Source organism: Ahaetulla prasina, chromosome 2 (assembly GCF_028640845.1).
Source record: "Ahaetulla prasina isolate Xishuangbanna chromosome 2, ASM2864084v1, whole genome shotgun sequence".
NCBI lineage: Eukaryota > Metazoa > Chordata > Lepidosauria > Squamata > Colubridae > Ahaetulla > Ahaetulla prasina.
Genome location: NC_080540.1, coordinates 75,483,950 through 75,628,128, shown reverse-complemented (window position 1 = coordinate 75,628,128; position 144,179 = coordinate 75,483,950). Strand labels below are relative to the sequence as shown.

The window sequence follows — 144,179 nt, the reverse complement described above, 5'->3', positions numbered from 1 at the left end:
AATAATGCATCAGAATAAATGGTTTGATAAAAATACATAAAGGTTTTAATATAAAACAGCAAATCCATTTTATTTAATTGCAAAAATCAAGATTTGTTATTAATTCTATTATAGTAACATGAAATATCAATTCATGATTATAATTTTCTGAAATAACCGATAAATTTGATCCATTGATAACTTTTTGCATCTCTTAATTTGAATGCCTTTTTTTTCCCGGAAGGATGTTTGGATTTCTGTTTTTTTTTTCCTTTACTTTCTGTTTTGAGTTGCCATTTTACAATTGGAGATGTCCCTATGTTTTGACAAAATGAATATAGGAGTAGGGAAGAAGTCTTGCCTGTTGTTCCCCAATAATTATCCCTTTGGTGTCTCAAGGAGTCCATATTGAGTATCTTCATGTAATCTTTATCGTCAACAGGATATCTCTAAATGTGAACTTTCAGTCTATGTTTAAGGACAATTTACTAAATTATTTGTGAAATACATGACCGTCATTAAGATTGCACAGATATAGTTTGGAGTTTGAATGAAAGTACAAAATGAGGTTAGACAAAAAGCTCTGTATTACATAAGAACATTGTTGTTATTAATTTTTAAAATAAGCATACCATGAATTCTGAAAAGAAACTGGCATTGTTCCAAAATTAAGACATGAATTAGAATAAAATAAAATAGAATAGAATAGAATAGAATAGAATAGAATAGAATAGAATAGAATAGAATAGAATAGAATAGAATAGAATAGAATAGAATAGAATAGAATAGAATTTTATTGGCCAAGTGTGATTGGACACACAAGGAATTTGTCTTGGTGCATATGCACTCAGTGTACATAAAAGAAAAGATATGTTCATCAAGGTACAACACAATTGATGGTCAATATATCAATATAAATCATAAGGATTGCCAGCAACAAGTTATAGTCATGCAGTCATAAATGGAAAGAGATTGGTGATGGGAACTATGAGAAGATTAATAGTAGTGCAGATTCAGTAAATAGTTTGACAGTGTTGATGGAATTATTTGTTTAGCAGAGTGATGGTCTTCGGGGGGAAAACTGTTCTTGTGTTTAGTTGTTCTGTTGTGCAGTGCTCTATAGCGTCGTTTTGAGGGTAGGAGTTGAAACAGTTTATGTCCAAGATGCGAGGGGTCTGTAAATATTTTCACGGCCCTCTTCTTGATTCGTGCAGTATACAGGTCCTCAATGGAAGGCAGGTTGGTAGCAATTATTTTTTCTGCAGTTCTAATTATCCTCTGAAGTCTGTGTTTTTCTTGTTGGGTTGCAGAACCGAACCAGACAGTTATAGAGGTGCAAATGACAGACTCAATAATTCCTCTGTAGAACTGAATCAGCAGCTTCTTGGGCAGTTTGAGCTTACTGAGTTGGCGCAGAAAGAACATTCTTTGTTGTCCTTTTTTAATGATGTTTTTGATGTTAGTTGTCCATTTTAGATCTTGCGATATGATAGAACCTAGAAATTTGAAGGTTTCTACTGTTGATACTGTGTTGTCAAGTATTGTCAGAGGTGGAAGTATGGAAGGGTTTCTCCTAAAGTCTACCACCATTTCTACGGTTTTGAGTGTGTTCAGTTCCAGATTGTTTTGGTTGCACCACAAGGCTAGTCGTTCGACCTCTCGTCTATATGCGGATTCGTCATTGTCTCGAATGAGACCAATCACTGTTGTGTCATCTGCGAACTTCAGTAGCTTAACAGATGGATCATTGGAGATGCAGTCATTGGTATACAGAGAGAAGAGAAGTGGGGAGAGCACACAGCCTTGGGGGCCCCCTGTGCTAATTGTACAGGTATTTGATGTGATCTTGCTTAGCTTCACCTGCTGCTTCCTGTTTGTTAGGAAGCTTGTGATCCACTTACAAGTCTGTTCCGGTACCTGTAGCTGGTTTAGCTTAGTTAGAAGAATGTCTGGAATGATGGTATTTAATGCTGAACTAAAGTCTACAAAAAGGACCCTTGCATAGGTCTTTGGAGACTCAAGATGCTGTAGGATGTAGTGCAGAGCCATATTAACAGCATCATCTGTTGATCTGTTTGCTCGGTATGCAAATTGGAAGGGGTCTAACAGCGGATCCGTGATGGTTTTCAAGTAGGAAAGCACTAGCCTTTCAAAGGATTTCATGACTACAGTTGTTAGAGCAACTGGTCTGTAGTCATTCAGTTCCTTGATGGTGGGCTTCTTCGGCACTGGGATGATGGTAGAGCGTTTGAAGCAAGAAGGAGCTAAAGGAATTAAAGCACTAACTGTTAAAATATTCGTTATATTGCTTTGACAACCTAAATTCTTTCCTGGTTATTAGAGCTTGTCAAAAGACCATACAAGGGAGTTTGTTTTTCACATGGTTTACAATTTAACTGAGATGTTTTTGCATGATTAAATACTAAAAATTTAAAATTAATATAAAAATATTAGTGTCATCGATAGCACAAACCTAATGATTAATATATAAAATGTTAATAATTATCTGAACTAAATTAAATCTGAAGCATTCATTTCTGAAAGCTCAGATTTTTTTTAAAAAAATTTTTTTTAACCAAAGCCGTCCTTACCTGCAGAAAATGTCGTGTCAGGCCACTACATAGCCACTATTTCACAATATATAGATATACAACTTACATTACTGAAAAATGAAATATTATACTAGAAGCAATGAATCTATATATATAAAAGCGAAATTTCTCTCACGCATCATCACAAAATCTCTAGATCCGTAAAGCCTACAAACTTGAAATTTGCCACGTATGTTTCTCTTGGCTTCTAGGTGCTCACTAAGAAAGGACTTTTTGAAATGACCATCATAGCATTAGTATTTCCTTTATTATTATTAACATACTCTGATGCTAAAGAGTTCTACTCCCCCTCCCCACCTGAAAAGAAATCTGTTCCAAATGCAAAACACAAGCAGAGGAGAGAGTTTCAGTTTTACTTTCACAGCAGCAAGTATGGGATAGGATAGGGGAGGCTTCTGTGGGGCAAGCCTGAGGGAGAGAAGTGGGATAGGATAGGATAGGATAGGCTTCTGTGGGGCAAGGCTGAGGGAGAGAAGGTGAGAGGAGAGGCCGATTGTGACTACTCATTAATTTTTAAGCTGTAAGTTTTTTTTTTATTTACATTTATATCCCGCCCTTCTCCGAAGACTCAGGGCGGCTTACAGTGTATAAGGCAATAGTCTCATTCTATTTGTATATTTACAAAGTCAACTTATTGCCCCCCCAACAATCTGGGTCCTCATTTTACCTACCTTATAAAGGATGGAAGGCTGAGTCAACCTTGGGCCGGGCTTGAACCTGCAGTAATTGCAGGCTGCTGTGTTTTAATAACAGGCTTCTTACAGCCTGAGCTACCAGTGTCAATTTATCAAGCCCGATCACATAGTTTCATAGCGGAGCATGGGTATTCAGCTAGTTGAACTATATTACCATGCACTGTTTTCAATTGCTGCATTCTTTAAAATATTGAATATTATGAAAAGGAAGTTTGTATCTTTTTAGGGAGAAAAGACATATTGCTTGTAATTAAAACCTCAAAGAAATAGTGCAAGATCAGAAGATTTGGAGAGACCAGGCCCATAGATATACCAAGAGTTGGACTTGACTGAATGGATAACATCATCACAATACTAATGCTCACTTTCTAACTTGAGCACCAACAGTATCACTGAGCATGGGGTGGGGAGGGGAAGGGAAATCAGCCTGATGGATACAATATCACAGTGTGACCTCTGCTTTTTTCTCAGCAATACGTTATTTCTACAGTAAAGGAAATATGTGTATGTATTCTGCAAATGTATATAAACTACCTACATTCCAATATCTAGCTATTATAATTCTACCTATTATAATCATAATTCTAATCAATTCTTTTTCATATTTTGTTACCGTATATACTCGAATATAAGCCGATCCGAGTATAAGCCGAGGTCCCCAATTTTACCCCAAAAACTGGGGTAAACTGGGGACTCGAGTATAAGCCGAGGGTGGGAAATGAGGCACCTACCGGTTGGGGAAACCCTCCCTCCCTCAGCTGAGAAGGCTGGCGGCTCCCCCGCCCCGCCCTCTCACTGCACCGGCAGGGCTTCCCCGCGCCGTCCGGTAAAATGTGAAAAAAAGAAAAAAAAAAAACTCGAGTATAAGCCGTATATACTCGAGTATAAGCCGAGGGGCTTAAAAAAAAACAAAACTCGAGTATAAGCCGTATAGACCCGAGTATAAGCCGAGAGGACGTTTTTCAGCACAAAAAACGTGCTGAAAAACTCGGCTTATACTCGAGTATATACGGTAATTCTATTTCCTTAATTACCAACAATAATATAGTTTCCACTCTCAATGTTATTACTTTCCCCATCATTTCAAATATCATTTTCTCCAATTGTTGCCAAAACTTTTTAACCTTATCACAATTATACCATGATCTAGAAACTAGATGTGATTTTTAGAATAGAAGAGTGGAATTCTGAAATGTGGAAACTAGCTTTAAATGATAAAATGACATGTGATATTAAAATTAAAAGTGGTGTGTATAAAGAAGATATTTTCTGGAAGACTTGGAAACCATTTGTGGACTATGCGCTTGGAACATTGGACGCTTCAGTACCTGTACCTCGAGAACGTGGATTTTGGCAATCATGAGGATATATCCGAAGACCCAAATCTTCCTTTTATGTATAGCACAAGGGTGTAATAATGTATTTTCTTTTTGTTTGTTTGTTGTAAAAAAAGTAATAAAAAAAGTTAAAAAAAATAAAATAAAATAAACTACCTACATTCATGAGTAGCAGTAGTGTAAATGCAATCTCTAGACCAGGCACAATATTTTCTTGGTATGAAATAATAATAGTGTATCATCTTAGTTCAATAATTTCCTTGTCTTTGCTTCATGCAACGTGGATCAGAACCCAGCTGTTTGGGCCTTATCCCAGGTAAGATGATTGTTCAGATTTTATATGTAAGTGTTTAGGTATTTTAAGTGTTCTCAAAACTGTTCACAATCAATAATATTTCTGAGTAAGTTACTGATTGTTTACTTTCATACAGCCTGCTAGAAAAGATAGAACAAGAAACTTGGAGGGAGACAGGGGTTTCGTTTGTTACATCAGTTACTCGTTTGATGGAGCGCCTCCTTGACTACAGGTAATGCAGTTATTCACAGTTCATGGACCTCTGATACTGAGCAAGTAATGTTAGTAGTAACTAATGACATAACATTTTTCCCAGTGATTTTTTTCATGCTTATAACAGTGTATGTACATTCTGAGTATCATGAGTTGTACCTGTTTTTAAGGATTTACTATGTAGTCACTTTTTTGTATTTTCACAATAAATGCCTCTCTAGTATATTACATAAATGCTATAAAAGAAAAAGAAAAAAACCCATAGAGAATTAAGACTCTTAAGGACTTTCTTGATGATTTACAGAATCAGGAAGTAAATAAAACTGCTAATCTTGCTCAAACTACATAGTCAAAGTTGTCAAAATACCTTTATGGATTAATTCTTCAGAACTGCCTATATTGTTTTTCATTCTGTAATGGAAGAAAGTTTTGAAATTTCAGCATATCAACTCTTTCTGTTTTTCAGAGATTGTATGAAAGGAGATGAAACAGAGAACAAGAAAATTGGTTGCACTGTTAACTTGATGGTGAGAATCATCTTTGTGACACTATAAACATCATTTTGCCAGGATCAGAAACTGTTTCTTTCAATTCTTGTAATCTCATACTTGTGTCAATGAAAGCATTTATCCTCCTTATATTCTAATATTGCCTTTGATTGTCCCAAACATTGGGGCTTTGTCCAGTGACTCTTGCCTTTGTACTACTGTTCAAAATATCTAAGTTTTAGCTTCATTAGTATTGTCCTGGATGAAACCCAGAGCATCTAGTAATATATCAGTAAGATGGCAACTGAAAATGAACCACTAAGGGAATGTATGAGGCAGCAATAGACCTGGAAGGAAGATCAAAGAGAGTAAGTGCCATGGCAAGACAATACCCTGCATTGAGATGCACCATTGACCAGTTGAGGTGGCTGACTTTGAGAAATTCTACCAGTGTCTGGAAAGGGTTGGATTAAAAGACAAAACCAATGGACTGATTATAGCAGCATAAGAACAGACACTAAACACCAAATCCATAAAAGCAGGGATTTTCCACACTAGACAGGAACCAAGGGCAGGCTGAAGAGAAGCCTCAGAGAAAGTCCAACATTTTCTCAGGCAGAAACATACACTAAACCAAGTAGCTGGCATTGTGTACAGGAACTTCAGCAGAATGTATGGTCTAGACCTCCAAAGTCCAGATGGGAGGTTCCGCATTAGGTTGTAGAGACTAAGATCTTGTGGGACTTTCAAATCCAGATGGACAGGCAGGTATTGGCCAGTCAAGTGGGTAACATGGTAAAAGACAAAGATCAGAAGATAGTGGTAGTGATAGATGTAGTAAAGCCAAATGACAGCAGAATCAGGAAGAAGGAATATGAGAAGCTGGAGAAGGGCTTGAACTAGAGAGAATGTGGAAAATAAAGGCTAAAGTGGTGCCAGTGGTGGGAGGAACAGTTAGGGCTGTGATTCCTAAGCTGTGAGAGTGGCTCCAACAGTTCCCAGGAATAATATCAGAGCTCTCTGTCCAGAAGATTCAGTGCTAGGAACAGCTAAGATACTGCACTGAATACTCAAACTCCTGGGCTTCTGGTAGGAGACAGGAGATTGAGGAAGACATGTACCATATTTTTCAGAGTGTAAGATGCACTGGAGTATAAGACGCAGCTTAGTTTTTGGGGAGGAAAATAGGGGGAAAAACATCTGCCTACATCTCGCTAGCATCCTTAGTTCGCTAGTCTAGTGTGGAAAATCCCTGCTTTTATGGATTTGGTGTTTAGTGTCTGTTCTTATGCTGCTATAATCAGTCCATTGGTTTTGTCTTTTAATCCAACCCTTTCCAGACACTGGTAGAATTTCTCAAAGTCAGCCACCTCAACTGGTCAATGGTGCATCTCAATGCAGGGTATTGTCTTGCCATGGCACTTACTCTCTTTTGAGTGTGTGCGTGCATGCTTTTTATCCCCTAATTGGGGATAAAAAATAGCTTCTAAGGCACAGCTGATAGGGAGTAGCAATGAGAAAAGCAGGCAAAGCACAGAGATCGCTTCACTCACTAGCGCCTCCTTAGGGCTGAAAAAAAGCTTCTAAAGCATAGCTGAGAGTCGGAGAGAGCAGGCAAAGCTCAAAAGCTTCGAAAAAGCTACATTCGGAGTATAAGACGCATCCAAATTTTTAGCCTTGAAAATATTTTGATTGAGAAATTTTCAGAGATTATTTTTTGAAATATTTTATTTTTCAGAATTTTTATAAATCTGAAATCAATAAGGAAGAAATGTATATCCGCTATATACACAAGTTATGTGACATGCATCTGCAGGCTGAAAATTACACAGGTAAATATGGGAGAAAGTTTTATTTATATATTTACAGTGGTCTTTTTAAAATACGTCTCTTTAAATTTTCATAAATATTTAACTATAGATGTATAATTTACACATTAATTGGTTGTATGAGCATACAGTAAGTAACATATGCATGTTGTTTTCAAGTGGTGACACAATATATTTGGAAGACATTCTGTATTTTTGTAAGAAGGTTGGAACTAATTCTCCACTATTGGTTTACATTACCAATGTCTCTGCATAAATACTTAGATTAGCAATTAGCAATTTGAGGTGCACTTAAGCATAGCTGGAGAGTTTCAGCTAATTTATTTTAATTGCATTAGGTGATTGTAGAGCACAACTCATACATACAGTATATTAGTTGTTTGTAGAACACAATTCAAAACGCACTGACGATGTCTCATTCATTTTTCTTTACTTCAGCATAACATGATTAAATATTCACTTTCCTTTTTCTAGCAAAATGCATTTTTATCTGATTCATTTAGGATTTTCATAAATTTTTAGTTCATCTATTTGCATATTTATACAAGTTGAAATGTTTTGATATTGTTATGCAAGGTTCATTGCTTGTTTTGACAGAAGCTGCTTTTACATTACTTTTATATTGCGAGCTACTACAATGGGAGGATAGGCCTCTTCGGGAATTCCTCCACTATCCATCTCAGACAGAGTGGCAACGTAAAGAAAATCTTTGTCGGAAGATTATTCATTATTTTAATAAAGGCAAGGTCAGCAAATGTTATTAGTAATTATTTTCAAATTTTATTAGATAGTCTTTTCTAAAGCCAGAACTAAATGTTTTATGCAAAATTACTGGAGGATACTCAGATATATTTACTTGTCAGGAGAATCATAAAGCCATTGAATCATAGTGTATGGCCATTTAGGCTTTCAAATCTAGTCTCCTGATTGTTACAGGTTTGCAATTTAAGCATTTTTGACAATTAATTGCTCAGTTTCTATATAAATATAGACTATATCAATATCCACTGAAGGGAAACCAATCCACTTACTTAGAATTAGTTCTAATTGTCAAAGTGCTCTCATTGTTTAGGAAGTTTTTTGTAATATTTAATTAGAATCTGTAACTATTTCCCAGGTCACACATATATTTTTAAATTTATTTTTATTGCTTTGTAAACTAATGACAGAACACAATACATCGACAACAAAAAAGAACTTAAAAAGTCCTTTATAAAAGTGAGAAACACAATGGATAAAAATACAATGTATCATTTTGGCAGTAAATAGTTGCAATTCTATATGTAGTAATCTATGTAATCTAATTAGATACATTAGATATGTAATCTAATGCAATTATTGAGGGGCCTTTAGAGCTCTTGAGTGTGGTTGTTTTCTTGCAGACGTTTCATTACCCAAACTAGGTAACATCATTACTGGAGTGCCATTGTTGATGTTACCTAGTTTGGATAATAAAATGTCTGCAAGAAATCAACCAAGCTCAAAGATCCTCAAGGACCCATCATTTCAGCTCTGAGCTACAAATATTCTCCTTTATTAATACAATTATTCAAGTACATACATATTTCTAATATATTTATATAACTACCATGTTTTAATATACTGTCTAAATAGTCTAAATTAGTTCCATATTTAATTATATATTTCTATACACAAACCCACACATAAATGTACATGCACAACTACAATTATTTTTCACAAGCAAAGAACTCATTAATAGACTATTAAGGATAGTTTGTGAAGCAGTCATGCCATCTTGAAAAAAAGTGTAACTGTTTTAACAATGCAACTGTTTTAATGATGAAGAATGCTATTTAAACATTCCCAACTTTCAAAGAAAGCTCTTTTCAATTATTTGTTTTGAACTATTAAATAAATATAGATTTTGCATTTCTGCTAACAGACCCTATTTCTGTTTAAAACTGTGCTAGGAAAATAGTGCTCAATTTAAGAAAGCATCATGTTACAGTAATTCAGTCAAAGAAACATCTGCTTTTCCCTCCTGAAATAAGAAGCATGTGCCATTACAATCTAAGTTTGAGTCATTGTGTACATAAACACAAACATACACACAATATTATTTCTTCCCGAGAAGGTGAATAAGGTAATGTTTGAGTAAATATTTGTATACAACAAGAAATGGAAACATAGAATTTAGATTCATCTGCGCATTCTTTCCTATACTTTCTTGCAGAATTGTTGTATTGAGCCTACCCTATATTTTAGTATCTGCTGTTATTCAGAGTTAGGTATTGTTTTGATAAACATTTTTTAATTTAGGATGGTATCTTTTGTCCAACTCAACTAATCTTTCTGTTGGCCAGAGCAGAGAAACCCCAGAGTCTATAACTCTGACTGGCTAACAAATAATAAAGGAGCTCATTAAGAATTGTTAAATGTTCACTTATTTTTCTTGTCTCCATTCTTTATCATAGGAATACATTTTTCTTACTTAACTTTAATTAGATATTTTTTGTGTATAAAATCCTATTTCATCTCAGTTTTTAATCTTTCCTTTAGAGCTGGGAATTTGGAATCCCATTATGCAGAGACCTGGCTACTCAGTATGAAACATTATATGATTATCAAAGTCTCAGCTGGATTCGAGTGAGTGATGCTCAACTTTCCTGCAGGACATGATATTTTGCCAGTTGAAAATATACAGGCAGTCCTTGGTTAATACCACTTGTTCAGTGATCATTCAATGGTGCTGAACAAGAGGTGGCTATGACTGGTCCTCAGAGTATCAGCCATCCCAGCACCTTGCACTCAAATGATCATGATCTGAGTGCTTGGCAACCAGCTTGCACTTACAATGGTTGCTGAATCCTACAATCATGTCATTGTGATTTGCAACCTTCCCTGTGGGCTTCCCATAAGCAAAGTCAATTACCTCAGTACCTTTGTTCTTGCCTCAGCAACTACTGCCCCAAGCCCTGTCATACTATTCTGTATTACTCTGGCTACCCACACATCTTCTTTCTCCCTCTCCCACCTGGCAGCAGTCACTTACTTGCCTGCTGGCTTTCTTGTAAGCCACTTGGGACTTGCAACTTGCAAGACCAATGCCAACTTCTGCACTGACTTTGGTTGTTGGAAACCATAGGAAGTTGGAAGAAGTCACTTTCTTAATCACAATCCTCACTTCACAAAAGCAGGGATTGCTGTTGCTAAATGTGATGTTGCACTTTATATAACTGCGTCACTGAACAGTAAAAATTCTGGTTGTCACCATAACTCAAGGATTACCTGTACCATTCTTAGCAACTAAATAAAACACTTGTAATATATTTTTACTGTGTATATTAGAATGGCTCCATTTACTAAGTTTTAATTTAAAAGAAAAGCAGCCACTAAAATAAAATATTCAAGTATTGTTCACTTCTGGACTTTAAACATGGTCTAATCGAGATGTTAGCCCAACTTTTGTACCTTCTTTCCCTTATTTAGTTTATTGAATGTATTGTATAATCCATTTGGATTATGGCATCCAAAATAGATTTCCCACATTTTTCTAAATTTGAGATCTCTTTATCATTCAGATTCTTTGACAAAAATCTATATTTTATTAAAACAAATATAGAAATCCATGCATTCAGTCTATACAAGGTATAGTTATTCAAATGGAAATCACAGTGATTTGAATTTAATATTATACAAATGAAAATAATTATATTTTTAAATCCTCAAATCAACACTGTTTAGCCTGCAGGCTGCTCTTTTTAAAATCCATTGAAGATAAAGGAATAAAAAAGAATATTTTCAAATTTGTACATATGTTTATATATTTCTACATATATTGCAAGTCTATGTGAGGAATCAGTTTTGATTTTTATTTGAATCTTAGAGAACTTTTCATAACACTTTGTTTAATCAATAGTTAGTATATATGCTTTATACTAAAAGTTGCTCAGACATTCAATCACTTCATGACCCGATGAACTCAGTTTTGCCAAAATTGTCTATTGTTAACTGTTCATTGAGTTCTTTTAACTTTTTTTTTTATTTGCATTTATACCCTGCCCTTCTCCGAAGACTCAGGGCAGCTTACACTATGTTAGCAATAGTCTTCATCCTATTTGTATATTTATATACAAAGTCAACTTATTGCCCCAACAATCTGGGTCCTCTTTAAGTTTGCATAGAAAGTACAATGCAAAAAGAATTATTGTATTCTATACAAATATTAGAAATAATTATGCATAAAATCCTTCTTATGAAATTGAGTTCTCTGTAAAGTTATCTTGAATACATTTCATAATGGTATGATACCATGAATTTTCAAAAACCATGTGTTAATGGTTTCAGATATCATAGTGTTACTACATAGGGTCTAGGACAACTCGCCACAGTCAACTCACTGCAGCCATCTTACTATGGCTAATTCGCCACAGGATAACTTGTTGCCGCCAAGTCGCTGCGGGACAATTTCACTCAAGATAACTCAATGTGATAAATGTTATCCACCACTTTTTTCTTCAACATTATTTGTGTTTTTGTCAAAATAGCCACGGCGAATTAGCTATGGCAAAATGGCTGCAGCAAGTTGGCAGCGGTCAGATGGCTGTGATGAGATGACCACAGTGAGTTAGCTATGGCAAGTTGTCCCATTCAAGAATGCTGTCAGAATTTTTCTCCTAAAAGTACAGCATTTCAGTTCAGTATAAGTTTTTTTCTATCTTTAGAAAATGGAAGCTAACTATTATGACAATATAATGGAACAACAACGGTTGGAACCTGAATTTTTCAGAGTTGGCTTTTATGGAAGAAAATTTCCTTTCTTCCTTCGTGTAAGTACATTTAACATATCCATTACTGTATGAATGCAGTGCAATGTATAATGAAGATGATTTGTGTATTTGAAAGGAATTAAAATTGTTCTACTTTAAAATATGGATTTATCTAGAAAATTATACAATTGATTGATTCATCCCAAATATTGATGTTGTTTCTGCCAGTCTGGTTATTGTCCCTGTTTTGCCAATTTTAACACTTAATGTAATTTTGTAGCTGGAATGTATATACTTTCCTACTGGCTTTTTCATTATTTATAAACATGATTGAGTTTTTTTCATGTAAAATATTGTATGTACAATAAATCTGTGTTTGAAATTTCAAAAAAATCATTCTACAATTTAATAGAGTTTATTTTAATAGAGTAAACCAAGTAGTATTAATTCAAATTAGACTTAGATTCACAGAAGAATAGAATAAGTTTGAAAGAACTTTTAGGATATGAATTCTAATTTCCCACCCCCCACTCAGTATAGGAATCCAAGATGAAGAATCCCAGACAAATGAATGTCTAGCTTCTAGTTGAACAGATCCAGTGAAAGCCCACTACCTCTCTGGTTAATTGGTACCTGATCAAATTGTTCTTACAGGTATGAAGCTTTTCCTAATATTAATTGGGAATTAATTCCTAAAATTAATTGCCTCCTTTTAACTTAGATTCTTTACTCTGTGTCCTGCATTCTGGAAGAAGAAGAAACAGATTTTGAAGTTGCTTGTGACTCTGTGATTGTCACCCAGAGTGATATTCAAACATGAAGGCTAGCAAGCAGAGTTTCAAGGATGCAGCTGTTAGATAAATAAGCTTTATTATACTTATTAGAAAAGTTGTAATTAAATTAAATTAAATTACATGTCAAGCTGCGGAATGTGCTGAGAATTTGAGAACATCTCATTTTCCTTATGACAAACTTATATAAAGGCCAGGAAGCCACAGTATAAGAGAACATGATGAAACACTGGAGTCAGGTTGGTAAAGGAGTACAGCAAGGCTGCACAGGCTAAACTCTCTTCTTTATTCAGTCTATATATTAAGAAAAGCTAGATTGGAAGCATGGTTTTAAAATTAGAGGAAGAAACATAATAATCTGTGCTATGCTGACGATATTAACCTGAGAACTTAAAATGCAAATGATCTCCAAGCCCTAGAACTAAAAGTAAAAAAAAAAAGCACAGTGAAAAAGGGACTAAAATTAAATATAAGAAAGACCAAATTAATGACAACAGGTGAAACTACCAGTTAGAATTTTTCTAACAGTTGTGCAGATAAAAACTAATACAAATTATAAAAAAAGAAAAAAATACAAAGTGCGGGGAAAAAAGCATATGAAAGAAAGAATATAGAAGAAAGAAAAATACAACTATATCCAAAAAAGAAATATAAAGAAGCAACTTCTCTCTTTGCCTCCACAAGTATAAACTATTTTAACAAGTCATCACGTCTCTTAAAATACAATTTCTTCATGCCATATCACATCATTTAGCTATAAACAAATTCTTAAAACCTTGTAATTCAATCCTACTCAGTAAAATTTTATTGAGCATTATCAGAAATAACAAATTCTTTTAAGCCTTGATCAATAATTCAACTTTATATTCATTCCCTTTACTTATAACAATCTTGATCTTTTATCCCTTATATAAATAATATCCTAAAACTTAATTTCTTTTCTTTGTCTCTTCTCACCAAGTCTTTCAAAACTTTTAACAGATGTCCCTTGTAAATCCAATATAAGAAAATTATCCAAATCACTCCATGTTAGATGTTTGTATGTCCTTTTTAATTATTAAAATGTCAGCCAGTTTCATTTGTAAATTCAGTATTTTATCTTTTTCCAGACCATTGTAGTCCTTCATTTTTAAAATCCACATTCAGTTCTACTTCAGTCTTATCTGATATAACTTATTAGAATTGGTCTATAATGGCAGACATTTTTAAAATTATGACTCAATTGTTCATATATCCTTCAGTACATTCAGTGTTATAAGGTATTTGGCTCCATTCTGTATTAACAAATAGATTTTCCTTCTCCTTTAATTGTAACCTTTACTTCATTTTAGCTCCCTCTAGTGTCCAGCCCTCAAAATCCCATACTATCATGTTTGTTTTTTAAGAATTCAAAACATAGGTGATTTTCCCATAGGGATGATTTATTCAATTAATTTCAAAAAACCTATTTAAAGTCCATCTAAGATGTGCAACTAATTTTCACCCATGGTGACTCAATCACCTTTTTTTCTCTTTGTTTGCCCAAATTGTGAAATCTTTCAACTCCAATTAAAATTTCTTAAAGATTGAAGGCATCCCAGTGAATGCCATCAAACTTGCTGCTCTGAAAGAAGAGTAAAAAGAGTAAAAAGGTTATTCCAAAGATGATTAGGAAATCAGCCAACCTTTATGTCCACATAGGCTACATTATAGTTGTGGGCAGAGATGGGATCTCTCCACTCATCACCCAATTGCAAAAATTCTTGCAGTTTACTCATGAAGAGTGGCTGTCCGGAGTAAATGTGATCAATTCCCCAATCTTTCCTTTCTCCAAAGAGATTTCACTGGCCAGGATCTATTCTATGGCTACTAATTTCAACCGTAATGCCATCCCTATAGCTTCAGGGATATCTAGATTCCCATATCCTCACTGAATGTTCAATCAGCTTTAGAATTGACAATGAAGATGGTGAAATGCTCAATAGCTTCTATCTTTTAGCATCAGCTATCAACCGTAATAAAACAAGAAATAGGCTGCATACTAGCACTTGGTAGAACAGCCATGAAAACCTAGGAAACTATATTCAAATGCCTTGATGTGTCTATACCTACAAAGATCACAATTATGCAAGCCATTGTATTCCCTGATACATTCCATGGAAATGAAAGTTGAACTTTGAAAAAGCAAGATAGGGAGACTATTGATGTTTTTGAATTTTGATGTTGGAAAAGATTGCTGAGAAGATTGTGGATAGCCTAGAAAACAAACTGATGGATCATTAAACAAATCAAACCAAATTTTCATTCAAGATACAAATAACTAGACTCAAATTACTCTACTTCAAACACATTATGTGAAGATTCAACTCTCTGCCATAGGATCTAATTCTTGGAAGAAAAGAGAAGAAGATGATCAGCAGCAAGGTGGATGGAGTCAGTTATAGAGGTGATACATGCACCTTTGGGAGACATGAAAGAACAGATTAAGCATCATCCTGGAAAAAAATCTGTATGGTTGCTGGGAGTCAGAAACAGCTTGATGGCACATAATAAATTAAATTAATATATATTGTCACAAGAAGTAAATTTTGAGTTGTTTTCTATTGGCCCAGAATGCAGGATACAGAATAATGAATTTAAATTCCAAGAGGTTTTTGAATATTAGAAAAAATGCTAACTGTAACAGTAGGTAAACTATGGGACTATTTATCTAAGAGATTGTGAGTTTACTTTTACTGGAACTCTTCAAGCAGAGTGGACAGGCATTTGTCAAAGATGTTTTTGATTCCTGTGTTAAACTGTAGTTCGCATTGGATGGTCTAAGCGTTCCCTCCAACTGCATTATTTTATTATTCTATAAAATCTTCAGCTGGATTTTACTGAATCAGGGTTCCAGTTCATTTATGACCTGATAGCCCCAATGACAACCATGGTGGTGTCACAAGTAATAGTGTTCATAACATATGTGGGAAGACACATGCTAGTGGTAATCTTTAATTTAGAGAAGACGAAATGTGATCTGAAAATAAGTAACACTGATATCTTTCCTTTGCCATAATCAAACCAGCTCCTTGTTAAAGTGTCATGGACACTGAATTCTGCATGAGCAACAGGCCTTTGGTAGTTTCCTTACAATTTGGTGGGCAGTTCTATTTTATACCCTCTGAATCTCTGGAATTCAGACATTGAAAAGGTGCTGGATATGATTGTGCACATTTGCCCACTTCATAATCATAGCCCCATAGTAATGGAAAACCAGATATGAATATGACCAAGCTCTTGTTAAAGCTCATGTTCAAGTAAGAAGCATCTGGGATTATTTATTTTTTTTGAAATTGTAGAACTAAAGAAAGCTGTCCAAAAGATTCTCTGTTATAATAAGATGTTGGCCAAACTCATGCTCCTCCTAGTTCCTTTTGGTGGTTAATGAGTGTGAGTGGTTGGCTCCAGGATATCAGCCATTCTTGCTTTGAGGGAAGACATGAAGACACAGCTTTGAATGAGGAGGTGGTCACCTTCTGAAGAAGCTTTTCCTGAACAAATTTTACTTTGTCTCCAACCTTCTCTTTTTATGGAAGATTGTTGGGAACAATGTGGGAAATCAGCTATAGAAGACCCTAAAGGAAATGGTTTATTTGGATCTGTACGAGTTAGAATTTAGGCCCAGTCAAAAATGGGACAAAAATGTTGGTGGTGGAGGATGACTTTCACTAAGATCTAAATGGTGAGAGTGTCAGGAACCCTGACAGAGAGTATGTCTGTTTCAGTCTTATCAAATTCTCTGCAGTGTTTGATACTATCAGCTGTTTGGATTATCTGCAAAGGTTGGATATTGCACTATATAATAGTGATTCTCTCCTATCTGAGCAGGAGGCTCCATAGGATTCAATGCTCTCCCCAGTAATTATTATGAAAGGCACTATCAGTGATCGCTACCATTGGTCTACAGTAAGGTGTTTATCAGAACTATTAAGCAATGGAACAGTCCATTTGACTTCAGTTCTGGATTCAAAGTTTGAGTAGCCATTTGTCTGGGGTGCTGTGAAGATTCCTATCCAGGACAAGGACATGAAGACTTGCAAAGTCCTTTCCAACCCTATGATACTATGATTCTATGAGTACGCTAATGACATACATTTATATATTACTATCCTAGGTTGTAGAAATCTTGAACTAGGGTTTGGAAGCTGTTAAAGATGGAGTGAAATCAACCCAGACAAAATACTACCTGGCTTGAGTATTTATTGTATTAATAAATATTCAGGAAATTTGGAAACATTAGTCCTTGCATTTATCTTGGATGGAATTTTTCTCCCTCTAAAAGAGTTGATTGATGATCTGGTGTCCTTTGCTTAGCCTTTGCCCAGTTGTAACATATTTGTCAGTTATGTCATCACCTATATTAAGATGCTCTGATAGTGGTAGCTCATGTCTTAACTACAATGAAACTGGATTATTATGAACTATTTTACATGGGGCTGCCTCCCAAGATGACTCGAAAGATGCAACTGGTACAAAATCTATCAGTTTGTCACCTCAGAATACATCAAATTTAAAGTTAGTTATGATTGTTAGTGAGTTTCAAAGTGCTAATTGTCACTTATATTACATAGCACTGGAATACATCAGGTACTAGGTTACTAAATTTGAATCTACCTATTTGGTCTGAACATCTAAAGAGATTCTACTAAGAATTCTGTGCCTGCACTATATAAAGTGTCCACTATGGACAACATTGCACAACTTCTCACTACAAGTAATCCTCAAGTTATGACAATTCACTTAGTGACAGTTCAAAGTTATGACACACATACACACACAAAAGTACTTATGATCTAGTCCTGCAGTTACCTATATTGTAGCACTACAGGAGTCATTTACCCTTACAACCAACCAGAGATGCTGCAATAGGTCCTCTGCGTATTTCCCCTCCAATCTTGCCGTGCTCAGTTCCACAGGCACTGGGTCTGCTTTGCTAGCTCACCGGGTTCCATCTGCTTCTACCCACCCTGTCACTGATAACTCACTTACCTTTTGAAGATCTCTAGACGTCAAGATGTTGGTGTAGGAAAGGAGAAGAGGCTGGGCCATATGGCAGAAAAGTGGCCGTCTTTTTTTCAGACACTGGCAAAACTGTTTTCCTTAGATCTCATGTTGTTACACATGCTTCCATCCTCTTTAGAAAAGCCTTTTTGCTCAGGATGGAGGCCTGCAGGGATGTAAGCTCTTATCTATTTTTCTCTTTAGAAATGCTTCTGTCCCTGTAGACCTCAAGATAAATCTCACGTTCTTACATATGATTCCGTCCTCCGTGCAAAAAGAGGTCGGAAGCCTGCAGGAGCACGATAGTTTTGTGTCCCTGCAGGGCTCCATCCTCCATGCAAAAAGACTTTTCCAAAGAGCATGGAAGCATGTGTAGGCACGATTTAAGGGCAGGGATGGTGTGGGGCTCATTCATTTAACGTGATTCACTTAATATTATGACCATAATGGGAAGGCTCCATTGCAGTCGTAACATAAGGGCTACCTGTACTAAGACCATATTCTGAAATATGCCTCCTCTGGAGGCATGGTTTGCGCCTTCCTTCTTTCCACTTCATAAAATTGTTTAAACTGTCTTATTCTTATTTAGTCTGGTTGATAAGTAAAAGTAAGGAGACTAAGGGAATGATTCAGTGATATTTCAATTTTATGTTGCTTTCTTCTCCTTACAGAATAAAGAGTATGTTTGTCGAGGCCATGACTACGAGAGATTAGAGACCTTCCAACAAAGAATGCTTAGTGAATTTCCACAAGCCATTGCAATGCAACATCCAAATCACCCAGATGATAGCATATTGCAGTGTGATGCCCAGTGTATCCTTGATTAATGTTTTAGAATCAAGTTACCAAAGTTGCTGCAAAATTAAAAATATTTCAGAATTAGAACACATTTATAGTAATTTTAATATTTTTCATTGTCTGCTTACAGACAGTTAACTGCAATAGGGTAAGGGGCGATGCTTAAAAACAATACAGCATGCACTGTCAGATTTATCAAATGGAGCTTTGATATTCATTGGATGATTATCATAGATGTTAATTTTTCCTAACTTCATAAAATTATATTCTGTAATTTCCTGGCAAGATTTTTGTTTTTACTTTTAATGTATTTTTATTCTAATATCCCCATCTCAAAACATTTTAGAAGAAGTATGTTGCATATTCCCCCTTTCCCTGTGAAGCAAAATCAAGAAATGTTAGTTGAGATGCCTGTTAAAAAAAATGAGAATGCACAACTAAACATGTTCCCAGAATGCCATGTGATATGTGTGTGTATGTGTGTGTGTGTGTGTATATATATATGCATGTGTGTGTGTATATATATATATATATGTTTGTGTGTGTGTGTGTGTGTACAGAGGTGGGCAGCACATGAATTAACAACTGGTTCAGCCAGCACTGAAAACGTGAGTGCGCACACTGGCTCTGCGCACGGGGGCCACTTCCACGCATGTATATGGCTTAAAAAACACGGCTAAATAGGACGGCATAGCGCCTGGGTGGGTGGTGGGCCCACTTGCAGGTCACAACTACAGTTCAGCCGAACTGGCAGCAGCCCACCACTGTGTGTGTGTGTGTCCGCCCACCCGCCCAGATGTTATCATGGACGCTCTGCGCAAGCGCAGAAAGTTCTGCGCATCCGCAGAAGCGCCACAAGCAATTCCGAACCCATAGGGAAGGTAAGTGGAACCCACTACTGATATGTATATGTATATATCTGTATGTATATGTATATATGTGTGTGTGTATATGTGTGCGTCTGTCTGTTTGTCTGTCTGTCTGTCTGTCTGTCTGTCTGTCTATCTATCTATTTATCTATGGTTAAATTTATATTTATTGACAAAGAGATAAAGAAAGACTGGTTCTCCACAGGAGGAGAACCTGTGGCTTAGAGGTTAATACATCTGCCTAATATGCAAGCAAGCCCAGGTTCGAATCCCAGAAGGGTATGGCTAGCTGATGAGAGCTAAATAGCTTGAAATAGATCTATACTAATGTCCCTTTATTTCTTTGTCAGTAAATATAAATTTAACACAAAATAGTTTGTTGTGTAAGCAACTGCCTGTGAGGGCTCCTGGATTCGGGCTGAAAGGCGAAAGGGAAGCAGTATGCTCCCTCCCGTATTTGGTTAGACCAGGTGTGTGTGTGTATGTGTGTGTGTATCTCTGAGAGGCCTTGATTGTAAAAACAGAAGATTTACACAGCACAGCGAAATAAACACCAAAGTTTTAATGCAAATTCTAATATAAAGTTCTATTACAAATTCCTTTGCAAACTTGAAATGAACGTATATGTTCAGATGTCCAGGTAAAAATGGATTAAATGCTGTGATAATGTTTATTTAAACTGTTATTTCCTTATGAATATTGAAAAAAATGAAAATGAGTATTTGTTTTACTAGTGCAAAATTTAAAACAAATTAGAGCTCAGAAGAGCTTTTAAGAACATGACAGAAATGGAAAATTATTGAACAAGGTTTCCTTTTTTAAAAAAGCATTTTTAAAAATGCTCATCCAATAGTATTTTATAACAGATCAAGATGCAAGTAGAAATGGGAAGGAAATAAAACTGAAAGTACATGTCATCTCACTTTCAATGTTTTCATTTGGAGGAACAGGTTCAGAATTATATGATGTTAGCAAGTTTATGTCATAGGATGCCAGAGCTGCTAAAATTGCAGATTCACATTGTAGTTTCTATGCTGCATGAGATTCAGATGTGTGTGTGTGTGTTAAAAAGAATATTAAAAATAATAAATATCTGTAATGTTATTATGCAGTGTATAAGGCTAATCTGTATTCTTTCATATTGTGTGTAGTTTTTTTTTCTTTGACTGGACTCTGATTACAGATTTGCAAATCTATGCAGTGACTCCAATTCCAGACAATATTGATGTACTACATATGGATCGTGTCCCTGATCGCATAAAGAGCTTTTATCGTGTTAACAACATCAAGAAATTCCGCTATGACAGGCCTTTTCACAAGGGCCCCAAAGACAAGGAAAATGAATTTAAGGTTCTACTTCTTCCTAACACATTAACATTTTTTAATGCAAAATATATTGAGGAACTTTGAAATATATGTAAGAGTTCATAGAATTATTGCTATCCTCAAAGCAAGTGTTAAGCGATTTGAATGTTGACAAAAACAATAGCAACTGAAATTTTTGAATATTTGATTGCAGCTTTATGATATAAAAGTAGACCTTGTAAAGCAGTTCAACAGATGCAAGACTAAGTCTTGTTGAGCTCTGTAAGACATAACTCTGTTTAGGCATCCATAGCACTGTGCTATACAGACTAAAAATACAGGTTTTTGCAAATTCAGTCAGTCTGACTGAGGGAGCTAATGGAACAATACAGTTTTTAGAGGGTGCTTCAGAAGCCAAGGCCTGAACTTCCTGCTGAAATAGGGAAGTGGCAGTATCCTTGAACAAAATTGCATTTGCAGACTTGGAGGGCAGGAGGAGGTTCTTGCTTTTCTGAGGAGTTCCATGAAATGAAACAAACAAACAAAATAAAACCCTAGTGTACTACTGAAGCAAAACAAAAAAGAGAATATGAGCAAGCATGAGTAAGAGCCCATATCCAGGTCTACACCATAGTGATGAGAATGGCAAAATGTTGACATTGTTTCACTCTTATCACATCCACAAACTGCTAATCAGCAGCTCTTTCCAAAGTGACAAAAATCCAACTGGGTAAGAACAAGAAGGAAGATCATACAAGGGGCCACTGTGAACATTATTTTAGGCATCTGAAGGACATAGTTGTTCAGATTCACTTGGAGGTTGATGCCAGCTGAGCAGCTTCAGAGGAGATTAGTGAATCTTTGGGTGTTATCTGAGTTATCTGAGATGAATCTGATTCTGCATGTGATCTGGTCCTTTGCAATCCAACCACCTTTGGTCGAGACGTGTGTCCCTTCTAGTTGGTGAAAACTACCAAGGAGATTATAGAAAGTTCAGTGAGGGAAATGGTAAAATCATCCTGAGAGAGAGGGTATGTTATCGTGTACTTCAAAAGAGGCGATGATGCACCTTCGCCTTAAGAAATCATTGCTTGGCCCCATTTTACTGGATGTTTGCCTACATAATAAGGTCACTCATTCACTCAGTTAAAGACTTTTCATCTTCAGGAGTCTTATAAATATACTTTTCCGGTCACTTTCTCTTCTCTGGAATAGTCCCTCCCCATCATGTGCAACTGCCTCCTCCTTGCCCCATCTTTAGTGAAAACCTGATACTGGAACTATGTTATTGTATAGTATAGTACAACATCTCTCTGAGGGAGATGAGTGGTTTAGAAATAGGATAAATAAGTATGTATATAAGTAACAGACTCTTATAAGCCTATCAAAGTTTCCCTCTGTCCACACTGATACCAAACAGAATCAAGATATGATTTTCATGAATTTCCTTATCATCCCCTCTTCCTTTTCAGAGCTAAATTGATGATTCTTATGTAGGTTCTTCAAGGTTATCTCCATAGTCCTCTACAGCCAGGAAGGCTATTCTGTTACAGTGGTTTCACAATCATGGGATATAATGTTTATAAACAACCCCTGGTTTCAGAAGAATTCATTTTAATTGCTATTTTCATTGATTATTTGTATGTTACATTGGAGCAGTCTGTAAGACTTGCAAATAGGCAAATAAAATAAGGCACATTTTGTTTTTATTTCCTATATTATGTTTTCCTTTGTAGAGCTTGTGGATTGAACGTACCACTCTAACCCTAACTCACAGTTTACCTGGAATCTCTCGGTGGTTTGAAGTGGAAAGACGAGAACTGGTAATGTTTTATTTTTGTAAGTTAAGGTATTACATAAAGAGAAAGAGTGGGTAATTTTTTATCTAATGGATAAAATAACATGTTAAATGTGTTTGTTATAACAAATGAGTGTTTCACTTAATTAACACTAATTTAATAGAAGGGCTCCCAGGAGAGGAGTGGTCCATTGACGATGTCTCCCTGAAAGGAGTACTGACAACCATAACAAAGACCTATGGAACTTCTCAGGTTAAGGAGAGGACACAAACTTGTCCACATGTGATTGGGATGGCTGCTACCTGCAAGGAAACTGAATGTTGGGAAACAGGAATAGCCCTCTTGCTTACAATTGCAATTGGTGCCTTTTAAAGGACACTAAGTTTGCTAAACTCACTTTGTAAATTGCTTATTATCTATTTTTAAGCTATTAGAGACACTCAGAATGACAAATTTGAAAATATCACGTGGGTTTAAAATTTTTTGAAGTAAACAGCAAAAAGCTAAATCAAATCTTGATCTTTGAAAGTTACAAACAGATTAAAAATTCAGATAAATTTGGAATATAGAAACTTTTACAGTAAGATTTTGGAATTAATAAAGAGCTTTTCACTGGAAATAGATCTGTTTTGGTTTTTACAAGACATAAAGATAACTTATTTTATTATTTTAAAAATGACACTAGATGAGACTAAAGATTCTAGGCAGAAGGAAAAAACCCAAGTCTATCTTGATGTTAATTAACTATGACCTATAAAATGATGAAAAACGTTATACTAACATTCAAACTATTAAAAAAGACTTTTGAAGAATGGACTCCACAATTAGCAGCCATAATATCAACTATCAGTTATGATGTCTATGGATGGATTATGTCCAAAAGATGTTAATAAAGAAGAGACTGATACAGAACAAATTTTATCTGATAGACAAGAAATGGTACTGAAAGTGGATTTACAAAGAAGGATTGAGAAAATGATGTCTCATCGGATATACAAAAGAAACTGATCATTTTTTAAAATAATAAGGAAAAAGAAATGATAAACCACGAAAGTGACCTGAATAATTTTTTCTTAGTGGATTTGCAAAAATGACCTGTTAAAACTTGAAGAATTGTAATGTGATGGAATAAGAAATCCAGTCCTACAACAATATTTGTCTGAACGGAAGACTATTAGAAGAAAAAGGAAGGAATATAAAGTTAGCTTATTTGAACAAGGTTAAAACAAGATATGCTATTACTTCTGGACTTTCTCTTGACACCCAGACTGATGATGTTTATGAATTTGCCTATAGTTAAGGGATAGGATATAACTGATAATTGTTTATAATCTTAGAAGTAGCGAAGAGGAACTACATTTATTTATACTTATGATGATGAAGGTTGGAAGTTACTTCTTTACATATATTCTTATTTTCTCATCTCTTTTTTTCCTTTCCCTTTGCATTTTTACCCTTGATTTTATTATTTCTTTTCCCTTTCTTTAAGTTTAGCTTGTATTAGATTTTGCTATTGTAATAAGTTTTTAATAAAAATTTTATATATATATTTATAGATTGAAGTAAGCCCATTAGAAAATGCTATTCAAGTAGTGGAGAACAAAAATCAGGAGCTAAGGACACTAATAAGCCAGTACCAACACAAACAGATGCATGGGAACATCAATCTACTCAGTATGTGCCTGAATGGAGTTATTGATGCTGCTGTGAATGGTGGCATAGCACGATATCAGGAGGTAAATTCAGACTTTTATGATTATTGTTACTTTCAGCAGCTTTTCACAATACAGTTATATTTCATTGTTATGTTTAACAGTATATAAGAGTGTTTATATAAGAAATAGTGTCAATTTTTCATAATTAATTATAACACTATGCTTAGCTTTATATCTGTATTCTAGTCCAGGGGTGTCCAACCTTAGCAACTTTAAGCCTGCCGGACTTCAACTCACAGAATTCCCCAGCCAGGCTTAAAGTTGCCAAGGTTGGAGACCCCTGTTCTAGTCTAAACAATTGTAACTTTTATTTTGGGGGATTCTACATTCTGTATATAAGTAAATTGTCATAGCATCATATTTTATTGTTTGTATAAATATGAAATTCATTGAAAAGACAAAAGTGTGTAATTATAATGAAAAATAATAAATACTGCCTTAGAAATTGTTAATAAAGCAATGAAAGTCATTATCTTGATAATGTTGTCTAAAAAGAATAGTGACAATTGCTAAAGAAGTCATTACTAAGCTGTTAAGTAATGATCTTACTTAAAATGTAAATTAGTAAAATTATTTCTAGATTATCTGAGTACAAAAAATCCACAAAATCCACTTTTATATTGATGATTTCTGAAGTTATATTCAGAAAGTTATACTCTACTTAATTCAGTGGAAATAAACAATATATATGAAAGTTTCAGGATTTTGTCAAGAAGCATATTACTCTTGAAATTTAAAATAAATATATAGTCTATTAAAAAAAATTTAACATTGTCCTACAGCAAATTTCTTTTGCTAGTGATTTATATGGGTTGGCTTTTGAATTTACAAAATCCAAGATTGTGGAAAATGTAGGTGGCATAAAATGGGCAGAAAAGGTGACAAAACGTTTTAAATGGATTCCATAGTCACGGAATGTGGGTCAAGTAAGGCTATCCATGTTTCATTGTATAGAAAATAAAGGATTATTTTTGTTCTTCCTTATGTTTCTTAAGAAACAGACTATTTCTAAAGTACAACTGATTATTTTTCTTCTCCAGGCCTTTTTTGATAGGGATTATATCTCCTCTCATCCTGGAGATGCAGAAAAAATCACACAGTTGAAAGAACTGATGCATGAACAGGTATTCTTGCTTTTTAAAATAAAAATAAAATAATACTGTAATAAAATGTATTTCCTTTGATATTATGCAAAAAAGTAACATAGGCTTGTTAACTATATAAAATATTGAAAACCAGAACATTATACTACATATATATCTGATTTATGTTTATATTCTAAAACATGGGTGTCAAACTAGATTGCGTCACGTTATGTATCACATTTTTTGCCTTTGTGGAGCCGGGATGGACATAGCCTGTATGTGATGCATCTGGCCTGTGGGCCGCCAGTTTGACATCCATGTTCTAAAACAATCATTGAATTTAATGACCAAAAAAACGTAGAAATATAGAATTTGATGTCCACCTGTATAACATAATGTATTAGATATATAAAACAAATACAGATATTTGGAAATAACTGAAAACTAAGAAAGTGGGGACAATACAGATCTAAAAAATTCTGCTTGCTAACCTTTGTTAGCCACTTGCATCTTCAATAGTAGAAATAGAAATATACACACTTTCAGAACAAATCTTTTTAAAGAGATTATGCTCTAAAATTCACATTTCCTTTTCAGATAAAAGAAACGCCAGTATGCTAGATCGTTTTATAGTTCCTTTAAACTAGCAATTTATCAAATACCTTTCATATGTATCTACATGTTTGCTATCTATCCAATTAAAACTGCTACTATTTCACAGTCTTAACATTGCTAGTAGATTTGTTTCAGAATAGTTACTAGGAAACCAATCAATTATTGTTTAGCTATCATTTACAATTGAAATCTGGAAATTATATCTAGTAATCATGAATTATAATTTAAATAGCCCCTATGTTTAAATATTTTAGTAAACTTACAATATTGAAAGCATTATATTGTAGTCTCATTGAAACTGAATATTAAGTTGTGATTTTAATTTTAATAGGTACATATCCTAGGAATAGGTCTGGCAGTACATGAGAAGTTTGTACATCCTGAAATGCGTCCACTCCATAAGAAATTAATTGACCAATTTCAAATGATGCGATCTAGTTTGTACCATGTAAGTTCATAATTACTCTTTATTTTTTTAAATATGCATCATTTTGTCTTTGGTTTCACTGAAATTCAGCATTGAGAAATGATTCTGTTGTAAGATGGGCAGCAAATAAAATTTATAAATAAATAAATAGATGTTGCAACAGAGCCTTTCCCATTAACCACACATTGTTAATTTAGTGAACATGTAATATTTTTATCTTCATGTTGTTGTTCCATGCCAAGAAATAATCCAGTTTAAAAAGAACATTATCAATGATATTCTAAGGTACAGAATTTCCATACTTTTTGTCTCTACCGATGGTTTTTCTGTTATATTCAGGAAATGATTTTGTCACCATAACTCAGTTTTTCAACTTCTTCATCTTACTTCATTTCTGTTATCTTCTAAACATATAGAGCTGGTGACAATCCATATTGGTTGTATCCTGTTTTAGAAACAATATTTTTATTCTGCCTTATCCATTCACAACTAGCATTTAATGTCCTCTACAGGAATTACCCACTCTGGAAAAATTGAGTCCAGCCTGCTCAGGAACAAGCACACCTCGCAGCAATATGCTTGTATCACACAGTCCAATGAGTCCAGAGAACATCAAAGTAATGCATCGCCACAGGTATTATTTTATACACTTTCTATATTAGAAGAATCTTTCTGTATCTGCCTTTTCAAATAACATTTGAAATTGAATAATTAATATACCTGCTACATTACCTGTCTCATTAACAAGACTTTTGGAGTATGCAAAGCTATAATAAATTAAAGGCCAGACTTTTAAATCCATTATTGGGGGATTAAATTTCCTATAAGATTGTTTTTGCTATCTGAAAGTTCATTATTTCTTATTATTTATGTAGTAACCTGACATTAACAGGTTATAACAAAATGATAAGATCATAAATATTAGGAACCAGATTTAATAAAAACAATCATTTTCCAGTTATTAATATCTGAATATTGATATTATTGAAGACCAAGATATTTATGTAGGCTGAATGATTACAAGGTATACATTAATGATGAAAATATAAAGAAGAAAATCATTTAGTGCACCTTAGAATATTTATTAAAAATGAGGAAATGGATGGAGAAATTTTAAAATGTGCAAATGTAAGTAGAAAAACAGTGTTCAGATGCCAAGATTGAATGACTGTTTGTCAAAAACAACAACACCCCAAAATGGCTGTGTATAAAACCATAATTCTGTCAGAAGTGAAAATCTGAGTGTGTCAAAAAAAAACATGTTTAAATGGAAGTGAGTTACTTAAGTGTGTGTGATAAAATCAGAACAGAGTCATAAATTAATGGGTGCCATCAGATGAATTTGAATTACAAAAGCAACCAGTATGAAATACTCCGCTTTTCTGATCATATAGATAAAGTGAATGAAGACTGAATTACAAAAAAATAATACACAAACAAGGAATTAATATTTTTGAGAGGAAGTTGAAAGATAGTTAGATGTAGTTGATGAGAACTTGGAAGAGAGAGATTATTAGTTTAAAAAAAGAAAAGGCGGTATCTGGATAGAATTATATTTATATTTCCATTCTTTTTTTTAATATATTAGATCAGGGGTCAGCAATCTTAAACACTCAAAGAGCCACTTGGACCTGTTTCCTACAGGAAAAAAACACACTGGGAGCCACAAAACCTGGCTGGGTGTGGCCAACTCAATGTCACTCACTCCCACCCAGTCACATGACCACCTAGCCACACCTACCCAGCCACAAAACTATTCTCTATGTCTCTCTTCCCCCTCTCTCCCCACTCTGTGTCTCTCTCCCTCTGTATCTCTCCCTGTCCCCCCCTCTATGTATCACTCTGTATGTTTCTATGTCTCTCTCACCTCCTCTCTGTATATCACTCTGTATGTGTCTCTCTGTCTCTCTCTCTGTGTGTGTGTGTGTGTGTGTCTCCTTCCTCCCTTCCGGTGACCGTCCTCCTCCCCCCTCCTCCTCTCGTTACTCCCTGGCTGGCTGTGGCTGAGCCGGGAGTGTGCGCACACAGAGAGACTCCAGCCTGAAATGGCAGGAAGCAAAGGCTGCCTTATGTGCAAATGCGGTGCAAAGACAGGTACAGGGCAGCTTTGCTCCTGCACTTTCCGGTGACCCTCTTCTCCGTCTTCCTCTCAGGACACCTGGGACAGCTGTGGCTGAGCCAGGAGTGTGTGAACCTACTGGGGGACCCTCCTCAAGCGAGCGTCAAAGCTCAGGAAAGGTGCTTGCAAGGCAGGCAGTGGCTCACTTACGGAGGGTCTCTCCTTGTGTGTGCATGCTCCCAGCTCAGCCGCAGCCGGCCCGGGGGTTTTGAGAGAAGGGGTGGGGGGAGGAAAGTGCAGGAGCGAACCTGCCCTGTACCTGCCTTCATGCCACATTTACGCGTAAGGCAGCCTTCGCTTGCTGCCGCTTCGGGCTGGAGTCCAAAAAAGAAATAAGAGGGGCAGGGCAAACCACTGATGTGACAGGGAGCCGCAGCAGAGGGCCCAAAGAACTGCTTGTGGCTCCGGAGCCGCAGGTTGCCGACCCCTGTATTAGACCTTCCTTCACCTTCTGCTGTTTTTCCAAAAGAGAGTAGTACGATGAATTTATTTATATTGCTAAGTTTTAACTATTTTCAATTGGGAACAGTGTAGATTTTTTTTAAAAAAATTGCTAATGTTTCCTGTGCAGAAATAAAAAACACTTGTCTCTACATGTTACTTACAGATGTTTGAAGAGTTTGAAATGCAGCATGTGTCAATATGAAATTTTCTTCATTAAACAAGCTTAAGAAAATATTTTCTAATAGCAGCCTTATATATTTTTCTAGCCCATTGAATATGCTGGGTACAGTCCGACACTCATCATCTTCCCTTTCTTCCCATACATCAAGTGAAACAGGAAATATGGTTATGTTAACAGACAGTTCTGTTGGAGAAAATGCAGAGGATGTGTACCATATGCAGGTATCATGCAAATATATTAGAAACACATTGCAGGCAATATATATAATTCATGATTATTTTACAGAAAAGTATAGAATATATAGTGCTTGTAGAAGTTACTGTTGTAGCATAATAGATAACAGACTGAGCTACAAACTGAGCAGTCTCAGTTTGTCTATGCCATGAACTTGCCTATGAGATCTTAGGCAAAATATCTTTCTTTGGGGCTGCAGTTCTCCAAAGGCTTCTCTCTAAGGGCTTCATGGCACCAGATTTGATGACAGAGACATTACAATCCATTATTTGTCTCACATTATTTGTGAGAGCTTTCAAGGGTTTTTGTACTTGCTGAGGTAAAATGAATATTCCAGAGCTACCAAAAAGCTTCTGTCTGCTGCACCTTTTGCCTTTTTATTTCTCCTCTAGAGTCGTAGATAGATAACCTTCTTATACTAGGTTACTCTGTTTGAAGGTTTGAACATTTCATGCTGGCCCAAATAGTGCTGTTTTATATGCCTTTAAGTATAAATTTAAAAGAATGTAGATTTCTTTTACACTGCATGGAAAGTGCTAGTGAGTATATTTTGCAATATTGGATATGAATTGTATTAATTATTAATTAAGATAAAGGTGCTATGAAGTAGATTGTGAGCCACTCAAGATTATGACAAATAGGAAGGGTGGCAGTATAAGTATTTTAAATAAATCAATAATCTATTTTCCCCAAGTCCTTCATCTTGTCATATATATCACGGGCTCCTTAATAATAAATATTTGAACTTACTTATCAGTGTTGCTTTTGTTTATTCACAGGCCAGTCCTTCCACTTCAAGCCTTAGCTCTACCCATTCTGCGCCATCTCAAATGATCAACTCTGCACCTGCTAGTGCAAGAGGTATGAATGAGGCATTTAAGAAAAAGTAATGCAAAGTCCTACAAATGTCTGAGATAATGGCTATTTATTTATTTATTCATTTATTAATTATTAAATTTATATAGCAGCCCATCTCACAGAAAGTGATTTTAGAATGCAGTACCATATTATGCCTAGTTTTCCTGGACACTATAGGATATTTTGGTGTTTTGTTCTTAAAACAGAGCAAGGGGACATCCAGGAGATTTCAATGTCATATCTTTCTGGCATCAGATCACTGTTTTGCCTCCAGAAGCTGTGGGTGCTCCAACACTGGAAGTTTTTAAGAAGATATTGGACAACCATTTGTCTGGAATGATATAGTGTTTCTTCCTTGAGCAGGGGGTTGGACCAGAAGACCTGCAAGGTCCCTTCCAACTCTGTTATTCTATTATTCTGAAGTATAGAAATAAAATTGGGAGTATGTCTGAGATAATCCCAGACTGATTGGGCTATCTTTATCAGCCTTGCAGTTTAATTCTACTCAAACAAAAGCAATTATAGAGGGGATTGTGAGATATAAAATCTCTTGTCATTATTGTGTTGTGGATAAACCTTCAGAGTATAAGAGAAAGAAGGAAGGAAGGAAGGAAGGAAGGAAGGAAGGAAGGAAGGAAGGAAGGAAGGAAGGAAGGAAGGAAGGAAAGAAAGAAAGAAAGAAAGAAAGAAAGAAAGAAAGAAAGAAAGAAAGAACTCTCCAATAATTGATATACTTGGAAAAGAAAAAATTGCAGAAATACACATTGTACAAAAAGAGATTACAGATAGTTCTTGACTTACAACAAGGCAGTTTGTTAATTGAATTTTGCTCCATTTTACAACCTTTTTTGCCATAGTTGTTAAGTGAATTGTGGTTGTTAAGTGAATCTGGCTTTCCCCCATTCTCTTTGCTTGTTGGAAGGTGGCTGGGAAGGTTACAAATGCTAATCACATGACCTCGGGACTGCTCAACTATCATAAAGGCATGCCAGTTTTCAAGTGTCCAAATTTTGATCACGTGACTATGGAGATATTGCAATGGTTGTAAATATGGAAACTGGTCATAAGTCACTTTTTTCACTGCCATTGAAACATTGAACGGTCACTAAACAAATGATTGTGAGTCAAGGATTACTTGTAGTTGGTATAGAAACTCAGTAAATGAACAAAAATCTTATTCTGTAAATGCTCATAGCTTGGGTTCCCAACCTGGTATCTCACAGTACTAACATGCCCAGTGTGATCTCCCTTGGCATTCAACATGTTCTGTGTTCTACCTGACTTATAGTGAAAATAATCTTTAATATAAAACATTAGATAATGTAATGCTACAAAGTGAAATGCTAGCCTCCAAAATAATTTTTATTTTCCAGGGTTTCCAGGACCCTTATAATTGCTTTTGTATTTTCCAGAGGAACTTTATTGACAAACAATTAAAAAATAATTTGTTTTCTTTTCATCATGTACCAGATATAACAATTCCTTCTTTATTGGACTAAACAATACATATAAATGGATGGGAAAGTATTTAACATTAGTATGTAAGATGATATAATAATAGGGATAAATAAATATGTGACTGCATTATTTCAGGATCACATTTGTAAACTAATTGTATCAATCTAGAAGTATGCATTCTGCGGAACAATAGTATAATGCTAGTAACATTGTCATACATTGTCTGGTAGATTTCTCAAAAAGTTTTCCCACTGTTTTGATTCTACAGAGACCAGACAATCATTTAATGGAGAGCTAATAAATAAATCAGCATTTCCCTCAAAACGTTTTAAAAAGCAAATAAAATAATAACACTTTTTATTTCTTAGCTTCAGTTAGAAATGTTTATATATTTCAATATATGTTTATGACATATACTGAAATGTTGTCATTTATTTTTAAACAGTGTCCCCAGAGTAACTGATAAACAATTTGAAATTCTATAAAATAGTAATACAGAAATATTTGATGCTTCATAATACTAATTAATAATGTATTTTTATGAAACCACCATGGAGGATGACATTGCTTAGCAAACCATATTGATCATGATGCAAAAATAGCAAGGATCTCATTCATTCATTTGTGCTTTTTAGTTTTAATGATTTTATATGTCAAATAAGCACTGGCACTAAAGCAAAGTACAGTCCAAGTTTCAAATGCCTAGCTTTGTCAATCTATCTCAATTCTTTTATATTTATTTATATTCTTTTTAATTTAGTGCTGAAGGGTGCTGAATTGACAACTCTGGAGGCTGAAGCCCTCTATTTATCCACAGAACAGATACAGCCTGGGCGGCAGCAGTGCAAGCTTTCCCACACTGCCCCCACCAATGTGCCTCATCTCTGTCCTGGAGGGACCACCTCTAGAGGTGAGAAGAGAGATTGGTCTCCATGGCTCTTTCAGTCCTTGGCCTTTCTGTTAAGATCAGTAGCTTGTGGTAGCATACCCCCTTTAGACAGAAAATGTGCCAAATTCATCAACAACTTTCACTATTGAGTCTCGGTAAATTCTACCATGATTTCAGAAATTGTTACTGAGCCTTGACTTACTGAATGGAGATATCAAGAATCACTTTGGCCTAAACGAGATGTCAGTCACTACACTTTTCCAACAATGTCTTAATTTTCAGCAAAATATTGAGTACTTTGATTGGCCCTTTCATAGGCCATGTTATGAAATTATTAAAAGAACACTTCTTCCTGACACATTACTCTATGTCATGAAGTAAATATTAGTGAATAAAAATAATATGTCAAGCCATTTCATTTACAGTTTACAAAAAGCTCAAAATACTATTGAAAATAAATGGAAAATAAATCTATCTAGCAAAATGTTGGAATATTTTAAATTCATACCACTGAAATAGAAAGTATCCTGTATTTTCTACAGTTATATTTTGTTCTTAAAGTAGTAAAACATGATACATAAAGCAACTTCAAGAAACTTTGCTTCACAGATTGATTTATCTGCATTTTAAAGTATTAACTCAAAATGCTATTCATTAACAGTGTAAGAAGTCATATGATCTTTTTTTCCACAAATGTTATTTATGAATTTCTGATCTAGTACATACCCTTCCTTCAGAATTGAACTTAGAGCACAGATAAAACTTCCATAAGGATTCTACAAGCACCAGTTACCCTTGGATGACAATACTGAGATAAAATTTCTAACATATATCTGTGAACAGTAAATGTAATATCAATCATATTAAATAAACATTCATATATTTATTTCATAAATCTAAATACAAAAAACTGAAGTGCTTACTCCTTCAATAGGGTACCCATATTTATTGTTAATGAGATCATGGCTGCACTAACTGTTGCATTTATTCTATAAATTTAATGAACTGTGAAAAGGAGACCAGTATCCCTCTGTAAGGATTTGTCCTGTGGAACAATGTTAGAGAAGCACTGATTGCCATGGCCTCATATTTTATATATCAGATTTCACCTGAAGTTAGAAGAGGAACCTTTCATGCAAAAAGATATTAATTTTGTTTGAAAGCAAACTTTAAACGTCATTAATATATTTTCAAGATGGTTCCCTGATGTATTTACAGTGGGAGCAATCTGGTAATTCTTGCTATTTTATTCAGACTTTTCAAGCTTATAAATAATTACATAAATAATCAGATTTTCATAGTAGAAGATTAGTATCAGACTTGCATTTAAAAGAGACTTAAGAAATTTAGTAAATATGAATTGATCAATACATGTTTATTATATAGCCAAATTATTTAGCATTAAGGTAAACTAGAAGTACAAAATGAGAGATAATGAATTGTGAGTTACAATGTATGCCAAATGTATGCCAAAAATTTAGCTTTATGTTAGCTATATAGCAACTTACAAGACTTAAGTCTTTTTGTTCCTCTAGAAAATGGAACAGATACTTTAGAACAAATGTGTTTCTAAATATCTTTTAAATACTTTTTATCACATTTCTTTGCTTTGAAACACTTTATGGAAATCAGTTCACAGAATTTGTTTTCCTCTTATAATTAAATCAGCATACCTTTAATATAAAAAACAAAGTACAATTTGAATTATAATCTCACAACATACATAATATGTAAAAACTTCAGTTTAATTATCTTGCAAAAGAACTATGTTTTCACATAGTTGAGTAACTCACACATTCTCCCTAAAGAAAATCAGAATGTAACTAATGATATATTTCTTTCTCAGAATGCTTTCTGAACTATCAGGAGGTTTTGTACACAGAAAGCATAAAGAGAATTTTGCTCAGGGTTTTGTGGATGTCTAGGATTTAATGCAGGATTCAGAATCCCAGACACAAGTTGTAAAATTTTCTTCTCTTTTATTACCACACCAAACCAAGGCAAGTCTTTAGCTGCAGTTTTATGTAAGATTCTTTTGCAAGGTTCATCAAAAACTAGATAAGACCAAAGTCTTCTCTTGGTCTTCTGCCTTCCACTGCTTTCTGGAATGGTAACAAAGTAGCTTAAGTTAGAAGTAATTGCTGAAGCAATTTTGATGTGGGTGTTTTCTCCTCCTAGGGGAATAAACAACTTAAATGTTGACTGAGTATTACTAAGATATTGACATCTCTACTGACAAAGTAAAGCTTCTTCCTGCTACTGATAAAAGTATTCCTTGTTAAGTGAGTATGTTAGCATAGCAATGAATTACAAGTGTAGGTATTTTTATGCTTAAATTCCATTCCTACTTTTTTTACTTAGATATGAGAAAGAGACTAAGTATACTGGGCAGCATTCTGTCTCCCTAGTTCTACCTCTGGCTCTTCCTTAAAACCAACGACAAATCTTAAACAAACAATGCTGTTTAGATCTATTTTTGATTGCCATACATTATTCCTCTATAACTGTCTTCCAAAACTTTCTTCTTCTCATGTGCTTTTTTAAGACACCATTTTCTTTGCCAGCTTAACAGCAATCCCTCTCTTCTCCAATGAAAATATTTTGCCTATGAGAAAGCTATATGTCCATCATCTAACAAAAACCAAGTATCTCTGTGACTAATTCTTCAAGATGCACAAATCCCTTAAAACTGATAGTTTTCATGAACTGAGATATACCTTTGGAAAAATGCTATCGTTATAGTTCACTCTTAACTTTTTTTAAATATAACTATGATAAAGTGGAATAGATTAATCTTCCCTTAGTTTACATTTCTGAATCCATAGGAACAATGTGGTTGAGAACTGATTGAAATAAAATAGTAGATTTTGGATCAGATCTACTTAGACACTTTTTATTATATAAGATGCTCATCAATAGCTTTAGGAAGTAACTATGAAACTTCGGATTTTGGACTATTTCTTTTATGGAATGAGATAGTTTTGCCAAAATATGACACCATGCTTTGATGCTTTACTCTTTTTCTGTACAAGCAAGCAAGGCAGTTTTTCAATATGTCCATATACAATTTACTATTTTAAAATTATGACACCATAATGATTACAGAAATAAAGTGGAGATTGTTTCTATCACTGTAATACTTAACACATTTAATTTTCACTATAGAAAAGTTTGTTTTAAAGTATAAATAGTGAACAATTAAAAATTCATTTAATGAGGAGCTTTTTCCTGGATTCTAAATATAAGCTGTGCTAAAAAAGAAGTTGAAAGTCTCTCTTTTTCCCTTTTCTCTCTAAGTGAGGTCTTTAATCATGAAGTTGAACATTATAGAATTCTTCTCCAGTAGTTGAAAACTGCATCTTTTTCTTGTGCTCTAACTTATTTTAATATCTCACAATTTTAAGGAAGGAAATAGCTTAGTATATAAATTGATGGTTCTCAAATGTTGTGGAACTGTGACCTCCCAAAATGATAAATGTATGTGATATATACACCTGACTAAAAGTAATGATTTTATTGATGTTAGGGTTAGTTGAAAAGATGCATATTTCTTTCTCCTATTAGCAAAGTCATCCAATCAGATGTTTCTGTGCATACTGCAACTAGTGAGGGCATTTAACGCTGCAGTTGATCCAGTGAAATCAAACACTTTAAATTGATTATATCTGAATTGGCTGAATTATGTAATACTTCTACTAAACCTGTCTGAGGATTATTTAGTTTGCAGAATTGTGGACGGGCTGTAGTAATGGCAGTTCCTGTCTTACCATATTTGCATATAGAAGGTACATTGTAATACAGTTTTGTACTCTTTAAAGATTTACGTATAGCACCTCCCTCCCTCTCTTCCCCACCCCCCACACACTTATGTCTGTATGTAATGATTACCAGTATATGTACATTAAATGCAATGAATGGCCAAGTTCTGTGTACGGGACTGTCACTGAAGGACTATTAATGCCATCTTTTACTAAAGGCATTTCATGTTCTCATAATTATTTATTCTTTTCAAATGTCAGTTATAGATCAGATTCATGCTATATTTTTGGTCATCAGCTGTCATTCAATTTCAATATATGTAGTACATATCATTCCAAGTTTTAATGCAATATGAATGTATTATGTATTCATGGAATCCTATGTGCATGATTATATGTTGATATGTTCATAATACCTAACAAAACTCCAATGGCACAGCACTAAGAATATTTTTTATATTTTATTGGGGAGCGGGGAAGATCCCAAAAGTGACGGGATATGCAAAAACAAATTTAATTAAAAAATAACAAATGTTTATTTATTTTTCACATTTTTGAACCACCCACCTCCCTTAGAGAAATCAGATTGAGCTAAGTAAATTTAAAACTTCAAGAAGTAAATATTCTAATTATATAGCAAATTTCATTTGCTTATCAATTTTGTGCTCTTATAAGATGCTAGTCCAGTAGCATTAACAAAATTACCTGGATATCCAATTTTCAGTTGACAATTTTATTGTACAACAAATAGATTATTAATTATATATTATTATTATTTTCTATTCAACGTCTTTGCCAAAAACATCTGTTGTAAAGATCTGATGTAATTTTTGTACTAAATATTTTGTGTTAATTGATGAGAAAACTGCTTCCTGGCTAATTTAGGTATTGTAATAGACCAGGGGTGTCAAACTCAAGGCCCACGGGTTGGATTCGGCTCATTGGGTGCTTAGAACTGGCCTCTGCTGGCAAAAATTTTGCCTCTGCTGGCAAAAATGAGGCCACGGGTGCCCCCCCCCTCTATTTCTTTTGGGCTCCGAAGTGGCTCAGGAGGCCTTCCAGGCCCAAAACAAGGCCTCCAGAGTCATCCAGAAGACCATCCAGGCGCAAAACGGGGCCTCCAGAATCATCCAGGAGACCATCCAGGCCCAAAAAGGGCCTCCAGAGTCATCCAGGAGACCATCCAGGCCCAAAACGGGGCCACCGGAGTACTGCAGGAGGCTGTCCTTGACTCAGAAAGTTATAAAAGGGAGAAAAAGTAAAATATTTTACCTTTCAGGTTTGCAGGATTCTGCTCTTAGCCTAAGTCAATAATTTATAGTTCTAGTTCCTATGGAGTCAGTTTTTTTATTTGGTCTCTCTTTCATAAGATGATCAAGTAGATCAAGTAAGCATTAAAAAAATAAAATCACAGAAATGTACATCTCCCTATTTTTATAAGTTTATAAAACCATGTCTGCGGAGATGCAGTTCCGTGTCATGCCCACCATGGCCACATCTACCCCACACCTGGCCCTCCAAGGTCAAACCCAATCCTGATGTGGCCCTCAATGAAATGTGGCCCTGCAATAGAGGAATTATACAATTGACAGAGTCAAAGGTATTGATTGAAAAATGCCTCTTATATCATTGTTTATGGGTATCCAATTCCTATGTGCATACCATTGTATTTACAACTTTAAATGATTGAGCATTTCTTCCCATTTAAATATGAGTTTGCTGCTCTTTTGCACTATGTCAACCTAAAAGTACGGTAATACCTGAAATAGGTATTTTGTAGAGATGCATGTATTTATGGAGCATTCATCCAGTAGTGTTTCACATAATATATCTCTGAGCTATCCACTAACATCTAATAATAAACAACTTAGATATTCCATTTGCTGTTAAATTAAGCATGTTATTTTTTAAAAAGATGTCAATACTTTTGTTTTCCTTAGTAAGAGAATATATCTAAATCTTGTCCAAATGGTTTGGATTTACAAAGTTTTGTTACAATATTACTTTTTACATGTTCTTCTACCTTGAAAATGGTTCTCTTTTTTGATTCAGTAGTTTCTGAAAAGGAAAAAAAATAGAAAAATATACATAGAGATAACATATTGTTTTATCAACGAGAATAAAATGCAAAAAACCCCAGAAAAGAACAGGAAAACATACATCCAACACTAACAACAACAACAACAACATAAATAAATAAATAAATAAATAAATAAATAAATAAATAAATTGTAAAATGTGTACAAAAAAGGGGGGAAAGTACCCAAATATCAAATACATTTAACATAAAACAGACGGAATCCACCCCTGCTGGTTGCTGAGGAAAAAAAAGTAAAACTAATAAATTCTCTTCCCCTTTAGAATAGAATAGAATAGAATAGAATTTTATTGGCCAAGTGTGATTGGACACACAAGGAATTTGTCTTGGTGCATATGCTCTCAGTGTACATAAAAGAAAAGATACGTTCATCAAGGTACAACATTTACAAAACAATTGATGGTCAATATATCAATATAAATCATAAGGATTGCCAGCAACAAGTTATAGTCATACAGTCATAAGTGGAAAGAGATTGGTGATGGGAACTATGAGAAGATTAATAGTAGTGCAGATTCAGTAAATAGTCTGACAGTGTTGAGGGAATTATTTGTTTAGCAGAGTGATGGCCTTCGGGAAAAAACTGTTCTTGTGTCTAGTTGTTCTGGTGTGCAGTGCTCTATAGCGTCGTTTTGAGGGTAGGAGTTGAAACAGTTTATGTCCAGGATGCGAGGGATCTGCAAATATTTTCACGGCCCTCTTCTTGATTCGTGCAGTATACAGGTCCTCAATGGAAGGCAGGTTGGTAGCAATTATTTTTTCTGCAGTTCTAATTATCCTCTGAAGTCTGTGTTTTTCTTGTTGGGTTGCAGAACCGAACCAGACAGTTATAGAGGTGCAAATGACAGACTCAATAATTCCTCTGTAGAATTGGATCAGCAGCTCCTTGGGCAGTTTGAGCTTACTGAGTTGGCGCAGAAAGAACATTCTTTGTTGTCCTTTTTAATGATGTTTTTGATGTTAGCTGTCCATTTGAGATCTTGCGATATGATAGAACCCAGAAATTTGAAGGTTTCTACTGTTGATACTGTGTTGTCAAGAATTGTGAGAGGTGGAAGTATGGAAGGGTTTTTCCTAAAGTCTACCACCATTTCTACGGTTTTGAGTGTGTTCAGTTCCAGATTGTTTTGGTTGCACCACAAGGCTAGTCGTTCGACCTCTTGTCTATATGCGGATTCGTCATTGTCTCGAATGAGACCAATCACTGTTGTGTCATCTGCGAACTTCAGTAGCTTAACAAATGGATCATTGGAGATGCAGTCATTGGTATACAGAGAAAAGAGAAGTGGGGAGAGCACACAGCCTTGGGGGGCCCCTGTGCTAATTGTACAGGTATTTGATGTGATCTTGCTTAGCTTCACCTGCTGCTTCCTGTTTGTTAGGAAGCTTGTGATCCACTTACAAGTCTGTTCCGGTACCTGTAGCTGGTTTAGCTTAGTTAGAAGAATGTCTGGGATGATGGTATTGAATGCTGAACTAAAGTCTACAAAAAGGACCCTTGCATAGGTCTTTGGAGACTCAAGATGTTGTAGGATGTAGTACAGAGCCATATTAACAGCATCATCTGTTGATCTATTTGCTCGGTATGCAAATTGCAAGGGGTCTAAGAGCGGATTCGTGATGGTTTTCAGGTAGGAAAGCACTAGCCTTTCAAAGGTTTTCATGACTACAGATGTTAGAGCAACTGGTCTGTAGTCATTCAGTTCCTTGATGGTGGGCTTCTTCGGCACTGGGATGATGGTAGAGCGTTTGAAGCAAGAAGGAACATAGCACACCTCTAGTGATTTATTGAAAATATTTATTTATTGATCACATTTGTATACCGCCCTATCTCCCGAGGGACTCAGGGCGGTTAACAGGCATATAAAAAGGACATATAAATACAGATTAAAACACAAATAAAAAACTTATTCTAACCAGCCTGATTACCAAAACCAATTAAAATCAATATAAAATTTAAAATTTCAAAAATTTAAAAATCTAAAAAACCTAGTCCAGTCCTGCGCACCTAAATAAGTGTGTTTTAAGCTCACGACGGAAGGTTCTAAGGTCCGAGAGTTGGCGAAGTCCTGGGGGGAGCTCGTTCCAGAGGGCGGGAGCCCCCACAGAGAAGGCCCTTCCCCTGGGCGTCGCCAGACGGCACTGCCTAGCTGACGGCACCCTGAGGAGTCCCTCTCTGTGAGAGCGCACGGGTCGGTGAGAGGTATTCGGTAGCAGAAGGCGGTCCCGTAAATAGCCCGGCCCTATGCCATGGAGCGCTTTAAAGGTGGTCACCAACACCTTGAAGCGCACCCGGAAGGCCACAGGTAGCCAGTGCAGTCTGCGCAGGATAGGTGTCACCCGGGAGCCACGAGGGGCTCCTTCTATCACCCGCGCAGCCGCATTCTGGACTAACTGCAGTCTCCGGATGCCCTTCAAGGGGAGCCCCATGTAGAGAGCATTGCAGTAATCCAGGCGAGGCGTCACGAGGCGTGAGTGACCGTGCATAGGGCATCCCGGTCCAGAAAGGCGCAACTGGCGTACCAGGCGAACCTGGTAAAAGCTCTCCTGGAGACGGCCGCCAAATGATCTTCAAAGGACAGCCGTTCGTCCAGGAGGACGCCAAGTTACGCACCCTCTCCGTCGGGGCCAATGACTCGCCCCAACAGTCAGCCGCGGTTGCAGCTGACTGTACCGGGATGCCGCATCCACAGCCACTCTGTCTTGGAGGGATTGAGCTTGAGCCTGTTTCTCCCCATCCAGACCCGACGGCTTCCAGACACCGGGACAGCACTTCAATAGCTTCATTGGGGTGGCCCGTGTGAAAAGTACAGCTGGGTGTCATCAGCGACAGCTGGTACCTCACACGAAGCCACTGATGATCTCACCCAGCGGCTTCATATAGATGTTGAACAAAGGCGAGAGAATCGGCCCTGCGGCACCCACAAGTGAGGCGCCTCGGAGCCGACCTCTGCCCCCCCGTCAACACCGTTTGCGACCGACCGGAGAGATAGGAGGAGAACCACCGATAAACGGTGCCTCCCACTCCCAATCCCTCCAACCGGCGCAGCAGGATACCATGGTCGATGGTATCAAAAGCCGCTGAGAGGTCTAATAGGACCAGGGCAGAGGAACACCCCCTATCCCTGGCCCTCCAGAGATCATCCACCAACGCGACCAAAGCCGTCTCCAGGCTGTAACCCGGCGGAAACCGGACTGGAACGGGTCTAGATAGACAGTTTCATCCAGGTGTAAGGAAACTGATATGCCACCATACTCTCTACAACCTTCGCGCGAGCGGGTTGGAGACCGGACGATAATTACCTAAAACAGCTGGGTCCAAGGCAGGCTTCTTGAGGAGGGTCTCACCACCGCCTCTTTCAAGGCGGCCGGAAGACTCCTCCACCAAGGAAGCGCTCGTAATTGCCTGGAGCCAGCCTCGTGTCACCTCCTGGGTGGCCAGCACCAGCCAGGAGGGGCACGGGTCCAGTAAACATGTGGTGGCATTCAACCTACCCAACAACCTGTCCATGTCCTCGGGAGCCACAGGGTCAAACTCATCCCATAAAATATCACCAAGACCACCCTCGGACGCCTCCCCTGGGCCACTGCAATTTTGGTCCAAACCGTCCCGAAGCTGAACGATTTTATCGTATAGATAACCGTTAAACTCCTCAGCACGCCCCTGCAACGGGTCATCCCGCTCCCCTGATGAAGGAGGAACGAGTCACCCAAACAGGGCGGCTGGGCGGTTATCTGCCGGCGCAATGAGGGAGGAGGCGTAGCAACGCCTCGCTTCCTCAGTGCCACTAGGTAAGTCCTAGTATAGGACTTCACTAGTGTCCGATCAGCCTCGGAGCGGCTGGACCTCCAAGAACTCTCCAGGCGTCTTCTCCGGCGCTTCATCCCCTCAGCTCCTCGGAGAACCAAGGAGCCGTTTGGGACCTGCGCGGGTCAGAGGCCGCAAAGGCATGACACGATCTAAGGCCCCGCCGCGGCCCGTTCCCAGGCCGCAACCAGTTCCTCAGCCGTGTCGTGAGCCAGACCTCAGGAAATGGCCCAAGCTCCGTCCGGAACCTCTCAGGGTCCATCAGGCGCCTGGGACGGAACCAACGTGCTGGCTCCGTCTCCCTGCGGTGTTGAGTGGCGGTCAGAAAGTCCAGGCGAAGAAGAGAGTGATCTGACCATGACAGAGGTTCAATAACTATTTCCTTCAAATCCAGATCTCTCAGCCACTGACCAGAGATAAAAATCAGATCCAGAGTGCCACCCCCAATGTGAGTAGGGCCATCAACTACTTGAGTCAGGTCCAAGGCCGTCATGGAAGCCGTGAACTCCCGAGCAGCTGTCGATGACGAGCCGGAAGATGGCAAGTTAAAGTCCCCCATGACTAAAAGTCTGGGGGTCTCAACTGCCACCCCAGCAAGCACCTCCAGGAGCTCAGGCAGGGCAGCTGTCACGCAGCAAGGAGCCAGGTACACGACCAGCAAGCCCATCTGACATCTATGACCCCATCTCACAAAAAGGGATTCACACCCGGCAATCTGAGGCACAGTGGTCTCCCTCGGCTCTAGACTCTCTCTAATCACAACCGCCACCCCACCACCCCTACCCTGGCCCCTCGGCTGATGGAATGCTCGGAAACCCGGCGGGCACATTTGAACAAGGGGCACGCCCCCTTCTGGGCCCAGCCAGGTCTCCGTAACGCCCATATGGGTGAAGATGGGGGCCAATTGGTCAGCACAGACTTTTAAGCAAGAAGGAGTTATCTTGTCTGGGCCTGGAGCTTTTCCTGGCTTTTGTCTGTGAAATAGGTCCTGCACTTCCTTTTCTGTGATCACTAGGGGTTGTGAACCCAATGAAATGGGGTCAGTTGTAGGAGGCTTGGCTGTTGTTGGTGTGTCTGAGATGGGGGTTATGGAGATAGGTGGCTGTAGTTTCCTTTCAAACCTGCAGTAAAACTCATTCAGGTCATCTGCCAGTTGTTGATTACCTTCAGCCTGGGAAGGAGGTTTGCCATAGCCGGTGATATTTTTAAGAGTTTTCCACATGTTTGCTGGTTCATTTACATAATGAGTCTACAAATAGTTGCATTTTTTATTTATTTATTTATTATTTAAACTTATATACCGCCCTATCTCCCAAAGGACTCAGGGCGGTTTACAGGCATATAAAAACATCAATATACAAATTAAAATAATCATTAAAAAACTTATTCTAATGCCAATAATTAATAATACCAATTGTTAAAAATGGAAATATAAATATTAAAATCAATTTAAAACCCCTCTAAATTTAAAAATCTAAGCCAGTCCTGCACAGATGAATAAATGTGTCTTGAGCTCGCGACGGAAGGTTCGAAGATCCGGAAGTTGACGGAGTCGTGGGGGGAGTTCGTTCCAGAGGGCGGGAGCCCCCACAGAGAAGGCCCTTCCCCTGGGCGTCGCCAGACGACACTGCCTAGCTGACGGCACCCTGAGGAGTCCCTCTCTGTGAGAGCGCACGGGTCGGTGAGAGGTATCTGGTCGCAGTAGGCGGTCCCGTAGATAACCCGGCCCTATGCCATGGAGCGCAAACTTTGCAAACTTTCCCATCCCTATTTAACAAGAATACTATATTAAATAAACAAATATTCCAGGTGAGAGAATTCCCACTAATCACCAGTTCCGATATCAAAAGCATCACAATTACATTTTGCAGATTAGGTCAAGGCAGTAACTGTTTTAGAGCCATGTGCTTTCTCAAATTTATGATACATATCTATATCTGCATTTGGGAAACTATATGAGAAACATCTGATAAAGAGGAGGACTCTGACATTTATTGTCCCATTATAAAATTTTTGATGTTCCAGAAAGTTCAATATTTTACTCATATATGCATCAACATTATCTTTGATATGCATATGAGTAGGAGGAGCAAAATATTTTTAGTTAAGTTAATATTGTGAGTGATTGAGGGTTTAGACCATTTGTGTCATATATGTGCTTTGTGAATTAAGCTATACACTTCAACATACATTTTGAAGGGTAGAAAAACTGCAATTTCTCAACAAACTTCTATTAAACTGGAAAATCTAATGAACAATCTAGCCTCTTACAGTGCTTTCATATATTGGCAGCCCTCTGGAATAGTTTTTAGAATATGCAAATTGATAAAGCCCATAGATGCTATTAGGCTTCTGTGCTGATAGTAGATGCCATTCTGCCAGTTGAAAGATGGAATTGGCTATAATCCAGTGTTTTAATATTTTCAGATTAATTTTGAACTCCTTAATTGTTTTTTGGAACATAAATTTCTTTTGATCTTATAATCCTGACTTTATATTGGTTGAGCGAGATGTATAAAATTTTTGCTAAAGCTAAAATGTAGTACTCCTTCCTATTCAGTCAAATATGTTCATATTTTTGAAAATGAAATGAGATAAATGTAGAAAGGCAACTAAAAACAGACGCAGTGCCCTGCTGGATTGGACCTTTGGCCCATCTCAACCAGCTATCTGTTGTCAAAGTGGCCAACCAAGTATCTGGTACATCTCGTTTCCCAAGCAGGTGGTCTTGCTAGACAGTCACGCTGCCATTGAGGCTAATGATGGCAGATGTACCAGAAACATTTTTATTTCAGTAAAAATAGAGTTATAGAATTCCTTCATTGATTTATTAACCCGGCTGCTGTAAGCTGGTGGTCCTTCAATCCCCTTTGATAAAAATGATGGCATAATTCTCTGCCATTTTGTGATGTAGGGTATATTTATTAAATAACTTCCAAATTCCTCTAAAAATTCCACTCTTATATCCTTGTCTGATGTGGTTTCATTCAGTTGGTCACTTTCTGCCAATGTTAAATGTCATCTTTGTTCATCAGAAGATTCCTCATCACCTCACATGAATTGATCTAATTAGTCACTTTCTCATTGCCATCTTATATTTGGAATTTTATAAATGTCTGTGAGTTATATGTCTCAGGAAGATGAAATAACTGGGTGAAAGAGAACCGTTTGTGTTTTGTCTCGTGTACGTGATTGTTCTAACTCGTTTACAGGCTCTCCCTCTCTACCAGATAAATACCGTCATCATCGAGAATTAATGATGCTACTACCAGCACACCGAGATCGGCCTAGCAGTGCTATGTATCCTGCAGCTATCATGGAAAATGGACAGGTAAAGCGTGTGTGCAAGTGTGTGTGTGTGTGTGTGTGTGTGTGTGTGTGTGTGTGTGTGTGTGTGTGCACACCCATGCACCTGCATATATGTGTGTATCTTTGTGAGTTAGATAGATTATACCAGGTGTGACACAATTAGCTTAAAAACATTTTCCTATATATAGGGAAGCAGTAGTTTTAGAAATTACCTGCAGGAAATTATCTACTTTCCTGATTTGGGCAAAGGGTATTTTTAATGTATATTTTACTACAAGCCAGTCTTGGGGCTGTGTAGAAATGCCCAGTCACTGGTTTCAATCTTCCATGCTATTAGAAGTGTTTCTGGCAGGTCCCACACGTGTCCTCTCTGCCATCCTTGCCACAGTCACAACACTGAGCTGATCAGTAATAGTGGGACAGAAAGCAGCAAGCAGTGCCATCACCCCTTCCGTATTCTTACCATGTCATTTGAAAGGGAAGCAGAGCCACTCTTCAAATCAACCTGAAATAATAGGAAGTCTTCCTTGCAAGGCACTGTGATACTTGACTCCGGGGATTGTAGGGGAGGGAAATACAGAGTCTAGAGAAATACATGTCTAGAGGAAAACAAAGATTCTTTTTCTGCTAAAAATGAGGGTACTCTCTTCTCCAAAAAGGAAGGTTCTCTCTGTTCCTTCATATTTACTCTTGCATCCTACTCTCTGTCTTCAACAAGACCCCCAGCTGTTTTCTTTTATTCAGCATCTTACTAAAACTATCATCAATAATTTAGAAAGAGAGATCCTCTCTTTGTTGATAGGATGCTGATAGAAGAAACAGATTACATGGTTTCCTATTTGTGAGAAAACAGCCAATCTTTTGCAAAAAAAAAAAGAGCCCCAAATGTCTCAGAAATAATTTAATAATTTGAGGATTTAAAAATTCTACATTCCATTATGTATCAGCAAAAGTATATTGTCACTTATTGCTTTTAATTTAAGTATGAATGTGTTATACTATCACGTGCATGCTGATGTTGAACTAGGCTGTGCTTATATGCTTCAAGACATATGTGGTTTATGAGTTAAAACAATTGCTTTAAACTACACCTGGAAAACCACTGGCTACTAATTCAGGGCCTACAGCAAGGTGTAATTTATTTATCAAATTAATATGGCCACCCATCTCACACAAAATGATTTTGGGTAATGTACTATAAAACTATTAAAGTCAAACATAAAAACCAGTTAAAATCATTAAATAATTAACATAAGTAAAAACAAGATTTCAAGAGGGTTAATTAAGGTATTATACATGGTTCAACTAATTCAGCAAAACTAGAGCAAAACTATTTTATGGGCTTTCCAAAAAGCCGTAAGGTATTGGAAGGAGATTATGGTCCAGGGGGTAAGTGCCATAGTAGAAAGGGCTCAATTCCTGTGTCCCATCAAATGGAACTCCTTAGGAAATGGGACCTGCAGATGCCTCTAGATGGATCTGATGGGTAGAAAGTAGAAGTAACTGGGGACAGTTGGTCCCTCAGATAACCTGGTTCCATGTCATATAGAGCTTTAAAGGTCAAAAACACTACCTTGAATTATACCCAAAAGCAAACTGGCAACCAATGCAGCTCATGGAAAGAAGTATAATGTGAATCCTTCTCAGAACACCCATAACTGCCATTTTGCACCAGCTGAAGTTTCTGGATACTTTCCAGGAGCAGTCCCATTTAGAGCATGTTACAGTAGTCCATTCAGGAGATGAGCAGGACATGAGTAACTGTGAGCAGAGCTTCACAATCCAGATACAATAGGCACACAATATGAATTTGTGCACATGACACCTAGTGCCGGTTACTACATGGGTACTGCATATTGAACCAACTGTTTTTCCTGGAGTCTTTAAAGGCAGTCCCATGTAGAATACATTGCTGTAATCTAATTTGCTTGCCATTAGAGCACAAGTGAGTGGCTGTCACAAAGTCTTCTCTCTCCAGGAAGAGCTACTGTTGGTGTACCAGCCGATGTTTGGCAAAAGTCCACATCACTATAGCCTCCATCTGCCTATCCAGTTGAAGCTAGAAATTAAGGAAGATCTCAAATCATGAAATTGCTTCTATGGCGGCAGGATCATTTCTTTGATATATAACACCAGAGAATCTTGGTGTTATATTGGCAGAGAATCTCACTGAAAAAAACACACCTCTTATCTTGCTTGGGTTCAACTTTAGCCTTAATGCATAAATTGATATGATGTGATATGGCCAGGGGATTACTAGGATTAATCTTTAATCCTAGTAATCCCCTGTCTTTAGTCACATGTTTTCTGTGCTGTCACTACAGGAATTTCTAAGATAATGCATTTGTTATTCAGACATTTGAGATCTGAACATGACATGCAAATCCAGTTTATAACTAAAAACATAAGTTATATGGTAAGAACCTGAATGAGATTTTTCATTGTAAAAATGGCATTTGATTAATTAATTCTAAGATTCTGTAATTGTAATGTGCAATATTTGTTTCAATAGTCTTGAATTGCATTTTATCTTTCCTAGCATCCAAATTTCCAGAGAGCCCTATTCCAGCAGGTAATTGGACCATGCAAACCCTGCAGTGATCCTAATCTATCTGTTGCTGAAAAAGGTATTGTCTATTCTATTTTATATGTTTTATACAACACATTCAGTTACTGATTTTCCTTTGTAAGTTTGATATTAATAGTATTTCATTTTATCTGATACAAAATTATCTTATCCCAATCTATTATAGATAGTTTATATATCATACTTTTTACCAAGATAATATCCCCCGAACCAAATGTTGAAATAATTTCTGAAGCATCACTAATCCATATAAACAAAAATATATTCAAATTGGATTTTTCAAAATAAATGAATAGCTTTTCCCAACCAGTTAAAAAGATATAGTGAAGAAATTCAAGAAAACCTGTGAAGTTTTCATTTTCTTATTTATTTATTTATTTATTTATTTATTTATTTATTTATTTATTTATTTATTTATTTATTTATTTATTTATTTTGTGATAAAGGGATACACAATGGCTTAAACAAAAAAAGATGTAAAACAGAACATCTATACTGACAAATCATATAATAAATGCCCATCTGCAAATTATTTGCAGGGTGAGTTGGCCAAAGAGCAAATGATTAAATGTGACTGCACACGTTTTGTACTTGCATTGCCTTATCCCACACAAATATATAGGAGGGAATTTTGTATGGCCATATCACAACACATGCTTTATCAGTCAGATTTTGCTGGAATTTTGGTTTGTAATATGGGCTTTCAAGGTAGACATCCTTTTATTGAGCTTTATTCTGGCAGAAGTCACCTATCATCAAAATGACATTCCACGTTTCCTGGTACTTAAGTAATATACTAGCACAGCACAATATTTACAATTCATAAATTGATTTTCTTTCACCTCCCAGTGTTTCCAAATTCTCTAGTCTAGAGGATTAATATAGAGAATATTTAGGAAGCATGCATTAGGCTTTAAAGAGAGTCATTGGAAGGGGAAAATCTGTTGTTAAGTTATGCCTCAAGTAATGAGGCATCATGCGACCACACCGATTTAAGAACTTTTTGTTATGGTTGTAAAGCAAATCATTGCAATCATTAAGCAAGATATCATGTGATTGTGATTTGTGACCTTTCTGGCTGATTTCTCCATTGATTTTGCTTGTTGGAAGCCTGCTGAAAAGATTTCAAAATACAATCATGTGACCTCAGGACACAGCAACCTTTGTAAATATGAGCCAGTTGCCAAGCATCTGATTCGCAATCACATGACTGCAGAGGTGGTGCGACTTTAAAAATGGGTTGTAACTTTTTCAGCTCCGTTGTAACTTTGAACCATTGTTAAACAAATGGTCAAGATTTGAGCACTACCAATAGTGGTAACAAAAGTCTGAGAGCCAGTTTGGTGTAGTGGTTCAGGCATAAGGTTAGAATAACAATAGCAATAACACTTCGACTTATATACAGCTTCCACAGTGCTTTACACCACTCTCTGAGTGGTTTACAACATCAGCATATTGTTCCCAACAATTTGGCTCAGCATTTTACTGACCTCCAAAGGATGGAAAGCTGAATCAGCCTTGAGCCCTGTCAGGATCGAACTCCTGGTTGTGGGCAGAGACAGCCTGCAATACTGCCTTCTAACCACTGCGCCACCACATTTATAACATATGCAGAGTGTTGAATAAATACTGAGCCATTACACGCAGGTTCAGTTAAAAAATAGATATAGTCATAATAAACTTATCTTGGACATAGAACAGTAGCTTAATCCAGGTATGAATGACAATTAACTCTCATATTTGTAGTAATATAATACATACACTGGTAGGAAAGCCTCATTCCTATTTGAAGTACATTTGGAAGAGAGAGGAAGAGAGAAGGCAGGATGATTTCTGGTCTTGCTTTGCTAAGCATAGTTGAGATCAGAGACTGACACAGAGACAGTGAATAAGGACTTACCTATTTCTTGCCATTTGCCTTAGTGGCCAAAAGGCAAATAGATACAAATCTCCAAAATTATGTTCATAAAAATGATATAATAAATTATAACTTAATTTGAATAACATAAATTATAATTAGGCAGCAATCATATTGTGTTTTATGTTTTATGAATGTAATTCTCCACTGTAAATAAGCAATTAAAATCTTGTCCAATAGCAAACAAGAAATTTTCAAATGAACTATGAAACAGAAATGGCCTTTGAGGGTATAAGAGATTGTGCTGGGGCTGAGAAAGAAAGAGGAGCATCTCTGAATCCAAAAAAAATAACAAATGGGGCATTTCATCAAGGGCTTCTCAAATAAATAGACTTAGTCCACCATAAAAGCATTTTTGGGGGAAAATATTTAAAAAAAATTTTTTTAAGAGAGTCTATCTTAACAAAAGTCACTAATAAATGTGAACTGGAGGAACTGAAGCTAAATTCTCAATATTCTGTACTCTAATGTCTAATTTTTTTGGCATTCAAAGTCATTAAAGAAATCTGTGTCAATTTTGCTCTTTAATCATGTTCTTCAGTTAATAGGCTTGAGAAATAGAGATTGGGGCTATTGAACTATGGAATCTAGCCCTAGAGCATAACATGAAATTTAAACCAGTGGTTCCCAACATGGGGCCCATGCCCCACAGGGAGGAAATTTGATTTTTAGTGAGGCAATTTGGAACCTTGTTTAAACCAAATTAATGGCTTTTTAGACTTCCTCTACTTGAATAGGAGTTCACTTTTTGAATAGTAAGAATTATATGTCACGGGCATCGGGATTTTAGAGATGCTTAGGTGGGGCATGGCCAAAAAAAAGTTGGGAACCACTGGTTTAAACAAAAAAAAAAAGCACATTAAAAATAGTCTTAAATCACTTTTGAGATCAAATATATTTTGTTGCATTCATATTATTAAAAACTGGGCATTAAAATGTGTCTTATATAAATAAAAAAGCATGGTAATATTGTTGATAAAAACATTTCACTTCTACCCTTAGATAAAATAAAATTGCTTGAAAGTCTGCAAAAAGCAGCTTAGGTCATGACAGGAGCAGAAACCTGCTAAACTAGAAATCAACTACTATATTTTGATTAAAAAATGGACTTTGCCTCCTCATTGTGAAAATGGAGTGTATTCTAAGGCTGCAAATTGTCATCTTTTTCTTTTTCAACTACAGTACTCCTTCAAGTGACAAAGTGCTGATGTATAAGACTTTGGCTAATGTTCTCTATCAGATTTACCTAAAATTGTGCTTGTTGTTCAGCAATCAAAGGGGCAATTCTTCAGACATAATCAATGAAAAATCTTGTGGATAATTATTAAAGCAAGTTCTAGGAAGAATCTAATTTGGAATCTAATATAATTTCAGCATAAATTTTATTTGGTGAAATACTCATTTGGAGTCATGATTATTGAGAAAGTTTTCAAAAACAGTTTGAAGCTATGAAAAATATTGTGGTCATTGTGGCACAGTAACAGGCTGTTGTGCATATTGCTATTTCTTTTCCTAATTTTTTTTGCTTTTTTATCTTGATTTTCAAAGCAAACAATAACTTATTGCAGTATAGTGTGTGTGTGTGTGTGTGTGTGTGTGTGTGTGTGTGTGTGTGTGTTACTAGTTTTCAGAGTTGTTCTGTTCTTTCACTAAAAAAGCCATTATTATTTCCTATCATCTACCCCATCTTCATGGACGAAAATATGTAATAGCATGGAGCCAGTCCCAAAATACTTCAGAGACTGAAGAAAATAAAAATGTCAGCCTTCAATCCTGTCAAGTCCCAATAAAACCTGTATTTGACTATTATCCAAATACAATCTGTTTCCATCCTTCAGCTGTTTCAGCAGCACCGAGCAGCTGGAGTCTGGACAGCGGAACCAGAGAGGCCCTGCCATTCCTGTCTGCTCATGTTGGGAGCATCCTGGTCCCACCAGTGCCTCCCCGAAGCCTGACCCATGGTAAGGAAATGGTCAGGGGATCTGCAGAAGAACTCTACAATGATGCCCAGATAAATCATGTGAAGGCCAACACAGACGTCTTTATGACTTCTCTAAAAAGAAAGGGAATTCATGGAGGGAAATATTTTCCTGGTTCTCTTGGCTGACAGTTAACCTAAACCTTGAAAACTTCAGAATGGCTGAGAATGTGCTTTGGGACTGGACTTAAGATTTTTAAGTGATGTAAGGTAACCTGATGTCTTGCTGTAGGTTTCAATGTATAAATATATATTGAGCTCAAAATATTTTTGGAAACAAATATTACTTTAAATTTTTTATCATCCTTCCAAGGACAATCAAGTACTAAAAAGTAATTGAGATTTCAAATGTGGATTGCTAATAAGGAATTTTGATACAATATCAGCTGTTGGTAAAATTCTGCTGCATTTACTGTTTACTTCCATTTTATGTTTATTAAAAACATTAGACTCTATTTACATAACACTGATTTCTGAAAGTGAGTGTTCAACTATCAGGATTAACATTTGCTTTAACTAGTTTTGCACAAATTAAGAAGTATGAACAGGTCAGTGATTCTGCCCTATCTGACTTCCCTTATAAGGCCACTATTTACTACACTTTGATGCCTTCCACCATCATCTTAATGATGTTCCCCCAGCGCTGCCTGCACGAACATTGCGCAAGGTAAATATTTTGTCATATTTTAGAACCTTCTATCCAGTATCAGTATCCAGTAATATTGCTTAGATTAGAATTTTAAGATACACCTGTTATACCCAGTTTTTTTGAGAGATTAAAAGCAAAAATCAGTATCCCTAAGAGAAACATACAAACTCTGCAAGCTACTGTATAAGGGTCTCCTGGGTTATTTGACAATAAAATGCTAAAAAGTGAAGCATGTCACCAGGATGTTCAAAAGAAAAAACTAACATTCCTGTTTGTTCTTTTATATAAGGTGTTCACCTTGAACAAGTTCATATAAATTATGTCAAATTTTTGCTCATGCTCTCGTGTGAGAGGATGAGTCCAAAGTTTCCTCTTAGCTTAATAGGTATGGAAGGAAAATGAATCTTTGCTGCTGAGCTGGGCTTTCAAAATCAAGGGAGGTGATACACAATACTACTATACTAAACTTGGCTGAACATCTAAGAAATCACTGACAAACAAGCCTTTTCTTAGCACATATTTTCATTTCCAGTTATTCAAGTATATTGATTATAATAATTTAATTAGGTCCTTATAAAGGAAATAGCCTGTTTATTATCTCTATTTTGTTTTCTATAATTTATTTCCCAAAAATTCCATCTTGACTTCACTTTGAATTATCTCTCCACTGAATTGACCTATAAATTCTTAAAGATTATTTTTCATCTCTACTTTTGTTTCAAATCTCTTTTAAATGCTGCATTCACATAAGCAGCTATTGAGGCTGTTATGCTAGCTGTAATATTCTTTCCCAATTTCTCAAAGTTCTTTTGAAATGTCAAGTGTGATGACTTTTTCAATAATTTCTATAGGTTTTTCTATAGAAAACCTATAGAAATTATTGGTCTATTTTTTCTAATAACAGCCATTTCATTAGGTACGAAAAGGGAAGTAAAAAAGAGTTTACTTCTTGTTTTGCTTTAAATCTTTAATTTCATCCTTAATTCTTTGATCCCTAATTCTGCTGTATGAACTCATGGTTTGTCTCAGATTTGTTTTGCAAATCCAATTGTCTTTCTACTAGAACACTGAACACTCTGCATTTCCATTAATCTCTTATTTTATGTATTTAATTATTTTTAATCTTCAGTAAAAATCCTAATGTTTCAAATATAACTGACCCCTTAATCCATTTTAAACTTACTTTCTTCTTAAGTGCATCTATCTAGATGATAGTTAGAACCTTGAAAATGAAAAAGGGGGAAAATGTGTATGCTGTTTTTACTGTATTTCATATATGTAAATGCTAATGTAATGTGAAACACCTCCCAAGCCTATTCATTTGAAGTTTTCCATACCTGAATAAAAGCTGAATGTTCTATTTTATATGCCGCTTGCATCCAGTTCACAAGAAATTTCCCTTAAAAACAAAAAGCAGTCTTGCCTAGAAATTGTACATATTTAACTAAAATTAAGTTGCTTCATGCCAAATTATATGATATAGAAGAAAGATTTATAGCAATGAAGAATTTAGATGTCCAAATGAAGATTCGCATTCAGTCTTTAAACAATATTGAAAGGCTCTGAAACAGTCTATTCCTTTTTTAACCATTCAGTTCTAAAGTATTTTGTAAGATTCTAAAACACACATGCTTTTTTGGATATTTTGCTTGATCCAGTTATAAAGACATTGTTCAGCTATAGATATTATGCTTTTCATTCAATATTACCTAATAAAAATGTTGACATTTTGTGATTTTTCGGTTCACCAAAAATATATACAGATTGGATAATGCTACCATCACAAACAGATGTAGCATTTTAGAAGCTTAGAGAAATGAGATACACTTTTTTTAATTGAGATGAAAATCAAGGATATCACTACCATACAATTAGCTGAAAATAGGAATAATATTCCTTAATCTATTGCAAATATAAGGTATTCATCATGGAACTATATGAAACCCTTTATATGTTCTAATATGTGCATGCCTGTCTCTTTTGCTTTGCTTTTCCATTTAAATAGTCTCCTCTTCACCCGATACCTGCATCTCCCACAAGTCCCCAGTCTGGCCTGGATGGAAGCAATTCCACTCTTTCTGGTAGCGCTAGCAGTGGCGTTTCCTCACTAAGTGAAAGTAATTTTGGCCATTCATCTGAGCCCCCTCCTCGAACAGACACCATGGATTCTGTCCCGAGCCAGACGTGGAACACTGATGAAGACTTAGAGACGCCCTATCTCCCTGTCAGGTACAGTCTCTCAGAACCTGATGTTTTAGAAACTCTCAAAACCCAGCCATGCCGAAGCCACTCTGCTCCATCTGGAGTAATTCCTCAGGACACTATGGACCCTCCAGCTCTACCCCCTAAACCATATCATTCCCGTCACCCAAACGAAGAGGGAATGATTCTGGAAGAGGACGAAAAATATCGAGCACTGCATCGCAAAATTGCCCAGCCGGCTACTGGTGCAAAAGAGGAGCAAGCAAGGGTGGCATGGGAGCATGGCATCAGCGAGCAGTAGGCAAAATTGTCAAGAGTATAGTTTGTATGATCATTCCAGGTTTTAGAACCAGAACAGTATGTGAAAAAGCAGAGAAGTTGATTATTTTTCTTCTGCTCTGTGAGATTGACTGGAATCAGAGACTGAGCCAGCATGTAAAAAACTGCTGCTTTCCTTTTTATTTAATTTTATACTTTTCAGGTTTTTAGTGGTTTGGGATTTGTTCTTTTTCCCCACACTGGATGCTACATTCCTTCTACAATTTCAGATAACAGGAAGAATTGAATGACACAAGGGGAAGCGGCATGGGATTTTTACAAGCGTTCCTCTTGGTTTGAAGATGTGCACAAATCGAAGGAGTTGCACTAGGAATGTGTTTATTTGTTGTTAAATGGATTTGGAGATTCCATGACATGTCAAGCCAGAAGGTGCAGTTTAAAGTTTTAAGTACAGTGAATTCTGCTTTTGAAGATAACTGGATCTTTCAGGCTTCAGGCATATGAACTCTTTTGTGGTGATCTCCTTGCACTGCCTCAGGAATGCTGAAGCAATCTGACTTATGTTTGCTTGCTATTGCCTATTTTACATATTTCCTAGTTTGCTAGACTTTTTATTTCAAATTTTTTTCTCATCATGATATATTCAAACAACCTGTAGCCCATTTTTTGGCCAGCTGTGCCTAAATAAGCTTTTGGCCCCAGCATTCTTTTATTTCTAAAAAATGGTGTTGCCAAAAGCCAATTCAGGATTGGCAAAGGAATAACTATGAGTCAGCAGCTGGGAATCTGGTTTAGAATAAAATAAAAGGAAGATCTGAGTGCATACTTGATCTTTGCCTCAAACGTCTTGTATCATGTTCCCCAAAGACTTTCAGATCACCAAAAAAAATAAAAACCCTGTTCCAGTGGGTTAAGGTAGAGTTATTAAAATTGTGACTGATTGAAAGACATTGACATAGAGAAAAAGGAGCTACTTAATTTGTATTCAAGAACTAGTTCTGCCAATTAATTTTACATGTTGCCATTATACATTTTCACCAAAGGAATCATGATACATGGTGCCATATATTATGCAGTAGTTGATAGCGTAACTAAACTTGGAAAAGTGTATGAAAATATATGAAAGGAATACACACATTAAGCAATATGGAAAACTTATAATGCAAAATAGTTTTATATTGATAATCGAAGAATTTTAATCAATGCTTCATTTTCTTATAATTCATTCCAGGTTCTTAGAATGGAAAATATAAAGGGAAAAGCTTTAAGATCCAGATTTGTTTTTATTTTTTTGCCCAATTTTGGAAGGGTAAAATTCCATTTATTTTTACAATTTTCACAAGCACGTTGTGAAAAATGTATAAGTTGATGCCTGTACCACAAAAGTCCGAACTAAATTATGAATCACTTAAGACTTTAGGATCCTATTCACTATAATGGATTTACTCTGCATTTCTCCCACAAAAGTCAGTAATTAAGATATCTATCCATTAATAGAACATGCAACATTGGTAGCATGGATTTTCCTTCTTATACTCTCAAAATGTACTCTTCTTTGAAGCAGACTTGAGTATAAATGCGAAAAAGAATAGCCAATGTATGAGTGAAGGTCTGCTTGTGAAATGTTAAATAGAATCTAGGACAAAAACAAATTTAAAATTTTCATTTCTTTAATCAGTGAATTATTATCTATAGGGGGAAAAAGTAAAAAAATCTAAAGACCAAGGGTACAGTGTCCACAGCTTTCTATGGCTGAAATTGCTTTTTGTGGAAGTACAAGTAGTCCTCTACTTACAACCATTTGTTTAACAATCACTTGATGTTATGACAGTGCTGAAAAAACTAGTAATTGGTTTTTGCACTTACAGCATTCCCAGCCTTGTGATCAAAATTGGGCACTTGGCCTGTATTTACAATGATTGCAGGCAGCATCTCAGGGTCACATGTACATGATTTGTGATCTTCCCAAGGGTTTTTCACAAGCAAAACCAGTGGGAAAAGCTGGGGTTTCACTTTATAAATGCAGCAAAAAAAGATAGTAAAATCAATTGCGACTCACTTAATGATTGCACTGTTTAGCGATAGACCATGACAAAAAAGGTAGTGAAAACAGGAGCGACTCACTTAATGATTGCATCACCTAGTAATGGAAGCTCCTCTCCCAATTGTGGTCAAAAGTTGAGGACTACCTGTAGTTGTTCAGTTACTTTCCTCAAGTGTCTCTTCCGTGCAAAACACGTTAAGTTCTTAAGCGAAGTGACATAAAAATTTTATTTTGTTTACATTCATTTCTTAACTTATCCCATTAGCAGTATTTTTCCATTGGTGCCCCATCTACAAAAGCACAGTAGAAAGTATAAGTTTTAAATTTTAGAACATCAAATATCCAGGCGTCCTAAATTTTACTCATCCAAAACTCCAACAGGATTCTTAAAGCATCTAATCTTTTTGACGTTTGAAGAGAGTGGCAGCATACTCCCAAGCATGTTTAAATAAAATAATTGTTTAAATTCACTGAGTCTTATTCTGTAATAAGTGATGATTAGAGGATTGAATTCTGGATTATCTGTATATTTTTTTCTTTTTACTTAGCTTGGAGTTTTTTTAATAGGCCATATAATATTTAATAAATTTATATAGCTGAACGTCTAGTAATGGATCTCTGGGTGACAACAAAAGTTAAAATATAACACACAAATCAATCGAGGCCACTTAAAAACACTTTACCAGCACTTCCCCCAGACACAAGTCAGGCTCCATTGATATTGTAGCCTGAGTGCCTAAAGGTTTTCAGACTTCTAGAAGCGAAAAAGGTTGAACAAAGTCCAGCAGAAGGTTATTCCATAAGAGAGGTGCTATAACAGACAAGGCACACTTCCTGTGGATCTACCAGGTAACTGTTTCCCACTGAGATTTGAAACATGCACATCTTTATCCATCTAGTGGAACCGGCATTAAAAAAATGGTACTGCAAGTAACCTGGCTCCATGATTCATAGATAAGGTGACAACCAGTACCTTGAATTGCACTTGGAAGTCTACTGGGAACCAGAGAAGTTTATATAGCAGCATACTGTATTGTGTCCACAACTGTACATCTCACTGCATTGTGGGCCAGTTGGAGCTTGCAAATGCTCTTCAATGGCAGCCTCATATAGAACATGTTGCTATAAGTCTAAAGTGGGGAGGGAGATGTTGAGTGCCAATTTGGTGTAGTGAAAAAAGAATCAGGCTAAAATCAAGGAGACTTGAGTTCTAGTTCTGCCTTGGGCCCAAAGCCAACTGGGTGGCCTAGACCCAGTCATTTTCTCTCAGCCTATGAAAGAGACAATTGCAAAACCATTACTGAAAAAACATGGCAGGATAATTTCAGGGACTTGTCCAGGAAATCTCCAAAATCTGGATATGATTGACCAGAGGAAAGGAAAATCAGGAGGTTATTAGGGCACTGCCTCCCAATCTAGGAACTGGCCACAACTTGATACATAGGATGTCTCTATTCAAGGACCTTTTTCCCACAGCTGCTATCTGTTCCTCAATCAGAAATTGAGGACTACCAGACTGCACACTGTGGGAATGTCATCCCATCCAGAATTAAGAAGGGAAGATCACTAGATTCAGGGGGCTTTAAAACACAGATAGTCAATCTCATCAGTTGAGTAAAAAACCTGTTCTCCACCAGACTCTCCCAGCATCCAGGTACTGGCAGACTACCTCAACAGTATCAATTGGATGGCCTGGGACAGAGAGGTATAACTGAGTATCATCAGCATATAATACTTGATTCAATGCCAACAGATGTCCTCACCCAGAGGTTTCATGTAGATGTTAAATAGGGTTTCAAAGACCAAGTACATTCATATTACCATAATCACCAATTTCTGTGGAGAAAGGCCCATTTTGATATATTAATAAAAATTTTCAGGATCCATTATTTTTTAGTTTCTTTTATGATGTTGGTGCGTGTCCACACAGGTTTGTGATAGCTTTTTAAGGGAAGCATTGTGTATATATCTGTGTGCAAAGTATAAAATCAGATTTCCAGTATATTTTAAAAAATAAATGTGAAACTAAGCATTGTGTAATTTGGAACTGGAAGATCAAAAAATACAGGTAGCCCTCAACTTATGACCAAAATTGAGCCAACATTTCTGTTGCTAAGAGAAACATTTGTTAAATGAGTTGCTCCATTTAAGATTTTTCTTTTCACAGTTGTTGTGAATCACTGCAGTTACTAAATTAAGTAATATGGTTGTTAAGTGAAACTGGTTTCCCCATTTGACTTTGCTTGTCAGGTCACAAAAGATGATCACATGAGCCCAAGACATGGCAATCATAACTATGAACCAGTTGCTAAGCATCTGAATTCTGATCATGTGACCATGAGAATGCTGTGATTGTCATGTGAAAAACCAGTCATAATTCACTTTTTTCAGTGATGTAACTTTTAACAGTAACTAAATGAATTGTTGTAAGTCGAGGACTACCTGTATATGGGTAGAAGTCGGGCTCTTTATTAGATACCCTATGCTGTATTGCTAAAGTTGCTTATTAATTTTTCAGATTACCAAATAAGCACTATTGCATGGAATCTATGTGTTAAAGTGGCTTTCTGTAAAAAGCATCTTTCTTTTTTGGACGCAGGTAGCTAATGGAAAATAATCTTTTTTATATTTTTGGACACAAAAATAGCACAATCATGCTGCCTTGAAAAAGGTATAAAGTGCTCCAAAATATGTTGCCTGGAAGAGAAAGTTTAAAGACATTAGTGGTTGGAAAATGGGATGAATTTATTCCATCATGTATTAGTAATAGAGAATATAGTTAAATTTTATTATTATAGGAAAAATAAATCCTTTCCCAGGAAATATCCCCATAATCATTTTGACTCCCCATCCCACCCCTTGTTGTCATTTTACTGTCCATGGGGACTAAGTAATTTTCTATATGAGGAATAATGAGACTGCAGGAACTTTAGAAAGGGAGTATAATTTGCTTAATTTTCTCTGTATTATGTTTTATGTAGATATCTCACATGAATGCTGTGTAGTTGTACAGGAAATTGAGCAAAAAATGTATAGATTGTGATGTCTGGTATTCTGCCCTGTAAATGTGTTTTTTAACCTATGCCAATCTTATTTAAACACACACACACACACACACACACATTAAACCAGTTCTCTTTTTGTGTATTCTTGTTCAGAAAACCTGTATTAATTGTAAGGAAAACAAACTAAAGGAAAAAATGTACCAGAATCCTAAAGGTATTTTTGGTTGTATATATTGTGATAGCATGTTTCCAGAATCAACAAATAAGTGATGTGAATTTTAGGTGTAAATATCTGATGTTTTGTTTTGGAAATTTTCTTTCCCCACTCAACTGCTGTGATGTGGAATTAAAGATTAATACTGATATTAAAAAGCATTGAACAAATATATTTTCTGAATTAGTGATGAAATATTTATTTAGATGGCCAAGTATATCATACCAAACTCTGTATGTATTCAGAAAATTAAAGAATATTCTTTATATATTAATCAGCCAACCCAGAAGAGGAAAAGACTCCAGCACCTCTCCATCAATAATCAGCACTCAGATCAGCATAGATTAACTCTAAGGTCAACTTCAGACCAACAATCAGGTAAGCAATATCCCAATCAAGAAACTGCTAAAGACCCATCAGCAAACAGCCCAAAGGAAGAAGAGCACCCCCCCACCCACACAGACAGGCAAGACACCAGAATATAAACTGACAGCAAACATCACTCCTTACTAGCACTGTGAAGTTACCTAGTTAGGGTAATGAAACGTCTGCAAAAACAAGCTCAGAGCACCAAGGACCCTTCATTTCAACCCTGAGCGACAAATATTATTTAAAATGAGTAAATCAGCATAAAAACAAAACTGATAAAGGAGTTTAGTCTCTGTAATCTGCAGTGGCGCCTGCAATTGATGAACTGTATAGCCAGGTTTAAGATAGTGAAATTGTGGAGGCAGGCTAGAGTTGCTCCGTTACTGAAACTCAGTAAAGAGCTAGATGATCTGAAAAATTACCGACCAGTATCACTTCTCTGCCATCTCCACAAGGCACTGGAATGGATATGGATGGTCACCAGAGATAATAAACTTACCAGGGTCATTGGCAGATTCCTTCAGAACTGTGGCACAGAATGGTAAGGACAGTAGATGGAAGATACAGAAGGGCTGCCACAAGAAGATACATTGCCTCCCAACATTGTATAACATATATAAGAATGATCAACCAGTCCCCAACAACACATGTCTATTCATCTATGCAGACGATACAGCAGTAGTCACATACTTTTGATGAGGGGGATAGCTGGGAAAGTTATAGTAGCACTTGAAGAATTAAGATATTACACCATTAGCTATTTAAAGCCCAAAACAAGATCCAAGTATGTGCTTTCCGCCTTTGAAATTGAGATGCAAGAGAAGAGTTGGATGTTATGTGGCAAAGGAACCGACTACAACACAGGAACTGACTACAACCGACATGCATTTTGGCATGTCCCTCTTTTAAACAGCATTGCCTAACATTAAGGCTAAGTCAGCTCGAGGAACAATATAATTAGGACACTGATAAACTACAAATGGGGACCTCAACCATCTACATTGTGCACATCAGCTTTGGCTTTGAGCATCTCTGCAGCAGAGTATGTGCTTCAGGGTGGGGCGCATCTGCACATGCAAAACAAGTTGATATAGCCATCAATGAAGCAGTACATTTAGTGATGGGCTGTCAAACCTACACCAATTGAGAAAATATATCCTCTTGTTGATATTGCTCCACCTAAAATCAGGAGAGAAGTAGCAGCAGATGCCGAGAGAACTAAGCAAGAAAATGATTGGCATCCTCTAAATGGACATACATGCCTCATACCCCACTGACTCAGATCTAGGAAAAGCTTTATAGCAACAACAAACATTCTTGAGAGTACGCAAGAAAAAAAGCAAATTGAAAGATGGAGGAAGGAGACCATACATATAATCCTACAGATTTTACTTACTCTAAAATCAACAAGTTTCAACATACAGACTACATAAATTAAATCCTCTGTAGTTATTCTAAGATGGCTTTTTTGCTTTGCTGGGGCTCATGGGAGGAGCTGCTGACTGTGACTGGGAAGTGAAGAAGGTGAGCACAAAGGAAAAGCGGCCCGTGCACCTAACGGCGCATGAATCATATAACTAAATAAAAAATTGAACTATATATTCAGGGTTACTCCACCTGAGTATGATTTTATTCTATTTCAGAATGACTGGCATAGTTCAATGTAATATTTGTTTTGCAGCTGTCTTTCGCAGTACTCTTTTCAAATTTGGGTACTGTCCTCTTTGTAAACAAATTAGTAGTCTACATGGACAAATTACCTTTCTAGAATCTCAAATATGTGCTCTCCAAGCAGAAATTAGGTGCCCAATTCAGCCATTCCACACTATTGAGCTGCTGTCCCATCAGTCCCCTCTTCCACAAAGATCCTGCAGGAGAAGGGCAGTATGGACAACCGTGAGATCTTGCAGGCTGAGAGCTGTGAATCATAAACACAAAGCTTTTGCAGTGTCCCAGTATAATAGATATAGTGCCCTTGCTGACCTTAATAGGGACACTAAAGTGACAGGTCACGGTAGTTGTGATACTGACAACTCAAACAAGCAGGGGGTCATGGTCCAAGATGAAGAACTTACTTTGGAAAGGGGAAAGTGTGAATCAGGTATTACACATAGGTCACACAAGAAGAGCACAGTGTCCAAAAAGAGAAGCCACCTTCTGATTGGTGATTCAATTGTAAGGGATGCAAGATGGCGCTGTTCTGAAGACTCGGCTCCGGCGAAGAAAAAGGCCCCTCCGATGCTGGCAATGTCCTGGCGGCCCGTCTAGCCGCTTGCTGCCCCCGGCCCGGGAGATCTCTTTTCGAGCAGCCATGGGAGAGGTCTTTAGACCTTCTCTGATACATGGCTGCCGAGAACGAGGCCGGGTAGGCTGGCGGTGGATTCGGAGGCCATGTTCTGAGGCTCGGAGGTGGGGCGATGAGTCGGCGTTTTCTAGCCGGCCGTTTTTCGGCCGATTCATTTCACTGGCGGGCCTCTAGCCATTGGACTCGTCTTCCGGCCCTCTTCTGACCATCGACTTCGGACTTTGGGGGTTTCAGCCTCTGCAACTTGGATGAGAGCGGAGGTATTACATCTACCCTTACTACTGCCATCTGCCTCTTGTGCCACGGTTTGTTGGCTTTCTCCTGCTGCGGATTGTGGACTTGGCAGCCTTCATATCCTCCAGCCTCTCGGAGAAGTTCAGCCTTTATATGGGCCTGGCCCCTTGGGGGGATAAGGCTGGAGAGACCTGGCCTCTGGGGTGGTTAGGATTTATCCCTGGCCATGTCTGGAGGGGGTTGTTGGAGGTTTGCGGGGAGATGATGGAGGCATTCGGAGCGGTTCCCCTGTAACCAGTCTGTGGTTGTGACTGTGATAACATCATCCATGCCCCCTCGGCCTTTTGGGACTTCTTTGGCGTTTTGGTCCTATTAGGACTTTTGGGGAGACAATGGGACTTATTTGGGGACAGAGGAAGACGGAGGAGGATGTGCCCAAGGACTGAGTGCCATCTCCCTCACCCCGGTTCCAGGATGTTTTGGACTATACACTGACAGAATACCACCTAGACTGTCATTTGGTGCCTATCGCTGTTCCATTCTGCGTCCGTCCTCATTCTGGACTAGTACCATCTGCTACCACCAGCCATTCGGAGATGGAGCTTTTGTTTTTGCCGATTCTTAGTCTCAGCTGCTACGCACTATACCCATGAGGAACTCTTGCGCCTGCAGGTGCCCCGCCGCAGGAATGGCCCTCCTCACTACCGAGGGCCGGCCTCCATGACGGGTCTTGGGACCCACAGAGGTGGCATGAAAAGAAGAGCTTGTGGGGTTTTTAGAGAGGAACTTTTAAGGGGTGGGAGGGTAAGGGCGGGCAATGGGGTAACCCGTCGGGTAAGGGGCCAGTCCCTGCACATGCTCGGGGCGGTCTTTCTTTATCAGGTTCGGAGGTTATGGGGGTGGAAGGTGTTCCTATTGATGAGGGTGGTTCTATTGACACGGTAAGTGGGAGAGGCAGATATGGCGGAAGCAAGGGGTCATACCAAGTTTCGGGAGCGCGTGCTCGATGTCTGAAAGCGATCACGCTCCGACCCTGGACTTCTCCCGTTCCCCGGATGGTCAGGATCCTCAGAGCCCGGGCCTTCGGTTGATGTTGTGCAATGCTCGGTCCGTGGTGAACAAAGCCCCCCTTGTTTGTGATCTTATTCAGGGGGGTTCCGCGGACCTTATAGGCATTACGGAGACCTGGTTGGGCACGGAAGGGGGTGTGCCCCAGGTGGAGATGTCCCCGCCGGGTATCCGTGCATTCCATCAACCGAGGCCCCAGGGTAGGGGTGGTGGGGTGGCGGTTGTGATTAGAGAGAGTCTAGAGCCGAGGGAGACCACTGTGCCTCAGATTGCCGGGTGCGAATCCCTCTTTGTGAGATGGGGTCATAGGTGTCAGATGGGTTTGCTGATCGCGCACCTGGCTCCTTGCTACGTGACAGCTGCCCTGCCCGAGCTCCTGGAGGTGCTGGCCGGGTGGTAGTTGAGACCCCAGACTTTTAGTCATGGGGACTTTAACTTGCCATCTTCCGGCCCGTCATCGACAGCGGCTCGGGAGTTCATGGCTTCCATGACGGCCTTGGACCTGACCCAGGTAATTGATGGCCCTACTCACATTGGGGGTGGCACTCTGGACCTGATTTTTCTCTCTGGTCAGTGGTTGAGAGATCTGGACTTAAAGGAAATAGTCACTGAACCTTTGTCATGGTCAGATCACTCTCTTCTTCGCCTGGACTTTCTGACCGCCATTCACCACCGCAGGGAGACGGAGCCGATACGTTGGTTCCGTCCCAGGCGCCTGATGGACCCGGATGGGTTCCGGACGGAGCTTGGGCCATTTCCTGAGGGTCTGGCTCACGGCTCGGCCGAGGAACTTGTTGCGGCCTGGGAACGGGCCGCGGCGGGGGCCTTAGACCGAGTCGTGCCTTTGCGGCCTCTGACCCGGCGCAGGGCCCAACCGGCTCCTTGGTTCTCCGAGGAGCTGAGAGGGATGAAGCGCCGGAGAAGACGCCTAGAGAGTTCCTGGAGGTCTAGCCGTTCGGAAGCTGATCGGACACTAGTGAAGTCCTATACTAGGACTTACCTAGTGGCATTGAGGGAAGCGAGGCGTAGCTACGCCTCCTCATTGCATCGGCAGATAACCGCCCGGCCGCCCTGTTTCGGTGACTCGCCTCCTTCATCAGGGGCGGGATGACCCGTTGCAGGACGGGCTGAGGAGTTTAACGGTTATCTATACGATAAAATCGCTCAGCTTCGGGATGGTCTGGACCAAGATTGCGGTGATGCGGGTGAGACGCCGAGGGTGGTCTTGGCGACATTATTTGGGATGAGTTTGACCCTGTGGCTCCGAGGACATGGACAGGTTGCTGGGTAGGTTGAATGCCACCACGTGTTTACTGGACCCGTGCCCTCCTGGCTGGTGCTGGCCACTCGGGAGGTGACACGAGGCTGGCTCCAGGCGATTACGATCGCTTCTTTGGTGGAGGTGTCTTCCGGCCGCCTTGAAAGAGGCGGTGGTGAGGCCCTCCTTAAGAAGCCTTCCTGGACCCGCTGTTTTAGGTAATTATCGTCCGGTCTCCAACCTTTGCTTTGCGGCGAAGGTTGTAGAGAGTATGGTGGCATATCAGCTTCCTTGCAGCTGGATGAAACTGTCTATCTAGACCCGTTCCAGTCCGGTTTCCGACCCGGTTACAGCACGGAGACGGCTTTGGTCGCGTTGGTAGATGATCTCTGGAGGGCCAGGGATAGGGGTTGTTCCTCTGTCCTGGTCCTATTAGACCTCTCAGCGGCTTTCGATACCATCGACCATGGTATCCTGCTGCGCGGTTGGGGGATTGGGAGTGGGAGGCACCGCCATCGGTGGTTCTCCTCCTATCTCTCCGACCGTCGCAGTCGGTGTTGACAGGGGGCAGAGGTCGCCCCAGGCGCCTCACTTGTGGGTGCCGCAGGGTCGATTCTCTCGCCTTCTGTTTAACATCTACATGAAACCGCTGGGTGAGATCATCAGTGGTTTCGTGTGGAGTATCAGCTGTATGCGGATGATACTCAGCTGTATTTTCACACCGAACCACCCCAACGGTTATCAAGTGCTGTCCCGGTGTCTGGAGGCCGACGGGTCTGGATGGGGAGAAACAGGCTCAAGCTCAATCCCGCCAAGACAGAGTGGCTGTGGATGCCGGCATCCCGGTACAGTCAGCTAAATCCGCGGCTGAACATCGGTGGCGAGTCATTGGCCCCGATGGAGAGGGTCCGCAACTTAGGCGGCCTCCTGGATGGACGGGTGTGTCTAGGAGGGCATTTGACGGCCGCCTCCAGGAGAGTGTTCTACCAGGTTCGCCTGGTACGCCAGTTGCGCCCCTTTCTGGACCGGGATGCCCTATCCACGGTTACTCACGCACTCGTGACGTCTCGCCTGGATTACTGCAATGCTCTCTACATGGGGCTCCCTTGAGGGGCATCCGGAGGCTACAGTTAGTCCAGAATGCAGCTGCGCTGGTGATAGATGGAGCCCTCGTGGCTCCCATATGACACCTATCCTGCGCAGACTGCACTGGCTTCCTGTGGCCTTCCGGTGCGCTTCAAGGTTTTGGTGACCACCTTTAAAGCGCCCATGGCATTGGGCGGGGTTATTTACGGGACCGCCTACTGCGACCGAATACCTCCCACCGTCCCGTGCGCTCTCACAGAGAGGGTCTCCTCAGGGTGCCGTCAGCGAGGCAATGTCGTCTGGCGACGCCCAGGGGTAGGGCCTTCTCTGTGGCTCCCACCCTCTGGAACGATCTACCCCCCGGACTTCGTCAGCTTTCGGACCTTCGGACCTTCCGCCGCGGGCTTAAAACATACTTATTTAATTGTGCAGGACTGAGCTAGATTTTAAATTTTGGGTTTTAAATTGGGTTTTATTTCTATTTTTAATTGGACGGGCTTTAGAATAAGTTTTTTAAATGTTTTATATTGTATTTATATTCTATTTATCTGATTTTAGTGCCTGTAAACCGCCCTGAGTCCCTTGGGAGATAGGGCGGTATATAAATACGATTAAATAAATAAATAAATAAATAAATGTAAATCTAGGAAAGGATATGGAGGTTTGGAAAGAGGTCAGGTGTCTGCCAGGTGCTACTGCCAGCAGAGACAAGAGGCGTATTCTTAAGATAGTCAAGAATGCCAGCAAAAATTGTGATGTTGATGCTATTATACATCTTGGCACAAATGATCTGTCCCAAAAGGATGCACTTTCTGTGCAGAATTATTTCCAGAGCTTGGGGTATGGACTTAGTAGTATAGGTTGTAGGCTTATCTTTTCAGAGGTTTTACCAGTATATAAGGAACAAAAAGGTAAAGGCAAGCGTATAATGGAGTTTAATGTGTGGCTAAAGGAGTGGTGTAAAAGGGAAGGCTTTGATTTTATTAGTCATGATGTCTGCAACTGGTCCAATGAAAAACTATACAAAAGAGATGGATTGCATCCATCAAAGAAAGGGTCTGAGTTACTTAGCAATAAATTCACAGATTTTCTGGAGAAACATTTAAACTGAACAGTGGGGACAGAGAATTAACTGATACAGAACATTTCTGTCCCCAGCAATCCAAAATTAATAGGGTTATCAGTGCATGTAACATAGATGTCTGTATGGATAAGATTATCAGCCCTGTTATCAAGCAAAACCAAGCATTTAATAGTGAGTGCCATACCATGTGCACTAATCAAACAGGTGACAAGAAAGTAGGGGCAGTCATGCACAACACAGGTTATGCAGACAGTAAACACAAGGTCAATCAAAATGGACTCAAATGTCTATACACAAATGCACAGAGTATGAGGAAGGTGAATTAGAAATTCAAGTAAATGAGGGCAGATATGATGTTGTTGCCCTTACGGAAACTTGGTGGGATGAAAGTTATAATTTCTGCATCTGTCTTTACACAAAAGTTATAATTTAGGCCAATTATAAAATAAGTTTTTTAATTTGCATTTTAAATTGTATATTGTATTGCCTGTTTTTACTTTGCCTGTACACCGCTCTGAGTCCTTCGGGAGAAGGGCGGTATAAAAATCAAATAAATAATAATAAATAATAAAATAATAAAATGGAACATACAGCTAGAGGGATATAAATTATTTAAAAGAAATAGACCAAATACAAGAGTTGCACTATATATAAGAAATAACTACATCTCTACAGAAATAGAGCACAACAATGATAAAAATTATCCTGAATGCATTTGGGTCAATATTAAAGGGAAGGAAAATGATATTGCCATAGGTATATACTATAGGCCACCCAACCAAACAGAGGAAGTAGATGAACTTTTTGCTAGTCAGCTAACTAAGGTACGTAGGGAGCACATTACAGTAGTAATGGGGGATTTTAATTACTCTGACATCAATTGGGAGACAAACTCTGCACCAAGTGGAAAATCCAACAGGTTCCTAACAAACCTAGCAGACAACTTTGTTTCCCAAAAAGTAGAGAAGGCAACAAGGGTATCAGTCATATTGGACTTAATTCTCACTAACAGAGATGAAATGATAGAAGGTGCTGAAGCTATAGGAATCTTGGTGGCAAGTGATCACGCAATATTGGAATTCAACATTATGCAAACACAAGTAGTAGAACAAAGTTCAAAATTATGCAAACACAAGTAGTAGAACAAAGTCAAACTAGAGTCTTGGACTTCAAGAGAGCTAATTTCAATAAACTCAGAGAGAGCTTGAGAAGGATTCCATGGATGAGTATCCTCAAGGGGAAAACAACTCAAGAAACTTGGGAAATTTTGAAAAGTGAGATTATAAAAGCCCAGTTTAGAACAATACCAATGAGGAAGAAAAATAATAGATCTCAAAAGAAACCAGCATGGATGCATAAAGAACTATCTGACAAATTGAAAGACAAAAAGGACAAGTATAAAAAGTGGAAAGAGGGGCAAATAGCGCGAGCCTGTAAAGATGAAGTGAGGAAAGCTAAGGCTCACAATGAACAAAGGCTAGCGACAAAAGTAAAAAATAACAAAAAAAGCTTCTTCCAATATGTTAAAAACAAGAAAAAAGTCAAGGAAACAATTGGCCCATTGGTGGGGGAAAGTGGCAAGAAGGTGACAAGCAACATTTATTTTTTATTTTATTTTTCAAATTTATATACCGCCCTATCTCCCTAAGGACTCAGGGCGGTTCACAGGCAGTTAAAATACATATAAATACAAATTAAAAAACAACAATTAAAAAACTTATTCTATTGCCTAATTTAAAAACAATATAAATAATAAAAAACCCCTTAAAACCAATAACTTTAAAATCTAATCCAGTCCCGCGCAGATGAATAAGTGCGTTTTAAGCTCGCGACGAAAGGTTCGGAGGTCCGGAAGTTGACGAAGTCCTGGGGGGAGTTCGTTCCAGAGGTGGGAGCCCCACAGAGAAGGCCCTTCCCTGGTGTCGCCAGACGGCACTGCCTAGCTGACGGCACCCTGAGGAGTCCTCTCTGTGGGAGCGCACGGTCGGTGAGAGGTATTTGGAAGCAGTAGGCGGTCCCGTAAATAGCCCGGCCCTATGCCATGGAGCGCTTTAAAGACGTTCACCAACACTTGAAGCGCACCGAAGGCCACAGGTAGCCAGTGCAGTCTGCGAGGATAGGTAACACGGGAGCCCCGAGGGGCTCCCTCTATCACCCGCGCAGCCGCGTTCTGGACCAACTGAAGCCTCCGGATGCCCCTCAAGGGGAGCCCCATGTAGAGAGCATTGCAGTAATCCAGGCGAGACGTCACGAGGGCGTGAGTGACCGTGCATAAGGCATCCCGGTCTAGAAAGGGGCGCAACTGGCGCACCAGGCGAACCTGGTGAAAAGCTCTCCTGGAGACGGCCGTCAAATGGTCTTCAAAAGACAGCCGTTCATCCAGGAGAACGCCCAGATTGCGCACCCTCTCCATCGGGGCCAATGACTCGCCCCCAACAGTCAGCCGAGGACTCAGCTGACTGTACCGGGATGCCGGCATCCACAGCCACTCAGTCTTGGAGGGATTGAGCTTGAGCCTGTTTCTCCCCATCCAGACCCGTACGGCCTCCAAACACCGGGACAGCACTTCGATAGCTTCATTGGGGTGGCCCGGTGTGGAAAAGTACAGCTGGGTGTCATCAGCGTACAGCTGGTACCTCACACCGAAGCCACTGATGATCTCACCCAGCGGCTTCATATAGATGTTGAACAAAAGGGGCGAGAAAGCAGATCTACTTAACTCATATTTTGCATCTGTCTTTACACAAAAGGAAAAAACAATCCAACCTATCAAAAACAGCACCACAAAAAACAGATTAGGAACACAAGTTAAAATAGGGAAAAAATGGTAAGTGAACATCTGTCTACCCTAGATGAGTTCAAATCACCAGGACCGGATGGATTACACCCCAAGGTTCTGAAGGAACTGGCAGACAAAATCTCAGAACCACTGAACTATATCTTTCAAAGATCCTGGAGCACAGGGGAACTGCCAGAGGACTGAAAAAGAGCTGATGTAGTTCCCATCTTCAAAAAAGGGAAAAAAAACAGATCCAGGAAACTATAGACCTATCAGCCTAACTTCAATACCAGGGAACATTCTGGAAAAGATAATCAAGCAATGATCACCAAACACTTAGAAGTAAACAAAATAATAACCAAAAGCCAACATGGGTTTGTCAAAAACAGATCATGCCAGACTAATCTTATTGCATTCTTTGACAAAATGACAAAATTAGTGGACCAGAGGAATGCTGTCGATATAATTTACTTGGACTTCAGTAAAGCATTTGATAAAGTAGACCATAACCTACTACTAGGTAGTAGAAAAATGCGGGTTAGACAGCACCACAACCAGATGGATTCGTAACTGGCTGACCAACCGCACTCAACGTGTAGTCCTTAACAGAACTACATCCACATGGAGGGAAGTATGCAGTGGAGTACCCCAAGGCTCTGTTTTAGGCCCAGTACTCTTCAACATCTTCATCGATGACTTGGACGAAGGGATAGATGAGGAACTCATCAAATTTGCAGATGACACCAAGCTGGCAGGAATAGCCAACACTCCAGAAGATAGGCTCAGGATACAGATGATCTTGACAGACTAGAACATTGGGCACTATCTAACAAAATGAAATTCAACAGTGAAAAAAGTAAGGTTCTACATTTAGGCCAAAAAAAACCAAAATGCACAGGTACCGTATATGTGGTACCTTGCTCAATAGTAGTAACTGTGAGAAGGATCTTGGAGTCCTAGTGGACAACCATTTAGATATGAGCCAGCAGTGTGCAGCAGCTGCCAAAAAAACCAACACAGTTCTGGCTGTATAAACAGAGAGATAGAATCAAGATCATGTGAAGTGTTAATACTTTATAATGCCTTGGTAAGGTCACAACTGGAATACTGCATTCAGTTTTGGTCGCCATGATGTAAAAAAGATGTTGAGACTCTAGAAAGAGTGCAGAGAAGAGCAACAAAGATGATTAGGGGACTGGAGGCTAAAACATATGAAGAACGGTTGCAGGAACTGGGTATGTCTAGTTTAATGAAAAGAAGGACTAGGGGAGGCATGATAGCAGTGTTCCAATATCTCAGGGGTTGCCACAAAGAAGAGGGAGTCGGGCTGTTCTCCAAAGCACCTGAGGGTAGAACAAGAAGCAATGGGTGGAAACTAATCAAGGAGAGATGCAACTTAGAACTAAGGAGAAATTTCCTGACGGTTAGAACAATTAATCAGTGGAACAACTTGCCTGCATAAGTTGTAAATGCTCCAACACTGGAAATTTTTAAGAAAATGTTGGATAGCCATTTGTCTGAAATGGTGTAGGGTTTCTGCCTGGGCAGGGGGTTGGACTAGAAGACCTCCAAGGTCTTCTATAATAATTAAGAATTTATTATTATTATTATTATTATTATTATTATTATTATTATTATTATTATTATTATTATTATTATTATTATTAAGAATTTTATTATTATTATTATTATTATTATTATTATTATTATTATTATTGTTGTTGTTGTTGTTATTGTTGTTGTTATTGTTATTATTATTGTTGTTGTTATTGTTATTATTATTATTATTATGTAATGAAACACATCTGAAGCAACTTTAGGTCTAAACTCACAATTTTTATACATTTTTAAACACAATAAACAAATGGCTTTGTGAATTTCCAGCTTTTGTAAAAGTCAAGTTTCTTAAAAGGTAGTAAAACTTCATTAATTGTGTAAAAAAATTGAAATTGGCTAGCATGCTTTTGACATTTCAGTGTTCTGGGTTCAGAGCTGATTAAGCAAGATGGACCACCATATAGATAAATTCAACTAAAACCATGTTATAGAAGACAGTAACATATTTCATCTCTCATGCCTTAACAATTAACAAAACCAACATTCTCACTAGAAAATTGAACTACAAAATAAAGAACTGTTCTTTGTTCCTTACAAGACTGATTAATAGAATAGAATAGAATAGAATTTTTATTGGCCAAGTGTGATTGGACACACAAGGAATTTGTCTTGGTGCATATGCTCTCAGTGTACATGGGTATCCTGTTAATTTCATCTTTCAGATGAAGAAAAAAAATAAACTAATTTGCATATTATATTCTAATAAAAGAAAATACTTCATTTCATAAGCCTATCATGCTGTAATTTTCTGCCCCATTATATGAATTTATTTTATTTCCAGGAACTCTTTCAGTAAAAACAGGTCTTTGTGTGCAGAGGAGACAACATCCTGTGATTGAGGTTACAACTCAAAAGTGTTAAGGTGTTTTACATATAAAAATTGCAGTTGTATAGCAGCAGGGTATGTTACAAGTTCCCTCCATTAAGGAAGAAGGGCATTTTCTGTGTCTCCTTCCTGTAGAACATCATCTTCATCGATATAAGACTGAACTCCTCCTAGATACTCTTCTAAAAGGCTCCCAAGACATGGTTTTGTCAGCAGGCCTGGGGATCCCAGGTTGATGTGGAGCCATCAAGTATTTACTATTGGGTTTTATGTTTTGAGTTTTATTCCTGTAAATTGCCTGCAGTCACCTTGAGCTGGGTTGCTATATAAATGTCATTAATTCACAAATAAATAGTGCAATATTGTATATATGTGATCTAGTTTATTACCAATGCATATATCTCAAAAGAGATCTTGTACTGAAGTTTTAAGTCTTCTCCCTCTTTCTTGCAATATAATTTCTTAATTGCTTTCAGCACCTAAATATATATAATATATATTCCTGGTCAATCCTGAAAAATGTTTTTTTTAAATTAGGGCAACCTGGTCTACCTAAATATGGGACGGAACACACTGCTTCCACTTTTGCCTTTCAGCCCCAATTCAGGAGCCTTCGCAGGCAGTTGCTTTCACAACAAACTATAGTTTTTTTCTGAAAAGTATAGTTTTTCAGGTCACACATAAATTATGTTTAGTTCCACAAAATTCCTATCATAAAGCTGTCATGTTTATATGACTTGTCTCATTTTCACTTATATTCCTGGAGGCAGTTTGCAAATCCCCTATTCTTTTATTTCCGACTATCTTACTTTAACCTGACAAAATAATTCTCGAAACAATACCGTCTATCTAAACCGATTCATAAGATTCTTTCCCCTGAAGAGCCGGACACCTTCTTATCTATAATTACTGAGGTCCCAATCTCAAAAGTCCCAAGAATGGTTCTTGGTGTCGAATGAAGGCAAATAAATATACGTGCCCCGTCGTAACGTTGCAATCCAAGTCAGTTCACAGGGACCAGAAGTTTTAGTCTTTCGGGCGCGTGCTGGACCCCATCCCCATCGAACGTCTCTCTCATCAGAAGTTCCCCAATGATGGCCTCCAGCACGAGGCCGAAAGCTCGGGAGACTAAAACTTGTGGTCCCAGTGACCTGACTCAGGATTGGCTCTTTTTACTTCAGATGCCAGACCAGAAGCGCATGGCACTCAGCCTACACCAGTAAGGTTCACTCCCAGTGGCTCCGAGCATCTGTTGGAAGAAATATCCATCTGGGTTCAGTTCCAAGTGGGGACAAAGACACTGGAAACATGGAGACTGCTTGGAAAGATGGTTTAATGGTGGTCAGGATCACATGGCTTGAGTTCCTGAACAGAAAAGGGGCTGAGATCCTGTGTACTCCCTGGCTTTATGCTTTTTCTGAGCTTTGAACTTTCTGGGGCACAGGAAGAGTATCCTGATTTGTTGTCAAACTCCCAGGTGGTCTAGGGGTCTTAGTTAACATTGTAGGTTGTCCCTCAAGCTTGCCTGAGCCTTGCCATGTGGTGAGTTTCTGTTGCTAGATGGGTTCTATTATGTTGCAGATGGCCCATTGACAAAGGTGGGGAGAATGAGTTTCTACCTCTGACCCATTGACAAAGGTGGGGGGAAAGGAGTGAGCTTGGTTGAGGCTTTAATGGCCCATTGACAAAGGTGGGGGGTGGCAGGAAGTTGCAGGGAGCTGCTTTGTCTTTAAAACATGTTTCTCCATTTCTCATCCAGGGAAATATATTCTGCCTTTTTAAATATTTTCTAAAATATTTCATTCTTCTAGGAGGGGGGTGGGTGCTAAATTCCTACACATCCATGCACCTATATCCCCTCAACACCAAGGAACCTTCCCGAAAGAGGCACTCTTCCTGTGCTGGACTGTGACCGGCGGCGTTATGGGGCTGGAAGGCCCAAGCCCGTCTATGGAAGGGGTCTCCAACTATGTCAACTTTAAGCCTGGAGGACTTCAACTCCCAGAATTCCCCAGCCAGCTTTGCTTTGCTGGCTGGGTAATTCTGGGAGTCGAAGTCCTCCAGGCTTAAAGTTGCCAAAGTTGGAGACCCCTGGTTTATGGCGGTCCACTTGCAATGAGGCTGCTTGACGAGAGCAGTGGAGCGACCCTCCCTTCATGCGGAGGGTTCCACACTCGGGGGTCACCGTCCGGGGCTGCAACTCCAGAGTGGCCGAGAGAGCGAGCAGACTCCCTACTCTGCGTTGGGTCTGCGGAGCGACGACGACGCCCCACCTGAGATTCCCGAATCCTTCGCTCACCGTGACATTGGTTACGGCTAGCGGCACATGCGCGCCTCTCGTCTTCCTTCGGAAAAATCGTCCAATCGGCGGCCGCCAACTCGCCCGTCCTGAAAACGGCTGGGCCAACCAAGAGAAGTAGCGTGGAGGCTTGTTATAGAATGGTCCAACGAAAGCCTTTAATGTAGAACGAAAAGAGGGGAAAGCAACCAATGAGGTTCCGAGTGGGCGGCAAGTGCGTCGTCAAGGTGCCGGCTGTGAAGGGGCTCAGTGTGAGCCGAGCGAGCGGTCGAGTCGGGCTCGCTGGAAGAAGGATGCGGGCGGCTAACGGGCTCTGGGCGGCGCTGGCCTTGATCCTGCTCCCCGGAGACAGCCACGCTCTGCGAGAGGGAGACTGCGAAGGTTAGTTTGGCTTCGCCGAGCGAGGGTCTGGCGAGGCGGCAACAGCCAGCCGCGGAGGTCGCGGGACTATCGGGGCTCCGCTGGATGGGGCGGGAAGGGCAGAAGCGAGCCGAAAGCGCCTCAGCCTACCCGCTTCCGCTCCCATCGGAGCGAGGGGTGGCTCCAGGCAGAGTTTCCCGCCTCTCCCACGGGCTTCGTCTTCCGTCACCGGGAGGGATGTGAGCTACCTCGCGGGATTGTTGTGGAGCTTAAACTCTGCCAAAGTATAAATCTGGATATATATATATATATTTGAAAACGGTAATTCTCCGGTCCCCTGCTTGTAGTCCCTGTCCCGTTGGAAGGAAGCCGGCTTTGCGAAGTGGCCTCCTGAAGTCCCTTCGCAAAGTGGGAAAGGGCGCAATTTAGGGCTGTGGGCCATTACAGTGCCAATGATCCGGAAGGCCCCGGCTCGGGGAAGTGGGAGAGGAGGTGGGCTACTCAGGACTGAGACAGGAAGAGAGGGGAGGTTTCTGAAAAACGTTAAGTTCTTAGGCAGCATTTCTAGGAGGCGAAAAGCGTTTAGTTTTAGTAGAGAGACATCAGTGCAACTAACTTTCCTCTAATCTTGAGTTTGGGATTTAAGGTGACTAGGATATGTAGGGAGATATAACTGCCGTGTCAATCACTAATAGTGCAAGGGGCAGTCATGGATCTTCTTCGTTCTTTTTTTATAAGTGATTACTAGTTTGAAGAGTATTTCCTCTTTTTTTTTAAATTCGGTACTGCATAGTGTGAGACTAGGAGCCAGGAAACCTAGGTTCAAGCCCACTCTCGAAACTTCCTGAGTGATTTGGGGCTATTCATACACTCAGAACCGAACTAGCCTCCCGGTATGGGGATCCCTGTCTAAGCTGCTCTGAGTTCTTGAATAACTCAAAATAAATTAAATCAGGTGTGATAAAGTGAACGTTTCCTGGTTCTCTATTGTCTGACACTTCCTACGTGAACGCGGGGTTGGTTAGTCACTTTTATTTACACTAACTTTGTTCCATGATCAAACCTGAATTAAAATTGGTCACATCCTTTTCAGTAGTATATTTAAGCATTACAAAAACAACTACGCTTTGTTAACTGTTTGCTTAATGTGTTATATCTATACTGATACTGCAGTAAATCAACACATTTGGGATTTCTGGCAATGGTTTCTAGGAAAGAGTATGTGGCTTTCCTTAAAATCTTTTCCATTTCAAAAACTAGCACTCTTAGTTGCTGTCTCACAAAAGAGAAAAGTAAGAATTTGTTCAGCCAGTATCTTTTAGGGGCTTTGCTATTAGCACATAAACCTATTCAGAACAATTAAGAAATGTGAATTCATTCTTATAACCACTGAGCATGCTATGAAAGAAGATGTATCATATATCACTTAATAATATAACAACAGAGTTGGAAGGGACCTTGGAGGCCTTCTAGTCCAACCCCCTGCCCAGGCAGGAAACCCTACACCATCTCAGTCAGACGGTTATCCAACATTTTCTTAAAAATTTCCAGTGTTGAAGCATTCACAACTTCTGCAGGCAAGTAATTCCACTTATTAATTGTTCTAACTGTCAGGAAATTTCTCCTTAGTTCTAAGTTGCTTCTTTCCTTGACACACATTTTTCCTCCCTTTGCTTCTGGAAAGTTTAAAGTGTGTAAATGCAAGATGCTGACTGAGATATGAATATTTTGGTGTTTTTTTTTCTAAAAGACTCCTATCTTTATAATGAGAAAATGAGCACTGTTCATTTGGTTTCCAAATCTGGAAAAAAAACCTGCTATCTGAATATACATTAAAAATGAATACTTTGATTATATAAATGTAAATTGTGAGTCTTAAAAACAATGTCATAAACTTAACAAAGTTGCAATGAACAAAGTATTTTTCTTTTTTCACCAGATAGCACTTTATGTACCATTCTTCTGTTGAAAGAGGCATTACTTTGCCTACCACCTTGTTTTTCCTTTTTGAAAAACAAACAAGGTTTACAGATGAGCAAATGAAGTCAAGTAGTAAGGTACTTGATGTCATGGAGTAAGGATGGATTGCTGCAGCAATATCTATTGCTTATAGCACTTGCTAATTCAACTACTTCATATTACATTATCCCACTGCTTTTTGCTACACTAATACATCATCCAAATATGTCTTGCTTTTCTTCCCCAGTAGCTTATTTTTTGCATTAATGTTCTTTTTTTCCCATGCAGTGTTCTTTTTCATTTTTGTTTAAACCCCTTAAATTCTTAATAAAGTTACCATTGTCTTTTTTTTTCCTTCACAGTGTGTGTGTCATTCCTTGGAACTTTCTATCAGGCTATACAAGAGAAGAATGTTGAGTTCACACCAAACAGTGTTGAAAAAGAACTTTTGAAATTCTGCAAAGAGGCAAAAGGCAAAGAAAACCGTTTTGTAAGCATTAATAATAAAATTTGAGTTTTCTGTCAATTAGTCATATCTTAAGCAGTGTGAAGTTGGTGGAAAGATTACATTGCTTAAAAGACAAAATTTAGTTTATCAAGTTTGCTACCGAGAGCCAATGGGAAAAGGATATTTGAATTATTTATAGTGGAAGTTTCATACAAGCAGCATGTTGTCTAAGATTTAACATTTTTAATTGTAAAAATCCAACTCTTTTTAAAAAGACAGTAACGATGGCATTGTTCAGAAGATAGTTTTGTATGCATTGAAATAGTATTAAGAATCAGTCCAGCCAAATTACGCTGATCCTGAACCCAGGCATCGCAATAAAAGATGGACCAACTAACAGCATATATAATATGGTATCTCTTGCACACTGAGGGTTAGAACATGTCATCATGGGAGAGTCTCTACTCCTAGATCATTTTATGCTTTAGTTAGCACGTTGAATTAGGCTAGGTAACAAATCAGGAAGTAGCAAATTCAACAGGAACCGAATAATACTAGAAAAAGAAATCAATCCTAGAAAATATTTTGTAAATGCATGCAGTGGATAATGATCAATTTTACTTGATCTATGGAGAATGTGTGATTGTAATTTCTCTAGAAAAGAAGCTGAGCTAGCACATACACCTAAATTATGAAAAGCATTCCTGAGGAAAATTACTACTGGGTTCTTATAAGCAATGTTTCCAGGAGTATTCTTTTAGAGGAGTTAGCTGATTTGGAATGACTTCATTTATTTTGAGAAAACTGGCTACTACAAGTAATGCTCACATACCCTTCATTTAACAAACATCACTTCTGAATTCTCTGTATTAATTATTGATCTGTTTGAAAATAAGGGATTAATTACATTCAGATGTTTTTATTTACCGTATATACTCGAATATAAGCCGATCCGAGTATAAGCCGAGGTCCCCAATTTTACCCCAAAAACTGGGGTAAACTGGGGACTCGAGTATAAGCCGAGGGTGGGAAATGAGGCACCTACCGGTTGGGGAAACCCTCCCTCCCTCAGCTGAGAAGGCTGGCGGCCCCCCCGCCCCGCCCTCTCACTGCACCGGCAGGGCTTCCGTCCGGTAAAATGTGAAAAAAAGAAAGAAAAAAAACTCGAGTATAAGCCGTATATACTCGAGTATAAGCCGAGGGGCTTTAAAAAAAAAAAAAACTCGAGTATAAGCCGTATAGACCCGAGTATAAGCCGAGGGGAAGTTTTTCAGCACAAAAAACGTGCTGAAAAACTCGGCTTATACTCGAGTATATACGGTACTTTAGGCACCAAAGCAAGGCTTGTTAATTTAAGAAAAAAAGATTGCAGAATTCCCACATTGCACATAATCTTATAAGTGGGATCATCCTAGTTTTCTTTTTCATCTTGGCTTAAAAAATGTTACAGTTAATATTTCTTTTAAAAGGTTAACTGTGGTAATAAGTAACTAAGTAACAATATATAACTATAATATTTTATAATGAAACAAGAGCCTTCCTACTTTTTAGTTGCTTTTAATACAAGGAAGAACCACACAGTGCTGAAGTGTTCTATCAGAAAACAAAGGCAGAATTATTTTGAGTTTTATCTATACTTTTGATAAATTTTATAGATGCTCAAAAATTGCCTGATTCTTTTTTTAAAAAAAAGTCCTGATTTCTTTCTTGCTATTTCCCTTCTAGTGTTATTACATTGGAGCAACCAGTGATGCAGCCACCAAAATAACTAATGAGGTATCAAAACCTCTAAGTCATCATATCCCTGTTGAGAAGATTTGTGAGAAGCTGAAAAAGAAAGACAGTCAGATCTGTGAACTGAAATATGGTGAGTACAGATAAACGTTGGCTGTGGAATAAAGGATAACGTAAGAGAAATTCTGAAAACCCTCCAACTACAACGTTTTCTTCCAATAGTTAAGATTCATAGAATAAAAGAATGTTTCACTATATTTGCAAATCACAGCAGTTTGTCGCAGCTAGATGGATTTAGCTGATGTTGAAAAAATTAAATAGGATTGGGTTTGCTTAATATTTGAAAGACCACAAGAATTCCCAGTACTGTAGGATAAACTCTGAAGCTAAGAAATCATCCCCAAAGGTTGCAGTACTAATCATTTACATACTTTTGTCAACCAAACAAAAAAGCCATAACATCATCTGGAGCAGAACTCAATTCAAGAGAGACTGTACTTGTATATTTATGTACTACTTGTTATTCACAACAAAGTCCAAATGCAGACAAGTACAAAGCAGTATTAGTAGCAATTATACTAATGTAATAATAGTGTCACAGAAATGTTCAAAATGTATGCAGTGATTTGGAGTCGTAGACATAGAATTATTTTTTAATCCTTCATGAATTTGTTTCCTCCTTAAGCTATAATATTTTGTGGTAATGAATTCTGTGAAGAATATCTATTTTTCTATCATCACTATTCCAGTATTTTGTTTTATTGGCTCATTTGAAGTGATTGTACTGTCAGAGAAGGAAAAAGATCTAGTTTAAACATTAAAAATATTTTTGGATAAAGATAATAGAAAAATTACTGAGAATAAGCCTCATTGAGTAAGATATATTCCAAGTAAATACAGCAATTCTGTGTTTATCAGCTAAAAGATATACTTCTTTCGTTACCAAATTAGTAATGTTTGGAAATAATAGTAATAATACGTTTTATGTGTATGGCCACCCATCTCATCTGAATTGAGTCTGGGCAGCTTACATCAGGTTAAAAACAATCCATTAAAAGCAAGCTAAAACTATACAAACATGTAAAACCATAAGTAATAATTCCAAAACAAAAACAATTATGATGATCAGTAGCAGAACCATCTTTACATAAGCTCAACAAGCCATTATAAAAGCCCTCCCCCATTGCTAGACACCCAAGCACAGCAATAGACTTCAGGGCCTTCCTAAAAGCCAGGCAGTTTGAACCAATCTGAGTTCCAGGGGAATGATATTCCATAGGGTGGGCTCCATGGCAGAAAGTGCTTTCTTCCTTGGTCCAGGGAGATGACACTCTTTTGTAGATAGGACCCATAAAAAATTTTTATTTTTTTTATTTATTTTTCAAATTTATATACCGCCCTATCTCCCTAAGGACTCAGGGCGGTTCACAGGCAGTTAAAATACATATAAATACAAATTAAAAAACAACAATTAAAAAACTTATTCTATTGCCGAATTTAAAAAACAATATAAATAATAAAAAACCCCTTAAAACCAATAACTTTAAAACCTAATCCAGTCCCGCGCAGATGAATAAGTGCGTTTTAAGCTCGTGACGAAAGGTTCGGAGGTCCGGAAGTTGACGAAGTCCTGGAGGGAGTTCGTTCCAGAGGGTGGGAGCCCCCACAGAGAAGGCCCTTCCCCTGGGTGTCGCCAGACGGCACTGCCTAGCTGACGGCACCCTGAGGAGTCCCTCTCTGTGAGAGCGCACGGGTCGGTGAGAGGTATTTGGTAGCAGTAGGCGGTCCCGTAAATAGCCCGGCCCTATGCCATGGAGCGCTTTAAAGATTGTCACCAACACCTTGAAGCGCACCCGGAAGGCCCCTCCTGCTGGCCCCAATAGGATGGTGGATATAATTAGGCAATGACAGACCCTTAGTTAACCCAGCCTCATGCAGTGTAGGCCTTGATAGGTCATTACCACCACCTTGAATTGAACCTGGAAACATACTGGCAACCAATGCAGCTTGTACAGCACAGGTATAATGTGTGCTGACTTAGGAGCATGTATAACTGCCTGTGCTGCCACATTTTGTATCATCTGCAGGTTTGGATGCTCTTCAAGAGTGTTTCTTTATTTTTTACAATATTAGAAATCTATTGAAAACACCTTAACAATTTATTTTGTTCCCAACTCTAGTAGAGGTAGTCCTTGCCTTATGATTACAATTGAGCCCAAAATTTCTGCTGCTAAGTGAGACAGTTAAGTAAGTTTTGCCCCCATTTTAAGACCTTCGTTAATATGGTTAAGTGCAGTTGTTAAAGATAGTAACAGTTAAGTGAATCTGGCTTCCACATTGACTTCGCTTGTCAGAAAATGACAAAAGTTTATCACATGACCCCTGGACACTGCAACTGTCATAAATATGAACCAGTTGCCAAACATCCAAATTCTGACCTTAGTATGCTGCAATTGTAAGTGTGAAAACTAGTCGTAAGCCACTTTTTTCAGTGCTGCTGTAACTTTGAACGGTCACTAAATGAATTGTAAGTTGAGGAGCCCATGTATAGATTTGAGTTATAAAAAGTTGCATTCTTCATTAAAGTTGACCTGAAGTAATCTTTTGTTTTTTAAAGAAATCCAAATATTTAGCCAGTACAAGATGAGCATAGTAACAACAACAATATACTTTTATAATCTCCAATAAGTATATCTTTTTTTTAAACAAAAGATACAAAAAGGGGGAAAATAGTGGACAAATTTGGAGAATAACTTTCATTATTGTCTATCATTAACTGGAAATCATTCCTTCTAAACTATGTAAGATCAACTGCTGAATAATAATGATTGGCATCAGAGTACAGATTATAGAAATTAATCATCTAACACTTGGACTGTTAATGCATCATGTACTAATATGTACTCCTTTTTTCACAGATAAACAGATTGACCTGAGTACTGTAGACCTGAAGAAACTCAGAGTCAAAGAATTGAAAAAAATTCTAGACGACTGGGGTGAAACATGCAAGGGCTGTGCAGAAAAATCAGATTACATTCGTAAAATCAATGAACTGATGCCTAAATATGCACCAAAAGCAGCCAGTTCGCGGACAGATCTCTGACCACCATAGTGACCTCTATCAATTAGCAAGATACACAAACTACGTTAAACTTTTTCTTTCCCGGAAAGCTGTTTTTTGTAACTTATTTAACTGGGTTTCAAGTATCAAATTGAAGGGATTCTTGCAATGCTGGTTCAGATGCCTCGTCATGTCTTAAGTTTTTATTTCTATTGTTTTGGATTTATTATAAGACTTTGACATACATATGGGATTTTTAAATAAAAGTTATGAAACCTAGTGTCAGTTGAATTAAAAGAATTGGCATTAGTTTAGTGTCATGACTGAAAGTTGCACTTTTCCAGCACTACTATCAAACAGTGGTTTGAAGATGACCTATGAGACAGTATAGCTTGCATTTGCTGTTATTACTGTCTTTCTACATTCCATTCTTTAAAATGCTGAACACTTTTATTACATATCCAAATTAAATGTTTTAAGTGCTCGTTTTGCACATCTTTCACAGGAGTTAATTTTTCTGAATAAGAAAGGCGTTCCTTCTGTCTTTACTTCCACTGTCAGTACATATGACAACCCTCTCTTATTCAACTACAAATATGCAGTGGCAGAAGGGGAAGATATACTGTTGTACACTTTTTTGAAAAGGATGAGTTCTACTTTCATATGATGCACATAATATAAACTGTTAAAGCAATTTGTGTTGTGCTGACTCTTAGTTCTGGGTACCGGCATTTCGGATTGTATCAATTTAAGCTTTTTCTGCCCAGGGTGGAATTAAATCCATGTGATTCGTTTTTGAGAAAAACGTTGTAAACAAGAATTTCTTCATTTTTGACCAATGTAAATGTGAAAGCACTGAGGTGCTGCAAAAAGAGACAACTGTTCAGAATTGTTAGTTTTGTTCAGGGAAATCCCTCAGGTTTAAATATATAGAGGAGTTCCAGTTCCTTTGTTTGATGTGGGATCATTTGAACAGATTTGGCAGGCAGCAGCTATTGGACAGGACATTATGCAGAATGTTATGTCACCAGAAATTAAACATGGGAAAACAGGAAGGCACCTCTACAGGAAAAACTTTTTAAATAAATACTTCGAAGTAATGTTTAAAAATAGGTATTGTGAGCCTATGATAAGGTCTTTATAGGTTTTTTTAAATGGAATTTATGAAATGAGATGTGATGCTATGCCTTCTTGCAATGAATCATTCGAGATTGAATTTGAAAACTGCATACACAAATCGTTACAAACCTTATTAGAAGAAATTAAATGAACCTATTAAGGTTATGAATGTCTGCATGGCAGATAGGTTAAACTAAAAAGACAGATTTTCTTACTTGGATTGTCCTACTATTAAACAAGTAAAGTTTAACTGATGTAAAAATCACTTTTGAAAAAGTTGGTTCCTGTTTTCATTAAACAGGATAGTAATTCCCTTTTAATAGGCTTTAAACTGCAACCGCAAACTATTCAAGTAATTCGGTGTGTCTTCAGAAGTATCAGTTGTTTGGGAAAATAGGAATTGAAATTCTGTTGGATCAGTTTAGTAACTGACTTCATAATAACTTACTTCATTCGTCTTGCTTTTAAAAAGCCCTGACAACTTTTACTGTATAATCACGTCCATTCTGGCAATCCGAGAGTTGCGAACTTGGAGCTGAAGCCTGTGTGGCCTCTATGTTGGCGATTCTAACTCGGAGGGCAGGCACCTAAGGAGCCCTGCGCCTGTGGCTATCGCTGCAGTTTGATATTAAACAGGCGCACCCACCCACGGGCAAGGCTTGGCAGAGTATCAAATCAGCGCCCTGCAGCGCAATGTCCTCGGAGTCCTGGGTCGCCCGCTCTACGACCCCGTTTCCTGGTCCGCTGGCGGCACACGGAGGCACGAAAAGGCGGCGCCAGGCCAGCGGGGACCCGCCTGCCACAGAAAGCCAGAGCGCCGCTCGCGGGGCGGTAAAGGAGCGGAGCGGGAGGGACGCATTCCCGCCACCTCCTCCTACCGCAGCCCTCACACTGACGGGCGGGGACGCGGGATGATGACGTCGAAGAGGCGCACGGCGCGGCAACTGGGCAGAGCCGCCTTCGCTCGTTCCCTTTTGTCCAAGATGGCAGCTGCCGCCGGAGGCGCCTCTTGAATCGCGGGCCCCGAAGCCATGAAGCGGGCGACCGAGCGGGATTCCAGCCCGGGCGGGTCCGGGGGGACACGTGGCGCCTCCTCCACCAAAAGGCCTCGAGAGCGCGAGAGCAGCGCCAGTGGTGGCGGAGGAGGTAGCGGCGGCGGCAGCCGGCGGGGCCCACACCGGAGTTCGGGCGCCTCCTCCTCGTCATCCGCTTCCACCTCCGCCTCGTCGCGCAGCAGTCGGGACAAGCCTGCAGCTGGCGGTTCCAGCTCGCGGAGCCATCGCGGGGAGGAGCGGCCGGGAGGCGGAGGCGATTCGAACCACCGCGCAACCTCCTCCAGCGCCAGGAACAGCAGCAGCCAAACCGCCGCCGCGGCCCCTACCGTCCCGCCTACCGCGTCCTCCTCCTCCTCCTCCTCGTCTTCTCGGGTGCTGGGGCTCGCTAAGAGCAAAGTGACCGCTGCGGCGGTGGTTGCCCCTTCCTTGCTTCTGGGTGGACCGCCACCCGTGGCAGCCCCGTCGCTCCTCTTGGCCCCTGGCCTTGGCTTGCCGGCTGGGGTGACTCTGGCAGGTGAGCCTCCTGGCTCCAGCGACTACAAGACTCTACTAGTGAGTGGCCTGGGCCCAGCCTTACCTGACCAGCTGCTGGAGGATGGCCTCTTTCGCCAGTTCCAGAGATTTGCTAGCGGCGGTGCCAGCGACATTAGCGTCAAGCTGTCCCACACACCTGAACTTGGCCGTGTTGCTTATGTTAACTTCAGGCACCCGGCAGATGCCCGTGACGCTCGTCGGCATGCCAGAGCCCGGCAGCTTCTCCTTTATGATCGGCCTCTGAAGGTGGAGCCTGTGTACCTGCGAGGGGGCCGCCGGAGCCGTACTCCTCCACCTACCCCTTCTCCTGAACCTTTGGCATTTCTCCCTCCTATCCATGGTGTTTATCCATATAAACAGAGATCACTGTCTCCTGTTGCCAGCCCTTTGCTGAGAGAGCCTAGACCTCGACATGCTCAAGCTGCAGCAGCAGCATTTGCCTTGGAAGCTGTTGCCTTGGGACTTTCTCGAGAAAGGGAGAGGGTGCTGGATTATTATGGGTTATATGATGAACGGGGCCGTCCTTACAGCTATCCCTTAGTGGCTGAGGAAGATTTAATGCCAGAAGATGACCAGAGAGCTACCCGTAATCTCTTCATTGGCAATCTTGATCACAATGTTTCTGAGGTGGAACTCAGGCGTGCCTTTGAAAAATACGGTATCATTGAGGAAGTGGTGATCAAGAGGCCTGCACGGGGTCAAGGTGGAGCCTATGCCTTCCTCAAGTTCCAAAATCTGGACATGGCACATCGGGCCAAGGTTGCCATGTCTGGACGGGTTGTTGGCAGAAACCCTATCAAAATTGGCTATGGGAAAGCCAACCCGACTACCCGACTTTGGGTTGGTGGCCTTGGTCCAAGTACTTCCCTAGCTGCTCTTGCTAGGGAGTTTGATCGTTTTGGTAGCATTAGGACTATTGACTATGTAAAGGGGGACAGTTTTGCCTACATTCAGTACGAGAGTTTGGATGCTGCTCAAGCTGCCTGTGCACAAATGAGAGGCTTCCCTTTGGGTGGTCCAGACAGGAGGCTTAGAGTGGATTTTGCTAAAGCTGAGGAGGCTCGCTATCCTCAGCAGTACCAACCTGCACCACTTCCTGTACACTATGAATTGCTCCCTGAAGGCTATAGCAGACACAGGAGTCTGGAGCAAGACTTAAGGGTGAGGGATAGGACTCCTCCTCATCTCCTTTACTCAGACAGGGAAAGGAGCTTTCTAGAGGCCGATTGGGCCAGCTCTCTCAAAAATGCAGAGCGCAGAAATAATTTGGAGGCATACAGTCGTTCAGCACGCAGCCGGAGTGGAGAACGTTGGGGCAGCGATAGTGATCGCAGTGTTCTCAAGCCCTGGGAGGAAAGGCGTAAACGTCGTAGCCTTTCCAATGACCGTGGGCGGACTACTCATTCGCCATATGAGGAGAGAGCCAGGACAAAGGCTGGTGGGCCAGGAGCAGATCGCAGCCCAGATCGGGTTCGGAAGGAGAATCACACTACAGAATCTACCACAGAGAAAGAACAAAATAACTCACTGCAGAATAATCGACATGGATTAGAGGAGAAACCTCACCGTGAAACCTCTGATCCTCCTCAGCCTAAAAAAAGAGACAGTGAACGCAATCACCGAACTGGTGAGTCTGAATCAAAGGCTCATGAAGAGCCCAAATCTGAAACAAAGAAGTTAAAAACGTTATCCGATTATGCCCATACCCTGCAGCTTGCTTGGAATGGGCTACTTGTCCTTAAAAACAGCTGCTTCCCTACATCTATGCACATCCTTGAAGGAGACTTGGGAGTCATCAACGGGCTTCTGAAAGACCATTTGTCTGGTGGAAAGCTAACACAGCTTAAGATTGCTCAGAGACTTCGGTTGGATCAGCCCAAACTGGATGAAGTAACTCGACGTATCAAGCAAGGGAGCCCTAATGGCTACGCTGTGTTACTAGCTACCCAGGCTGCTCAAGGAGCAAGTGCTGAAGGGACCTTCCCAGTGGCGGAGCCTGGCTTACAAAGACGGCTTCTCAGGAACCTGGTCTCTTACTTGAAACAAAAGCAGGCTGCAGGAGTCATCAGCCTTCCTGTGGGAGGGGCAAAGGGCAGGGACAGCACAGGCATGCTTTACGCTTTTCCTCCTTGTGAATTTTCTCAGCAGTACCTCCAGTCCGCACTAAGAACATTGGGAAAGTTAGAAGAAGAACATATGGTGATAGTGATAGTCAAAGACACTGCCTAGTATTTACTCTGTATCCATTTCCTCTTGATCCCCTTGTTCTGATTCTGTGTTTTCTTTATGTCTCACACTGCCTGGTTGCTTTTAAGGCCAATTATTTTGAGTGAGGCCCTAAGAGTCCTCCCACCAAATTCTACAATTGTATTAGTTTCTAATATTTTTAATACCCATTTTAATGAATCCCATTTTGTTTTACTACGTGACACTGTCTGCCGTGTTCTTATTTTTTAAAAATATATGGAAAGTTGTCAGTAAAGCCTTGTTCGCTGATGGATTTTTTTAATTTTGTGCAGTGTCCTGGTTTCTGTAGTCTGCCAGTGGCTGGCTCTGTGTTCCAGAATATAACAGCTAATGACTTTACCAAATTCAGTTCTTCCACTCTATTGCTATTTAACACTATTATGCCAGTTTTGTGCTCTCTTTATTTCTTCAATAACTGAAGCCTGGTTGCTTCTTTCCTCAGTGGTAGGTAGCTAGTGCTTTTTTTTTTTTTTTAAAGACAAGAGTCAGTGTATCCTTCAGACCAACCTTTTCCTGGTGGATGAAAGCTTTTAAGGTGGTCTTAGCCAAAGAACAGCTGTGTAAAACTTAAACGCTTCAGTTAATTCTCTGCAGCTCCTGGTGCAATAAAAAATATGAGGCATCTTGGGGGCTTTTTTCTTCCTCTTGATTGTGTTGATTGTTGGATTGATTATAATATTGCAAACTGAAAGCTGTTCTTAAATATCCTGTCTAGTAATAATTATGGGCTTCTCAGGAAGACAAATAACCAGGCACTTGAGTAGGACCTGATAACAACATCTACGTGATTGTGTTGTTCAGCTCCTTCATCAGTTAATACAGCAAAAATAAAAGACAAAACTTGACAAATTGCCTGCTTATAGTGTTTGTACTATCTTATATAATACCATCAAATTCTAAACTGCATCCCTTTTTATATCCAAGGGAGCTAGGCAAAAATGTATGTGCTACTTGGATGTATTCTGAAGCACTCTTATCACAATTGTACAAATGCAGGATATAGTTTGTCTATACCCTTTACCACAGACAATTATGTTGTACGTAATGCATATACATCTATTTTACCTTAGACTGGAAATTGTAATTGCAAATGAATTCGCATATAACTATTGCTGGAATATACTACTTTCATAGGTTTTTGTGAAGTAGTCCGGTGAGGACTGTCATGTATATTCTTTTAAAAAGCATGTAATGAAATCCTCCCCCTTCTACAGCCAGGTTAGCTCCCTTGTGTCTAACTTACGCAATTAATAAATAGCTGTAAACCTAGTTACTTTCCAGAATTCACTGTTGCAGTTCACTTCTCAAGAAATTTGAAACTTTTCCCAAAAGAATGGGAAGGTAGTTGGAAGAAAGGCTTGTAGATTATTAAGCAGCTACATGAATCATAGAATAGCAAGAAGTACACTAAGGACAGGTGCTAAACTTCGTGCAATCTATTCCCACTCTCTCTTTTCCCAATGCATTTAAGGAATGCTTTCAATAATATAAGATCATGATTTTGCTCAGGAAGAGCATTTTCACACCCCAAAATCTTAAACTTGTTCAAACAGCTAGTTTGGAACTGAAATCGGACTGCTTCAAACTAGATGTGCTGGGACTACAAAACATTTGGTTGAAAATTCTCTTGAGTTGTAATGTATAACATTGGATTGAAAAAGATAGGCTTATCTAATATAAACATTGTTCTTCTAAAAGTTTTTGTTATTTTCTATGTCATAGGCATTTGTGTCTAAATTGCTAATTCTTTAAAATGTGCAAATGTGTCACGAGAACATATAGATACACAATTTTACAGTGGTGATATTCCTGAATATTTCAAGTATTAACAGTAATTTATTACATAGAAGTTGCTAAATGGTGTTGAGGTAATCTATATTGCTGTAAACAGGATACCCACTCCATTAGCATGAACAAATCGCTCTATCTACTATCAACGAGCAAATAATTTTAATGAAAGGTTTCTGTCTTACAACCACTGAAAAACATAAAAGGTGTTGCAAATAGACTTTACAATTCTCCAAAAAGAAATAATCTAAAAACTGTGCAAATTATATTATAACATGAAGTGGTAACTGTTTTCTGCTATTTCCAAATAATTACATGTATATTTTAATGTATATTTTTATGTTGTGAGCCACCCAGAGTTGGGCAGCCATACAAATAATAGTAATAATAATAATAATTATGAGGTAAATTTTTAAACCCATATTTTTTTTTAAAACCTACATAAAATGAAGTGTCTATCCATTTACTTGAGCTTCTATACTTCAATCCCTGTACTATTGATGTGAAACAGTATGAGCAATTATTTAACAAATCTGATACTACCTGATCCTGGGAAATAAGCTAAGTGGAAAGTAAAGAGCCCTGGCTGAAAACTGGCGAAACATAAGTTTTAGTAACTCCTCAGGCACAAGGCCAAACTGGTGATCTTGGGCCTGTCACTCAATCAGGCAATGGCATTTGAGAAAAAGCTTGCCAAGAAAAATACAGGACTAGTCCAGTTACCAGGAATCAACAATGACTGGAAGGCCTTGGAAAGGAAACTACTGTAAATAAAAGTAAAGATGTACAGTAATTTATCTAAATTTTGTAAAGCATTCCACAATTTTGTTTACCTCAAACTGGCATTTTTAATCACCATGCATCTACATTTATTTCATTTGAGAGCCTGGACTCAATTGGAGACCCTGCTCTAATTAGGTGAAAGTTGAACAAAGTCTGGTTAGGCTGTGAACAAATATTTTAAAAATACGAACAACTCTATGAAGTTTTTGCTCTACTTTTAGGGCTTGGGGGTTTACACAACCTCCTCAATTGCAAATATTTTGTTGGCTTTAGCATGTAATACCAGCAGCTTTGTATCCAACCCATATCTTCATTTTTACAAAATCGACTGTTTATCTGCAACTTGTAATTAAGATTCTTCTATGAGCAAACACTAAATGATGAATAAGGAATGTGCTAGTACTCCACAAATCATTATCAACTCTTCCTAACTAACAAATTGCATTTTTTTTACCCTAAGGTGGCGTAGTGGCTTATATAAAGTAACATTTTTAAACTATGGATGTAGGCAGAGAATAAACCTTAGATATTGCATTGTAATGCACAATACATTTAGCCTAATCATACTGTTTGTATTTGTATTCCACAAGTTTAAGGAAGATGTGGATCAGTTATATAACTGAGATAAGCAATTTGCCTATATCTTAATTAGTTAAGCTGCACATGGTTATCATCTGAGCTAATTTGAACATTTCATTGATTGACTAATGGTGCACATTAATACGAATCAGATTTATCAGCTGTTAAGAAACTGGAGGGGTGCCACTCTTGACCAAAGAAAAAAATTAAGGCAGTCTGCTGATACGCATTTTGCTGGAACAAGTCAAGTTAAGCCCATGTCTGGCCAAGGCATGTCCAGCAGGTTTTCCAACTCTAGTACTAGTCAATTGCACAAATGTGTTCATAATGCAATTTTTAAACAATCAATTAAGAACTTCATTTATTTTAAAAAATGTTTTGAACAATGTAGAGAAAATGTGTGAACTTTTAAAAACAATGTTATTCATACGTTAAGCCTCAGTACATCCTAAGTTTAATGTTTTTAATTAAAAAAGGTTGGAACAATGTCTAAGAATGAGCTATAAACTCTGCTCGGCTTTGATTTCTTACCTACAAAGTGAAAGATAAATGCTGATCTACGTTGCAGAGCTACTGCAAAATTTTGTAAAGATGCTATAATGTAAGTACATCAGAGAACAGATACAAGAAGCCAACAGTTCCAATCTCTGTATAGATCTTTATGTATTTGCAATATCTAGCAATCTTACTGTTGCTATAATTTTAGATATAACTGTAGGGGAAGGGAAGGAAGGAAGGAAACTGGAAGAGAAGATTCACTTTTTCGGTTTTCAAATTATTTTGGCATGGCCATGCAAAACTGGAGATCAGAATTCTCCCATAAGTCACTGAACATGATTCTCCTGATAAGACTTCATTGCGTGCTCTTTTGTTAAAGAAGTCCAGCGAGCACAACTCTTGAATGTTTCTCAAAGATTATGCATTGTACTTCAGTTACATTCCCATGAATGTGGCAGAATTTGTTATCTCCATAACCCATATTTTGTATTTTAAATAACTTATTGCCTTCATTATCTTCACTTGGAACAAGGTGGCAATCGATGTGACAGGAACTCAGAATTATGAAAGACAGGACTTGAATCTTATTTTTATTTTTTTTTAATAAATACAATTTACATTGAAGAAAAAGGATTTCAATTTGTAATTTTCACAGAGGGAAGACAGGTACAGGGAGAGAGGATTAAAAATGCCAACGTCAAAAAAAAAGGATATATATAGGTGGAGGGAGGCTTGCAAGCCAAAGTCCTTCATCTCCAGCAATGGCAGGTTCTTAAACAAGACCAAACTGGACCTTCAGCCCTCCACCAAGGCTTCTGCAGCCGGAGCCTCACTGGGCTTTGGGCAGGACAAGAGGCATAAGACAAAAAAAAAAAAAGACCTTTTCACAGCAGGTAGCAACAACTCCATTAAAAAATCATGTTCAAAATAAAAATCACTCGTCCACGGTTTCACAATCCATGATTCATTTTTTCCCACTCTTCAGTAAAAATGCCCTTTGCTTTTTTTAAATTTATTTTTTTTAATCTCCCAGAAATCCATTTGGGTAATTAAATTTTAGAAGGATACAAAGTCACACCTTCTTTATAATACCTGCCTGTTTTTTTTATCCTTTTTTTTTTTTTTGCTTGTTTGTCTCATATAAAACTATTCTGTTCTTTAGGAAAGAACTTTATACAAAGAAAATATACTGTGAAACATCTTCAGAAGTCTTCCTGGAGAAGTCGTATCTTGGCCTAAAAAAATGACCAAAAAAAAAAAAAAGGCAGAGAAAATAAAGGCCAAACCCCTGGTCTCTGTAGAAAGACTCTGGACCTATCCTGAGCCCATGTCTGTCCACTTGAAAACTGGAAGGACTGGATTTCTGCCAAGTAGAAGAAGCTGAGAGGGAGCTCGGTGTTTGCCTCTTGATTGGCTCTCCTGGCTTCTGAGTCAGGAGCTTCTCTGTTGCCAATGTCCCAAAGGAAGACTGCGCCTCATTCATTCAGAGACAAAATTATGTCATCTTCCAGATCCAAGTTATCTGAGCTGTCGGCTGCAAAGGTGACCAATTAGTTGTTAAAAATATTCAATTACTAAGGCTTGATAAAGCAAGAGGACCTTATCCAAATGAAATACTGTAATTGAAACATTTCTTGCTTTTGTTAGAGATAAAGGAAAGGTGGTTTACTCTTGAAAGGAATGAAGACATTAACAACATATTTTATGGTCTTTCCCCAATCTATTGCCATCCTAGAATTTCCAACCAGTGCAGCCCTACTTTATACTAGAAATGTCCAATTTCTAGGACAGAATCATTTGCAACATGAAGAATTTGGCACTACTATTATTTTGTTTTGATCATTGTTAATTAATCATTATAGTTTTCCCCTGGAATTTTTCATGGAGAAGGATGATCTAGAGCAGGGCTATCAAACTCACAGCCACGCCCACGCCCAGTTTAGCAAAGGGGGGGGGGAAGTAGCAATATGTCCTGTGCCGCCACCGTGATGATGCAAATTTGACACCCCTGCTCTAGAGTGCCATTTTTGATTCATGAAAATACAAGGATACTTTCAAAAGCTATACCAACAAATCTCATTTCAGGCAAAATTTGGTGATCCATCCAGAGGTTTTATATGAAGGATTGAAAAACTCTCGAGAGAAAATTCCATTTATGCAGCCCTCAAGAGTGGAAGAGGCTAGGAAAGCCCCAGCAACATCCCTCTTAAAACTTTTTTTTCAATCCAACAACAAAAAGGTAATACAAAGTGGAACATTTTACCAGAAATTCCCAGACCAACTTAAAGCAATGAAAAGCTATGTCATATTTGACAGTGAATTGCTGAAGGTTTGCATAGATGCCTATTTTTTTCTCCTCACATACCTCAAAATAGACTTTTGGTTTTTCTTTTTCTCCTTTGACACTTTCATATAATTTCATTCATGCATGCCTTTAATTTCATTTCCTCTATCGCATATTCTTTTCCATTGTTACCTTTTTAATAACTATTACAATCACCACCAGTGTTACACTGATTTATGTCAATAAACAAAGAAAAAACATGAATACAAAATAACTCAATAATGAGAGTTATTGAGAGATTAATATATTATGTAGGAGTTACCGGTAAAAAAAAGATTAATCTTTCACCCAAGGCATAGCTAACCAGACCATTTCAAACTTTGCACTTTCTGGCAGAAAGCACAACTGAACAATGCTTAACAACTCTCAAGGAGATTTTTATAACTTAATCAGCCAATAGAAAGAACATCCCTTGCACTTCAGGAAGGAAATGCTAATTTAAGAGTGTGAAATGTAGTACAAGGAACAACATAGCAAGATGGCTGAAATAGTCTCAGTGGTCTCCAAGCACAGATTGAGGCATTCGAAATACTGAACTTTCCCTTCAGCATCTTCAGGAGTAATGCTGTTGTATATATCTTTTGATGCCCAATTATTCGGAATAGCAAATTGCCTGAGACTCCCAATCAATCTTTGGCAGATTCAAGTCAAAGACTGTCTATTGGATGTTTACTATAGCTTTCTCTAGTCCAAAATTAATAGTGATTGGACTAAGATACAGCAACTGGACAAAGGGAAGGATACTTTCTTTCCAAAAGGCAAAATTATCATCAAGGATGTGGGTGCTGCATCACTGGTACTCTACTTAAGATCTATATGAAACTGCCAAGGACACATCTGCCAGTTATGGTAAAGCATCATTGGTTGCTGAAGACACTTAATAATACATTGCCACCTTTGGCCAACCTGTAGATACCATGGAAAACCTGACCTATATCTAAAAGCTGTTAGAATCTAGATGAGCTGAAATAAGCTCTGATTAAATCCTCCGAAAACTGAATTGCTCTTCATCTAAAAATACTGTGGCACTCTGGTGGAGCCCGTTTTGTATAGTGATTAAAATCACATAGAATCAAAATAATTTCTAGAAGACCTGTGCATACTTACTGTCACCAAGGATCAGCTCAACTTCCTCATCTGCATCAGAGTCGTCATCTTCTCCTTCGTCTCCCTCTTCAAGCAGGTTGGCCACTTCCTCATCATCGGAAGGGGAGAAGTCATTTTCTCCATCCTCACCGGCATTCTCATTGTTCTCTTCTTCCTCCAAATCAGCCTCCAGCAATTGATCAGTGTCCAGCTCATCTAGGTCATCAGTATCATCTTCATCTTCATCATCATCCTCTTCCTGTTCCTCCTCTTCCTGAAAAGACATGACAGAAGCCCCATCAGAAGGATAAAACCTGAACTGAGTAACAAGCAAACCGGGAGAGATAATTCCAGATCACTTTTCTAGCATTACATTTACAGAGTACAGAAAAGTCCCTCTCTAGTTTCTATCAAATGTAGTATAGTAGTAGTTGTAATGGCAGTAATTATTTTACTTATAATGCACTTATAACTAATGCAATAAAGCTGCACATTTTATAAAAATGCTACAATAATATATTACAATCAATTATACCCTGTTTCCCCCAAAATAAGACATTCCCTGATAATAAGCCCAGTCAGGCTTTTGAATGCATGGCAGGTAAGTATATAGTGTCTATACTAAAAGAACTATAACATAAATGATAGATCTAAACTTATATCTATGTTGACCAACCAAAGCATTGCTGAATATACTGAGAACAATAAACATGATAGCCATGATTTTTAAACATAATTTAACACAATTAATATGGGCTTGGCTTATGCTCATCACTAGACCACAATGAATTGGGAAGAAAGAAATACATCATATATATATTTTTAAGTATTTTTAACAGCTTTAGAAAAAAATGATAATCTACATTCAGGGGTTTAGATCCTGACATGAACTTCAGGACCATCAAAACTCATAGTTAACTTGTCCCACTGATTAAATTATCTTTGATTCAAAGTTCAATGAATTTAATTTGAAACCTGCCCACTATCACTAGCTCCCTTCAACTGTATTGTTCCTGAACCATTGGGCATCTTTAATTTGGTTGAACAATCTACTAGTAAATGATTTGGCTATAAACTAGCATAAGACACAAGAAAATTAAAGACATTATAATCCATTCCATTAGGAGAATTCCAGGTTAGAAAAACTACAGTATAACAGAATAACAGAGTTGGAAGAGACCTTGGAAGTCTTCTAGTCTAATCCCCTGCTTAGGCAGGAAGCCCTATAGCATTTCAGACAAATGATTGTCCAATCTCTTCTTAAAAACCTCCAGTATCGGAGCATTCACAATTTCTTGTTAATCATTCCATTGATTAATTGTTCTGTCAGGAAATTTCTCTTTAGTTCCAGGTTGCTTCTCTCTTTGATTAGTTTCCACCCATTGCTTCTTGTCCTGCCCTCAGGTGCTTTGGAGAATAGCTTGATTCCCTCTTCTTTGTGGCAGCCCCTGAGATATTAGAACACTGCTATCATGTCTCCCCTAGTCCTTCTTTTCATTAAACTAGACATACCCAGTTCCTGCAACCGTTCTTCATATGCTTTAGCCTCCAGTCCCTAACTACTCAAAGACATCCCCATAATTTCCATTCAAAGTAAAAGGTTCTTACTGACCCTTCCTCCAATTATTCAACAACCAAATTCTACTATTTTCTAAAACAGTATAAATTGTAAATTGTAAAAGAAAATATGTCAATCAGTGTCATACCAGCATTACTTCTCAACAAGATAATTGTTGCTTTTTAAAAAGGCAAAGGAGGAGGAATCATTTCATCTTATTAAACTACATCTTCTCACCCTGCATTGATATAACATAACATAACATAACATCAGAGTTGGAAGGGACCTTGGAGGCCTTCTAGTCCAACCCCCTACACCATCTCAGTCAGATGGTTATCCAACATTTTCTTAAAAATTTCCAGTGTTGGAGCATTCACAACTTCTGAAGGCAAGTCGTTCCACTTATTAATTGTTCTAACTGTCAGGAAATTTCTCCTTAGTCCTAAGTTGCTTCTTTCTTTGATCAGTTTCCACCCATTGCTTCTTGTTCTACTCTCAGGTGCTTTGGAGAACAGCCCGACTCCCTCTTCTTTGTGGCAGCCCCTGAGATATTGGAACACAGCTATCATGTCTCCCCTAGTCCTTCTTTTTGTTAAACTAGACATACCCAGTTCCTGCAACCGTTCTTCATATGTTTTATCCTCCAGTCCCCTAATCATCTTTGTTGCTCTTCTCTGCACTCTTTCTAGAGTCTCAACATCTTTTTTACATCGTGGCGACCAAAACTGGATGCAATATTCCAAGTGTGGCCTTACCAAGGCATTATAAAGTGGTACTAACACTTCACGTGATCTTGATTCTATCCCTCTGTTTATGCAGCCCAGAACTGTGTTGGCTTTTTTAACAGCTGCTGCACACTGCTGGTTCATATCTAAATGGTTATCCACTAGGACTCCAAGATCCCTCTCACAGGTACTACTATTGAGCAAGGTATCACATATACGGTACTGGTGCATTTTGTTTTTTTGGCCTAAATGTAGAACCTTACTTTTTTCACTGTTGAATTTCATTTTGTTAGATAGCGCCCAATGTTCAAGTCTGTCAAGATCTTTCTGTAACTTGAGCCTATCTTCTGGAGTGTTGGCTATTCCTGCCAGCTTGGTGTCATCTGCAAATTTGATGAGTTCCCCATCTATCCCCTCGTCCAAGATGTTGAAGAGTACTGGGCCTAAAACAGAGCCTTGGGGTACTCCACTGCATACTTCCCTCCATGTGGATGTAGTTCCGTTGAGGACTACACGTTGAGTGCGGTTGGTCAGCCAGTTACGAATCCATCTGGTGGTGGTGCTGTCTAACCCACATTTTTCTACTTTATCTAGTAGTAGGTTATGGTCTACTTTATCAAATGCTTTACTGAAGTCCAAGTAAATTATATCGACAGCATTCCTCTGGTCTACTAATTTTGTCATTTTGTCAAAGAATGCGATAAGATTAGTCTGGCATGATCTGTTTTTGACAAACCCATGTTGGCTTTTGGTTATTACTTTGTTTGCTTCTAGGTGTTCGGTGATTCGTTGCTTGATTATCTTTTCCAGAATCTTCCCCGGTATTGAGGTCAGACTGATAGGTCTGTAGTTTCCTGGATCTGGTTTTTTTTCCTTTTTTGAAGATGGGAACTACATCAGCTCTTTTCCAGTCCTCTGGCAGCTCCCCTGTGCTCCAGGATCTTTGAAAGATATAGTTCAGTGGTTCTGAGATCACGTCTGCCAGTTCCTTCAGAACCTTGGGGTGTAATCCATCCGGTCCTGGTGATTTGAACTCGTCTAGGGTAGACAGGTGTTCACTTACCATTTTCTTCCCTATTTTAACTTGTGTTTCTAATCTGTTTTTTGTAGTGCTGTTTTTGATAGGTTGGATTGTTTTTTCCTTTTGTGTAAAGACAGATGCAAAATATGAGTTAAGTAGATCTGCTTTCTCCCTGTTGCTTGTCATCTTCTTGCCACTTTCTCCCAGCAATGGGACAATTGTTTCCTTGACTTTTTTCTTGTTTTTAACATGTTGGAAAAAGCTTTTTTTGTTATTTTTTACTTTTGTCGCTAGCCTTTGTTCATTGTGAGCCTTAGCTTTCCTCACTTCATCTTTACAGGCTCAGGCTATTTGCTGATATTCTGCCTTAGTTATATATCAAGATGAATGCAATTCTTACATTCCAAAAAGTCATACTTAAAATGCAATTCACTTATGCAAATGGCTAAGCTATACATAATTATGTTAGTTCATTAAGATGTATTAACAACATAGCTATCTCAATATTTGGCCAAATATTTTCCAAAATATTATATATTTGCATCACTGTACTTTGCTTCCCTACAACCAAGCACAAAATGGAATGCCCCAATATAATCTTAGCACATTTCTAACAGAAGGGAACTATTCAGACTGGCAATATAATCCAGCAATACATGTTAGTGGGAACTTATCTTTTCTTATTTCTCAGTCATCTCAATTGATAAATTAAAAGCAGAAAGAGCAATTTTTAATCGATAGGGAACAAATAATACTAAGTTGTTACACAGTACACCTCTTGTCCACAAGCAAACCATCTTTTCAGTTTTACAGACCACCACAAGAACTGCATGTGAATTCCCACAAAAAGCTTTCGCCCCTTGTAGGTGATTTAAACAGATTTCACTGTTTTCTGGTTTTGTGTGTAGGGAAACCTCAAGATCCCTGGGGGAAGAGAAGGTTTAACTTCTAGATGAAATGAAGTTTCTGCTCCTATTAGCAATTGCAGCCATGTCAAATGGTAGGGAGAACTTCTGCTGAGCCCTACCAAAGGAGGCCAAGAAGGCTCCCATACAAGGGAAGGGTAGCCACCTCTCAAGCTACACATTTCACACTACAGCTGAATAATGGAAGCTTATTGCTAAACTGTATATAAGGAACTGCCACTGTCAATTATATTTTCATTAAAGCATCTTTCGTTTTAAATTCCTCAGTCCTGGGAAACTAATCTTCATATTACGGTAGACTTTTGAGACTCCTTAGAGGGAGAAAACGGGCAGCTCAAAACATCCATATATGGGAAAATACATACATACATACATACAAAAAACCTCACTTGCTATTTTGGGCATAGAGTCTCCAGATTTTTGAAAGAGATCATGAATTCAAAATCAGCCATTAATAATTATTTTACATAAAAAGTATCTAAAGATTCAGTATTTAAGAAAAAAAATCAGAAGGCTGTAATCCCTATTACTAATAATAGAAGCCTTTAAAAAAAAGTCTGCAGATTTACTACAGCAGTCCTTGACTCACGGCCGCAATTGGGACTGAATTTCTATTGCTAAGCCATGTGGTCATTAAATGAATTACATGTCTGATTTTACAACCTTTTTGCTCTGATCATTAAGCAAATCTGGTTTCCCCCATTGGCTTTAGCTGCCAGAAGCCTCCTGGGGTGGTCACAAATGGCTAATATGTGGCTGCGGGGCACTGCAATCACTGTAAACATATGCCTGTGCCAAACACTCAAATTTTGATCATTGCAATGGTCATAAATGCGAGGACTTGTCAATGCACAATGTCACTTTGAACGGTCACTAAAATGGTAGTAAGTTGAGGAGTATCTGTATGCATTTGAAATTGTAATCCTTTTTTAAAATCCAGGAAAGGATAATGCAACTGGCCTTATGTATTTTTTGTTTTAGCACTGGAAAAATCCCAAATCTGAATTGCTATAGCAACATCTACAACTGCTGCAATATCTATATATTAGAAAGTATGCACTTTTCTTTCCTCTAACAAAGTCTTAAATTATTAAAGACATATTCCATTTTATAAGCACGATCTTAGACAATTATTCTTACTCTATAAAACATATTTCACTAATGATTTTTTAAAAAACAACAACACAGTACTTTTATATCCAAGAACATTCATTTCTGATCCAAAGACTACAATTTTCTACCAAAAAGTTTAATCACATAATACCTACAATATTATCCTGATTTGAAATTTGTTGCATATTTTGGCTCAACAATAACCTATTTCTATGTTATATTGTCCAAAATGAACTCCAAAAAAAAAATTAGGTTTGATTCAGACCATCAGTGCCAATTATCTTTTCCCCTACCATTCCTTTTTTTTTATTGTCTCACATATTGGACTTTTATTTTTACAAAGAACTCCTTGAATATCGGAACTTTTAAAGATATTACATAAAAGCAAATCCAGATTTGCCAATTGGTGTACAACATTCAGAGAACAGCAACTAAACCTTGTTAAACATATAAACGAAGCACAACTTTTTAACAGTAACTACTAATCATGAAATTATTTACTATTAAAGATTACATGGAAAATATTAACAGTCATATTATTTTCATTTTCATCTAAACTCTGCTTTTAAATATTTTATGGTTCAGAGTATTCCATAATATAAAAAATTAATCTATCTCCATTTTGGTACTGCTACAAAGAAAACAGAAATTTTTTCTTCTCTCTTTAACTAATTGCAATTTTTTATTATATCCAAAATTGAAGACAAGCCAAATATTAGTTTATGTAACTAGTGCAACAATAGTGTTAAAGGGGTCAGGAGAGTGCTAAAGTATAATTAACTAAACACAGAAGCAAAAAAATTCCAATCAACTGTTTCTGGCAGCAATACTTTTATGGACCCAAGAACATATGTAACATTAAATGAAACTTATTTGTTTACTGAGTTTATTTCTCACTTTTTATTTAGGAGCTCATAGCTGTATATGTAGTGCTCTTCCTATTTCCCTCCATAATACAACTCTGTGAAATAAGTTCGGTCGAAAAAAAAATCTTTAGCAAAAGAGCTTCTGTTGCTACATAGAGTTTCTATGGTAAACTATCTTTCTGCTCCAAAACCTGAACTGCTATTCCACATGCTGTCCAAATCCCAGCCCTGTCTGTAACTACCTCTGAATAAAATTCAACTTTCTCTAGTTTCTTGTTTTATCTTAATTTCTAGTAAACAAAATCTCTCTCTGAAAATATATTCTTTCTGCTTAAACATAGCTTTATCTCCACCTTAAATGCTATTTACTCTTTCTGAATACAAATTTTATTCAAAAAGATTGTTCTGAATATGTAAATGTAAAAATTAACATTCTTTTTAGCTTCTTTTATGAACATTTGCATTTCCAAACCTTTATTGCCTACCTTAAATTGGAGATAATTTATTCTTTCATCTAAACTGCACAGAAATCCTGTATAAAAGATATATATTGCTTTTACCTTTAGTGCTTGGCCTCCAAATGCATTCCAACTCCTCATGGGTCATCCAAATATAATACAGACCTGACTATACATATCACCACACAGAGAGCAAGATTCTTAACCATAGGTTTCTACGTAGACCCAGAAGACATGGATAGACAGAATACATGTCACACAGCAAACAATTTGTAATAGAGGCAAAATTGGGATGAAGAGATAAAACATAGTTATTGCCATTCTATGGCTTAGCTAACTAAAACAGTAACTTGGTATCTACAAGTACAAATGTTGTATCTTACATTTATCCTGTTTGGATTCCATAAGTAACATTCAGAGTCTTCATTCAGTGTGAGATATTAGAGAATAACATGATCCATATTAGAACACATGCTTTGCCTGCAATATATATTCAGGTAAAAAGGAATTTGGTAACAGAAAAGATCCTGTGAACAGCCGGTGGAGAGCCACTACCAGTGAGTATAGAGAACACTGAGCTGGATCAACAAACTATCGAGTTAATATAAAGTACTCCAATTTTTCTGAGCAAGGCAAACAATATTTGCTCTAAGGCCAAGCTTTTATCAGTAAAAGAAATCAAAGGAATTTCAAAATAAATACCACTGTCTATTTACCGATATTATGATTTAAAAGTCACCGTATTTAAGGGGAAATTAAACATTTATCAGAAATGACAGCTGTTCTTTAAGTAGTTCAGCAACCATTTGAAGTTCAACGATGCTGAACAAGTGGTAGTTACAACAGGTCCTCATACTTAGAAATGTCCTCATACACAATCAGTTATACCCCCAGTCATGTGATTGACATTTGGGACCTTTTTTGTTGGCTTCCTACAAAGTCAATGGGGAAGCCAGCAGCAGGTTGCAAATGGTGACCAGATGACCCCTTCATTTAATGACTGTGGTTATCTGCTGAATGACAGCAATCCAAAGTACCAGAATTTCCTACAATAAGCAGCACAGTCAGGTGATGTTGCTTAGCAACAGAAATTCCAGTCCCAATAGTCATTGTTAACTAGCTATATTGAATACAGTTATATTTTATTTTTTATGACATGATAAATTTGTATATATCTTTTTAAATAGTAATTAATTGCATTAAAAGAGCTCCAGAGCTATTGTTTGGGCTTTAAAGTTAACTGTGGTTTGCCATATTTCCCTAAAAAACACTGATAAGATTGGCTGGAATCTTAAGAGGAATGTAGCTAAAATGCTGTAAATATTTTGGATGCATTATGCAAAAGGAGTGATTTTTTTTTGAGAAAAATAGTCCACTAACAGTTAATAAGTAATTCATATCCATAATCAAACAGGCTGAATAATTTCATCATGTTATACCTACCGTGATGTACCACCTGTTTTGATAATAAGTGGCATGAACAGCCTTGAATGCTGCACACTGAAAATTATTATGAGCTAGAACAACCTGTTGCAAAACAAATAAAGCATATGTGTGCCACAATTTTTTCTCTCAAAAGAGATTCCTTTACATTTACGCAATTTCTCAAATATCTGCATTCCCAAGTGATTTGTCTTTTGGCTGCCTTTTTATTCAAGCACATAAAAAAGGCTTAAATATTTATACTAAAGATGTGCAACTAATCCATTTTTTTACACTAAAATCATGCTGCAATGACCAGGGCAGTAAGGCTAGAGGAGACACCCTAACCTTTTTTTCCCTGATCATTTTTACCATACAGGTAACGGTAAAGGTTCTCCTGCACATGCATGCTAGTTGTTTCCGGCTCTAGGGTCAGTATGGGGCCGGGATAGCTCAGGCAATAGAGAAGCCTGTTATTAGAACACAGAGCCTGCAATTACTGCAGGTTCGAGCCCGGCCCAAGGTTGACTCAGCCTTCCATCCTTTATAAGGTAGGTAAAATGAGGACCCAGATTGTTGGGGGGGCAATAAGTTGACTTTGTAAAAAAATATACAAATAGAATGAGACTATTGCCTTATACATTGTAAGCCACCCTGAGTCTTCGGAGAAGGGCGGGGTATAAATGTAAACAAAAACAAAAAAAAAAATACTCAGCTCCGTTTCTTAAGCCGAAGAGCCAGCACTGTCTGAAGATATCTCTGTAGTCATGTGGCCAGCATGACTAAATGCCAAAGGTGCATGGAGCGCTGTTACCTTCCCACCAAAATGGTCCCTCTTTTTCTACTTGCATTTTTTACCGGCTTTTGAACTGCTAGGTTGGCAGAACATTTTTACCATAGTTCCATAAAATATTTGTGGCGCTGCCAAAAAGAACTGGATGGTATTAGATGAGAAGACGTTCCATACAGCCACCTCGTTTTGTAAGCGACTTTTGTGTTTCAGCCACTGAAGTCTTTATTTTGTACTAAGAGAATCAGACATGGATTCAAGGAAGAGCTGAGACCACTGAGCTGGGCTTGTGTGCCATGCTGGGAAATGCGGCATACTGAGAATGAAGTAAAATGCAGAGTCGCTTTCCCTCTGCATTTTATTGAATAAGTTAGCTATCCCACAAAAAATGCATAGCTATTACTCCATAAGCAGATACTGCTGTTGCTTTCAACTAGGTTTAGATCCATGCTGCAATCACCAGAAGGGGCTGCAGAAGGTGGTCCCAGGGGAAGAGGAGGAGGAGGCAATGATGAAAGCAGCATTGCACAATACTCTCTTCCCTTTCTGTGCAAACAAAAGGAATGGAGCTGGCCTCTTGACAGCATGGTTTTCTTTCTCAGCACATGCAGCTATAATACTGTACAAACCAGGATGGAGAAATTCTATATATTGGACAATTTCTATTCAGGAGGGAATAGTAATTTACTATTACACTAATACTAATAAAAGATGGATTACAGCACAATAAAAAAAAACCTTCCCCAAGTTTATTAATGGTAAAAGATTGTGAGCATATCCAGAAACAGGACTTTTCTGAGAGCAGATGCACCGATAGCTATTTCTCATCCAGGGTAGCCCAAACAGGAAACCCAAACCCAACAGACTGGTAAAAAGTTGCAGACTCAAACCTATGAGGAGAGGATAGAAAAAGCTGGGCAACGGAAGATAACCTCACAGTGCATTGAATCAGTTTAGCTTAGTTTTCTATGCAATCTCAACATGCCTTTACAATGTGGAACTACAAAGATTGGATACAGTACATTTTTGTCTTCAGAAATCTTACGTAGCCCAAACATAAAAGGTTTAAAAGACATTACAGATCAACAGTAGAGACTTGCCAAAATTGCAACTGTTGTTGTAAAAGTTATTTTCCCTAAAAGTCCCAAGGAATCATTCTGAGTTTTAATTTGCAAAATATCTTTTTGTCTCATTTTTAATTTTGGCTCTATCGTTCAGAAATTCAGCCCTTGCAAATGCCGAAGGCTCCTGGCAAATCAGTATCGCTCTCCAAGATTGACTTTGGATTGTAACTCAACCTCCACTGCCCTTAGAGGAGATAAAAACATGATCAGAAAAGCAAACACTAAGACAGAAATGTGTATCAGCAGGAGGGCCAGCCTAAACCCAGATTTTATCACAATCTTTTATTGCAACAGAGCTTTCCAGGAAAAGATACAGAATATGTGTTAAGGAGTTTTAAAAACAGAGGCAATATCCTGTTTTTCAGAAAACTGAAAAAAAACAACATTAACATGTTGAGAAAGGAGCCTGCTGCCTAAAGAAAACACTGAACTTCATCACGGATGGAGTAATAAAAAAAAAAATTAGCAATTAAAAGTTTAGTGCTTGTTATTAGAGTTGGATCAAAATCAGTACCTACAAAAACTAAATGAAATGCCAATGGTGAAGGATAAAAATAAAATTTCAAAAATATTAAATTAGTGAAATCCTGCCTAACGAATCTACCCTAATAGACAAATCAGAAAATCAAACTGCAAGGCTATTTCTTTGTTTTATTCTCTTAAACTTTGCCATGACAATCTTTTAACTTCATCTGCATAAACACCAATTTTTCTGCTGAAATAATTTAAAAAATCATTATCCATATAAGTCACAAACACAAATCATCCAACAAAAAATATGACATCAAAGTGCATCAAGAACAGCAGCTGAGCATATACCTCAATTGTATATGTTATTTGCTGCAGCCCTAATAAGACAAGGAGTAATTATCATTTTCAGATATCCTAATGGCCAATTACAGGTATGTCAGCAAAACAATGGAAACAAACAGCAGAATCTTTAAGCAAGTTTGAATCATTTTTCCTGGGAACAATTCTACAGCCAAGCCTTCTCCTTTCATGATTGGCTACCTGAAGCAAAAGCACTGGAAGAATACCAAGAAATTCCACAAATCATCATAAGAGGACATCTTGTCTTCTTCATATCATGCACAGAATTATAAGCCTAGCTACCTCATTAGAGATACTGACTGACCAGTTTAATCATACACACAAACATAATTAAGCACTCAATAAGTCAAAAATTTCTAACTGCCTGTCACCAGAAACAAGGCATTCATCAGAACTCAAGGCATAATAGCTATAGTGTGAGGGAGGGTGTACTTATAACTCAGGAGAGATTTTCAAATGTTTCAGCTGGATAGTTAGCCTTTAACTTCCAAAAAGGTATTCTGCTTCTCACCTGATCTTCTTCCTCATCCTCCTCATCTTCTGCCAAACGCTGCCTGCCCACTTCATAGAGCCTGCAAACAGTATCCATGTTCATGGCATCCATACTTCCCTGGTTCTACAAAAGGAACAATCGGAACAACATAGTAAATTAATTTTTCAGTCAAAGCTATTAATAAACACTCTATGATTAGTTTTCTTCAATGATAATTACACACACACACACATATACACACACGTATGTATATATATTTATTTATAAAATTTACCTCAATAACAGCTAAATAACAATCCTTTGTGTCCGTACATAGATCAAAGATGTTTCTTTTCACATCAATGGTGGCTGGAAAAAAAACACATATAACAAAGTCAACAGGACACTGGAAAGTCCCAGAGCTAGATAAGTAGACTTTAAGCTTGTGAGATCTGGCATTATGTATCTTATCAATTGTGTATCTAGAACCCCAAGGCCAACCTCCACACAAAAGGATGGCCTTAGTGAGGAAGGAGACAGAAAAGACAAAATGGTGGGGTGTAGGGTAAAAAAAGCAATTCCTTGCTGCAATTTATAAGACATATATCAGACATTTTTACACATACAGCTCTGAAATTATCTGAAATACCCCAGGATGTAATATTTTTAGCTGGGGATCTACAATTTTTAGCCTCTGAGGATGATAAAAGCATGTCTCTGATCATACCATGAAATTATTAACAGGAGAAAGGATCAAGGAAGGGGGGAAAAGAAATTTTGGTTCCCCTCCCTTTTTTAAACTAGTGAGTTCAAAATCTACAAAGATTTAGAGGGCCAGACCATTTAAAAAACCACAACAGCATAGTAATGCATTTAATCAGCATGATCTAGAAGTACTCTGAAATAGCAGAATGGAGGCTAGAGGAATCACATGCAGATTGAAGGTCAGTCTCTAACTCATAAATTTTCACATACTATTTATTAAGTAATATCTTTGATTCCTCTACTAACAAATTTTGAACAGATTCTGAACTGAAGTAGTATACTTCACCAATAAAAAGGTAGTATTTTAATTGTTCCCATGTAGTAGGGAAGATAGAGATTTCCCTTCCACTTGTTATGATTCCTTTGAATATTTGGCATTGGAAATTTGTCAAACATAATATACCTTTACTGAAGTTCTCTACTCTGAAAAATTTTTGAGATTTTTTAAATGTATTTGGCATTTAGTTCCCCCTATATTTTCTTTCTCTACTTTTACAGAAAAATTCCTTTTTGATGTTTAACCAAATTTACATTCTGGTAGAGATCATGATAGGAAATGGATAGGATTTCAGCAGAGCAGCTGAAATCATAATTTCATTCAGTTTATTTCAGTAGGAACAATTATAATCTTTACCAATTGGTTTGTAGTCTGTTGCATTGAATGTCCTGAAGGATGACCCAAAAGGACTTCGCATTCTCTCTTCCAGCAAATCATCTTCATCATCTGCTTGTAGCATAGCTGATCAAGAAAGAAAATATTTTTAGGGAATATAAGGAGAGGAAGCATATGAAACAAAGAAGCTTTAGAAGTCGAATCTTTTTGTTTTGAATACATATTTGCTCCTGGAATTGAATAAGATTATCAAAAAATCAGAAAATACAGAGCCATACAACTGTACTATACTAGGTTAGAAATTTAAATTCCCTGCTAATAAGTTATGATTCATTTTGTCTAAGATTCAAAGAACAGCAAATGGAGCAACAAAGCTACAGAGAGAGAAAAAAGCACCATTAAAAAAAAGTAAGGGAAAATATCAAGCAAGTTTCCAGAGAAGTCCATAGAAGTCATCCTTATGCAGTTGATTGGCCATTGTAAGAACAGATTGCTGAGTAGAGCAGAGTACTGTTTATGTTAATATGAACAGGAACTTAGAAAATTGCTTTAATGAATCAGAATTTTTCTCCCTTAACTCAGAAGTCCTGAGCCTGACTGACAATTGCCCTCCAATTTTTCCGATTACAGCCTTTCCCAATCCTATGTGAAAATGTCAGAGATTGAACTAAGTCTGAACCTCAGCCCCTTCTGAAGTCTACAGCCACCTCAAGACCTTTTTAAAGTGTTTTCACTTGGCAAATCTTGGCAACACCCACTGTGCTGTTTTGGTGACTGCTAGAAAGCATGGCGAAAAAAAATCTATAGCTCTCCTGATACCATCACATAATGAAAATCAGTCGTTACCTCCATACATAACTGTCCCAGTATGGTTGAAAACAACACGGCATTGATCCAAAGCAGGCACTGTGTGTAACAAGTGGAAAGTCCGCAAGTCCCACTGAAGAGATAATTAAGGAAGATTCTGCACTAGAAATAAGGGACATTAGCAAAGGATCTCACTTGCTCTCACTCTCCAGTTGCAATGGCAGCCTCGCACTCCCTATCATCTGCCCAGCCCTGAGATAGAATTTCTCTAACAATTATAGTAACATATCTGAATAATCTAATGAATTATTTCCTCAATTTGCATGATACATCACAGAATAATACTTTTGAATCTACCCATCCCATTTCATTTCAGCTTGCAAAAATCACTTAAAAGTTTTGAATTGACCTTGCATTAATTTCTCATGCGCAAGATGTCTTTATGGTGGGATGAAGCACTTTTTTTCTACCATGGATCACATTGTGTTATCTATTGGGAGCTACCTGTAGATAAGATAAAGTTAGGAGAGTCATAATTGCTCTCACTTTTATAATAATAAAGGCAAATGTTATGTTAGAGAATGTTAAAAGTATACTGAAAATACAACCACCGATATAATAATTCTTCTACAAAAAGTTACGGTTCAATTATATTTGAACTGAAAAATATTTTAGTCAAAGGAAACCCAAAAATTTGATAACACTACTGTTTTTCTACCAATCCTTTTTCTCCTCTTCAGCCATACCCAAGACTATCAGGATAAAAAGAGTTAGCTCTTTCCAGAAATCTGGATTCATTACTGTGCTGGGCTTTCTCGTTTCTGCTATTCTACCCCATTCTGGCTTCTTCGCCAATCCACACCATGCTCCTTATCACTTGGGATAAGCCATTATTTTCTAAATGGCTTCCATCCATCATGCTTTTCTTATGTTTCCCCCAAATTTCTTGCTTTACTAATCAAATTTGTTTAGCTACCCATCTCATAAAAAGCGGTTCCTAGAAACCTGGCTGCTGTATGTTCATTTCTGTTCTACAGAACTATTTATTCCTTCTGCTGAAACATTTATTAGCCTTAGTCACTTTGAGCAGAAGACTTCAATTGACTTGACAATAAGCAAGGCCAAAAAATTTACCAACCTGCTATTATTTCCACAATTAAGGATTTTTGTTCCGAGTTCTCATATGAAAGAGGATTGGGTTTATCTTTTGTGATGCCAAGAGTCACACGATTTAAGTTGCATGACATTATAAATCTTGAAATTAAATAAACAAACAATTAAGCAAGCTCTTCCTACCAACCTCTACAATTCCAACAGACATTGAAATTAAGGTTAAAAAAGGATACAATTTCTGTGTTCACTATGACCTCCAGTCCATTCGGGTGAAAAACACCACTGATGGTCATATTGAATTTATCGAATTTATGAATAGCCTGTGCAGAGCGAACATCCCAGAGGACACCATCGTTTAAGACAAGGTCATCTGTGGGGTTAAAGGTGGCAGAATTCTTCTTGTAGTTGTTTGCAAGATCTGGGTTAAACAAAGTCAAGAGCTTGTTGCCAGTCTGAATATCATAGATCTTTTAGATGAAAAAGGAAAAAAGAAAATAACTTAGTCAACACCCGTCCAATATTTTGTCCAAAAAAGCACATGCAACTGTTTCCAAATCACTCACACTTATAGATTCTATAGATTCCCATCTCTCTTGTTTTCCTCATGCTGGCTGGAGAACTCTTAAGAGTTGAAACCCATACATCTTAAAAGTTGTCAAGACAAAGAAAGAATGATCTAACAATCGTATTAGTTTTAAATTTTATTTCTGTCTTTTAGAGTTTACCTCAGACCATTTTGTGTCACATGCAAACCTCACAAATTCTTTGGCCCGTCTCCACATGATTAAGGGAAATGTTGGCCCAGAACAGAACTTTGTCATCTAATAATCCAGGGGGAAAGTATGGCTATTGCTCCCTTCTCCTAGATTCATTCCTATGCCATAGAATATTCTATGACATGAAGCAAAACTGCTGGCCTGAAAACTATACTTTGATATTTGAATGTATGGCTCACAATAGAAAAGTATTCTAGCTGATCTTAGAGGCAGTGAGTTACATAATAATGTCCAATGTAGTATGTGGTGAAAAAGATTCACACAAAAAAAGAAGATAACATTCTGTCATTAATACTCAAGAATATTTAACAGTCTTATTCCCTTCTCTTAAAATTGTTTTTATAAAGTAATCTATTCTCTTATATTCTGAGCATCTGGTTTTATTACTTTTACCTTTTTTGTCAGAATAGATTACATCCCGGATTCTTAGCTGCCACTTGCACTTTGCTGAAGCTCAGAATTAACATTTTAGCTTGTCACAAATGACCATATTATGAACCCAGATCAGATTATAGTTGAAGGCTAACAGAAAGAATAGCAAATCAACAGAGAAAAACACCTTGCTTAAATGTAAACATGCAGGAATAAGAACAAAAGCATAAGGAAAAGTGCCAAGATTTTAATACCGTTTTCCCCAAAATAAGACCAATCAGACTTTTGAGCACAAGGCAATAAGGCCAAGAGCTTATTTCAGGGTTCAAAAAAATATAAGACAGGGTCTTAGTTTCGGGGAAACACGGTAGATATATGCAGCATGGGCTAAATGGGCTAGAGGTAACTTGTATCAGATCATAAGAAACTATTGTTACATTTTCTGGAATTTTGTGAGAAATTGAGAACAATGCTAAGCCGCAATGCCTAGTGTGCCATTCAGTTGCCATTCACAGCTAGCAGTGCAACACAACTGCAGCAATGGAATCATGGCTTTTGCTAACTCTTTTCTATTGTAGTGCAACTATGTCATCTCCCCCATTTAAGAGAAAGAAAATTGACAAAATTTACAGCTATCATCTTCCATGCAAATCCTGCCTTCCTTCCTTTATTGAGTGTATCCCTTGAGTAGAATTTTCCCCACAGAAATCTGGATTCAAGATTCATCTTTATTTTTCTTAAGGAAAATTGCTATCATTAAAAAAACCAGATTCTATAGTTTCTGTCTTGAAAACTTCCAACATATTTATTTTACAACTAGGAAACATTTGATGATGTATAACCAGTTTGCTTTTTAAGGAATAAATCCTCAAGAATGAATTGCAGCCTTTCTCATTAAGTATTAGGGCTATAATTACAGATGCTCAAAGGTAGGATTGTGTCTTGAAGAATATATTGCACATTTTGATATTAAAGAATATCTAATCTAATCCCACAAAACATATCTGATCTGTGGATCACTTCTGAGCTTATTTCTAATTCTCTCAAGTAATGCCAAAGTGTATTTAATCAATATATTTTTCATTTAACACCACTTTTCTATATGTTAAAAAATATATGGCAGTGATTACAGATTTTCATTTTATTGACAAAAGCCTAATATTTATTTATTGAATTTATATACCACCAATCTCACTTTAATAGTTTCAAGCCAGGAAACAAATTCTCAGGAATAACCTCGCTCTCTATAGAAATGGCTGCCTATAGAAATGGCTGTGGCTTGCAAGTAGCCCTGTATTTCTTCTGAGATTCAACCATCAATACTTACATGGGCAATGTCCCCCTTGGTGCCAATGACCCTATCCTGAGAATGCTTACTGAACTCAACATAATGGTCATCCGTGAAGGAATGCCTGTGAAGAAAAAAGCACATCATCAGCCTACTACAAAGAATGAAGCTTTCACTCAAAAATCTGTGCTTTTATCTAGCATATTTGAATACATCTGCAATAGCACTTAGACTTCAGTATATACTTCTCCATAGTGCTTTAATACACTTTCTATACAGTGTCAGCATATTGCCCTCAACAATCTGGGTCGGAGGATGGAAGACTGAGTTAACCTTGATCCAGACAGGCTCAAACTCCTGGCTGTGGGCAGAGTCTGCCTGCAATACTGCATTCTAACCACTGTGTTACCATGGTTCTTTGTATACATAATACACAATAACTAAGGAACTAATTGAAAAAAGTATCACACGTTTTGGCTACCTTAAAGAACCTGAATATTACCAAGTATTTAAAACCAAAAAGTTTTAAATATTAAAATATTGCCCGATTAATGCCCTGCCCATTAAAGACAATTAAATCACCATATAGGAATAGTGTTTTTAACCCTTGACAACATTGTGGACTTTAACTCTTAGTGCTAGGTGGAGAATTATGGAAACTAAAGTCCACACATCTTAAAGTTGCCAAGGTTGAGAAACACTGATAGAAAGCATACATACTTGGTTTCAAAGACAGATTTCATTCCCCACAATGCAGAAAGTGGCTGGCTCCAGGAAGCAGATGTCAGCAATAAAGAACCATCCTGCAGTTTGGGAAGAGAAGTCAAAGAAGCAGACACTCTTTAGGCATGTGGACAGCATGTGGGGTTTCTTTTAAGAGAAAGAGGAAGTCCTACCTATGTCACAATATACAAAATACTTTTCTAGGCAAATAATACTCTTGCCAACTTAAGGCAGTATGATCACAATTATACAAAGGTAAAACCACTAACATACTATTGGCTTGGTCAGACCAGGTGGTTATTACAAATCAACTATCCTGAACAATGATTCCATTTCAGGCATAAGCCAATGATCTCCAAAGAGCAGAAAATAGAGACTGGTTTTGGAAACTCATCTCTTCCTCAATCTTCTGAATGTTCAGAAAAAAAAGTTTAAAAACATCTAAGCCTTTTTTTTTTTGGTCTTTACTCATACATTCTAGTGATTCACCTGCTTTTGTTTTTAATAAGTCCCCTCTACCTGCCCTAAGCTGTATCTGTATCTGTACTGTACTATACACTCTACACTACACCACCCTACACTGAACAGAGAGATCTATGATAGATTACAGGTAGTCTTCAATTTATGACTGGTAATTTAACAACCGTTAAAAGTTACAACATCCTCAAAAAGGGTGCTCTCCACCTGTTCACATTTATAACTGCTTGCCATGCACCCAACAAACATCTGATTGCCATTTACAGTCTTCTCTGCCGGCTTCCCCAGAAAGTCAATATGAAAGATGTTCTTTGGCAGACAGCTTGCCCAGATATGAGAAGGAACTCCAAATGGAGAGCCGAGACGCTGTGTGATAAAGAGCACTGAGGGGAGGTGGGGGAGGCCCTGAGAAGCCGGATGCATGCGTGTCTCTCCCTAAGGAACTGAAAATCCTGCTTGGATTTCAGCAGGGAGCATTTGCAGCTTCTGAACTGAGCCTACCAGGTTCTCTTCCTCCCATGCCCCCCGGGGCACTTTGCGCTCCCTACTTGGGATTGCTAAACAACCTGTACAATCACTTAACATCTAAAATCAGTCACATAACATCTTACTTAATGATCCTTTCACTTAGCAACCGGGTTCAATTGTGATCGTAAGTCAAGGACTACCTATATTTTAAGCAATTACTAAAAATTCTGCCTGCTGTAACATCCAATCTCTGTTGTGCTATCAACACAATCTTGTCACATTCTCTCATTCCCAGACTTTTGCCTAATTTCTCAATCCTTATGAAAGAGAGAATACTATTATTAAAGCACACCTGACCTGAATATTCTCAGCCTTTTCCTTACCCTGGATGGCTCAAGGTGCGTGATAGCAGAGTTATGGCACTTGTAGCTGGCCTCCTCCTGCCCGCTAAAGACATTGTAGAGTTTTAGGTGCCCTGTGCAGGTGCCCAACATCAGGAATCGCTCCCGTGCAGAAAATGCACAACACGTAAAGCCACTTTCATCTTCATTTGCTTCCCGGAACACAGAAATTGGACGGAACCTGGGATATGAAAGAGCAACTAAGTAAGAAAATTAATTTTCAGGAAGGGAAAAGGAGAAACAGGAGCAATGGCCAAACGCGACTGAAGTTGGGCAGCTGCATCTTAGTCTGCTAGGAGAAAAGACACGGCTTCAGCTTTCTTCATAAAGGAAGAAGGATCTTGCCAATAGCTCAGAAATGCTATAGAGGTGATATAGCAAAGTCTTCCTTGTGGTCCCAAGGCAATCAGTTTTGTCCAAGCCACGGTATGGCACCCAAATCCACTTTCTAAATGGCATGGACCAAAAAATCGTAGGAATAAAGAACCATCTTCCTTACCTGCTAAATATAAGGTGTCTATCAAAGCATCCACCATCTACCCCGCCATACTTTGGGAAGGCTGCCCTGCGGGTCAGCCGCGAGGTAAAGTTAGTTGGCGCTTGGCGCCTCTGTTTTGGCTCAGGACACTGGTGGGGTGTAAAAAGAGAAAAGGGGGGGCAAGTAGCTACAGGGTTTTTGCAGCGCGCATGCTGCTCCCTAAGGTACTCTGTGATTATACTGTCCAAGGTGGGAGGGGAAGGAAGGTGTCTGTCCAGCTGTTTTTTGATAGCTGGACTCTGACTGTAGGCGCCGTGGTCTGATTTTTGCCGAAGCACTCTGATTTTTCTGCCATTGCAGGGAGATGGTCTCTCACGAATAAAGCTAATCCTGCCAATCACTGGGGTGTTGGTGGCGTGAGATGGGCCTGGCAGTGCAAGTGGGCCCTGGCAGCCAGCTGGCCTTGGCTGAGGGTGAACAGAGGAAGCACCAGAAGCAACAGAAGGATGGTTAGTCAACCGGGCCGCAATGCCATTTGCTATGCGAGGGGTACGAGGCAGAGACACAGGAGATGAAGTGGCAGGAACTGGGGTGAAGGCAGAGGAATGAGAAGCTGCTGTCATGGGTAGATCTGCCTCCTTTGTAAGGATGGTAGCAGTTTCTCCTAGCCCTTTAGAGATGAGATGGTTCCTGATCAAAAGGAGCAGCTCCTTCTCAGGAAATGAAATCCTCGACTGGGCCACCACATCTGCCTTCTGCAGTCGGGCCAGAGAGACATCGGTCCCAATCAACAAGGGTTTTCCTGAGACACGCTCTATCAGCTCCGCAGCATATTTGCAAAACTTGACATGCTCGCTGCGCTTATCCTGCAGCACAGGTTCCTTCATTAACTGCTGGATCTGACAGCTGCTGAACAGGGGCAGCTTGCTGATGATCTGCCGGACTGTACTACTTCGCGACAAGCCAACCAGGGCTTTGCAGGCCAATGCTCGGATCTGGTCTGCATCTGTAATGGGCATTTTGACAGAGAGCAATGATAACAGCACTTTGATGCCATTGTTTGACTGCACCACGTTCCACATCTTGGCCAAAGTATGCTCACTATTCCTGGGTGTTTGGGGGAGTGCACGACGAGGTGTGCCAGAGATAAATTTGCCAATGCTGGAGATACGATTGTCTGGACCGCAGACACAGTTAATGATGATCTGAAGGGCAGATTTCTGGATTTCTGCATCGTGAATAAAGAATTCACCCTCGGCAAGCCCCAAAATGATGCTGATACCTGGAAAAAAAAAGTGAATTAAGTTAGCAAGTAAAATGCATCACACATTAGTGTAAGAGAATGATGGCTCTGCTTGTATATTTTTATTTATTTATTTTATTTATTTATTTGATTTTTATACCGCCCTTCTCCCGAAGGACTCAGGGCGGTGTACAGGCAAAATAAAACAAACAATACAAAGTACAATTTAAAATGCGATTTAAAAAACTTATTTAAATTAGCCTGAAAATTTAAAATTTACCATACATTAAAAACCCCATTTAAAATTAATAAAAATTTGACATTAAAATTCAATTCAAGCCAGCCCCGCGCGGATGAAAAGGTGTGTCTTCAGTTCGCGGCGGAAAGTCCGAAGGTCAGGTATTTGGCGTAAAGGGGGAAGCTCATTCCAGAGTGTGGGAGCCCCCACAGAGAAGGCCCTTCCCCTGGGGGCCGCCAGCCGACATTGTTTGGCGGACGGCACCCTGAGAAGTCCCTCTCTGAGAGAGCGTACGGGTCGGTGGGAGGCAAGTGGTAACAGCAGGCGGTCCCGTAGGTATATTATAGGAGCGATGTATCTTTTGACTCATGTAATGGTGCACAAATCTATGTTTATCCAGTGAAAATGCTGAGCAGTACACAATACAGACTAAACATTATTTTTCTCACCTGCCTCTCAACCGACCCTATGAAATAACCCGGGATGAAATAAAGAGACTCCTATAAGGATTAGCAATAGAGCAGTCAAAAAGAGTGTTGAAGGCAGCTTCATTCTAACGATCCCCTGAACAGCTCATTCTTTCAGATAATTCTTAATGGTATAGCATTAGATTCTCTCACAATAATGATTAGGAGTGTATAATTCAAACAAATAATTGGAAGTGAAAACTCTGAAGCTGGTGTGTGAGAGAGAAAAAGAGCCAATGACAAACCGGATATCTTTGCTTCTAGTTTCCCTTTCAAATCTATCTATAGACCTTAGTGGGAGGCAGACAGCAGGCTGATGAAAACAGTGATGTATAATAGAAACCCTATTCTTTTTTAACGTACTTCATACAAGTTTGTCGCTCGTGTACAAAAGAAGTGAAGCATAGGGTACAATACTGTTTTAATCATTTGGACAAAAGCAGCAACATCCTGCAAATGTCCCCACCACCTGAGTTCTTCTGTTCAGACAGATGAAACCATCCAGTTAAAAAAGAAATGAATTTGGAATAACTGAGCCACATATTCAAGAGGATCCTTTGTTACAGTTCATTTGCTCAGAACTTAAAAGTTTTACATTGGTACAAGTATTCATAGGAAGCACATCAAGAGATCAGGTTTCACGTACCCACTATAGAAATAGATGTTCCTCCCTCATCCACAGTATCCACTGCCTCAGCTAACTGTAATTGAATTTTTGGAACCACAGTGAGAATGGCCAAAACATCCAACGCATAACGCACCGTGTCGTTTCTGGTAAACAAAAATGAAATACATATAACTTAAAGCATTATGAAACATATTAAAGGAATAGAGAGCTGAATCAATTCATAGGATAGCCCTTTTCAAAAACAAGAGAGTGTATTTGTTTTTATTAATTTTATGGGTATCTCCAGAAGTCTGTGGAATACAAACTGTATTTAATATTAATAAATATATATATTAACTACAGAGGCTAGTTGTCCTGGAGCAACTGCCAGCTCCATCTCGATGGCAACTTTTAAGGTATTTCATATCCTGTTGTTCTCTCACCTTGCATAGTAAGTCTTCCAATTGCAGGCTATTGAAATAAGTTGAAGCATGAGCTGTACACAACATAGCTTGAGAAACACCTCTGCTGGATCCCAATAGAGCTGACCTGGTCCATATTCTATTAAAAACTCCATCATTTCCACAATCTGTTCATGAGTATAGGAACAAGCCTGCAAGTAGAAGCAAACATTCTAATAGCCTTATCATCACCTACCCGGAAAAATTAAGACAAACACCTTATAAAATAGGGCTATTGTTTTTTTTTTAAATCCAATCTACCTTTTCACTAAGGAAATCGCACTGATATTCAAAAACTAACCACAATTGGCTTATACAGTGTATAATTATACAGTGTATAATTGCCTTATACACTGTAAGCCGCCCTGAATCTTCGGAGAAGGGCGGGGTATAAATGTAAACAAAAAAAAAAAATATTTAAAATCTATAAAAGCACAAGATAAAAACAGGAGCGCATGTTTAAAAACCCAATGACCTGATCCATTATTTTAAACTGCAAATCCAAAAGCATTCAATATTAAAAAGACTTTGATTCTATAGATAAGATTCTAAAAGAGGACGAGGATTCTCTACATTGAACTAGATCCCCCGCAGCAAGCTGAAAAGTGGTACAATTAAATTGCAGCCCCAGAAAGAATATGCCCTAAATTGGTCTATGAGATGCCAAATACAATCACAGCAAGGACCTTGTATTCCCAGAGGAGATATCAGTTGCTGTATTAGATGTACAGGTAGTCCTCGATTTACAGTTCATTTAGTGAATGTTCCAAGTTACAACGGCAGTGAAAAAAGTGACTTTTCACAATTATGACCATTGCACCATCCCCATGGTCATGTGATCAAAATTCAGACACCTGGCAACTAACTCATAATTATGACAGTTGCTGTGTCTGAGGGTCATGTGATCCCCTTTTGTGACCTTCTAACAAGCAAAGTCAGTGACAAAGCCAGATTACTTAACAACCGTGTTACTAACTTATCAATTGCACTGATTCACTTCACAACTATGATAAGAAAGGCCGTAAAATGGGGCAAACTTCATTTAACAAATGTTTCACTTATCAAGAAAAATTTTGGGCTCGATTGTGGTCATCAGTCGTGGATTATCTGTAGTTGAAAACCCTTCTTGAGATCTATTATTGTTCTCTAGAAAAGGCAAGAGCTAGAGGTTTATAATTTGCAGCAATGTACTGCCTACCTTATATGGAGGCTGTGGATGGATCAGAATTCCACCTTCTGTGCGTTGAAGTGACTGCTTCACTTGCTCTACTTTGATGGCAAGATGTGCCTCAAAATACCTGCGCATGGCCATGCAAGTATGTTTTCCAGTCTGACGGCTAGCAAAGATCTCATCATCACTTAGCAGCGCACCTTGGGTTTGCAAATTTAAGATATCAAGAGTGCTAATCTAAAGTGAGGGGGGAAAAAACCAGGCTTACTACAGTTTTATTTCTAATATCTAAAGATTTCTTATCTTACATTGGTTAGCAAGTTCATTTAAGCCACACACACATCCCTCCTGCTTCTTAGCTTGCTGGTTGCTTTGTTCAAATTTTCATATAACCAACCTTACAAAAGGAATCCTTCTAAAACCATCAGGTGCTCATTTGAAGATATGGACTCAGCATTCACGGTACAAAGTATCACACAAAGTATTTAAATGGAATATATGTAAGTTGTTTTTGGACAGAAAGCCACATTTGCCTTTTAGAACAGGGTGGCTAAACTGAGATTCCAACATATTGAATATTATTGTTTGGTGGTAACTTTTGAAGGAGCGCTTAAAGCCTCAATCAAGACTCTCAGAAAATATATGCAACCTTAAGTTTCTGTTTAACACAAAGCAGAGCCAAACTGAAAGGCCAGACCTGTAATGACATGCAACTTTGCCACCCAAAAAAAGGAAGGTAGCAGTTCTGAATTACTTAAGAAAAGCAAAACACAACCGTTTTAAGACTTACCAAGTTAACTAGGCGCCGTAAGCCATCATGCCTATCAAAGAGCTCTAAAACTGCACGGAACGAGAAACAAATAGAAAAGAACATGGTAGCATGGCAGCAGCCTGATGCGTGAGAGCATTCCATCAACCACAAGGTGTAGTTCACAACATCTGATAGTACGTGGGGATGCATGCATACCTACAGAACAAGAAAACACTGTGATCGTTTGTACTTTTAGTAATGGGAACAATATGTAGACAAATCCTCCAGCAACTGCTGTGATGAAAGGGATAGCAGTCATTGTTCAATTTTAATTACAAAGATGACACACATCTTAAAATTTTTTGAACTGAACAAAAGTCAAAAATGAACATTTAGGATACAAATGCAGAAAACATCCAAATTCCAATAAAAACGCTACTACAAAAAATAAATAAGTGGTTAACATGAACACAGGGTATCTATGCTTGGAAGATAAGTAAACAGTTGAAAACGACAATGAAAACCAAAGCAACACACCACAGAATTCTGATTTTAAAAAAGCATTGAAGCAATCCTTTCTTTAGAACTAGTGGATATATCTTGCTGAAATAGAGTTGAATAAAATCCATGTTATATTACATGAACAAATGTATGCCTTGACTATTGCTGTCTTCAGGTAATGTGATACAGAGACTCTGACACATTCATTTTCAAGCCAAATTAAAAAATGTATAATGTGTCTCCCCTGCTGAAATTAACAGGATACTCTATGCAAGCAATAAAACTCACCTTTCAATAAAGATGTATATCTAACTGATGACCTGTTCTCAACGTCAGCTAGTTGTAACTTACCAGTAACTATTACCCTATTATAAGCTATCACACAAGTACACTCAAAATATTTATTTTGGATTTCCCAAAAGGTGAGGACAGCTGGAATTCTAGTCCCCACTTGAAATACGCAAGCCCTTTTCAAAGTGTACGGCCTCTGGTGGCAGGATGTGCTCTTACCCTTTCCATAGCATCCTGATTGTAAGACAAATAGTATAAACACATGGAGACACCTGTGGCTGCCATAGAAGGGCGAGGAATCTCCAATAGCTTCTGTACTCCTCCGTGAGCAACAAACTCCGTTGCAAACTTGTTGTGGAGCAGCAGAGATGCCAAATACTGCAGACGAATGCATAAAACCATTGTCAATTATAAGGCAAGTGGGCTAATTAAAATCAACCTAGCAAAGCTTCCCACTACAAATGAAATATTCTTTCTTGTGTCCTGTGAAAAATTGAGAAGCTTGAGATTTCACTCCATTGCTCTCTTTAAGAAAAACTGTAATTTGAATAAGAACAGGTTCCAATTCAATTGCTTTTGTAAAGTTTAAATAGATAATGTTCTGTCCCCAAGCATTACATAATCATTACATAATTGTCCATATTGAAATAGTACAGGTTTATTTAGAGTATCAGTATATGTCAATCTTCTGGTAACTACCCGAATTGAAAATGCTTTTCCCAAGCACAAATCTCACAAAATTCTCTTCAGCAAGATGGACTGAACTGAAATCAGCAAGAATTCCAGCAAGAGCTTTTAGTTTAAAATCAGTATCTATGTGCATGGACATGTTTTTTCTTCCCAAAAGCTACAGATTTTTGGCACCAGATGAAACGATGGCTGGGGGAGATGTTAACTCAAAACATAGAGTTAAAGCCAGAACTTTTTCTTTTGGGTATTATAAAGGACAAATATAACAAGGGAACAATATACCATATTTTTCAGAGTATAAGACATACCTTTTCCCCCTCTAAACGGGGTGAAAATTTGGGTGCATTTTATACACGGAATGTAGTTCCGCCCATCCACTGGCCCCCACGCTTTGGCCTCTGCAATTTACCTCCTTGCAGCAAGCAGCAAGAAGAAACAGCCCATTTCAGCTTCAGCACAGCCTAATTAGCACAAGTTGACTGTCCCTTGGATCAGGCTCCCCACTTTCAGCTGTGTCAGGCTGCAGGGATTGCCATGGCCTATTGCCTAGTGGGCCTCTGCTGCTTGCTGCAAGGAGGTAAATTGCTGGGAGCAGATTTTTTTTTTCTTGTGCTGATCAAGCTATGCTGAAAACAAAAATGAAAGTAAAGCAGGCTATTTGCTGTTGCTGCAACGAGTCAAAATTGCTGGGAGGCAGAGGCAGAGTTCTTTTTCTTGTTTTCTTCACAAAAAAAGGTAGGTGCGTCTTATAATCCGGATCGTCTTATACTTTGAAAAATATGGTATTTAATGTTACATATTTTAACAGCAGCAAGATTGGCATTCACCCAAAACTGGAAAAATAAAGAGACCCCCTCAGAAGAAGAGGTATTAAACAAGATACTGACTTGTGCTGAAATGGACAGGTTGACTCTAGAACTCAAAGATAAATGCGATACGGAATATTATGAAATCTGGAATAAAATGTATTACTAGTTGGAGGAGGAGGAGGAATGTCGGGACAAAGGATTATTGACAAGTTGAAAGTTTAGAAGTTTTCATGTTATTATTCTAGGACAAATAGGAATGGTATTGGTATTGTAATTTTCACAGACGAAAGAATCTATGTGTTTGAATTATAATAGATTGTATATAACATAGCAAAAATGAACTGTATTTGTTGTAAGGTAAAACTTGATGGAAATGTTCATACCAGAAAAGTTGCACCATGTTCAATGTTTTTAACTGTACTATAAATAAAAAACTTTTGAATAAAAAAAGAACATGTTTTTTCTTTACAATTTTATATCTGTATTAACTCATTGTGATCTGTATTTTTTGAGTAGAAGACTCATGATCTGTTGCAGATCAGGAATGTTCAGTTAGCAATTTGTTTTTAAATTTGTAATCTGCTTTGTTAGTGATATTCTATGAGATGGCTTTATACACCATGGAAAAAAGAAAAGAAAGGCCAAATCTTCTGGATACCATGCAGTTTGTACCGCATAGCAAAGAAGTTTACAGAGTGAAAGGACACTTATCTCACACACACACCAGGATTAGGGGTAGATCCCAAGTAAGAGGTTCCCGAGAAAACAGATCCTGACACCCACAAGCCATACCAGGAGGCAGGAGCAGATGGGAGGATCAAGGCAGATTCTGAGAGTGGAGGTTTGGAACATCCAGTCTTTCACTCTGTTCAACATTTCAATATTTATAACACACATAAGAACTCTGTAAGTCTCGACATCACTAAAACCCCTTTTGTCTTTAATCTGGAGTACTGTATAGCTCTTAAAATATAGCTGTTGTAAAGAACAGAAACAAGGGGCAAATATTTCAAAGCCTTCAAGAAAAAAAGTATTCAGAGCTGATGTTCTTTCTGTACCAGTCCTTCCAGACTAGCACCTCAATATTCATAATTTCCCATCCAAATAGTAATGGCAATACTTGGCTAGAATAAGAATCCAACTACGTAGTTCATGCTGATATTGGGCCACAAGGCCTCTTGTATCTATGAACAAACAGTTCATAATGCTATTGTTTACCTTTAGGGCTTCAAAAGTAAGCAGTACATCATTGGTCCGTTTCAAGTCAATATAGAACATCATCAAATCTCTTGATCCAAGTTGCATGAAGATAGGCAGCAACTGTTGGGGGAAATGTACCAAATACTTTAAGATGGAAATCTTAAATATTTTCTTTCTCCTAAATTTAGAAGCAGCCAGATGCAAAGTATGGTTCACCAAATTTCTCCTACATCATGGATGTCAAACTCGACACATTACATTGATGTCACGTGACATATCACATTTTTCCTTCGCGAAGTTGGGGTGGGCGTGGCCTGCGCATGACGCATCCGGCCTGCGGGCCACCACTTTTGACACCCCTGTGCTATGTAATCTTGAGGATGACACTTAGACTGCAGCTAAAACAATTTCCTCTCATATATTTTTATATTAAAATATATAGCGAGGGGAGGGGGAAGCAAGAATGTTGTTCTGTAATATTACTTCAGTATTTCTTTCCAACACATCCATTATTTATAATATGATCTATTTTTCTTTATAATAAGAGTCTGCATAATATGGGTATCTTTATTTATAAATCAGGGGTATTTATAATATGACTGAAACATTAACATCCTGTTCTAAGGCAAGCACATAACAAAGCACAATTAATTGGAAAGACAGCTCCAAAGATTATCTTTTGCTTTTTGCAGGACACCTTTGTGTAAGAACATACATTGAAGAGATTATGATTCTCCATAATAAAGTTTAATTTCTTCCTAAAAGAAATGCAATTATCACGTATCCTTCTGCTTTTTTAAACCTACCTCTTGATACTCCCCTAGAGGAGTCAGATACTGCAGGATCAGTCTTTGCTCTATGGCGGGGGTCAAGGGATACAGGTTATAATTTGTGCCAATCACCCAAGGAGACATCTCAGACCAGCTGCTATTAGACAGTTCAACAAACATCCTTTCTGGTTCAGAAGAGAAGCCGAGTTTTTGTTTTGCTTTTCGGAAATTCTCTTTTTCGTGTTGCTTCCCTGATTTTTTGGCGGCAGAATTTACCCGACTACTTGTCTTGTGATTTGAGTCAAGGTTAAATGAAATCTCCATGTCCCCCGTCACTTCCTCCTGCTCACCATCCACAGCCATCTCCCCATAATCCATGTCCACAGCTTCTTCATCTAGAGGCAGCAAGGGGTCGGATGGCACTTTTCGAGGACTGGGACGCTTATTTTCATGTTTGGTGTTCATTTCAATGACTTGCAGCTCTCGCAAACGTTGAAGGACAAATGCCACCTTTCATAAAGAGTTGAACATGCATCAGTTTAACACAGATCTGCTATACCGAAATCAGTTTGCTCAAAGAAACTCAAACCCATTATTATTATTATGCCATTCACCTTCCAAAAAGGAAACACGTAAGAGGAGCAGCAAAAAAAAACCAATTTCAAATGCTGAATATTTAAATACACTACCTTTGCAAACTTAAGGTCACTTATTATTATTCTAAAACTGTGAGGGAGTACAGGAAACTGGAGTCGGGGAAAAGTTATATTTCAAAACCAAACATGCCAATATATGAATCTGTTTTCTCCACTTGCAAAGAAGGACATTTCTAAAATTTGCTGCAGTTTTTCTACGTTCATTGTGATAATGCTCCAGGGGCCGAATAAAAGCTTAGGGCTTTCTACTCCAATCACACAGTTCAATACTTGTCTACAATATGTTATGGATATTTCCTGTTTACCAGTTGGGAATTCTCATCTCTATAGTTGGCAGCGATATCTTGATTCTCCATGGCACCTCCAAGCAATCCAGTTGCGAATGTCCTTAAAGGCTGATCAGCTTCTCGTGCCCACTTGAAGAGATTCTCAACAATGCCTTCCTAGAATAAGGGGGACAATGACAAGAGGGGTGTATTTAGGCAAGTTAAATTCTTCTCAGCTTACATTCCAATATGACATCTACTCACATATAAATCCCATAATCTATACTGGGCTTTGTTCCAAAAAGAAACTTTTCGGATTAAAAAAGCAGATGAAGTTGTCGATACGATCAACATTTAAATGATTTTTTAAGCTATAGTTTTCTTTGATTTTTTTCGCAGTAAGACTTCCTACTAAGAAAGAACAAGCACTTGTTAAACTGGACAGCAACATAATTTTTCATCAAATTTGCTGCAGTCAAGCATGAAGAAATTTCTGGCTTTACGTAGGAGTTTTTATATAGTCCTTCTGCATATTGGCATGTAATTCAGAAACTCAGTGCAAAAATAATTCAATTCTGGCTACCAGCTGCAAACTGTATCGGGGACTGTGTGGCCATGGAAATTTACAGATCACACAGAAGGCACTGAATGCATTCAGATGCCAGGTAAAGCCAAAAAGTCTTGGTCATAATATCAACTGCAATGTGGATTGTCAGTATGGTATATCACTGTAACCCATTCATTCCTACCTGTTCCTCCCTTCATGAAAACAAACGAATAAAAAAAGGAATGCTTAGCATATTGTGTCTGATTGCAAACATTCCATAACCGCTGAAAAGCAACTGAAACACAAATCCTAGCAACTCTTGGTATATATCAATACCATTCAATAAAAAAAGACCTTTCTATTTGCCTTAACGGCTGCAAATATCAAGTCTCAGAGAATATAAGAAACATTAAACTATTTTATATGTATGAATTTAAATGTATATAAATATGAACATAAATAAGAAAAATTAAAATATTTTATTATTTATTTATTTGATTTATTTATTAACAGCCTATCCCTCTCAGAGAGGGGGCACTGGACCATTTATATCTCTCTACAGTATATATATGGAATGAGGGCAACTATTGTGGGGTGTCCCAAGGGAATATTTAAGGTGGAGGCTTTCTATTTTATTGTTTTTACTGTTTTATGAGTATTTTATAGATATTGGTCTTATTGTTGCTGTAAGCTGCCCAGAATTACTTCAGATGGGTGGCCATATAAATCTTTTAAGTAAACGAACAGAATTTTAACCTTCAAAATAAAGGTAGCTATAATCTGGAGTCAATTAATTGGTATACTGTCTGACTGTGACAGAAGCAACGTTTTCAGCCACCTGGAATTCATTCTTCTTACCAGCCTCCCAAACTGTCAGAGCAGAGTCTATTAAGATCTGTACCATGTTGCTTCTAAGTCTATCTTCCTATCTCCCATACCTTCTCCTGAAAGACAACAGCAGTTTCCAGCCCAGGCATAATGTCCAACAGGAGTCGGCAGGCAGCTGTGTTCAGTGGAGGTTCTCTGCTTGTCATGACGTAAGCATTTACCAGCTAAAAGAAGAAGAAAAATTGGGGGGTTATTTCTGAAAGAAAGAAAAAAATTACACGTCAGATCTGAATGCCTTTCTACTTATGGGAAGAATGCCAGTCCAGCAGAGGCTGCATTTGAAGAAGGGAGGGAGGAGGGAGGAATGGAGGGAGAATCTGAATTGAATTTCTCCTACAATGTTTATTCATAGGATCACTGACACTCTGGAGTCAATAGTTTCAGGACAAGATATGCTGGGAAAAAGTTAAATTTGCAATAATCAGTTTTATTCCACGAGCCAAGAACCACCCACAGGAAAAAAAGTTTTCAAATCTGTATTATGTTTTATTACTATTATCAATTTTTAAAAAGTGGAATTGTTTAGGTTCCTCCATTAGCATTGTAAAAGTCTTGATAGCCTTAAATTACATAGAAACAAAAGATAAGATTACAATGCAATTCTAAGACCATTCACTTTAAATTTAAGTACACTTAATTCAACTGTGCCACTTCTGCACAGGGTTTTGCTGAACATATTACGTCTTTTAAGTATAGTAGCCTGTCCAGGCATTTGAATTCTTCACATTAGTATTTATCAGTTTTTGCAAAATATAAGGTTCAAAATTAGAGCTTAAGTCCACTTCTCATTGTACATAAATTATTTCAGTTTACTGGAATCTACTTCAATTTCAATAACCACCTTGAATTTGTAATTTTCTGGAAAATATAGGAGGCAAAGGGCCCTTTGGTAGACAGAAAGAAGACAGAGTTAATAAGGAAAAGATTCTTTTTATACTGCTTGCATCATGATTTGAATAAATGAAACTTAGGCAAATTTTATACTAAGTTTTGGAAATTATATTCCTCTTTCAACAGAGAAGGAATCTAAAACAAAATGAACCCCTTAGCACACCTTTCGCATCTTGGCAAAAAAATTAAGTAATTTTTTACTTAAAATTAAAAACTAGCTACCAGTTGCCAAGTAGATATCTATACATAGATTCAAAGGGCAAACTCACTGCATTCATGAAATCATCATTCTTGAAAAGAATCCTCAGCAAGTGTCCAAGCATACATTTTGGGTCTGCTCGACCTATAAAACAAACAGACAACAGTATCAATTAATAGACCACTCACTCACTAGCAAACCTAAGTCGAAACAATGCAAAGAAAACAAAACAAACACGTAAAACAATACATTAGCTAACTGAAGCTAAGTATGACTAATTGAGTATCTTGGCAATTCAAAAATTTCCACCCACAAATCAATGGAAGAGAAATATTAGCACTGAATTTAAGTAAAAAATTTATATTGACAAATGTATGTAAAATTATATTTTAATTTTATAAACCTATTTGGTTGACTAAAACAAGCCTTCTAATCTAAACTGTTGGTCAATCGTTCTTAAGTAGCTTGTTTTAATGAAAAGTTCAGTATGTTCAGGAAAAAAAGAAAGTATTAAAACGAATCAGCTTATTCTTTTCATGTTTCTTACTTTTTAAAGTTATATGCTGTCCAAAATCTTATGGAATTGGGTAGCTTTCTAAAGTGTGTGTGTGTGTGTGTGTGTGTGTGTGTGTGTGTGTGTGTGTAGATAGATAGATAGATAGATAGATAGATAGATAGATAGATAGATAGATAGATAGATAGATATAAATTCACATCATACACCTAATAGTTTGTAGTAGTGACAAATATCTGTAACTTGGGTATAGAATGAGAATGGGGGTTCGTTCTCTGAGCTTCTGGGTTGGTTTCCAAACGTTTTGTTACCAGGCTAGGTAACATCTTTAGCGGAATTTAGGGAATGTCAGTGTTGATGTTCTTCTGTTTAAAAGGTTTTGTGTGGTCAGTAGGCCTTGTGATGGGAAGGTCACCTCAGGTGAAGGTCTTGTGCTGGGTCTTGCGACTTTATTGAAGCCTGGCACTCCACAAGTAATTCCATCAAAAGACACACTGGACTACAACCAGCCTATGAACCCCTGAGAATTCAAATCAACCGCACAACCAAACATTGATAGCACCAACATTCAATCAGCCCACAACCCCAACCAGCACTTCACCTCCCAATGACCCTCACCTGACATGACCCACACATGATCTCCTCAGGATAGTCATTACTAGACCTTCACTTGATGTGATCCTCCCATCATAAGACCTACTGACCACACAAAGCCCTCATAAGCAGAACAACACAAACAAAAGACATCCCCTAAATTACACTGAAGATGTTAATTAGCCTGGTAACAAAACGTTTGGAAACCAACCCACATGTTTGGAGAATGAACCGCCACTCTCACACCTATGGTTATTCAACATTTATAACACACATAAGAACCTCTTAAAAGTTTTACTAAATAATATTTGATATGTGTGCACAAGTTATTTTTTGGTAGGTGAAAAAATTACAATACAGTTGTACAATCACAGCCTATATCTTAAGTTACAGAAAAACACTTTAATTAGTTGAAAAATCATCTTCTCTTTGTTTTGTAAAAGCAGGTCTTTCACTTTTTTTGTTCCAGGCCTCCCATAAAACATTTAAAATCAGTTTCCATGTATTTTTAATTTGTTTAAAGATATGTCTCTGGAATACATTAAGAAGCAAGGAGAATTACAGAAACTCCAAAAAGCAATTTAGTTGCATGCTGTTGTTAACATAATTATTATGTTGATTTAGTGAAATCACCCGCAATGAGACCAGACTATTTGAGGGGCTCACTTCCCCTGCGAGTATCCAAGTCAATGGGGAAGCTGACAGGAGAGGTTGCAAATCACGATATGTCTTAATGAACAGTGATTCACTTAATGTCTACAGCAAAAAGAAAGGTTATAAAATCAGGTATGATCATGTAATGCCTTGCTTAGTGACCACACCACTTAATAATACATTTTCCAGTCTTATTGTGGTTGCAAGTTGAGGACTATCTGTATGACTCACGGCTTGATATTTTAATGTGGTGTCCAAGTAGTATCAGTTAAATTTATATGGATTGTTTAAAGGCAGTAAGTCATAATTTTACATATTTTTTGTCTTAATCTCTGCAACTGTGCTTGAGAACATATGAAATGTGCCCAGGGTTTATTTATGGTTTTCCTTCTTAGCCTTCTTTTTTCTTTTAAAACCCTCTACCAATCCTCTAGTTAATTCAGAGAGATACAAAAAAGAAGCATTATAATACTTTGCTCCTTGGTAGAATTCTGATTGGCTCAGAAAAAATATGGCTAATGGTGGTGTATAAACACAGATAAATGCTTTCTTCTCAGTTTACCGGGATGCCTATCATCAAATGGATCTGGATCTCGTTTACGATACTCTTCTGTCTCCTTTTCAATCAACTCTGACATTCTAGAAACAGAAAAAAACACAAGCAATTTGTATTTTTCTTTAATATTTGAATTGTTAAAATTAGAAAACCATGATTAATCAAGATTCTACATATGATCAAAATATTACAGGCAGTTCTTGTTGAAATTACCATTTGAAGTTACAATGGTGCTGAACAGGGAGGTCTTACTCCTTGTAGTTATGGCCACTGCAACATTCCCACAGTCACATGATTTGAACTCTTGGCAAATGGCTCACAATTAGAGCTGCCCAGAGTTGCTTGATGGCGAGATGATTGGCATACAAATTTCATTAATTACTTATTACAGTTGCAGTGCATTACAGTCACATGATTGCAATTTGAGACTTTCACTTCCATCTTCTGGCCAGCAGAGTCAATGAGGAAGTCAATGGCAATCATGTGACTGCAGGATATTGCAAATGTGAAGGATTCACCTAACAATGGCAACTGGGACTGCCACAGATGCTACTGCAAGTTAAGATGGTCAAGTGACATCCAACTTTATGATTGCATCATTCAGGGATGGAGTTGCCAGTCCCAATTACCATAGTGAAGTGACTACTATCTGTATTTAATAACATTTCAGCAAAAAGAGGAGACAAGCACTAAAGGTAAAGGTTCCCTGCACACATATGTACTATCATTCCCGACTCTAGGGAGTGGTGCTCATCTCCGTTTCAAAGCCGAAGAGCCAGCACCGTCCGAAGATGTCTCCGTAGTCATGTGGCCGGCATGGCTAAATGCCAAAGGCGCCCAGAATTTATTTTATTTATTTTATTTATTTATTTTATTAGATTTTTATACCGCCCTTCTCCCAAAGGACTCAGGGCGGTGTACAGCCAAATATTAAAAAACCCGCAATATACACATTAAAAACAAAACTAAAACAAGCATATTCCAAATGGCCGAAAATTTAAAACAATTTAAAATTATAAAATTATAAATAGCCCCAATTAAAATTAATAAGACTTTTAAGACTTTCAAGCCAGTCCCGCTTGAATAAATAGGTGTGTTTTCAGCTCACGGCGAAAAGTCCGAAGATCAGGCACTTGACGTAAACCAGGGGGAAGTTCGTTCCAAAGCGTGGGAGCTCCAACAGAGAAGGCCCTACCCCTGGGGGCCGCCAGCCGACATTGTTTGGCGGACGGCACCCTGAGAAGGCCCTCTCTGTGTGAACGTACGGGTCGGTGGGAGACATCAGGTAACAGCAGGCAGTCCCGTAAGTACCCGGGCACTAAGCCATGGAGCGCTTTAAAGGTGGTAACCAAAATCTTAAAGCGCACCCGGAAGACCACAGGAAGCCAGTGCAGACTGCGCAGGATTGGTGTTACATGGGAGCAACGAGTTGCTCCCACTATTACCCGCGCAGCTGCATTCTGGACTAGCTGCAGCCTCCAGGTGCACTTCAAGGGCAGCTCCATGTAGACAGCATTGCAATAATCCAAACGGGAAGTGACAAGAGCATGAGTGACCGTGCATAAGGCATCCCAGTCAAGGAAGGGGCGCAACTGGCGAACCAAGCGTACTTGGTGAAAGGCCCTCCTGGAGACGGCCGCCAAATGATCTTCAAACGACAGCCGCCCATCCAAGAGGACACCCAAGTTGCGCACCCTTTCCATTGGGGCCAATAACTCGCCCCCAACAGTCAGCTGCGGCTGCAGCTGGATGTACCGGGGTGCCGGCATCCACAGCCACTCCGTCTTGGAGGGATTGAGCTTGAGTCTGTTTCTCCCCATCCAGACCCATACGGCTTCCAGACACTGGGACAGCACTTCGACAACTTCGTTGGGGTGGTCCGGGGTGAAAAAGTACAGCTGCGTATCATCAGCGTACAGATGATAACTCACCCCGAAACCACTAATGACCTCACCCAGCGGCTTCATGTAGATGTTGAACAGAAGGGGCGAGAGAATCGACCCCTGAGGCACCCCACAAGTAAGGCGCCTCGCGGTCGATCTCTGCCCCCCTGTCAACACCGTCTGCGACCGGTCGGAGAGATAGGAGGAGAACCACCGATAAACGGTGCCTCCCACTCCCAAACTCTCCAATCGGTGCAGCAAGATACCATGGTCGATGGTATCAAAAGCCGCTGAGAGATCTAATAGGACCAGGGCAGAGGAACAACCCCTATCCCTGGCCCTCCAGAGGTCATCCACCAACGCGACCAAAGCTGTCTCCGTGCTATGACCGGGCCGGAAGCCAGACTGGAACGGGTCTAGATAGACAGCTTCATCCAGGTACTGGGGAAGCTGCCATGCAACCACACTCTCTACAACCTTCACCACAAAGCGAAGGTTGGAGACTGGACGATAATTCCCTAAAATAGCTGGATCCAGGGAAGGCTTCTTGAGGAGGGGTCTCACCACCGCCTCTTTCAAGGCAGCGGGGAAAACCCCTTCCACCAATGAAGCATTTATAATTCCCCGGAGCCAGCCTCGTGTCACTTCCTGTGTAGCCAGTACTAACCAGGAGGGACACGGGTCCAGTAAACATGTAGTTGCATGTAACCTCCCCAGCAACCTGTCCACGTCCTCGAGAGCCACAGAATCAAACTCATCCCAAACAACCTCAACAAGACGTGACTCCGTCATCCCATTTGGAACATCACAATTTTGGTCCAAACTATCCCGAAGCTGAACGATTTTATCGCATAGATAACCGTTAAACTCCTCAGCACGTCCCTGTAGGGGGTCATCCCGTCCCACCTGATGAAGGAGGGAACGGGTCACCTGAAACAAGGCGGCCGGGCGGTTATCTGCCGATGCAATGAGGGTGGAAACGTAAGAGCGTTTCGCCTCCCTCATTGCCACTAGGTAGGTCTTAGTAAAAGATCTCACTAGTGTCCGATCAGCCTCGGAACGGCTAGACCTCCAGGTGCTCTCTAGGCGTCTTCTCCGGCGTTTCATCTCCCTCAGCTCCTCGGAGAACCAAGGAGCCAATTGAGATCTACGCCGGGTCAGAGGCCGCAAAGGCACGACACGGTTCAAAGCCCCAGCCGCGGCCCGTTCCCAGGCCGCAACTAGTTCTTCAGTCGTGCCATGGGCAAGATCCTCAGGGAACGGCCCAAGCTCCGTCCGGAACCTATCAGGGTCCATCAGGCGCCTGGGACGGAACCATCGTATTGGCTCCGTCTCCCTGCGGTGGTGAGCGGCGGTCCGAAAGTCCAGGCGAAGGAGAAAATGATCTGACCATGACACCGGTTCCATCACTAAATCTCCTAATTCCAGATCATTAATCCACTGTCCAGAGATAAAAATCAGATCTAGTGTGCCTCCCCCCGTGTGTGTAGGGCCATCATTTACTTGAATCAGGTCCATGGCTGTCATGGAAGCCAGGAACTCCTGAGCCACCGTCGATGACAAGCCGGCCGATGGCAAGTTGAAATCCCCCATGACCAGAAGTCTGGGAATCTCAACTGCCACCCCAGCAAGCACCTCCAGTAGCTCAGGTAGGGCTGTAGTCACGCAGCAAGGAGCCAGGTACGCGATCAACAGACCCATCTGATTCCTATGGCCCCACTTCACAAGGAGGGATTCACAACCAGCTATCTGAGGCACAGTGGACTCCCTCGGCTCTAGGCTTTCATTAATCACAACCGCCACCCCCCCACCCCTACCTTGGGCCCTCGGCTGATGGAATGCACGGAAACCCGGAGGGCACAGTTCAACCAGGGGTACACCCCCCTCTGTGCCCAACCAGGTCTCCGTAATGCCCATAAAGTCCGCGGACTGTTACCTTCCCACCATAGGTGGTCCCTGTTTTTCTACTTGCATGTTTTACATGCTTTCAAACTGCTAGGTTGGCAGAAGGGACAAGTAATGGGAGCTCACCCCGTTGCGCAGCACTAGGGATTCGAACCACTGAACTGCCGATCTTTCTATCAACAAGTTCAGCATCTTAGCCACTGAGCCACCGTGTCACGGGATGTTATAAATACACTATCTGTATTTAACATTTCAGCAAAAAGAGGAGGTAAGCACTACCCTCTCTAATTAATTCATCTACCTAAAAACATGCTTGAAATGTCCATGATCTACATAATTTCTCTACATTGTTAAGAGTTTAATAATGTCATCTTTGCTACTTATGGGACTGCTAAGATAGGAACTGTGAGGCTTTGAGGCAATTCTCAAGCCAAAGACAGCTATTATGTAAACATACAATAACATACAGCTTCACAACTTCCAAATACTGCCCTACAACTTCATTAATTTGGAAAAGTGGAAGGAAGAAGCCACTCATTTAAATCTTAAGGCTATAAGAGAATTTACATCTTCTAACTGCAGTGGGTAATCAACTCATGAGTATGGCTTTATTCTTGTTTATGACACAATTTGTTACTCAAATAAGCTGAGTCTGAGACTTCTGCTGCATAATTAGATATAATTTTAGCTATGAATTATAAAAAATCTGCCAAATCTTGGACAGGGGAGGGGTTTTTTGTTTTTATTTTTAATTGAAAAAGTTTTACAAAAAACAAAGTTAAGGGGGTGTTGGAAGAGAGTTGATATGAGTTAAGATTTTTGTGGTATTTTAGCTTATGATTGATAAATGTTATACCCTGCATTTTGTCCTGGGAAGTCTCGGGGTGGGGGGTTGGGGGGAGAGGGAGGAGGGAGGAGGGAGGGGGGAAGTGCGGGGGAACAATGTTTTGGACAGGGGAGTTTGATAGCAAATGTTACTAGGAGCAGGAAAAGAAATAGCAGGAAAATTAATCCATTGCTTTTCTGTTATTTTCTGTTAGTTTCACACTGCTCAAAGCTTGTGTATTAGGCTATCATATGCAAATCATTTGGTAGGGCTGTTTCAAGGCTTCCTGAGGTCTTCAGAGCATGTAATTTCCATACTCAGAAGATACTTCTGTATAATAAGCAAATCAACCTGCTTTATCAAATGATGTGCACAAGCTTAGTAAACAGAATGTAAAAACTAAATTATATAAACGTTTACCTGTGACTAAGCCCTACTGAGATTTGCTTCGGAATGGTGTCATTTCTATAACATATTCCATATAATTATACTTGATCACACCTACCGGGTAAGAATAGGAACCATGTCTTGTCCACTGCCATGATCTTTCTCCCATTGCTCTAGCAAAGCAGTGAGCTCAGCCTTGGAATCTACAAGCTCAGAACATGAAGTCATGACTCACTTTAAACAAAAGAGAGAAGCAATTAAGATGAGACGAAAACATCCTCAATTCTTATTGCATTTGTTTTCACAAAAAACATTAGATTTCAAAAGCCACCTACTTTTTTTAAAAACAACTGAAAATGAGGAAGTTGACATAATTTTAAAAATATCTTTGTATGCACTCATCACAAAGATGTTCAGCATGTTTATGTTTTTAAAGCAGCATTCTCCTCTATAATAAGCAGTTGACACCTTATGCCAACATTTCCAAATTAGGTGCCACTCAAGATGGAACCAAGACAATAACTGTATTTAATTTTATTTACATTAACTAAAATAAAAAGCAGCTAATATGATTACCCTCCACTCATATTTTTAATCAGTTCCCTTTCTCCCATATTAAAATTTACAACTAATTACAATTTTCAGGAGTCATGGTCATGATTTTTAATCCTAAAGTGTCAGATTGTAGAATTTTGGCTTATAAACTACACTGGCTTTCATTCCATCAGACTCAAAAGCAAAGGGTTAATTGCTCTTTTAAATCTCTTCAATCTAACCCCAACCCACAATTCTCTCAGAACAAAAGATGTTAAGAGATTTCATCCACTGGACATGAATGAAGTTAAGCGAAGCCAGCCCACAGTAAGTTATCCAGACCAAGGAAAACATTTTTCCTCTGGAGCATAAACATTTTGCCCAACACAGGAAGGGTAAACTGGCAAAGAGATAGTAAATGGAGCACCTGATAATTGGACAGATAGGTAAGGATGGCTCTATTTTTGTGAATGTTTTATTTTTGAAAAAAGTATTTCAACAGAAAGGCATCAGGAACAAATGTATCACATCAGAATTCAAAAATTTTCTCAGCTCCATCAAATGAGAAAGTAGATGTAAGGTTTAATGGATTAATTAAATCTATACTCCACATAGTTAAATATTATCCATGCAACCAAATAAAGGAAGTTGTACACAGAAGAGTAATTAATTTAACAGACCTCCCTCTGTGTTGACTGGCAAAGTTCAAAAAAATCCAATACAGAGATCCAAGTCAGACCTTTTGTTCGGGGTTGAAAATCACATTTAGTTTGATGAAAGCCAGTGTTAAGTCTGATGACCTGTATCCCAGCTTTTGGCTCCCAAAAGCTCCATCCACAACTTCCACAGCCATGTAAGAACTCAGTCCTTCCTTTTCTGGACAAGCTGGCAGTGGAATAAAATTCTGGCAGGTCTCGTTTTAAGTATATAAGGGGATAAAGGATAAGGAATCCATTCAATACCAAACTGTCAGTTAGCACTCAGCACTACTCAGGAGTAGCTTTTTTTCATTAAAAAAAGCATCATTCAAACAAATTAATGTATCATTTTAGGGAACTGACACACCACAAAAACTGAGAATCCTAATCTAATCCATCATGCTTCCACAGTGGCTTAACCAAATGACACTGGAAAGCCCTCAAGCAACATAGGATAGCCTTTCCCAGCAACTGCTACTGAGACATAAATTGCCTCCGATATTGAAATTAACATACATCCATTACACCTTTTGACAGCTTTAGCCTTCCCAAAAGCCTGCAATCTCCTTCAAAATGATCCAGGCTAGTAACTATTTTTTTCATCAACCACATGTTTCTAAGTAGAAAAGAATGGTGATGAATAACTTGGCAAGAGATCTGACGAAACATAATAAAGTAGCAGTAAGAACATACAACCAAAGGGTCAGAAATATATGATGTGTCACAAGGAAATAGAGGGAATTTTAATTTATAAGATTTGATCACTGGAATAACATAAACATTTAATGAGTGATCTTGTTTCTTCTAAAAATATTCATACGCACACATCATTTAAAAATATATTTGTAAAGGGGTTCACTTAAATGGCAAATAAGGAATTTCGCAGCCATATGGTTGTATGTGTCTTCCTCAGTCTTGGGTCCTCTACCAGAGCCTGAGAGTCTGAGGGTCCTGCAGAGTATCTTAACTATTCTTAGCACTGAACTCTTTCTGACAGAGAAATCTAAAGTTGTTTCTGGGATCTGTTGGAGCCACAGCATCCAGTGGTGGTAGGACCACTTTGGCCTTCACAGTCTAATTCTTTCTTCAGGCCTTAGTACGTCTCCAGCTTCTCCTTCTCCCTGATGTTGCTGTCATTTGGCACCACTACACCTATCATCACTGCCATCTTCTGATCTTTGTCTACTACCATGTCTGGTTGCCTGGCCAACGCCTGCTTGTGTATCTGGATCTGAAAGTCCCACAGGATCTTAGCCCTAATATTTTCCATAGTCCTATGTTGACTCTCCCATCTGGACTTGGGAGGATCTAGCCCATACACTGTGCAGATGCTCCTGTATACAATGCCAACAACTTGGTTGTGCTGTTTAGTGTATGCTGTTCCTGCCTGCATCTCGGAGTCTGTCTCAGAGGCCTCTCTGAATAATCTGCACCAAAGGTCCTGTCTAGTGTGGTAGACCCTTGCTTCTATGGATCTGGTGCTGAATGTCTATTCTTGTGTTGCTGTGATCAGTTTCTTTTAGTCCAGCCCCTTCCAGCCACTGATAGAATTTCCCAGTGTCAACCAGCTCAGGTATCTGTCAATAGTACATTCTATGTAAGCTCTTTCTTGGCTTGTCATGGCTCTTTCCTCTGCTTGATCTTCCTCCCATGCCTGCTACTGACTCGGGAATTCTCTCTGCAGCTCATCTTTGAGTGCCATTTTACTACGTGCCATTTTACTGTCCTGCACACTCTGGGTTTCATCCAGGACAATGTCGTGTCCCACTCCTCCGCTGACGGCCGGGTCAGGGAAATCCGAATCAGGCTTGCCTCTGCAGCTCTACCCAAAGTCCTAGCAAAGTCCACAGAGCAGGCAGGAGACCAGAAAGTGACTTCAGCAAGATAAGTTCGACTTTGCCTGACTCAGAGACTGCCAGAAAGCAGATCCTTTATATAGGCCATGGGGTGTGGCTCCATGACTCAGCACTCATTAAGGCCTGCCCCTCCCTTCCTTCTGTTGCCTCCGCCTATCCAGTCTTCTGATGCGAGGGTCACTTCAATCAGCAGCTGTTGGAAATAAACCCTCCTCAGGCTCACATGCTGTGGAGGAGGGGGAGGGGTCTAGCTGCTCCGTTTGCCTGGGCATGGAGCCAGGGCTGGGGCCGGGAGGTGCTCCTTCTTCTGCAGCTTGTCTGGGCATGGAGCCAGGACTGGGGCCGGGAGGCATACATTCCTCCGTGTTCGGGAGCAGGTAAGAAGGCCCCGGCTGCTGTGAGAGCGGGCAAGACACAACAGACAATGGCATTGACACTCACCAGACCCCACCACCCTCTTTCCACTTGGTATATAGTCTCTGGACTTTGGACTTGGGGTGGAAATTTCCGTAAATTGTTAACGGTTTCCAGGTTTTCACATTGGTAGCTGCCATATCTTTCTTTGACCAGCTCATATGCAGCAAGATATCTGATGACTGGCAGGGCTTTGGGCTGATGGTGAAAAACTTGATCTTCCCAGCTCTTCAGGACCTGCCTTATCCTTTAGGGGTACTGTCTTCCTTGCTTTCTCATCAGGATTTCCATGCAACTGTGGGATATCTAGGCACTAGATATAGTCTATATATTTCTTATATGGTAATTTCAACCCAACAGTTTTAACTACCTTCTTTCTCTTGACTACCATTTAGCAAGATTTCTTCAGTCTCAATGACATTCCAATGTCCTCACTTAGATGACGTAAATCACCTTGGTATATGCCCATGATGGTGAATCTATGGCACGCGAAGCCATATCTTCGGGCAAGCGAGCCATTTTCAGCTGGCCCCGCCCATGCCTTCCCTCCCACACGGCCCGTTTTGGATGCCAGGTAAGTACAGGGCTCACGTGGAGGCTCTGGGACGGCATTTTCGGCCTCCGGAGGGCCTCCAGGGGGGGTCGGGGAGGCTGTTTTCACCCTCCCCAGCCTCCAGGAAAGCTTCTGGAACCTGGGGAGGGCAAAAAATGGGCCTACTGGGCCCACCAGAAGTTGGGAAACAGGCCATTTCTCGGGGGGTGGGGAAGGCCGTTTTTGCCCTCCAGAGGCTTCAGGTAGGCCTGCTAGGCCCAAACGGGTGCAGGGGTCATGCACAGGAGAGTGGGAGGGGGAGTCACGCGCACATGTGTGGGGAAAATTGAATTATGGGTGTGGGCACACGTGCGCGCGACCCTCCCATGCTCCCCCCCCGCTTTTGGCATGCGACAGCAAAAAGGTTAGCCATTGCTGATATATGCCATACTTTATAGCCACCTGTGTGAACTGTCTCAAGTTGACTACTAATGTTTTTTATAGTCTCACTGAATTCTTGTGAAAGTGTCTGTTGACTTTGTACAGCACCAAACATTCACAGATCCATATGTGTGGCACTGAGTCAAAGGCTTTCCAGTAATCAATACAGGCAGTGTTCAGATTGATCTGTCTTGAGTGACTAGCTACAAACAACTGGGGTTTTGAGCCTCTGATGTTGCTCTCAGTGTGTGTGCGTGCACACACATGCACACACAGTGATCTAGATAATGAACCTTATTGTAAACTATAATAATTATTTGCCTTTGATCTCTGCACAAGGATCCTTTGTTTCCAACTAAAACAGTCAGTTTTCTTTCCAAGAACATGATTGATTATCCTTTGTTTCCAACACATAACAGATTTTGAAGGGAGGAAGTAAATCCAATTACTACATATTGGTCCATAGATATAATAATTTTGGTTAAATTATTTAACTGTTTATACTGTATGTAAGTAAAGTATCTGATATAGCTGAAAATGTACACAATGCAGATTATTTTTAAACAAAACTCTTCCAAAAGTCTTAACAAGAACAAAGTTTCAAATGCACTTTACAACAAAATTATCGCACACCTATAAATACAAATATAAAGCCTTTACAAGTAGTCCTTGAGTAACAGCAGTTCGTTTAGTGACTGTTCAAAGTTACTATAACACTGAAAAAAAGTGACTTATGACTGTTTTTCACACTTACAACTGTTGTAGCATCCCCAAGGTCATGTGATCAAAATTCAGATGTTTGCCAGATCGGTTTCTATTTATGATGGTTGCAGTTTCCCAAGGTCATGTGATCACTTTTTGCGACCTTTTGACAAGCAAAGTCAGTTGAGAAGGCAGATTCACTTAACAACCACGTTACTAACTTAACTGCAGCGATTCATTTAACTGTGGTCGTAAAATGGGGCAAAACTCACTTAAATGTCTGGCTTAGCAACATAAATTTTGGGCTCAATTATGGTCATAAGTCAAGGACTACCTGTATAACACAATGTTTTGACCAAGGTATCACATAGCTAGCAGGCTTTATTTGTACATTCCCTTATCCAATATATCTGCCAGTATAAAATGAAGTAAAGTATCGTAAGTTGTTATTCATTGTAGAGAAGAAAACTTAGCAAGGAACTTAACTCTAACAAATAGCATTTCTAAAAAATATTGCTACAATAGCAAAGCACTGCACCAAACTGAAGAAAGCTCCACTTATGAGATCTAACAAGATGAAATTGCAAATCACTGATACTCAAATTGTATTATTTCAAGCATTCAATTAAATTCATTTTGCTCAAAAGAATTTTGCCAATCAAGGACACTGTAGTGAAATGCTTACACTAATAATTGAAAGTAAATATTTGTATCTGAATATGGTCCAAACAGTCACAGTCCAGTATCAACCCAGTGGTCAGGAATCCCTAACATAACCATGGATTCTTCAACCCTTATAATAACATTTCCTGTATATAATAATAAACATTTAGCTAATGACACAGGATGCGTACTATAGAAAGGTAATACAATACATTCCATTTTGTGACATTCTACTATGGTCAAAAGACTCAACTTAGAACTAATCATACAAATGAAAGCAAAACTGGGTTTCAATACTTCTCACTGGAGACCAATACTTTATACTTAATACGGGAGAAAGTGATCTGCGTTCCCTATGACTTTTTCTTTTTTAACTTAGGGTAAATCAGACTAGACCACAATATCAGTAAGGGAATAAACACCTAATGGATAGCCATTAGAAGGCAGAAGTAGAAAATAAGAGAGACCTAAATGAGCTGACTCTCCAGTCAAAGAGTTTAGCAGCAAGTGTCATTACAATGCCCTACAGTACTTCAAATCTCTGTAAATCTATTTATTCAAAATCTGCACTTTTCCTCCAGAGAATGGTTGGGTGGTAATAAGTTGACAGAAAAAACCCCCAGAAAGATAGAAAAGCCAATGGAAAAAGGTTATAGGATAAATGGAAAGACTTTGCGATAAATTTGACCCCCAAGATATAGGCTTCCTTTCCTTCTATGCTATTTTCCCAATTCTCCAATTGCATTTTCACACAAAGCTATTGATTCTCTGAAAAAGATAGTGTAAATGGTACAAATTTGTTTTTTTTTTCTCTATAAAGCAAGAACTGGCTTTAGAGGACAAATTTCATTGGGGCAACAAAGGGAAGGGAGGTGGAAAGAGAGGAAGATGAAAGTTCACTTCCATTCACTACTATTATAGATGTATGACTGAAAGTGCCATTTAGTCAACTAGGGAAAACAAAATTAAAAAAAACTCTTAACACCATTTGACACAGCTACCACTGATTAACTAGGTGTAAGGGTGTTATATATATATATTTTTTAAAAATGCATCTCTCGCAAACATTAAGCATTTAATATTACCAAGTAGATAGAGATTGTTGCAACTGTTTTCAATAGTTCTCCATGAACTACCGGTAGGAAGAAAAAAGAGGGCAATCCCAGATACAGAACCATCACCACCACCACCAGAGTAAAGCTGGCCAAAACCAGCATAATTTTCTTCTGGATAACAGAATTACTCTTATTCATTTCTACAGAAAAGGAAGGCAAATAAACCTATGAATACAGAATCGGAAGAAGCTAAACCAATGAACTGAGTAGTTTAACCTCCAGCAAAAGTGGCTGTAAGGGCTGCAATGCATTCCATGACCTTAGCAATCTTGGCAGTAGTTTATCTGATTTTATCCCATCTTTATCATCGTTATAAATAACTCAAGGCAGTGAACATATCTAAATACTCCTTCCTCCTCCCCTCAACAACAATCCTGTGAGGTAGGTTGGGCTGAGACAGACTGACTGGCCCAAAGTCACCCAGCTGGCTTTCATGCCTAATGTGGAACTAGAACTCGGAATTCCCTGGTTTCTAGGCCAACAGCTTAATCCTTATTTCTCCATACCCACCAATTTGGTCCATGATATCGAAAGCATACAAGAAATAAACCATTTTGTTTCTAGGAAGAGTCGACTATCACAGACTAGGGCCACGATGGCGAACCTATGGCACGCGTGCCGGAAGTGGCATGCAGAGCCATCTCCCTGGGCACGCGATCTGGGTTCTGGCCAGCTGGTCTTCATGCATGCAGGAGCACTGGAAACAGGAAGCACAGCCACCTGGTGCACATGCGTGCGCTGGGAAGATGGTTTTTTGCTTTCTGGCACGCGCATGCACACGTCAGGTGGTCTTCGCACGCACATACATGCCAGAAAATGGAAGACTAGGTGGCTGGTGCACATGCCGGAAACAGGAAGATCATTTTCCTGGTGCGCACATGTGTGCGGGGCAGCTGTTCTTCCGGTTTCCGGCACACGCGCCCGTTTTGATATTCAGTGCCAAAAAGGTTTGCCAATACTGGACTAGGACACGGGGCCTTCCCAGTGTCAATTCGCACCATCTAGTAGGGCTGTTTTGAATTCCCCTCCTCATACATGTAATATACAGGGGTTGCAGGTGGCTATTCCTCAGCAAGAATAATGAATTTTCCACATACTGGGGATGTGTGTGTGTTGCCTATTGTTTTTCTTTCAGGATTCAATTCCGATATCAAAAAATTCCTGAAGCTATAACCTAAGTCAAAATGTGTTCAAGCAAAAAAAAAAAAAAAAGTGAAGAAAAAAAAAAGCCAATCCACTGTCAGGTGAAATCTTTCTAGAGATTTTACAGGAAAGCCACCAAGCAGCACACTGCTCCTAGTCCTCAGGGCTGACAACTAAGGGGACCAAAAGGAAAGGAAAACGAGAGAGTAAAACAAAGACAAACCTAAACTGGGTTCCAAAGAGGGGAAAAAAACAAAAACCCTACAGCAGAACCAGCTTTTCAAAGTCTGGCAGCCTTTCCCTTAAGCCTTTCCTCCATTGTAGGGATGATGATTACAGGGGGCGGGGGGGGGGAGGGGGTATCCAAGGTGAATGCTCCGGTTTCAACAGAACTATCCTCCTTCGGAAACAAAATTCCCTGGTGGGTCAATGGGGCTTCTTTCACGCGACTGCGACCCATAGTTCGTGCCGTGCATTTCTTCTCCCGCGTCTGCAAAAGGGGCACAAACTCCTTTCTTTCTAAACCGATCCGAAGTATCAAGCAGGAGGAGGAAGCGGGCTAACTAACACCCGCCTTTTGCCACCCGAATTCAATGCAGCGGAGACGGGCCAGCTCAGCCGCTTCCTCTCCTTCGCCAGCCCGCCTTCCTCCCCGCGTCCCCGTCCCGCGACTGCTGAGGGGGCACCTGGAAACACATGGAAGCGCCGCTCGGCTTTAAGAACAGCCTCGGAGAAGCCCGGCGGGGTCCGCAAGGAGATCCTGGCCTGCGCCTGTCACCGTCTCCGTTTGCCGGCCCTGCTTCTCCCTTCGCCGAGCTCCTACGTACCTGACCCTTCGCTCAAGCTGCCGCCACCGCCGCCGCTACCCCCTCGGCCTCCTCCCGGCCCCACGCACCGCGGCCCGGCGGCTGCTAGCACTATGGCGGGCACACGCTTTGCTCGTCACCGCGGCACAGACTCGTCGCCCTCCCCCCCCACCCTCCTCCCAGCCCCACGCGCTGCTCGGCCCAGCGCCGGAGACACATTAGGCGGCAGGCGCACAGGCCCTAGGGAAATGTAGTCCGAGGAGTGCGCCTGCGCGCACTGTCCTCAACGCATGTTCTCCCCCCCTTTCCTCTCCGCAAAGGGCTTTGGGAATCGTAGTCTCTGCTTTCTGAACCGTTTCTGTTTTCGCTGGCTTCCCCTACGCCGCGGGAAAACCGCGAAATGGCTGGTTTAGTGAGCCTGCGATCCCCGCAGGTTCGTAGTCGTAAGGGTTAGGGTTAGAGAGCCTGTTGTTAAAGTTTTTCGATGGCATGAGAAATAATTTTTTAAACTACAAGGACTTGTATAATAGGCTGAAAAGTGTTTACATTCTATAGATCCAAGTTGGA

At 38.9% G+C, this 144,179-nt stretch overlaps 4 protein-coding genes across 8 annotated transcripts in view; 3 read left to right on the top strand and 1 right to left on the bottom strand.

Moving 5' to 3' along the window:
- DOCK3 (dedicator of cytokinesis 3) overlaps positions 1 to 55,636 on the top strand; it is a 167,453-nt gene extending 111,817 nt beyond the window's left edge. Inside the window, exons 34-55 of the mRNA XM_058167839.1 lie at positions 4,913 to 4,939; positions 5,055 to 5,150; positions 5,598 to 5,658; positions 7,358 to 7,451; positions 8,046 to 8,194; positions 9,969 to 10,055; positions 12,134 to 12,238; positions 18,663 to 18,804; positions 20,842 to 21,008; positions 22,700 to 22,786; positions 24,319 to 24,498; positions 25,518 to 25,601; positions 26,509 to 26,625; positions 27,117 to 27,238; positions 29,434 to 29,569; positions 30,362 to 30,443; positions 32,659 to 32,808; positions 45,664 to 45,782; positions 48,300 to 48,387; positions 52,104 to 52,226; positions 52,828 to 52,910; positions 54,898 to 55,636. Of these exons, the coding sequence (XP_058023822.1) occupies positions 4,913 to 4,939; positions 5,055 to 5,150; positions 5,598 to 5,658; positions 7,358 to 7,451; positions 8,046 to 8,194; positions 9,969 to 10,055; positions 12,134 to 12,238; positions 18,663 to 18,804; positions 20,842 to 21,008; positions 22,700 to 22,786; positions 24,319 to 24,498; positions 25,518 to 25,601; positions 26,509 to 26,625; positions 27,117 to 27,238; positions 29,434 to 29,569; positions 30,362 to 30,443; positions 32,659 to 32,808; positions 45,664 to 45,782; positions 48,300 to 48,387; positions 52,104 to 52,226; positions 52,828 to 52,910; positions 54,898 to 55,395 (2,797 nt within the window). The 3' untranslated portion in view covers positions 55,396 to 55,636. The remainder of the gene's footprint in view (positions 1 to 4,912; positions 4,940 to 5,054; positions 5,151 to 5,597; positions 5,659 to 7,357; positions 7,452 to 8,045; positions 8,195 to 9,968; positions 10,056 to 12,133; positions 12,239 to 18,662; positions 18,805 to 20,841; positions 21,009 to 22,699; positions 22,787 to 24,318; positions 24,499 to 25,517; positions 25,602 to 26,508; positions 26,626 to 27,116; positions 27,239 to 29,433; positions 29,570 to 30,361; positions 30,444 to 32,658; positions 32,809 to 45,663; positions 45,783 to 48,299; positions 48,388 to 52,103; positions 52,227 to 52,827; positions 52,911 to 54,897) is intronic.
- A 20,130-nt stretch (positions 55,637 to 75,766) lies between these two features.
- Positions 75,767 to 83,817, top strand: MANF (mesencephalic astrocyte derived neurotrophic factor). The gene is made up of 4 exons (XM_058165996.1): positions 75,767 to 75,942; positions 78,243 to 78,370; positions 80,054 to 80,195; positions 82,981 to 83,817. Exons 1-4 carry the CDS (start codon positions 75,855 to 75,857, stop codon positions 83,163 to 83,165), a joined length of 543 nt encoding a protein of 180 aa, XP_058021979.1. The 5' UTR covers positions 75,767 to 75,854; the 3' UTR covers positions 83,166 to 83,817.
- A 133-nt stretch (positions 83,818 to 83,950) lies between these two features.
- On the top strand, positions 83,951 to 92,182 carry RBM15B (RNA binding motif protein 15B). Its single transcript, XM_058165995.1, has one exon. The coding sequence runs from the start codon at positions 85,274 to 85,276 to the stop codon at positions 88,058 to 88,060; it is 2,787 nt and encodes a 928-aa protein (XP_058021978.1). The 5' UTR covers positions 83,951 to 85,273; the 3' UTR covers positions 88,061 to 92,182.
- A 128-nt stretch (positions 92,183 to 92,310) lies between these two features.
- Positions 92,311 to 143,770, bottom strand: DCAF1 (DDB1 and CUL4 associated factor 1). 5 transcript variants are annotated; one of them, XM_058165991.1, is made up of 25 exons: positions 143,634 to 143,648; positions 139,938 to 140,048; positions 134,827 to 134,942; positions 129,714 to 129,790; positions 127,460 to 127,533; positions 126,350 to 126,463; positions 124,904 to 125,041; positions 123,979 to 124,452; positions 123,191 to 123,292; positions 120,693 to 120,851; positions 119,721 to 119,897; positions 118,958 to 119,167; positions 117,742 to 117,911; positions 117,338 to 117,462; positions 114,765 to 116,025; positions 114,248 to 114,446; positions 112,917 to 112,999; positions 112,236 to 112,320; positions 109,994 to 110,227; positions 108,687 to 108,780; positions 107,862 to 107,966; positions 106,758 to 106,831; positions 106,502 to 106,606; positions 95,178 to 95,430; positions 92,311 to 92,961 (listed from the first exon to the last, which is right to left on the bottom strand). In XM_058165991.1, the coding sequence occupies exons 3-25, from the start codon at positions 134,934 to 134,936 to the stop codon at positions 92,885 to 92,887; spliced, it is 4,500 nt and encodes a 1,499-aa protein (XP_058021974.1). In that variant the 5' UTR covers positions 134,937 to 134,942; positions 139,938 to 140,048; positions 143,634 to 143,648; the 3' UTR covers positions 92,311 to 92,884. The 5 variants fall into 5 exon arrangements, with proteins under 5 accessions (XP_058021974.1, XP_058021977.1, XP_058021973.1 ...); XM_058165994.1 differs by lacking the exon at positions 139,938 to 140,048 and having other exon boundaries at positions 92,311 to 93,260; positions 143,634 to 143,770; XM_058165990.1 differs by lacking the exon at positions 139,938 to 140,048 and having other exon boundaries at positions 143,634 to 143,770.
- Between the last annotated feature and the right edge of the window lie 409 nt (positions 143,771 to 144,179).

Coding starts and splice junctions, on each gene's coding strand:
- DCAF1 (XM_058165990.1), bottom strand. CDS start 134,936: ATGACTTCATGTTCTGAGCTTGTAGATTCCAAGGCTGAGCTCACTGCT. Junction 129,791..134,826: donor ATGGTTCCTATTCTTACCCG/GTAGGTGTGATC, acceptor TTCTGTTTCTAG/AATGTCAGAGTTGATTGAAA. Junction 126,464..127,459: donor ATGATGATTTCATGAATGCA/GTGAGTTTGCCC, acceptor TTCTTCTTTTAG/CTGGTAAATGCTTACGTCAT.
- RBM15B (XM_058165995.1), top strand. CDS start 85,274: ATGAAGCGGGCGACCGAGCGGGATTCCAGCCCGGGCGGGTCCGGGGGG.
- MANF (XM_058165996.1), top strand. CDS start 75,855: ATGCGGGCGGCTAACGGGCTCTGGGCGGCGCTGGCCTTGATCCTGCTC. Junction 75,943..78,242: donor GCGAGAGGGAGACTGCGAAG/GTTAGTTTGGCT, acceptor TTTCCTTCACAG/TGTGTGTGTCATTCCTTGGA. Junction 80,196..82,980: donor GATCTGTGAACTGAAATATG/GTGAGTACAGAT, acceptor CTTTTTTCACAG/ATAAACAGATTGACCTGAGT.